Source organism: Notamacropus eugenii, chromosome 4 (genome assembly GCF_028372415.1).
Source record: "Notamacropus eugenii isolate mMacEug1 chromosome 4, mMacEug1.pri_v2, whole genome shotgun sequence".
NCBI lineage: Eukaryota > Metazoa > Chordata > Mammalia > Diprotodontia > Macropodidae > Notamacropus > Notamacropus eugenii.
This window is the reverse complement of record NC_092875.1, coordinates 100,671,369-100,815,547: the sequence shown is the minus strand read 5'-3', so window position 1 is coordinate 100,815,547 and position 144,179 is coordinate 100,671,369. Positions and strand designations below refer to the sequence as shown.

The 144,179-nt window shown below is 35.2% G+C and overlaps 1 long non-coding RNA gene and 1 pseudogene across 2 annotated transcripts; one reads left to right on the top strand and one right to left on the bottom strand.

Annotated features, from left to right (window-relative positions):
- Positions 1–47,104: 47,104 nt before the first annotated feature.
- On the bottom strand, positions 47,105–47,901 carry LOC140502292 (EF-hand domain-containing protein D1 pseudogene; annotated as a pseudogene).
- Positions 47,902–63,301: 15,400 nt separating this feature from the next.
- Positions 63,302–141,203, top strand: LOC140500419 (uncharacterized). 2 transcript variants are annotated; one of them, XR_011965728.1, is made up of 4 exons: positions 63,302–63,711; positions 64,804–64,892; positions 68,068–68,183; positions 87,315–87,992. It is a non-coding gene; the product is annotated as an uncharacterized lncRNA (long non-coding RNA). The 2 variants fall into 2 exon arrangements; XR_011965729.1 differs by lacking the exons at positions 64,804–64,892; positions 68,068–68,183; positions 87,315–87,992 and adding exons at positions 138,064–138,137; positions 139,628–141,203.
- The last annotated feature ends 2,976 nt before the right edge of the window (positions 141,204–144,179 follow it).

Below are 144,179 nucleotides of genomic sequence, written 5' to 3'. Positions count from 1 at the left end.
ACCTTAAGCAGACAATATCTTGAATAAAGGGACTTTTTCTTATCTTAATATTTTATGGACATATACTATGTTAAGTCATTTCAATGGTAAAGAAAGAAACATAATCTGGGTTGTAATTTCAATTGACACTTTGTCCACTCTTTATCTTATTTTGTTTACTACCTATTCAATTAAGACAATTCCTTTCTCATAATATGGTTAACCATGTATGGAGATCACAAACTTGAGTGACATCAAGACTCTGACTTGGGGTCACTGTTTTATCAATCAGTCAGAATTCACATTCTGAATCCTATGCTTACATGGTCCCTAGCTTCAGCTAGCTTTAAGGGAATAAACAACATGAATGAGTATATCACCTAGTCTGTTTGCCTCTTTTAGCCAAACTTTCAGATCAACAACAGTAACCATGTAAATGTTTGTTGACTGACAGACTAACATTAGAACATGGTCAAGTCATTTAACACTCTAACACTCAGTTTCTTAATCTGTTGTATGGGAATAACTGTAACACAACAGGGATTTTGTGAGGAACAAATTAGGTAATATATATATAAATTACATTGTAAATATTTAAATACTATATAAATGATAAATATTCCATGTGTCTTTTCTCCATTAGAATGTAAATTTCTGAATAGCAAAGACAAGTTTGTTATTGTTCTTCTACACTCAGCCCCTAGCGCAAAGCTTGGTTCATAGGAACTCCCAAATGAAAGCACCTTCCTCAAGTCAGATAAACCCTTCACTTCCCTTTGTTTTAGTTCAGGTTATCAGGGAACTGTAGATGTAAACGAAATCTGCACTGGTTCCAAACTTCTTGATTTGGAAACTAGCCTCAGTGGTTTCTGTCAGTGGTTTCCTTCCCATCTAAATTCCCCTATGTACTATGAGTAATATATGCCCAAATCTCTCTCCATTTGGTTGAACTCTATCTTATCCTTTTAAAGGTATTGACCCTGTTGTCAATACTTAATTGACTCAGTGCATTTTGAAAGCTCAAGATCCATGGAAGAGTGACTCTCTTCTGCAGGCAACTCTTTCCCACTATTTCTCCCTTCATTAATTTCTTCTTAAAGACAATCCAAGGCAAAGCCCATTCACATTGGGAAGTTCCAATTTTTCCTTATTTCAAAACAAATTATTCTGCTTACATGAAATTTCTACCTAGTTTTTCTTCCTTTCTTCCTTCCCTCCTTCCTTTTTTCCTTTAGAAATTAAGTAGTATTTTATGACGGAAAGAGCACTAGGCTAGTATTCAGTACACCTGTGGTCAAACCTTGCTGTTTGACCTTGAGTTACTGCCCTCCTTGGTGTTCATTTTCCTTATCTTAGAATGAAAACTCCTTGATGGCAAAAACTGCTTCGTTTTGGTATTTGTATCCCTTACATCTACCATAGCATCTGGCAACAGCAGATGCTTAATAAACTCTTGTTGATTTAGTTGAACTACCTAATCTTATAACAAGCCTTCCATCTAAACAATCCATGAATCTAGGAGTGAAGATTAATGTCAGTCTTTATGGAATGTTCAGAATAGTTGACCTTTGATTCAGGAGTCATAAGTTTAGCCTCTATAAATCCCTTCTACATCTAATATAATCAATAATTTCATAGTTGATTTTTTCTTTCTTTTAAAGTCTAGCCCTCCACAATCCATGACCAATCTAGCACCCTCCAACTTCATGCATTCAATGTACCTTTAGTAAAGACCTACTATGATCCACTCTGGATGGCTTCAGGAGAGAAAAAAGTCCAAAAGTTTAGATATGATATAGCTCCTTTCCTTCTAGAAGTTACAGTCAAGGAAGGACATATGGCACAAACATATAGAATTAAACTGCAAAATACTGTTTAGTAAAGGCACTAGAGAGATGTAGAATCAACCAATAATTGAAGTTTGAGAAAGAAGGTTATTAGAACAATAGGTTCACAGATAAGAAGTTATAACTGGAAAGCATCTTAGGAATTTTCTACTCTTCATTCTGTATTAGGCCTTCGTATTTCCTTGAATTCTTAGCTATTTTTCTACATTGTTACCCATCTTATCTTCCCTTAAGGGTAACACCTAAGTTCATAACTCTTTTTACTTATTAATTCAATGGACATTCATTTACCTGATGGATATTGTGGCTATTCTATGTAAAGCCCCAAGCTCAGTGATGGAGCTACAAAGATGAAGTAAATCATGCTCTCTGTCTTTAAGGAGTTTCTATATTGCCAGAAGAGGTAAAACACAAATGATTTCACCACAAATTAAATGTAGGGAAGAAGAAAATTAAAAGTGTGCTATGAATTTGGGATGAAAGAGAGATCACATAACTCTTTGTATCATCTAACCTTGGGCTTTATGTATTATAGTTGCTCAATGCACATTGATTTATTTCCTATAATCTATCCCCACAAAATAAAATGAACTACTATATTTCTTATCTTGGTCCTCTTTCCTCCTTGTTCTCCCAGCCAAAGCTTTATAATGAACTGCGCTCATTGTAGGATTACTTTACTCTAACACCTAGTTCTTTTTCTTAGTACTCTGCCTGCCTCACCACATTAGAGATATAAGGAGACCAGGGAGGGTTGTGATTACAGAAGAGGTAATTAACAACACACGGATAGGCATATAACAGGACTGTTTTTTTGTGGTGTATGTGCTCTAATAAAAGTATCTGTTCTCACAGAGTGACTCTAAATTTCCTAAACCTATGCTGCTTCTAAGCTCAATTTAAGGCCAATATCTTATAATCTTATCTCAAACTTCAGTCTGACCCATTGCAAGTTCATGTGTTACACTAGACAGAGTACTGGATTTCAAGAAGCCTTGGTTTGTCATCTAGCAATGTTACTTTTTCAATGATAATTCTGAGCAGGACTCTTAATAATAATAGCTTGTATTTACGTAGTGCTTTAAAGTTTGAAAAGTATTTTACAAATATTATCTTGTTTTGTCCTCAGTACCGTGGGAGATAGGTGTGATTATCATTCCCATTTTATAGATGAGGAAACTGAGGTACACACCAGTCAAGATGGTACAGTGGATAGAGCATTAGAAATGAAATCAAAGAATCAAATATGGCCTCATGTGCTTACAGAATGAGTGACCTTGGATAAGTAACTTAACCTCTGTCTGCCTCATTTTTGTCCACTGTAAACTGAAGATTATGAAGGCACCTTTCTTCACTGTATTGTTATGACAATCAAGTGAAGTAATATTTGTAAAGTCCTTAGAACTCTACCTGGAACAAATAGGCACTTAACAAATCTTATTTCCTTTTTTCTTTCCTTACTCCATCTGGTTTTTATTCTTGGATAAAATATAGATAATGATAATGCATAGTATCTTACAAGAAGATAATATTTTTAAAATTTTAAAACAGGAATTTACTTATTAACACTTTATTATTAAATCATGATATTTAATCTGTGGCTGGAGTTATCATCCATGTGATCGTCTTTTCAGTTTTGACCACTCAAAATTGGCTAATCTCTTTTCCAAATTGGCTCTACATAGATTCTGATCCTTAAGAGATTAGATGACTAATAGTTTTTCCTAACCATTTTCTGTCATCACATAGTATATTGAAAATAGTGAAGTAAAACTGCAAAGAAATAGTTATCTTGTACAGTTGTTTCCAAAAGTTTCCTCTTTTAGTCCATTGCTTCTTTGCAGCATCTTGGAAAAAGTCATACACCATCTGCTCTTGCATTTAGAAAAATTTTAAAAAAAGGAAAGAGGAACATATATATTCTCAGAGATGATACAGGAAGATAAGAGGAATATAGGGAAAGAGGTCGGACTTCCTTGGTCAGATTTACCCCTTGGCTATGCTTCAAGCCAACTAATAATCCCATAGTGTGGACACCTTTCATGCTTCTCATAGTAAAATCCTTTCCATAATGCTGTTCCTGATTCTCTTCTGTAGATGTTTGGACAGAAACCATTGCTTCTACCACCAAAATCTGGTCTCAAATCTTACATTGCTCATCCTGGTCACAGCTGATGTGTGTGGTCATCCTTCGTTGCCAAAGAAGACCATGCCATCAAAGAAATAATGACATGACTTGCACTTGACTTTGTTTTGAGTGAGGAAGGCCTGTGCAGGACACCAGCTTCACTTTTCCTCCAGAGCCATCTGAATCCAGTGACCAGATATTCATCAGGATGACTGGAGATGACCCAGAATGAGGCAATTGGGGTTAAGCAACTTGCCCAAGGTCACATAGCTACTGAGTATCAAGTGTCTGAGATGAGATCTGAACTCAGGTCCTCTTGACTCCTGCACTGGTACTTCATCCTCTGTCCCACCTAGAAGATGGATTGCAGACATCATCAATACAGCCTGATATCCAGAACCCTCAGTTTTCAGCTTATGTGACTAGAAAAAGGTCCATTTCCCTTTTCACTGGTAGTTTTATCTATCCAGGAAATATCTCCATCTCATCAGAATTAATGACTACTGCCTGGTTGAGTCCTCGCATTCCACCTACTCACTGTAACTTAGATACTTAGCCCCTAAATTTATTATAATTGACAATTAAAGCCCTTAAAATCTTGTTTCACCTATCATTCTACACAGAATTATTATTATTATCTCTTTGACACTCTATAGTTTACCCAGTTCCACTGTTTGTTGTTCCTTGGGCTCAACATTCACTGTATCACCTCTGTGCCTTTGCTCATTGCTGCAATGGCATGTATCTTCATTTACATCATTTGTAACCTATTATTTCCTTTAAGATTCAGTGCCATTTCCTTTCAGAGCCTTAATCGAATCTTTTCTCCTCCTCCCCCATATCCATCCAATTATTAGTGCTGCCCGTGAATCATTGTATTTTGGCTTTGCTTTTCTGTGTGTATGTTGTTTCTCTCCTTAAAATATAAACACTTTAGTAACAGATATAATGTTTTTTTTTATTTTTTTTAATTCCAGTGTCTTGTACAGTCACTACTGCTTAGTATGTACTTAATAAATATTTCCTAAGGTAGAGTAATAGATTGTGGAGTTTTACAACTAGAAGATAACTTAGAGCTGTGGTGTGGTGTCAAGCTCAATAAAAAAAAAAACAACAACCCTAGATCGTTTGAGCTTTCTATTGACTTAGAAAACCACAAATTAACATCATTCATAGTTCATTGTATTTTTATTTATTTTGCTAAGTATTTCCCAATTATATTTTAATCTGGTTCCAGCCCCATTTGATAGTTTTGTGTACAGTCTGCTGCTCTGAGTTTGATACCTCTGGTTTAGTGATATTTAATCCAAATCTATTTTACAGATGAAGAAACTGAGATGCACTTATGAAGCAAACTGGAGTGTCAGGATATGGACACAGCTCTTTGGACTACAAATCCTTCTCCCTTTCAACTTATTTAGGGGGCAAACTCACAAATTCTAGTCTGATGATCATATTTGGTTTTCTTCCACCCACTCCTTTGACCACAGTATTTTTTTTTAAATAGTGAAGAAAAACTACAAAGAAGTTACTTTAGTCAATTGGCTCCCAGAATACATGGTCAATTTCATCCCTCAGATGCAAAGATTTACCATTCCTTTACTCTCTCCAAAACTGTCTTGGAGCAAGAGTGATGAACAGATTTCTAAAAAGGAAAAAAAAATCAAACCTAGAGAAAAAGTGTGGTATACACACAAATCCCTAGCAGACATTGGCTTAACACCTGGTGAGCTGATAACTGTATTCAGGTGAAACTTGCTTGAGTTGACAGGTAGCAGCTCAGCTAATCAAAAATGGATGATATGATCAGAATTAATGAGGCACACCAGGCTCTAATGAATGATGAGAATTTATTCAAATTTGTGCCTATATTTTATTAATTCCAAAGGCATCTTCACCTTTAGAACTTAAACATTTATGAATCAAACTCAAGATTCATTGATGAGTATGAAGAGATGCTCACCACAAATAATTTTCATGACACTAGACCACTAATCAAAAGTACAGCTGGACAGCTTTTAAGCACCACTCAATTCCACATCTTTCATAAGGTGAACTTTCAGTATCTTAAATAATTCCATCCATCCTTGCTTCTCCCTGGCTCTAGAAAGTAGAATTCAAAAACTTTAGATTGTGGGATTCAAAGACTATTTTAGTTTCACTATCATGCCTTCTGCTTTGCATAGTCAATTCCCCAAGGTTAGTAACATGCCTGATCTATGTAATAAAGACTTACTATTGTATAAATCAGAGAGGAAGTAGAATAATCTGGTTTGGAGCTTTGCCTCTTCTGCTAAATAATAGAATAATAAATATTCTCTCTGGCACCTGGGGCAAAAACTACAGAATACACTAAAAGCAAATGGAATATCAACATCCCCAAATGATATTATTTTTTAATCATTCAAATGTGGTGATGAGAGGAGTTGAGATTCAAGATGCATTGATAACCTTAGACTATTATAAATCTGACTTAGGGGAAGCGTATTCTGGATCAGTAAGTAGGATAAGATTGGGTAAAGGAGATGTTCATATGCATTGGGGAAACTAGGTGGTGCAGAGTATAAAACTGGTCCAGGAAGGCAGGATGAAAAAGACTGCTCTTCTTCAGTTCTAAGCTGACTTCAGACACTGTTGACCTGAAAATCTGGTTAAAGACACAGACTAGGTGATATGTAAACCTATATTGTTTGTTCCTTTAAAGCTAGTTGAAGATAATGAGGTTGTGCATACAAGGAGTCAAAACATAAGTTCTGACTGATAAAAGAATGATCAGGTTTGTATGATGATTTAGGACAATCCCAGGATGTCTGTGTTCTTCAGATTAATAGTGCCCATATGTCTTTAACTATATACCATGGGAAAGAAATTTTCTTAGTTGAATAAGTTGTAAATATAAGATGAGAGCTGAAAAAATGTCAATCGAAATTATGACCCAGGATATCTGTTTTCTTTACCATTAACATGTTATAACATAGTATATGTCCATAAAATATTAAGATATGGAAAAGTCCCATTATTCAAGATAGTGTTTTGGGTTAAGGGTCACATCCTTAAACACAGGAAAAATGCATTTAAGGCAGCCCCATTTGGTTTTGTTGACATAGGAAGAGGTATTCTCTGAGTTTACTCAGAGAACAAAGAGGCTGTTGTGTCCAGGCACTTCTTCTGGTTGATTAATTCAGGCTTTGGCCCTTCTTAAGGTCCATTAATGATATTAAATGATTATTAACACTTAACTAGCTGTGTGACCCTGAGTAAGTCATTTAACCCTATTTGCCTTAGTTTCTCATCTTTAAAATGGGCTGCAGAAGAAAATGGAAAACCTGAGTGTCTTTGCCAAGAAAACGCCAAACAGGGTCACAGAGAATCAGAAGCAATTGAAATAATTGAACAACTTCTGGGGTGTAGCAACCAAGAGGAAGAAAAAGGTTGTTTTCTAATTTTAGGTAATTCTAAGTAGATGCTGAGTTCAGTTCCTTTTAGTTGATGAAGGAATGTAGAACAAATATTATCAGTATTTTTGAGCGAAATTTCAGACCCTCCTCTCTAGTCACATTTCTGATTTGATTCAACTGAATTTTAAGTATTAGAAAGGACGTCAGAAGTCACATGGTCAAAAATGCATCTGATCAGAGATCACCTCTAGAAAACTGCAACTAAGTAGTCATCTGCTAACATATGGTGTTTGACTGTATGTCATTATAAATCTCTTATGCATAGGTCCCTTGTATTAAAAATGGAGGTAATTGTGTTTAAATTATTTACTTCACAGAGTTGTTATGAGGGGAAAAGCTTTTTAAACCTTAAATGAATTTATATCCTTGGGTTGTTGAGAGGATTATACATACATACATATACACATACATCTACATATACACACATATATAAATATATATGGCTTTGCAAATCTTAAAAAGCAATTTAAATGCTAGCTAATACTGTATTTGTTGTTTTTAATAATGCTTTATACCTGTGAAGCATTTTCAGAGAAGAAGGAGCCCCTACATATTGTTCAATCTCTCATTAAAAAATGACAGTAATTCAATCACTCTTTTTCCACAGCACGTACCATCAGAATGGTCTGCAACTTGAGTTAAAATTCAGCCAGTTGGGATGGACTAGAACTGATCCATCCATATTTTCCTCCTCCATTATTATTTGGAAACAATAGCAGCCATTTCTGAGTCTGTGGTTAGGGAATAGAGATGGAACTAAGTAAACCACATGGAATTTAACTTACGATATTGTCTTTACAAAGATCATATTCTACCCTGCTGAGCTAACTGGAACAGAAAAGAAAGCAAGCCACTAATAATGGTTTATCACAGTGATATGAAAGTTTGCTGCTGAAATATCTTCCATGAATCTAGTACAAAGGCAGAGTAGAAGAAACGTTATCATATAATAAATATAAATGTTCATTATATAAATATAACAATGCAAATATTTATCATATATCATGATTTTTATTCATTGTATTTATTTTTAATGTTCTACAATCATTACCACAAAACGTAAAATTTTTCCCCCTACCTACCTCCCACCACCCCACTCCCTCCTTAGGACAGTATACAATTCTGTAGAAGATCTACATATACATTCCTATTGAATACATTTTCACTATAGTCATGCTGCATAGAAGAACTAAAATAAATGGAAGAACTCATATAACAAACTAAAACATAACACACACACAGACACACACATACACACACACAAAATGATCTGCTACCTTCTGCAATTGAATTCCATAGTTCTTTCTCTGGATGTGGAAGGCACCTTGCCTTAGAAGACCATTGGGATTTTTTTTTTAATGTCCTTGCTTTACTATGAAGATCCAAGTCTACCTGAAAAAACTCTCACACACTGTAGTCGTTGCTGTGCACAAAGTTCTCCTGGTTCTGTTCCTTTTGTTCAGCATCAGATCATATAAGTCTTTCCAGGCCTCTCTGAAGTCTTCTTGTTCATCATTTCTTATAGCACAATAGTATTTAATTACATTCATATGTCATAATTTATTCAGCCATTCCCCAATTGATGGACATCTACTTGATTTTCAGTTTTGGGCCACTACAGAAAGTGTTGCTATAAATATTTTTGCACATGTGGGACCCTTTCTCATTTTTATGATCTCTTGGGTATAAAGTTCTAGAAGTGATATTACTGGGTCAAAGGGTATGCACATTTTTGTAGCCCTTTAGGCATAATTCCAAACCACTCTCCAGAAAATGGTTGGATGAGCTCACAGCTCCACCCACAATGAATTAGTGTTCCAACTCTCCCACATCCTCTCCAATATTTATCATTTTCCTATTCTGTCATGTTTGCCAATCTAGTGGGTGTGATGTGGTACCTCAGAGTTGTTTTGATTTGCATCTCTCTAATCAAAAGTGATTTAGAGCATTTTTTCACAGGATTATAGATATCTCTAATTTCTTCCTCTGAAAATTGCCTATTCATATCTTTTGACCATTTATCAATTGAGGAATGACTTGTATTGTTGTACATTTGACTCAGTTCTCTGTATATTCTAGAAATGAAGCCTTTATTCCCAAGATTAGCTGTAAAAATTCTTTCCCAATATACTACATCCCTCCAAATTTTGGTTGCTTTGGGTTTGGTTGTGCAAAAACTTTTCAGTTTAATGTAATCAAAATTATCCACCTTGCACTTCATAATGCTTTCTATCTCTTTAGTCAAAAATTCTTTCCTTCTCCATAAATCTGATAAATACACTATTCCTTGCTCCTCCAGTTTGTCCATGGTATCAATCTTTATACCTAGATGGTGTACCCATTTGGACTTTATTCTTGTGTATGGTATCAAGCATGGGTCTATGCCTCATTTCTGCCACACTGTTATCCAGTTTTCCTAGCAATTTTTGTCAAACAATGAGTTCTTATTCCAGAAGCTGGGGTCTTTGAGTTCATCAAACTGTAGATTGCTATATTCATTGACAAATGTGTCTTGAATACCTAAACCCTTCCACTGGTCTAACCTTCTGTTTCTTAGCCGGTACCAAGTGGTTTTGATAATTGCTGCTTTATAATACAATTTGAGATATGGTAGTGCTAGGCTACCTTCCCTAGCATTTCTTTTCATTAGTCCTTTTGACATTCTGGACCTTTTGTTCTTCCAGATGAATTTTGATATTATTTTATCCAGCTCTAGAAAATAATTATCTGATAGTTTAATTGGTATGGCACTAAATAAGTAAATTAATTTAGGTAGAATTGTCATTTTTGTTATATTGGCTCGGCCTACCCATGTTTTTCCACTTACTTAGATATGACTATATTTGTGCAAAAAGTATCTTATAATTGTGTTCATATAGTTCCTGGGTTTGCTTTGGCAGGTAAATTCCCAAATATTGTATAGTGTCTACCCTAGCCTTAAATGGGATTTATCTTTCTATCTCTTGCTGCTGGACTTTGTTACTAATATATAGGAATGCAGAAGATTTGTGCGGGTTTATTTTTTAACCTGCAACTTTGCCAAAGTTATTTATTATTTCAAGTAATGTTTTACTTGAATCTCGGGGATTCTCTGAGTATATCATCATATCATCTGCAAAGAATGATAGCTTAGTTTCTTCTTTGCCTATTCTAATTCCTTGAATATCTTTATCTTGTCTAATTGCTACAGCTACCATTTCTAGTACAATACTGAATAATAGTGGAGATAGTGGACATCCTTGTTTCACTCCTGATCTTATTGGAAATGCATCTAGCTTATCTCCATTACATATAATACTTGCTGAAGGTTTTAGGTAGACACTGCTTATTATTTTATGGATATCATGTTTTATTTAAATTTATTTAGATATTTATAATACAGTATATAAAATGATATGTAAATATTATAATATGCTAACTACAAATATTATTTTCATACAAATATAATAAACATTACATGTATAATATAATAATATAATTTTGTAGACAGGGCTAAGATCAGAGGTAGGTTGTTCATTAATATTGTTATTGTGAAGTTGAAGATGATGTAAATGATAATGATGTTCTCCTTGAAGGGATTCTTTCTATCTCAGTAATCACAGCATCTGGTACAATGTCTAGAACATAGTAGGTATTTATGCATTTGTGGATAAAATGTTTGTATAAATATATCAAACTATTGTTGAGTCATTTTAGTTGTGCCTGATTATTGATCATCGTGTTTGGAATTTGCTTGGTGAAAGTATGTCATTTCCTTTTTTATCTTATTTATAGATGAAGAAATTGAGAGAAAAACTGAGTTAAATGGCTTTCCCAGGGTCACAAAGCTACTAGATATTTAAGACTAGATTTGAACTCAAGATGAGTCTTCCTGCCTCCAGGCCCAGCACTCTATCTTCTGTGTCATCTAGCTACTCTAATACAGAATTGTAAATACAAGTGATGTAGTCAATTGTTTTCTGCTAAGTTCCATATCCCAAATTCCACAGGGGCTCAATGCAGGGGGAAGGGGAATCCAATGGGGGAAAGAGTCTAATTTGAAAACCTTGCTTACAATACACAAATCTTTTAGATACAAAAGTAGTAAGTGTCAGAATTAAGACCTTGATCCAGACCCTGAGTCCAAACTTGATAGCCTTTCTACTGCACCACGGTGCTTCCCTCAAATAATTATGTCCCCTGTCTCCTATTCTCTGCCTTTCCACCTATTCCCCCAAGTCTTAACTGGAGAGGATCTTAGGGAAGAGGAAACTAAGACTAACAGATCAGATCTGAGGTGCCCAAGGCCATACTGTTGAGTTGAGATAAGCCCACTTGAGCTTGCTAAAAAAGTGAGTTGACCAGGGATTTTTCCAACAATGTTGTTTCTGAACTCCTAGTTTCCTAATAAGGTAGAGAGATTTCTGGGTTACATTAGATTCTCTGGTGTGGAACATTCAATTCCCTTCTGAGGACAGAAATTTACGCAAGACATGACACTGACAATAGAGGACTCTTATAAGCCTAGAAAAAAATTTAAAAAGGATATTGATCGCTAATTATTGTGAGCTTTGGGGTTTTATGTGAGAATCTCCTGATCAATTCATTAGCAATCTCATTTCTGCCTATTTCATCTCAGCTGTGTGACTTTAGGTAACTCTTCTAATCTATGGGCCTTAGGGAGAAATAAGGATTGTCTTTTAGCTAATATTTATCTTATTTCTTTAATACTCTACCTAATAGGTTACATGAGCTATGTTAATTGATTTTTCCCAGAATAATTTGTAGGGATGGGGTTGGACAATAAGATACAAAAACTTCCTTCACGATTGGACTCCGCTGGTATGACTCTAAAGATTGGGTTACACTAAGTAGACCAAATCCTACCTGATGCAGTAATTCCCCTTTCAACATATTTGAACATTAGAATAGAGGGGGAATTCACTCCCTTGAGAGCCTATGCGATTTTAGGCCAACTGTTGGAAAGTGCATCTCTATTATTAGTTGAAATGTGCTTTTCTCTAACTGCTAAATATTTGGTCCAGATTCTTTCCTTTGTTTATATTCACATTCACAAGGGAAGAAAGACACTGAGAATATTGTTTGAAAAAAGAATTCATTCCACTTGACTTGTATGGCAATTTAAATATGAGAGAAGAGAGAGAGAGACAGAGACAGAGAGAGAGAGAGAGAGAGAGAGAGAGAGAGAGAGAGAGAGAGAGAGAGAGAGAGAGAAGGGGAGTAGGGAAGAGACAAGACAGCATCTCATTTTTCCTTCTCCCTTTAGCTATCATGCTGTAGCCTATGGAACAATGTGGGTAACAGTGATCGGTGACTCCTTTAAGACCATTCCCATTTATAATGTCAAAGCCTTCAGGAGCACCTCAAAACCTCTATTTGTTTGGGTGCTGTTAAAGCAAGTAGGGTTTTCTCGTACACCATAATTTAACATGAAAGATATGGGAGCCATTATCTGTAAAGCCTGGAAAGATTATAATTAAGGGCGACAGCACTGAAAGAGGAATTCACATTGCTCACTGTAGCCCGGGTTGTAGATTGAAGACAGCATCAGACTTCTGGACAATTGAATATACACACAGGCATTCTCACGTAATAGCCATTGATTTAAAAGTTCCCAGCTCACCCCCAGGAAATAATAAGAGACTAAGATTAACACCTTTCAGGGACAACTGTCTACTTAAATAAAAAATAAAATAAAGTAGAACTGGAGTTTTCAGTCCTATTGTGGTTCATCTCTCCTGCCTGGGGAAGAGGATGTCAGTGGAAGGTTCTCTACAGGACTTGGAAAAACCTAGGCAATAGAGGTTCCAAGGCTAATAAGTCTCCCAGGTAGAATGTCTGGAGCATAGTCCTGGGAGTTTACAGTGGTCATTGATCTGTTGTAAGAAATACCAAATGGTTTTTGAAAGGTTGGACAAGTGCTTAGATCCCAAAGTGAAGGCCAAGTAACCCAGACAAAGAGGAAAATGAAGACAATTATATAAAAAAATGTAAATAAGAAAATCTTCCCTGAGTTGCACAGCTTAGTTTATAGGTGGCTTTCTGGGGTGAGGAGCCATATCGCTCTCTCAGTCATCTAACCAAAAGGAAAGCTTTTTAGCTCTTTCTATATGAACACAAATATTTTGGTTAAAGGTTCACTTTTTATATAAAGAGATTTTTGCCACAGCAAAAAGAAAGCAGCAATAAGTATAACTTAACTTTTGTAAAATTAGTCTGAATTTTTTTTTCTTAACAATCCTATTTAAAAAATAGTGTAATTATCATTCCCCCAATAAAGAAATTTAAGCTCAGGGAGGATGAATCACTTGCTCAGGGTCATATTATAAGTCATATTATTACTGTCCTATTTGTCATAGTTGTATATATAGATATACATCTATTTACATACAAACATATATATATATGTACATGTGTGTATGCATATATTTATATTGTGTCATATTAGAAGAATTGGGGACTTTTAAATCAATGGCTGTTATGTGAAAATGCTTGTGTGTACATTCAGTTCTCCAGAAGTCTGGTGCTATCCTCAGTTTACAGCCTAATTTCACTTGACTTGTATTGAAATGACTTCTCAAAACTCTTCTTGAAAGCAGTTGTTCACCCATTCATTTCACAACTTTCATTAAATCTCTTTCTTTTCATCTTAAAAGTCATTGACCACAAAAAAAAAATTAGAATTGTAGCTGAAAAGGAAAAAAGAAATACAAATGGTATTTATCATAATTAAGCAGGAGACTTCTCAGACTGTGCTTGCCTGGGTGTGTGGGTATGGTAAGGCTTTGGAACCATTTCCTAATATACAAGAATGTTTTTGCAAATAGATCTTTCTAAACCAATTTCACATACTCTTTTCTGTCTATCATTATCTTCTTCCCAGCTCCATCCATCATACTCCTAGCCCTCCTTCAAAGGCCAGTTCAAATGTCAAGTCATCCGGCAAAACTTCCCTATATTCTTTTGTTTCCTGCCATAAGTGTTCACTGCCTCCTCCACTGGCCTTTCCACTATGCTTTCTACACTATTATTTCACTGTCACATTCTGTTCTATAATGCAATAATTTCTCTATGTTTATTTCCCATCATATCAGAATCTGCATGAAGGTTAACAGCTATACTTATTTCATCTTTATGCAACCAAGCCCATATCACTTGAACCTAATGCATGCTATGCCTAGTCAAAGTCAGATAGATGGAGGAGTAAATGAATGATTGAATGAACATTTCCCTGGCTCCTAAAATGTAGAGGCTGGGAACACTTAGCACTTAACAACTTGGCAAAAGCCCTCTTCTTCTTCAGACTGAGAAACAGGATACGTGTTCTAGTCTCTGCTCTGATGCTTGATGTGGCAAAAATAGCAAGGTTTATAATCAGATGACCTAGATTTGATTCATGATTCTACCTATGTGAGCTTGGCAAGTTGTCTAAGTTGTGTAAGTTCTTTGACTGTGGTTCAGAATCTGTAAATGAAAGCATGGGAGTACATGATACCCAATTACATTCCCAGCTCTAAATCTTATAATGATATAAATCCAATGCATATTATGGGGAAAATGCTTGAGTTTCCTCATTAATAAAACAGATAGAGTAAAATCTTCTCTTCCCTGTATACTCTCCAGGCATGTTGTGAGGATCAAATTGTATGAAGTATGGGCAAGCTCTTTGTAGTTCATTTTTAAGAGAATGTTATAGTTACTAAGTTTGTTTTAGATGTGTTTGTACCTAAGAGACATGCTTGCCTCTAAGAGACATGCAAAGCATTTTCATGATTTTAGGTTATATTCTGTTAAATGAACACCCACAGTGTCTAAGGCAGGAATGGGGGGTAGAAAGTAGGAGAGGCAAGGTGCCAACCTCTTTACAGGTCTTAACAGTGTTGGGGGGGGGGGATGACAATAATAAAAAGTTGAAAAGTGAATGATTTAGGGAATGTAATTATCTGATTTAATAATCTGAATTATCATGAAATTCACTGAGTCCAACATAACATTTGCTCATAAAGAAGAGATTAAGGTTAATATCATGTTTCCACTGAAAAAGTGATAGGGAGATTAAGAAGTGGGTTGGAGGGCAACTGAAAAATGTTCTAACTATTAGAGCTGCTTTAAAGGGCAGTGGATTCATTTGGGGGTTAGGAGGAAGACCTAATACATGTCCAATTATTTAGAAAAAAATATTTAAAAAAAATTTAAAGTTACTAAAATCTTAATCACTAGAGACCTATAAGGAGAAATTAGATTAATTGATTGAATAAACAAGTATTTAATTCCTACTCTGGCCAAAGCCAGACTTGGCTGAAAAGATAAAAAGATGAAAATGATACAGGTCCTAGTCTCAAGGACTTTACATTGGGAAAATGAGGAAATTGGGAAGGGAAAGACATGTAAAGGAATAAGTATGATACTTTTAGAGTAGAATGTGATAACAAACGCATAGTCTAACCGGAATATAATAAGAAATATTCTGCCAAACTAATGAGCATGTGCCTTGAGTGCTAGGAACAAATCTCATCACTCAACCACAACTTCAGAGACTGACCACCCTTTTCAGGAGTTCCATTTTAACATAAACAGAAGGAAAAGGGTAGATTACAAAATAATAACTAGTTATTAATTTACAATATTAATTTCTCTTAGTACAAGGGATAGAGAGCGCAGCCTGGAGTTATAAAGATGAATTCAAATGTGACTTCAGACACAAGGTGTTTGAAACTGGGCAAAAATCACTTGACTTTTGTTTGTCTCAGTTTCCACATATATAAAGTGAGGATAATAAGAACACTTATCTCCCAGGGTTGTTGTGAGGATCCAATCAGATACTTGCGAAGTGGTTAGGACAGTGCCTGGCACATAGTAAATGCTGTATAAATGTTAGCTCATTATATATTAAAATAAAGTCTCTGATTACGTGACCTCTACAGTCTCTTTCAGCTTTGAATTACTATGCTTTTATTTTTAAGGATACCTTCCAGTCTCTAACATTATAGCTTGCAAAGTCCATTCTGGCTCTACTATGCTTAAAATTCTAAGAATTTTCAATAATTTGAAGGCTCTTCAGAGTCCTTCCCCTCACTGCAGAAGCATTCTTATATAAGTGGAAGTACTGACTTCCTTTTAGGTATACATATTTTATACCACTTTATTCATGTTTTCTCAGAGGCCCAATTGCTCCATCATTTCAAGAAAGAAACTGATGGCCTAAAGCATACCTTTCCATCCCTTTCAAGAAAGCTGGTGCCAAAATACACAACTGATTCATGCAGAAACATACTTTTGTATATTTCTTGAAAAATTGTGTATGTGATTATTAAGTTTCTGGTTTTTACAACCTTTAGACAAGATTGATTTTTTTTGTAGCCATTTCTGTCTCAGTTGGTTTTAGTCAGATCCATGATGTAAACAGACTGTGACCTGACAGAATATTAATCATGTAGCCCACTATTCTCTGGGGCTGCATAACTCTTTCAGGCCAAATCCCAACATGAGTACCTTGTAGTTTGTTTGCTAAATCATTTAACAGGAGGTCAGGAGGAAAGTGAACCTGGGTTAAGTGATATTTATGATGGAGTAATTATACACAAATTCTTCCACGGGTGTTTTTTGCTTGCCACAAGGAGCTGAAGATTTGACAGAAAGCTAAAGTTCCTAGGGAATAATTGGTGCAGAGTATTAGAGTGAATTGTCCTGGAAACAGGGATTAGGAACATTCCTCACACTTTATTCAGAGGGACTGATGGAAGTGACTGAGAGAAACAAGTAGTCAGAAGGAATGTCTTTTTCTCTAATTCTAAGCAAGACTTAGAACTCATGAGTATATTACTCCATTCATTAAATGAAATAGCATTCCTTCCTGTACCAAGTCAATGTACTAGTACATTAATTAGTCAAAATAAAAATTCCCTTAGCCCTTCAAGTTTCCCTTACTACTTTCTCCTTTTTCTTTTGTTGTTGTCATGAACGTAGTTGTGATTTTCAATAGTGTCTCACTCTTTGTGACCTCATTGGGGGGTTTTCTTGGCAAAGATATTGGAATGTTTTGCCATTTCCTTTTCCAGTTCATTTTTACAGATAAGGAAACTGAGGCAATCTGGGTTAAGTGACTTGCCCAAGGTCATACAACTAGAAGATGTCTGAAGCTGGCTTTGAACTCAGGAAAATGTCTTTCTGAGTCCAAGCCCAGTATTCTATCCACTGCACCATCTAGTTGCTCCTCTCTTATTTTTAATTCCCTTTTATTATTTCATCATCCCTCCCTTACTTCATGATTGCACTGGATATTCATTAAAACCTGTTTCACCCACAAAGAAATGCTGGGGATAGAGGACTTAACAATGGTATATAAATCATGAGAACAACCACGACCAGTACAAAAAAACTTAAAACATCTCTGAGAAGCAGTTGTCCAATTTCCACTTGAAACCTTATTTCATCCTAGGACAACTCTAATTATTAGCAAGTTTGTGTTCGGTGTTTTTTTTTTCCTTCTTATTAAAGAAAATTCTAACTTCTATTCTGTATTTCTAATTCTACCCTCCAGGGCTATGCAGAATAAAAAATCCTACTCCTTTCCCACAATTGTCATTCAACTATTTAATGCCACCTATCAGGCCCTGTCTTTTCCTCCCACCAGTTTCTCTTTTTCAAAATAAATATCTCCAGTTCTTTCAATCAACTCTTCTATGACAGGATTTAAAGTCTTACTATGGAGGTAACCATCCTCTGTATGGACTCTGCTTGTCATTGACAGCAAAATACGATGTCCCAATGTAATGCAACCTCATCAATGATAGAGCATAGTGTTTGGACTTGGCAGGCCGATTAAATCTAGTCCAATCCCCTCTTTTTACAGAATAGGATATCAAGGTCACAGAGTAGTTAAGGAAGTTGCCTATGGTCACCCAAATTGTAAGAAGCATCCAGGTATCAAACTCATATGGTGTGAACGAGCCTCTTTTGCCACCTTTACTTTAGATGCTATGTTTCTATCAAATTAGCCTAAGTTTATGTTCATTTTCTTTTGGTAGGCATCATATTACACTGGCGTCTTATACTGAGCCTGAATTTCAATTAAACCCCCAGGTTTTTTTCTGACAAACTGCTTTCTAGCCAAGATCTCTATATCCATACTCAGGGATACCCACTTTTTAAAAAGAGTAATGGATTCTTTGGCAGGGGAGGAGAGAAGGGAGGGCTCATTACAGAAAATTTTAAAACACCAGGTCTTTGAAAATCTGGAAAATATTCTAAAATTTCATGACTTTCAACCACTTTATCAAGAAGCATTTATTAAGACCCTACTGTGTACTACACATTATGCTTGCAAGAGTACAATGATTACTTATAGAAAATTAAACATAACAGGTACTTAATCAATGTTTTTAAAAATAGATGAATGACATCGCTGAAAATTGATTTGTTCTTACATTTATTTTATCTTGGCATAATAATAACTCACATGACTTTAGCATTTTTCATTTAAAAAGTATTATTTACAATTGATATTTCATTTGGTCATGATCACGTTCCTGCAAAGAAAGTAAAACATTGTACAGATGAAGAAACAGAGGACTAGGAACGTGAAGTGATTTTATAAAATTTATATAGATAATACGTGCTAAAACTCAGACATGAACCCAGGAGGGGTAAGACTGATACTTTTTTTTTTTAAAAAGACTATAAAACAGAATAGAATAGAGCCCATAAGAGATGTATAAAGAAAGATCAATGTGGCTTCTAAAGAAAGGCATCTCTCTTCCAGATAAGACAATAAATGAACGTCTGATGATCTGATGAGAGAGGAGATATTTGATCTGTGTCTTTAAGGAAAGATAGGATTAAAGGTAATAACAAATGGGCAGGCTTCTTAAGATTATGAGGACTTGACTTATCACACCGAAACTTACTATATTAAACAATCAACAAGATTTTTTTTGTTGGCATTTATGATGTATGTTGCCCTGTGGGAGATAAAAGAGGAAAATACATTGCTTCAGGGGGACAATGTTCATTCATCAAACATTTATTAATATTCTACAGGATGCAAAATAGCATGCCAGGCACAAGAAGAGATTTTCATTCAAGTTTTTAATGAATGTGTGCTCTCTTTTATGTGGGTACTTCTTCCACTGGCACAGACCAGAACCATATAAACCTTTTTAACAGAAATGGAAACATGCCTACAGATTGAGAGAATCACATAATTTCAGATTTAGAAGTGGAGTAAGAGGCTATTGAGTCCAATATGTACTTCAAGAAGAACAAGACCCAGGAGAAGTTCCTCCTCACTGGAGATCTTCAGGCATAGGCTAATCAGGGATCAGAAAGCTGTGACCCTCTAGGTACCCCTTTGGCTGAATCTAAACTTCACAGAAGAAATTTGTTGTTGGATTCATTCAAAGGCCCACTCTAGAGAACCTAGAGGGTCACGTGTGGCCTCAAGGCTGCAGATTCCCCAACCTTGGGCTTTAGCCCAACTTACCAGGAATAACTTACCAGGAATCTTAAAGAACTTCATGGAAAAAGGTTGCCTGTAAGCTGAACCTTTAAGAATGGCCTGTGGGCGAAGATGGAATAAGAGGACATTCTAGGCACAAGGAAAAGCATAAAGTCAGGAAATACGGTCAGTAAGAAATATGTCCATAATAAAATATTATCTAATTTGCCTGAGGAGAAAAATGAGATTATTTAAATACCGGAAAAATTAGTCAGATTATCAAGGACTTCAAATGTAGAAACAGTTTCCTGTTGCTGTGAATGAATTAGCGCACTAAATATGCGCTTACAGACAGGAACTCTGACACTGGGCCTGCATAACGGATAGAATTCAACTCGTTTATTCATTTATTTAAGATACATATATTGGCCTTCTGGGAGATTAAAAATAAAGCATTAAAAGTCAATGCCAAAGTTAAATAAGATAACACAGAGATATTCCCTCCAGGTAACTCACTAACAAAATAGATTTTTATGCTTTTTCCTGGAGGCTGACATACTGAGGCTCTGGGGACTAGCAAAGCAGAAAATTTCAGAGACAAATACAAATGGCTCAAACCTTGACATTTGCTGAGCTCAAGCTACTAGCAGTTCAGTTTGAGACACTGTTGGTAAACCTAGAATAGCTATCCTTAATCATGACTCTCTAAAGAAGATGTTAAATTGCCTGATGCATTTTTTCCAGTACAGGGTGCTGATAATAAGCATTTGCATCCCTTTGTTGCCCTGAAATCATTCTCAATTCACTATGTTTCTTTTTGAATCATTTTTTTTTTAAATGGTAGGAAGGATAGTTGTATATAATCATTTCAGTGCTTTACTGTCTTATTATAGGGACTCTGTAGGGACAGAGAATCTGTTCAATTTATCATCATTGATAATCATGGGAGGTTAAAAACTGTGCATAAGCTCAGAGCATTGACAGAACACTAGAGATGAAAGGGCCCTTAGAGCTTATATCTGAGAATGTTAGAGCTGGAAAGGGCCTTATTTTATGATGCCTTATGCTCTGGGTCACACTGTAATATTCCCTTAGTTCCTGCCTATAAGCCCCATTTTCCAGAGCAGACATCTAAAAAAGTTCAGAAGTACATGATTCAGGAACAGGACTCTGTATGAGACAGAATCTGATTCCACAGTCTTTTCATCATTGTCTGTGCCCTGCTGGTATTGACTGCATGGGAGGACACTAGCAACTAGGTCACAGCCCTAACCTCCCATGGAGTCTTTCTCAAACCAAGTCCCAAAGCACAGCTGTAACTGCCATGTTTCTCATTTTCCCTGGCATGCATCTACTCACTCAACGTCTTGCCAATCATACATATAACTACTGAAACCACCCTCATGCCAAGCTCACTCCCAAAACACACTAGTTTCATTCTTCATCACACAACCCTTCTGTCTCTCCAATATCACTGCAACATTACAACAAACAACTAGACCACATTCTCTATATAGTCACCAGCATTTCCATGCTCCTTGTCACTATTTTTTGTCCAGTCTCACTCTAACCAGAGGTTATTTTCTGAATATCTCCTAAATACCATCATGGAGTTGAAAGCAAAGGAATCCAATTGTATTCATGGAATAGCTCTGTTTCTTTTCTTTCCCCTTCCAGACTCATAACTTCCCCAGGTCTTAACCGCTGGGGACCATGGCTGTTAGAACACAGAAAAAAAAAAAGGTAGGCAGAGTGCTATAATGATAATAATAATAATTTAAATAATGATATCAATTTAATTATTATATATGATAAATAATTAATGTAAGAATACTCAACTTAGAGTCAAGAAACCCTCAGTTCAAATCTGGCCTTGGATAGTTACTTTGTGATATTGAATGTCATTTAGCTTCTCTGTGATTCAGTTTCTTCATCTAACTTAAAGGACCTTATGTCATCTGTGATCTCTTCTAGTCCCATCTATGATCAGAATCTCAGAGTTGGAAGTGACTTTTTAGAGATCATTTAGTCTCACTCTGACATTTTAAAAGAAACGTAGAAAGAAGGGGGCCAAGACACCATCTATTCCAATATACTATTTTGATAGATGAGGAAACTAAGGATGAGAGAGGATTAAATATTTTTTTTAATAACATAGGAAGTAAATGTTTGAGGCTGGATTTCAACCCAATATCCCTAATTGCAAAGTCCATTCTCATTGCACCATACCCACTCATTCTCTAAAGAAATTGAAGCCTGGAAAAATGCTATGAACTATTCTAGATGGCACAAGCAGTTAGTAGCAGAGATAAAACTCCAATTCCCAGTCCATTACGCCTTAATATTACAACCAGTTTTCTTCCCTTAAGTAGGTTTATGAAAAAAAAAAAAAGAGATAAAGGATGATTCCAGGGTCAGTTAGAGAATTACCTCTAAAAAGGTTCAAAGGAAACTAGAGGAATACAAATCCAATCTCTCTCTTTCAAATAAAAATCAAGAATGGGGGCCTTTGTTTAAAAGCTTGTCTTCTTTGTGGCTACCTAAGTTTTGGACACTCCTGATGGTATTCTGGTTTTCTGAATGTTTCCTTCTGTCCCCTTTCTTTATTGCTTATTCCTTCTATGCCTTGGCCTAATAAAAGGTAGGTTTTCTTCCCTATGTCTTTACCTTAGTCATGTCTTGACTTTCTTCTTCATTGAGTCTCTAATCCAACAATCTCCCCATATTAAACTGCCATAGCTTTCTTCCTGTTGACCTGAATCTTACCTATCCTTTAGCACTTAGCTCAAGTTTATGGTACAGTTACAAGAGTACAGGATTTGGAGCTAGAAGATCTGAATTTTAATATGGGTTTAGCTGTTTACTTGACAGTTGATGTTCATCAATTTGCTTAGTCTCCATGGGGCTCAGTTGTCTCATCTATAAAGGCTGTGGACAGTAATTAACATTTATCATGTGACTACAATGTGGAAAGCACTGTGGCAAGCACTGGGGATACAAAGAAAGGCCAAAAACAAGCAAAAAAAAATGCCCCTTTCTCTTAATGAACCTGCATTCTAACAGTTCAGGCAACATGGAAATACAAATAGGATAAAATGGAAATAATACCAAAAGAAAGACACTAGAATTAATTTACTCATATCTCTAATAATAGAAGAACTGTGTTAAGGATAAAAATCCAGAGTGAAAACTTCCTTTAACTTCAGCTGATTGTAATATTTCATCATAAGTCATAGTCTAAAAGACACAAAACCATCAAATCCCATTAACATATCCTTTGTCATTGGATACTGTCTACACTTTTGCGTCTCATTGATGTTGGGGGTTCACCCTGCCATTTATATCATAATTCTCAACTTCATATACTTTTTAAATAAATTCTAACAGTGCTGGAGTCAGCATGTAAAATCTAGAATTTTGAGAGCCTCTTACTTCAAGGTAACCCTTCATTCACACAAACAAATTAACCACAAGAGTCCTGTAATGGCAATGCAAAAAAGTAAAAGAATCATAGTAGATAGAAAGAGTGATTGATAAAGAATTTATTAAGCACTCATTATGTGCCAGGAATTGTGAAAAGTTCCAGGAATACGAATACAATCCAAAATACTCTCATCTTTCATGGGGTTTGCATTCCAATGGAAAAAGACAAGACATAAAAATTGAAAAGTTCTGTGGGTATATTTATAAGTGATGAGAAGTACTCTAAACTTTTCCAAGAAGGAGGCCAGAGCCATGAGCAGAAGTAAATTTAGTGTATGATGACCACGGGGTCTAAGGTCCAATCTACTCATTTGATAGGTAAAGAAACTGAGATTGAGAGAGGTTAAATAACTCTTCTTGTGCCTTACTCTTAGACTAGTTGTTTCCAAGGTCCATTCCAGCTCTAAATCCTATGATCCTATAAGACTGCTTTCCTCCATGAAGTTTTCTTTTGCTATCCCTCTCTCCTTTTTTAAACTGCTGAAACTGCTGTTATAATTGGTCATCTATGATTTAGCGCTTAATCAATTAATACATTATTACCATGGGAATGCTGAGAACAACATACTTGGGAAATTTCAGCTCCAAGTCAGAATGAAAGATTTCCTTGTCCCTAGGGAATAATGAAAAACTAGTGGTTAATACCTCTTCTCTATATTCACTGAAACAAAAGTTTGTGTTGTTACAACACAAAACAACATCAACTTTTATATTAAACCACTCCACTCTGCTTCTACAGGTTTTCTTGATTTAAAATCCAGGAAGCAAAAATGCCCTTTTCAGGATAAACTGATCACTTCTAAACCTAACCCTAAATCAGCTTTCGACACTCAAACAAATACCTTCCCTAGCGTTCAGCATCTTCTCTGGGTGTGTGTGTGTGTGTGTGTGTGTGTGTCTGTGTGTGTCTGTGTGTGTGCATTTTTTTGTGATAAAGAAAGACAGAGAGACAGAGAGGGAGAGAGAGAGAGAGAGAACAGGGGATATCTTAATTTGAAATCAAGAAGAATTGCAGAAGGAAAATGGAGTGAACTGGAAATCCAAGTTCTGTTATAAATGAAAGCTTTGGAAGAGCTTAAGTGTTACACACTTGCATGTGCGCACACGCGCGCACACACACACACACACACACACACACACACACACACACACACACACACACCTCTTTCCAGGTTCTTCCTGTATTGTCTTCCTTCATTAGACTGCAAACTCAGATCAGAGACTGCCTTTCTTATTTCCATGCCTAGAGCTTAGCACAGTGCTTAGTACCAAATGGGACTTGATAAATGTTTACTAAATTGAATTGGACAGTCAATGACTTTGATTGTTTGAATTTTCTCTTCCAAGTCTTCAATTGTCAAGACTTCTGAGGAGATAAGTGCTCCACCTCTTGCCCATTAGTAGCAACTGGTCTGTAGTTGAAGCAATTTGTCCAGGCAGTGGTGTTATTTTGACTAACCTGACACGTTGCTTTCTGTCATGTTCTTGGGAAGCCTTGATGCTTCAAGTAGGCTGCCTTGCTTGCCTCACATGTGGTGGCTAATGAGTAGCTGGGAAGAAATGACTTCCCCAGCTTCTCTGGATCTTGGCTGGAGGGGCTAGGCTAGAAGCAAGCGAAACAGTTTAAGGGTGCTACTATTTCTGAGGTCCCTGGACTTGTCTGGTCATTGGTGGCAGCTTATTCAAGAGTTTTTGTTAATGATCATAAGGATACTTTTTCACTATACCAAGGTTGGCACTTTTGAGGATCATGCCTGGGTCAAGATTGGAAGGAAAGGTAGTGGTTTAGAAGACCCTGCTATTTCCAGGGCTCTTGGGCTCAAGATAATGAACTCTCTCCATGCAGGTCTGAGAAGAGAGTGTGGTTAAGAAGCAAACAGAGTTTGATTTGCCTGGCTTTTGCTTGCCTTGTCTCTCCCACAGAGTTCTATGCTAATTCAAGGAGATATAATAAGGTCCACAAAAGTCAATTTATCCTTAGGCAATTGATAGCAATTGGCACTCAACCATGATAACCACCCAAACAACTGAAATGATTATATTGTAACAAACACTGAGAAGAGGAAGAGCAACAACTCTTCATGAGCAAAGAGTGACCTCAGGTGCCATCTAGTCCAAACCTATCTAAATCTTGAACCTCCAACAAGCTGTCATCAAAACTCCTTAAAGACCTCTGAAGATAGAGAAATTGCTATTCAGGAGAGGATTAGAATTTTCAGGGAAAATTCATCCAAAGTATGCTTCCTTATAATTAGTGGTACTAATTATGGTTTCTGGGGTTAAGAATGAGTCTAGTCCCTGCTTCTCAAGATAGCCCTTCTTATGTTTGACAGTAGTGCTTTCAACCTCACTCCTTATTCCACTTTAGTCTTGTATAAATAAATAAGGGCATTTTATTATTATCATTTATTCACAATTTTTGTTGTTTTTGAATCATTCCCATTTGTTGTTCCAGTAACATCTTATTAATCACCTCTGCATCAGTTTTACAGTCCTCAAATTCATAGAGAAGGTAGAGAGACATTTCATTCTTCAATCGTATGAAAACCCATGATCAAGTTATGGTAATTGTAGCTTTTCATTCCCCAGAAAACAGGCTTTAAAGAAAGAAGAGACAATTTGATGTCAGATTCAAACAGCTTTTCTCTTTGCCCTTAAACATTTGTTAGTCTTTAATTTACAAAGAGTCTCACTGCCACGAATGGTGGGAGATTCAGTCACAGCTTGAGTTAAGAACCAGAAAAAGAAACGAAACAAAGGGCACATAGAAGGAGTCTGAAAGAAAACAATAAATAGTGTGAGGCTGGTCATAACTGATAAGGCAATGTGTAACCTTATGGGCACAGACATCCCTACAGTTCCACAGGACATTCTTCACTCCCATGTCATTTAATGGCACAACATACCCCGTCAAATTCTACTGAGACAAGAAACGTACCTCCTTGCCCTGGCCCTTTTACTGATAGGAATATACATGTAGGCACTGTCAGTGAAAGAAAGAATATTGATCAAGACTTCAGATAACTCGGATTCAAATTCTGACTTTGCTTGCACCTCAAGTGGTAAGTCGCAAAGTTAGAATTTGAATCCAAGTTATCTGAAGTCGTGTCATTATTTCTCCGATGACATGAACTTCTTCAGCAATGAAGGATGAATACACACACACAATATTTGTGTAAATTCTGGTTCTCACTGTCTTCCACCACATGTGACTTAGGCTTCCATGTGATTTAAGCAGGTCACATGGGCCTATTAATGAATGGGAAAGGTCTTCAAATTAAGCAAAAATATGTTAACAATATATTTTGTTAGAATATAAGCTCCCAGAGGTCAGAGATTTTCTTTCTTTTTGTTTGTATTTGCATCCCCACCTCTGAGAACAATGTCTGACATGTCATAAGTAATTAATAAATGCTTATTGATTAACTAGTAAATTAAAATATTATCTAGAACTGAAATTGTGAGGTACAATTGAATGTTTTGAAGAACCAGTGATATCTCTGAATGTTAAAATATATGTATTTATCTATAAATAATTGTATGTTCATAGCTACACACATGCATATATACATATAATGTATCATCTGGCTATATATGTAAATTTATATATCTATTTTAATACCTTAATAAATCAATAGATCTATATTTCCATTGATGTCAGCCCTGTGTCCAAGAATCATAATCTATAATCCTTTAATACAAGTGTTGCAAATGGTTGTCTCCCCCCAAAATAATCCATCACTTTTTGTCCAACTTATTAGTAATGAGCATCTTTTCCAGTTCAACTAGTCTCCAGAAGAAAAATACACAATACCACATAGGGACTATAGGTGAAACCTTCAGAACGGTTAGGAACCAATAATACATAGATTCCTCTATTATAGTTCTAGAAAACCCCAGGTTTCCTTAATGCTATGATCAGGTGTTTGAGATTTTATAATATCCTTTAGATTGAGTTGATGCCAATCCTTAGTATGTGTAAAAATTCTAGGTTAATGGCTTACAGTGTAGTCAACAGATTATTTGTTGTTGTTGTTGTTTAGTTGTTCAGTGGTGTCTGATTCTTTATAACCCAATAGAACATGCTTTCCATGGAGTTTTCTTGACATAGATATTGGTATAATTTGCCATTTCCTTCTCCTGTGGACTAAGACAAGCAGAGATTAACTGACTTGTCCAAGATCACATAGCTTCTAAGTGGTTGATGCCACATTTGAGCTCAAGTCTCCCTGACTTTAGGTTAAACATTCTATCCACTGAGCTATCTAGTTGCCATCTAACTGATTAGAGGGTCTTGGATTAAAAAAATGAGTATATCTGGCATACAGACAAAGAAGTACTTAGGAGAAAACATATCTCTATATTTTTACTTCAGTAAAAGAGAAAAAGAACAGATCAATGAATTGGATATGAAACAAAGAAAAAGAACTTTAAAAAGAACAAATCAAATAATCCCCAATTGAACACCAAATCAGCAATCCTGAAAATCAAGGAAGAGATTAATAAAATTAAAAGTAAAAAAAATGGAAATAAAACTAGGGATTGGTTTTATGGGCAAAATAGGTAAACCATTTATTAATTTGATTTTTTTAAAAAGAAGAAAACCAAATTGTTTGTATCAAAAATGAAAAGTGTGAATGCTTCACCAATGAAGATGAAATAAAAACAATTATTAACAGTTGTTTTGGAGGAGAATCAGAGTCACAGTCATGTCAGCTGCCATCATTGTCCTGGTAGCTTCCTATAGCTTGGGCTCAGGGTCTGAGTTCAACTCTGAAAATGAGATCAGATACTGTTCCCTGTCATTCAGTGACTCCCTTATCCATTTGACAAAGATGCCTTTTGCCAATCTATCTCTGGGTGGGGATTGTGGATGTGGTGCTAGAGGTAATTGTCAAATTCATGGACTCCCTGAAGTCTGTCCATGGATCCCAGGTTATGAATCCCTGTCATATTCTGTGATGGAGTTGACAAGTAACAGCGTTAGTCCAAAACCCATTTTTATAAAGTATGTTGAGGAACCAATCACAATTGTTGTGGTTGTGTGTTGTACCAATCATAGATGATAGAAGAGTAGATGACACACTTGCCTTGATTGAACTTTGTAGTTATTCAGCCATTAAAGATGGTTATGTGGGAGATTCCTACTGAGCAAAGGGAGATGAGACTTCTTACTCAACCAACTCTCAGACTAGCCAAAAGGATTTAGGTGAAAGTAGAGAAAACAGGGAGTTTTCCCATAACAGGAAAATGAGCTCAGATGCACTGCTTCCTGGACCTGAGCCCCAGAGATTGGAGGATGCACTGATGGACAAGGCAGAAGACTATGTGCTAGTACTTGTGTGGAATTCTGCATGAAACAGGATGGAGAAATGTTTAATCAATGAGCTTACTGCCGTTCTAGGATGTGTCATTCAAGAGCCATTAACAGAAACTCAAATGTGTCTCTCCATTGTTGAAGTCAACACTGGTACTTTAACCAATTCAGTCCTTAAAATAGAGCACATTCTTGCAAAACCAGTGGAAGCTACAGTAAAGTACAATAAAGAGGAAACAGTCTACAACACATTCAAAACATCTTGCAAAATAACTTACAAAAGCTTGACACAAGACTTTCATCAATTAAACAAGGTACCAGTTGATGCAATCCATGCTAAATTATATACTGTGGTCACACCAGAAGGAGTAGTTAACATAGTTCCTTCCCTTAGTTCTCTCTGGATGCCAGCTTGACACAATTTCTACCCAACTGTTGTTGTCCATGATAATAGCATGATAATCTACAAATTAAAAAAAAAGTATGGACAATCTTAAGTATATATAAAATGAGTTATGACTCTTAACGATGACAACTAGTATGGTAGAAAGGATTTAATATAAAAATAATAGTAACTGACATCTATATAGCACTCATCATGTGTTGGGTGCTAAGTGTTTTACAATTATTATTTCATTTGATCCTCACAACAACCCTTGGCAGTAGGTTCTACTATTATCTGAATTTTACAGGTGAGGAAACTGAAGAAAGAATGTTTAAGAGACTTGCCCAGGGTCACCCAGTTAGTAAGTTTCTGAGGATTATTTAAATTATGGAATTACAATTTGCTGTTTCTCTAGATATATCTGGTCAAAGGAAAAAAAAATTGTGATCCTTTTTGAAATTAGTTTTGTTCTAGCCAAACCATTATTGTATGTACTGTAGTTAAAAATAGGAAGTTATATACTTAAAGAGGCTACCAACTAATTAGGAAACAGTACTATGAGGCATGAAATAGTCAAAGCAGGGTTCCTTAAAGTGAGGACTGAGACCCCTGAGAGTCGCTGAAATCCTTTCACCAGCTCTGCAAGGTTAAAAACTTTTCATAATAATACTAAGATGTTTTCATTATGTACCATATCTAACAATAGATATAGTTCACACAAAAGCTCTTTGGGTGCCTCAGTAATTTTAAGAGTAGAAAGAAGTCCTGAGATCAAAAAGTTTGAGAACCACTGAATTAAAGAATAATAAATTCAATACATGATTAAATTCTAAAGTGTATGGCAGATTATGATACCCCAGAGAAGAGATTACCGTAGGCTAGAGTAGTCTGAGGAATAGGGTAACATTTGAAGAAGTGGAGGATTCCATATGAGGAGATCATAAATGAAGATAATAGAAGTGGAAATGTATATGATGTATTCAATGGGCAAAATACCTAACTAAAATGTTTCAAAAGAGTAGTAGTGACAGAATCCAGATGGCAGGGAGTTAAGGAGACAACAGAAAGTCAGTACACTGAAACGGTAAGTGTAAACTACCTTTTTAGAAAGCTTAAAGGTAAGAAAAAAAGAAAAAAGGAAAAATAGGAAAATCAAAATCATAGGCAAGCAACAAACTTGTTCTATATATCTGAAGAGTGGGGGAAAGCCAGTGGGGAGAGGCTGAAGGAAGAACACCCAGGTGGGAACAAAGTTTATCGGAAGTCTGGAGGGACAGTGGATTGATTAGCTTTAGAGAAGAGAATCCAGAAATATACTTCTCCTCTCCCCAATATTGGAGGAAATGAAGAGATTAGGGTGGCATTTCTTTTTATTGTTGTTGGTAGTGTCAAGATACTAGGAAATACCCTGTTTTCCAGAGCTAAGACCCAGAAAGCAAGCTATGCCCTATACTTGGCATAACAGCAATCCTTTGTGCTCATCCTCTAGATGATCTCACCCTCTGGTCAAATCACATAATTATTGTATTGCTCTGAAGAGCACTAGATGTTCTCTGAGTCTGGACAAGCACCAGATAAAAACTGGTCATGAAGTCCTGCTATGAATCAAATTTGTCTCATCATTGCTGTTACCCCTCACTGTCAGGGCTGTAGTTCATGAGTAGTCACTAGTATAAGGATTGAGATTTAGCAACAAAACATCAAGGTTCCTCCACTAGGGCCAGGGCCTTGGAACATGTTCTAGATTCCTTCCTTGCTTGCAAGGTGTTTCTTTCAAGGGCAGCTAGGCGGTGCAGTGGATAGAGCAGCAGTGCAGGAGTCAGGAGGACCTGAGTTCAAATCTTACCTCAGACACTTGACACTCACTTAGATATGTGACTTTGGAAAAGTCACAACCCTAGTTGCCTCATCCTGGATCATCTCCAGTCATCTTGATGAATATCTGGTCACTGGATTCAGATGACTCTGGAGGAGAAGTGAGACTGGTGACCTGTACAGGTCCTCACTCAAAAACAAAGTCAAGTGCAAGTCATGTCATTATTTCTCTGATGACATGCTTTTCTTCAGCTAAAAAAAAAAGGTTTTTTGCTCAGTTATATGCCAACAAAATTGACAAACTAAGTGAAATAGCTGAATATTTACAAAAATATAAACTACCCAGATTAACAGAAGAGGAAATAAAATATTCAAATAACTCAGTACCCAGGGGGAGATTTCAGAGAGCAGGAATAATACATCCTACATGGATGGTTCAAGTCCTTTCATCTACAAGCCATTCCATATAAGTGAATGGAACTGGTGTAATGTTAATTTATGTTAAGGAGAGTTAAAGATCTTCCCCATCCATTAATAGGCCTCAGGTACCTTTTGCTAATTGCTAATGAGGCATCTGATCAGGAGGGTAGTCCCCTCCAGCTCTGAAAAGTGTATATATACTCTGAGGTGAGGTTTTTTTCTTTGGGAGAAGAAGATTAGTGCACTAGATGAGATTCTGGGTAGCTATTAAGAAGCCCCTTCCCACCCCCCACTGTTTTGAAAACCCAGATGTTGGTGCTTCTCTCTCTCTCTTTTGATCTGTATTGCTTATGTTCAGACAGTTGGAAGTCCTGTCTGTTGGTTTTTATTTCTCTCTTTGTATTTTCTCTGTTGGTGAATGTAATTAAAGTAGACTGTTGAGCCCTCAAAAGTTGCTTTGCCAGGGTGCTTACTGTTACAACTGATTATAAAATGAAGAATGTAGGCGTGATCTAGAAATAAACATATACTTATGGATAAGGAAAAATCATGAGAATCAAGTTAGGGGCTGTTACCATATACAAAATAAGTTACAAGGAAAATAAAGAAATGCCCATCAATATTGGAATGACTGAACAAATTGTGGTATATGAATATAATGGAATATTACTGTTTTATAAGAAATGAAGAACAGGTGAACTTCAGAAAAAACCTGGAAAAATTTACATGAATTGATGCTAAGTGAACAAAACAGCAACATTGTGCAAGGATCAATTTTGATATACTTTACAAAAATATTTATAGCAGCTCTCTTTGTGGTGGCCAAAAACTGGAAATCAAGGGGATGCCCATCAATTGGGGAATAGCTGAATAAATTGTGGTATATGAATGTAATGGAATACTATTGTGATGTAACAAATGATGAACAGGAAGTCTTCAGAGAGCCCTGGAAAGATGTATATGAACTGATGCTGAGTGAAAGGAGCAGAATCAGGAGAACTTTGTATACAGCAACAACCACAGTGTGTGAGGAATGTTTCTGGTAGACTTAGAACTTCATTGCAATGCAAGGACTTAAAATATTCCCAGTGGTCTCTTAAGGCAAAATGCCTTCCACATCCAGAGAAAGAACTATGGAATTCAATCATAGAATGAAGCAGATCATTTTCTTTTGTAGTACATTTGGGTTTGTTTTATGATTTCTCCCACTCATTTAAATTATTCTATGCAACATGACTAAAGTGAAAATGCATTTGATAGGAATGTATGCATAGAACCTATATAAAACTGTATGCCATGTCAGTGAGGGAGTGGGGAGGTAGGAGGGAAAGGGGAGAAGGAAGGGAAAAATCTAAGATATATGGAAGTGATTGTAGAACACTGAAAACAAATAAAATAAAAGAAGATAGACTCAGTTTTTCTCAACAATAAAATGATCTAAAACAATTCCAGAACATATCTGATGGAAAATACTATCCACATCCAGAGAAAGAGCTATGAATTTGGAATAAGGATTGAAGAAGACTATTTTCTTTTATTCATTTTTCTTGTGCTTTTTCCCTTTTGTGCTGATTCTTCTTTCACAACATGACTAATGCAGAAATATGTTTAATATGATTGTATAACCTATATCAGATTACATGCTGTCTTGGGGATGGGGGAAGAGAGGGAGGGGGATGGAACTCAAAATCTTATAAAAGTGAATGCTGAACATTGAAAATAAATTTTAAAAAAAAGTTAAAAAAGAAGTTCCAAGAAAGGGAATACTAGTCAACAGTACAGTCGCTAGCCTCTAATGAGATCTCACATCAGGGGAAATCAGAGAGAAGGGACACATTTAAAATCCCTGTCCCCTTTTACCAATTCTTCATTGAGCCCAGGATGCCCCACATTATCCTTAAAGCCACTGGATAGGGCAAGGCTCTGACACAAAAACATTACAATTATTGGAAACTCTGGACCTAGCATCAGGAAGACTCAAGTTTGAATTTTACTTCTATTAGTTACTAGTTGTCTGTCCCCAGGCAGGTCACTTAATCTACCAATCTCATTGTCTGCATCTGAAAATTAGGAATAATAATGTTATTTACTTCACAGTGTTGTTGTATCTAATCAAATGATAAATTAAAGTGCTTTGCAATCTCTTAAGCATTTTATAAATACTACTTGTTATTATTATGTCTGAGAATGCAATTTTTTAATCATGTTGATCCTCCCTCATTAGAACAGATGATTATGTTTATTCATCCTTCTATAATATGTGCAGTTTTCATTCATGTCCTATGAATTCTTCAGGCAATCTACTCAACACTCTGGGTGCCCTTTTCTGGGACTGTTAATACAGGTCACAATAAATTACCAGTCAGAAGCTATACAGAAGTAGAAGCACAATGGACATTAGAAAAATTTACTACTGCAAAATAAGATGGGTCAGTTATATAGTCAGAGTGCAAACAAAACCATGGTCAGATGGAATGTTCTGCTGACATGCAAGCAACGTGGAGAACTCTAGAGGAAAGTTCTCAAGATGTTTGGTGAATCCCCAGGAGAGAATTTATACGTCATAGGTAAGTGTTACTCATATTGAGAAAGCATGGATAATTTGCAGTCTATATGACTGGAGAGAGTATACGAATTTAAGTCATCATAGATATATTCAAATATCAAGTACTAGAACAACATTGAATTTATTACCCCTTGCTCTCATTATGTAATCAGGCTACCTCCTTTGGTCATAAATGGCAGTGCTTGTTATTTATTATTATTGAAAAAAACATCTCCATATTCATCTATCCATTTATCTAGCTTCACCTAGCATTTATGTAAATAGACAGATCTCACCTATCAACACTGATAGAGAATCTGTGTAGATAGAAAAATAGAAAGAAAGAAAGATGGGTAGAAAGATAGAGAGATATAGACAGATAATTTGTGGATTTTTTTTCATTAATGTGGATATTTGTTTTCCTTAATGGAAAGATGTAACCTTAGTTTGATTGAGTGTAGTTAAATGAAAAACAGGTGGAGCAAATACTCATTTGCCTTGTATTCCCGTCTCCCTGGTAAAGTACTTTATGAAGAAGCACTTGAAAGCTGATGCCTTATCTTCTAAAAAGAAAAAAAAAATTATAACTAAAATAAAATTGGTGGTTGTCAAACATATATGGAGTGGTAGGAGGAAGTTTATATCCACTTCCTATTGAGTGCTTGTAGGAGACATAATTGGAATCCCCATTGTGAACTATTTTCATTTATGTTGACTCAAAGGTGTGAGGTCCGGTGCACATGTGGCTTTATTTTGTGATTGTTTAGGAGCATTTTTTAACTTGTCAGCCCTGTGATCTACTTGGAGTGGTCTCATCGCTTTAAACTTTATTGAAAATCTTGGTTTAAAAAAGTGAAAGATTTTAAGAAAGGAGGAAGAGAGATAAGAAATAAGGAGGAAATAGGGAAGAGTGGTTAGTCAGAGAAGAGAGAGGGGGAAGAAGGGAAGAGAGGAAGGAAGGAAAGAAGGAAGGAAAGGAAAGGAAACAAAAGGAAAGAAGAAAGAATGAAAGAAGAAGGAAGAAAAGAAAGAGAAGAGAAAGAAAGGAAATCAAGAAGGGAAAATGAAAGGGAGAAATAAGATAGCATATTAGAAAAAATGTTTAGCAATTATAAGGTAGAAATCAGAAAGGAATATAAATGGCAACTTCAATCAGGAAACATTCAAATTGGGAAGCAATTGGAGGTGACTTTCAAAAATATAAATTATTTCATTTCAAATAATCATAGAGTCAGAATGGGAAAATAACTTGAAGATATCAATTCTCTTATTTTCAGATATCAAAAACTTTGGCTCAGAGGTTTGAAACTACCTTCTCTAGGTCAAACCACTTGCAAATAGGAAAGCAGGGATTCAAACCCATGTTCCCTAAATTCAGATTCAATACTTTTTTCCACTATTCTGCATTTTCACTTGCTGCATAATAACTCACTGCAACAGCTCAATCATGTTGGCTGCTGTTGAAACCTGCTCCTTCTCAGATATATGCCTATATTATACGGCCATAGAGGAACCTCATTCTCACATTAGATGTGGTGGTACTTCCAAAGACTAAGCAACAGAGATTCCAGAGATCACATCACTGTGTAGACACAGACCCATGACAAAAGTAGTTGTGACCTAGTCTTCAGCTGCATGCCCCTCTGCTGTGAAGGTAGTGAATCTGCCTATTGCATTAAACTCAAAAGGGTTATCATCTAATGCTAATGACTTCATCTCAGCCTAACCCTTTACTCAAGACTCATTCCTAGCACATTCTTGCATCAAAGAAGTGATGCAATTTTGTCAAAGGAATGCCAGACAAAGATGAATACTAAGAGCTTCATTCAAATATTACTTGATTGGAGAAGCCATTGCTTCTCCTCTCACCTGATTTTGTGTGCTTTTTCTGTTGGAGATCCCATCCAAGTTTTATATAGGAACAAAAACTGTGTTCTCTGAGTATTCCCAGGAAAGCAAAAACCCTAGTCGTATAAATCAGTAGTCTGTCTTGGAATATGGAAACCAGGAATGCAGTCCAAGCTGATTATCATTCATTAGAAGATAAATTGGAGGATGAGACAAGGTCAATTAAAATCATGACTCAAACTATTTTTTGATGGTTGCCTGATTTCAGTTTGTAAAGAATGAAAGAAAGAGGTACCTTCTCAAATGTGATGAGGGCAAATGTTTTAGGAAGGGTTTAGGCAAGATGACCTATTCCAAAAAATGCATTCCAATGGAAAAATCACTGGCTTTGGAGGCAAGAGTTCCAACCCAAACTAGCTTCTGGTAACTGCCTGTGTGATGATAAGCAAGTCACAATCTATTTGAGTGGAGCTTGATGGCCTTAAGCATGCCTTCAAGACTGAAATTTATGATTCAATGACTATAAAAATTTTTCTTACATTGAGAGAAATAGCTACTTTTTTTTCTTACTTAAAATTCTGAATTCTTCCTCAGTGGGAATAGGACATTCAAGAGCAGAAACAAGTATAGTTACATGCAGACTGTTTCATTTTCTCCCTAAGAGGATCCTAAAATTTGAGAATGAAGATATAAAAAAGAAGGGCCATGAAGGAGGCAGAGGCAGCAGACCTGTATTATTGGCAGCAGAATCATTTTATCTCAGAAAACCGAGTCAAGAGGGAGAGAAACAATAGAACCAAACTATTTACTTTGTAGGACCTGAGAGAGGACAACAATAATGGAATTGTCTGGGAACTTTCAATGGCTCCATGTGTACCCAGTCTGGTACAGTTAAAGGAGTTCTCAAAGGCAGACTCAGAATCCAATTCAAGGTCTGCTATGTGATGGTAATTTGATGTTATCTTGCCTCCCCATTATTTCCAGACCCAAATAAAAAATTCTATGTTTATCTTTTAAAACTCATTCCAAGCTAGCCACCTTCTACCTTTCCAGTGTTTTTATACTCCCCTGTAGATACTGTGTGATTTGATGACACTGGACTCTTTGCTACTCTTCAATCAATACACTCTAACTCCTAAGTCTATGTATTTTTACTTTCTCCTGTGTCTGATTTGCTCTCCATTCTGATTTCTGTTTCCAGGGTTCCTTCAAAAATCAGTACAAATTCAGTTTTCTGAAGGAGACCTTTAGTGGTTCACCACCCTCCCCATTGCTAATCCTTTTCTTCTGAGATTCTCTCTCTCTTACATGTATGTACACACATCATATATATATATATATATACATGCATATATATATATATAAAACACATGCATGTGTAGTCTGAACATGGTTATTTGCATATTGTCTCCTCTATTGGGATACAGTCTCCTTGAGTGCAGGGACATTGTTTTCCCCTTTCTTTTATCCCCAGACCTTCACATGGTATATGGTACATACTAGATTTAATGTTTTTCAACTGTTTGTAGATAGATCAGACTTTATTTTTCCAGTGGGATTTGTTGTTAAAGAAACTGAAGATTTCTTAGGAATCTCCATAGTGTTCAAGGATTTGATGTGATCCATACAATGTCAAACTCAAAATCTTAATATATAGAGAACTTAATGATTTTGAGCCCTCTTCTATTTGAATTTGAAAAGGAAATCCTCCATGACAGTGAAAAGCATCTTGTCATGCAAGCATCTCTCTATTTAATGCACTATCTGAGCTCCATAATCAGACAATTACATAAAACAATTTCATTCTCACTTCCAGGTATCAAGGTACCAAGGAATTTTTCATCAACATTTTAGAAGTGAAGAAAAGTTCCCTTAGAAATCATCAATTAAATCCTTCTGTTTTTACAAACGAGTTAACTGAGGCCCCACTAGGTTGAGTGACCTGGGTGAAGTCACACAGTAAGTCAATCAGGATCGACATCCTGATACCAGACACGGTGTTCTTTCTTATGTCTGAACTCACTGTCTGACCTTTTCCCTTACTAACCTGAGTCATATCATGTCAGGAATATCTGCTCCAGAGGCCTCACTCTCCTGATGGTTATTTTCCCCACTACTGTTTCAAGAAAGGCCCCAGAAATAACTCATTTATCCCACTCCTCAATTCACCCTTCTCCATCCTCTTCTCTTTTCAGATACCTTATATATGCTTCCTCCTTTAGAAAAGATTCTCCTTGAGGGTAAGGATGGCTATGTCTGTTTGTTCTTGACACACTCCTTCTTTCCCTCTCCTTCTCCTTCTCTTTCTTACAGAATGATAGAAACTTCCTTATTTTCCTTTTCAAGGAGAACTTATGAGCCATCTTCTATTTTTTTTTTGTCTTTTTAATTCCTACATATTTTTAACAACTGAAACTAAATGTCTCCTACTTCTGGAAGCCTACCCCACATTTTATTTTTCATTTGTGTGCTGATTTTATACTCGCACATATATACATAAATAGATGTATTTATACATATATAATATACCATATTATACAAAGCATGATAGAAAATTAAAAATGTTTCTCATGTCCCTATTAGACTGTGACTCATATGGAAATAATTACCATATTCTATCTTAACTCTGTATCTACTTCAAGACCTACCAGAGTGCTTAAGAGTTATTTGGTGAATGAATGGATGAATGAATCCTAATCAAGACAGAGATGTTGAATGGGATGAGAGGGGGGAGGAAAGAAGGGCCAGAAGAGTGAAAGAAAAGGTTTAGCAAAGACACAAAGATGGAATAACATGTTGGAGGAATAGTAAGCTGTTCAGTTTGTCTGAAATATAAAGTACATCATTTCATCCAGGGTTAGAGGTTTTACTTGCTCCTCTCTCTTCCCTTGGGGGCAGCTGGAGGATCAACGCTAATATCCATTATCCTTCCCAGAACCTATTTGTTTCTGAGAAGTAGATGTCATCACCCCTATGAGGGTGAGATTTAAAAAAAAATCAAATTACAAATGTATTTGGAAGCTAGGCAACCTAAAATAAATAACAGAGAAGTTTCCAATCCAACTCTCAAAGACACAATATTTAAACACAGAGCAGCCTGATTTTGAGCTTAAAAATAAAGTATATGAATAGACTTTGGGTAATATATAATTCTCAGCCTGGAATTGATTGATTTTTCTCTCTCAAAGCAGACAGCTGGAGGATAGAAAATGGAAGTATTTTAACAAGAGATTTATCAGCTCATGGAACAGCAGTAACTATTTTAAAGCTTTCACATTCCAGGCACTACAGAATGGCCCATGTACCTCTCATTAATAGGCAAAGGATATTCTTGGCAATTTACTAATATTTAAATGAAATATTATGTGGCAAATTATGACAAAGTCAGCTTTAAAAATCAAACTGTGTTTGTGAAAAGGAGCCCGGGGGAGGGGCCAGGGGAGGGATAAATCAAGAGATGGAATGAGAAATAAGAGATTTTGAATACTATCATAATAACAGAATCAAATAGATTATCTTAATTAGATTAGTATTCAGTGCTGGATGGAGCAAGCATAAAGAGATCTGTGTTCTAATATTAGATTTGTTATATGAATAACATATGTTATATGAATAAGTTATATGAATAAGATATGAATGACATTGAGAATATCACTTTATTTCTTAGCCTCAGTTTATTCATTTGTAAAATGAGAGTTGAATATTTTCTAAAGCAAGTGTTATTAAATTAGAATTAAATTAAAAAAAGAAATACTAACTATTTTGATGTAATTGATTTCCTTTATAATCTTTTATTTTATATATTGACGCTATTCTGATGAGTGCACAGGCTTCACTAGAATATCAAAGGGGTCCGTGATGAGAAACATGGTTAGTAACTGTTAGTCTAAGATCTTCAGCTTGCTTTTTTACATGTTCTGCAAATTATTTTATATGAACAGTGAAGGACAGATAGACATGAGCTGAGAGTTGGATGGGCACAAGATTCCTGACGTAAGAAAGAGTCCAAAAGAACAAAGTCAAGAAAGTGCAGACTTATTTGCAGTGGAAGTAGGTAACATTCTTTGGTTAGAATATGGGACATATAAATGGGATTACTGGGCTATAAGTGTGGTAATGTAGGTAGTAGTAATCATTTTGGGGAGCTACTTTAGATGCCAGGATATAGGGTTGAAATATTCATTGATGGACAATGAGGGGCTACTGAAAATTCTTGTGTAGGATAATGACATGATGCAAGCTGTTCATTGAAGGGATTGATTTGAGTGCTTTAGAAAAATATATATTCTGGAGAAATTCTAGAAGGCACACAAGCCCCAGTGAAAGACACTTCACTTTCCCTTGTAATTTCAGCCCCATTAATCCAAAGCCAAAGGTAGTCTGTATCAATTTACTGCTATTGTTCAAAAGGGCAACAACGGAGTAGGTAAATCTGTAAACATAAGAGAAAAGACTCATCAAAAACATCTGGAGAACATGGACTTATTCATAATCTTAGTGTTCATTTCCCAAAAGGACACATGAACACGTGCGCGCACACACACACACACACACACACACACACACACACACACAAACCTTAACGTTGACTTCTGTACCTTTACATTTTGTTTCCTTCCTAGATACCCTCTTTTATTTTACATTTTAATTTTGGTAAAATTTCTTATCCTAAATATTAAAGTAATTAGTATGCATTTGAAGTCTTAGAGGATTGTGAGTCATCTAATTCTTGGCCCACATAATGCTTCTCTGATATTTAAAAACTTTAATTAACGTAATAGCAAGGAGCTGGAAAAGATTTCTACTCTTTTCTCTCCACTATCCAAACTATTAAACTATTCTTTGAACCTCTCCCAAAAGAATCTTGACCCATGTCTTCTCTGTCATTTTCTTGTTTAAGAACTCTCCCTGGCTCCCTATTGCCTCAAGGATAGAATTCAAATTTTCCTTCATGTTTATAACGTTTTGCAATATGGCTCCAGAGTTCTTTCTCAGCCTCATTTCACCTTGCTCTCCTTCATTCAAATGTATTTTATTAGAGTTAAAGAAATCTATTTTCTGTTTCCACATCTATATGACGATGGTGGCAAAGAAAAGGTATAGTAGTTCAATTATAACTGCCACTTGGCAAGCGAGAAAGCATCTGTACAAATGTTTTCTTTTGTTGTGTTTCTTGTTGAAAGATCCAGTCAGAGCCAAGGTGCTTATTTTACAAATGAGGAGTCTCAAACTCAAACAGGTTAAGTGACTTTCTCAAGGAAGCTCTCCAATAAGGTGTCTGAAGGGAGACTCAGAGTGAAATCTTTCAATGCTTAGCCCAGGATTTTTTTCCATTATATCATATTTATTCTCTGATGTAGTTGTAGAATTTAATTCAATTTGGCAAGTATGACTGACCCTACCATATGCATCTGGTATCAAAATCTAACTCTGTACCATGGACTTTCCAGGAACCTCTTAAGCCATCAGTAACAACAATAACACTGGAGGTTACTAGGACTTAGAATTCCGAGATTTTAGAGATTATTTATTTTCAACCCACTCATTTCACAAATAGAGGTTACATGGCACAGTGAAGAAAGGGTTGATCTTACAGCCAAGAAGACTGTGGTTCTAGTAATGCCTATAAGATAAATTATCTCTTTGATCCTGGATAAATCAATTAAACTCACACTATACTAGTATGTATCTCTAAAATTATAGGTCGCAGGAAAGTTATTGAGTTGTTTTGGTAGAGGGACTTTTCTCATTCCAGAGTTTCCTATATTGATGGAAAAACAGGTTGTCCTAAAAGAGGTTTTAAAAGGGGGTATAAAAGAAGGTGTTTGGAAAGAGAAGAATAAAAAGTTATTGTAAGTGTGTGTGTGTGTCCTTTTGGAAAGTCTGCATTAAGATTATGATTAAATCTATGGTTCCCTGGATGTTTTTGACGAATCTTTTCTCTTATATTTACAGATTTACCTACTGCTTAGTTGCCCTTGAAAATAATAGCAGTAAATTAATCTAGATTGCCTTTGACCTTGGACTAATGGGGCTGGATTGTAAAGGAGAGTAAAGACTCTTTCTTGGATGCCTTCTAGAATTCCTCCAGAAGATGCGGCTTTCCAAGGCATCAAATCAATTCCCTCAAAGGACCAATTGGATCATATCATTCTCCTGTCCATTTCATGAACTTAGGTTCAGAGTTATATATCATAAGATTGTAGAATATAAGGCTAAAAAGATCATTACATTATCTAGTCTAACTCCATTTCTACATCCTTTCTCTGCAAATGACAAAATCAAGAAGGAAAGTAAGGACCTACAAAGTTAAGTGATTTGCACCAGGTCAGAGAACAATTGCAGGCCCAGAAAGTTCTCACTTGTCTGACAGCCAAAGCAACACATGTTATGAGGGTAAGTATGTCACAAGAAGAACAATTTATCATAATTTATCTTGTATTATATTCTCTTTTGAATAAAAATGCTACTACTATTTAAGTAGAGTGATAGAACTAGGTGTAAGAAGCCTTAAATTCAGATCCAATCTCAGACTCTTACTAGCTATGTGGTCCTCAGGAAATTATTTAACTTCTTCCTGATTTAATTTCCAAATCTGTAAAATTGTGAAAATTGTGGCACCTACCTACCAGCATGGTTGCATAGATAGACTGATGATATTTGTAATGTACTTTGCGTGTCTTAAAGCACTATATATGTGTTCATTATTATTTTATTATTTTTATTATTTTCTTCTACCAACACAAGTAAGCACTAGCTTCATGTCAGCTTCTTGAAACTCTAAGCATAATATTTGGCATCTTCTCTTTTGAATAATTTTTGTTTTGATTTTGTTTTGTTTTATATTTTTATTAAAGTTAAAGAAGGTTTTTTTCACCTCCTTTATTCCTCCTTTTTTCACAGAGGGAAAGAGGCACGGGAAAAAAACAACAAATTTTTAACAATATATAGGTAAGAAAAATAAATTCCTGCATTGACTATGTTCAAAAATGTATTCATTATTCTGTATCTGTTCCATCAGGAGGTTCGTAACATTCTTTATCATAAATCTTCTGAAATCATGATTTGCCTTTGTATTGGTCAGAGTTCTTATGTCTTCAAAATTCTTTGTTTTATGATACTGCTGAGAGTGTATAAATCATCCTTCTATTTCTGTTCACTTATTCACATCAATGGTACTTTAAGGTTTTACCTATGTGGGCTAAACTAAGTGATATAAACACACTGTCAAAATTTGAAAAAAAAGAAATGGAATGCAATACTTAAACTGATATTTTAAATCCAAATAATGTTATTTTGTATTACTTCAATTTTTTCATTTGGTTTTAGAGTAGCTATCAACTATCTAAGCAGAATTACTGGTATCAATAATTTGTTGAGCACATTAGATCATGGATTATAACCTAATCTGGAGGCATCAAACACATAGGGTTGCATGCATGCTAGCCAGAATAAAAGGAAATTGGAAGACACTTAACAAAATAAATAAAAGTGCAATAGAACATAGACAATGGTAAAGTTATTTTCCAGGAGAATATATAGCCAGCAAGTGTTCTTATGTACAGTTTACTGATCCCCATATTCATTGAAGTTTTATACCACTGGTCTAATCTACTCATTTTAAATGACTTTTCTTAGTTCATTCAGAATATAAAAATCAGATTTGCCTCTTGGGATTCTAGTGCCTATTGTGCTGTAACATACAATAGAAGAAATAACTGAAATTAAATAACTTATTCAAGGTGATAAAAGGAGTAAGGGTCAAGGTAATATTTGAATTCATTCTCTAAATCCCAATTAGATCATGCTTTATCTGTTTCTTCATCTATGAAATGGGCATGATAAATTATGTTCATATTTCCTTTTTCTGCTAGCAAACACTCTTATAAGTTCACTATCCTTTAAAATAAAAACAAAATAAAACAACTCTATTTTAAGTCTCCCACTAGCTTTCATTTTATATTTCTCCTCTTCTCAACTAAAATTTTTTATAAAAAGCTATCAATATTTTCTCCTCTCATTCTTTTCTAACATCACTGACATCTGGAGTCTGGACCAGTATTAAACTGAAACTGTTCTCTCCAAACTTGTTGAATGTTGCTTAATTGCCCAATCTAATGGCATTTTCTCACAATTTTCATTTTCTTTTATCTTTCTGTAGAATTTGGCACTGCTGAACACCTTCTCCACATGGATATTTCCTCCTCTCTGGGTCTTCATGACCCTGTTTTCTTCTGTTGCTTTTCTTTCTTGTCAAATACCTTTTCAGCATCCTATATTGGATCTTTATTCATGTCACACCCATTTACTGTATGTGTATGCCAAAGCCTTTAAACATCTTCTTTCTTTTCTTTATATACTTTCTAATATATTACTAACATATTAATTAACAATATGAGCTCCCATGGTTTCAAATGACATGGTCTATGTATATGATTCCCAGATTTCTATATCCAACCTTTGTCCCTCTCTTTCTTGATGTCTCATAGACATCTCAAACTCAAGATTTCCAAGACAGAACTCAATATCTTTATCCCCATACCTATTCCACTTCTAAAATCCACTGTTACTATTGAGGGGAACCCCATTTTTCTAGCATACAGATTTACAAATTTGGCATTACTCCTCAATCTCACTTTTCTCATAAATATGATTAGTTCTTAAATGTTGTTGCTTCTGATTTTGCACCATCTCTCTGATATGCCTTTTTCTTTCTATTAAGACATCAACAATGCCCCATCCCCTGCTCCTCCCACCCCCAGATTGTCCCTCTTCAGTTCAGGCCCACATCACCACAAGGATAGACTACTGAAGTAGTCTTCTAATTAACCTTTCCTGTAACAGCAAGCACCCTAGCACACCCAGGATGCCTGCTAGCACAGATTCTTTGATTTGCTTTTCTAAAGGAAAGATAGCTGTTTAAAGGGTCAACAAATCTTTTTAAATTACATTCACTAGTTCAGGGGAAAAGTCAGCACCCTGAACTTCAAAGAAAATACAAACAGAAAAAATATAGACAAAATCTAAACAGAGAAATAAAGACCAAGAGACAGGTCTCTACTGCCTGTATCAAAGCAATATCACTATATATTTTACATACATCCCTAGATCTAAAGAACCTTTACACCTGCGCAGTCAGGGGTCTGAACACATGACTACTCAGAGTCTTGACCAGGGAATCATAAGGTCCTTCTCATAAGTGAACCCCCTAGAGTAAAATATCAACCTCCCAACATATATAACAAAGATATGCTCCTGATTGGCTCAGAGTCAGAAGGCATGAAACCTACATAACTTAGCACAGCTGTGGATTATTAGGGTTTAAAGAAGATCAGTCCTTCAGATGTTTTCAAAGAACCTGATTCTGGGAAACTGAACTCCAAAAAGAAAATAAAAATCTCACTTGCTTGCTGTCAAATCTCCCTACCTCAAGTGTGTCTTCTCACTTTAATCCATCTGCCATACTTTTGTTAAAGTGATTTTTCCTAAAGTGTAGATCTAATGTCATCAACCCTCTATGCAATCAGTATCATTATATATAGGGTAAAATGTTAACCACAGAGTTAAATAAAACTCCTTTTTGGTTTTTAGAGATTTTCATGACCTGGTTCTTTCCTATCTTTCAACCTTCTTAGTTACTCCCTCCCATGCATTTTAGTCCAGCTATAGCTACAGTCTTTTGCTGCTCCTCTCATTTAGCACACCATTTCCAATATTTTTTTTTCTTTTATATAAGCTATTTTCCGTGCCTGGAATACTCTCTCTCTCTCTTCACTAATATCTCTTGGAATCCTTGATTTCTTTTTAGATTTCAATACAATCCATTCTACAAGAGACTGTTCCTAGTCTCTACCCTCTTTCCACCCACACTGGTAAATCTACCTTCCATAAACTTATCTTTCCATTTTCTCTGTATATATACTGTATGTACTTAGATTTTTTTCTCTCACTAAAACAAACACCATGAGGACAAACACTCTTTTTGATATCCATGTGTACATATGTGTGTATATATTTTTTTCTTTGTAACCACAGTAGTTTTTTCCTAGTGCTTGGTAAATATTAATTGCTTAGTATTTCTAAGTGATAGATTAACTCACTCATTTTTTTTCTTTTTATAGATTAATACTACAATGCATGCAAAATACCTTCAATAAACATAAAGTACTTTTAAAATAATTTTATTCAATATTATCTTTAAAAATTACCTCCTTTTTCTTTTGTATGATTACTATTATATCTAGAATTGCTCCTGATGAGCGTTCTGTTCGTTTTGGGAACTGACTGTTTACTATTTGTTTTAAAATCATTCAAAAGCTTTACTTCAAAAGCTTGGCACAGCATGTCAATCTACTACCAAAAATTCATTTCATTGCATGTACTAATTGATGTTTTAAAACAAAAATATTCACGCAAAGACTTCTGCCAGTCAGTTCTCCATTTCTGTCTCAGTCTCTGAACATAACATCTATCCAATCTTATGCATGTGAGGTATATAGTGGAAGGGAATGTTGCCAATTTATTTTATTTTTTGAGATAATGCATTTCATTAGCATAGTTCATATGGCAAGAAAAATTAAGAAAAACACTGATTTTTTTAAGAAAATGGTTAATATAAAAATAGAATTTAAAAATCCTCTGATCTTAATAAATATTGAACTAATAAGTGATTTTATTATATTTTATTAATAAGGAAAGCTTTAAGTACTCTCTCATCATTCTACAATTTATTGAAATTCCTTTCTTTCACTCTTCCATGCCCAATTTTAACAGCATGATTACTTTTTTTTCAAATAAAATGGTCAAAAGGGAAAAAACTCTTGAGGGTAAAAAAGGAGGATCACTCCACACCTTCCCCCCTCCCTCAAACACTGGGCATGAAGGAAGGAAGTTTGAACAGCCTTACCTTTGGGAGTTGATGAAAGGAGGGAAGACTCTACAATAAAGTCAACAGAGCATACTTTGGGTCAGTGTACTCTGAGAAGGCAATCAGCCTGAACATGGAAGAATGGAAATTTTAAATTTCTTTGGTCAAATGACCACATATCATTTCCTCCTTGAAAGGCTTGAAGAAAAGGAATATGACAAAGGGAACATAAAAGGCACCAAGAAAATGGCTAAGTTCTGGAAACTTTAGATGGGTGGAGGAACAGTGATTAGGTAAGAAAAGGGCTATTTCCCCTCTCTCTTTAAAATAACTCTCTTCCCATCCCTGGCTTTGACCTTCCCTACTCTGACTTCCCTGGTCTTAGGGTGACCAGTTACCCCTTGGTAACACAAAGCACAGGAAACTTAAGAAGAAAGGTTATCTTGTCTGGAGATAACCAAGACTCTTCACATTGGAACAGATGGGTTCTTCTTGGGGGAGAAGATGCTGGACATTCCTCCTAGGCCAACTTGTAAGACACATCTAGTGGACATCCAGGCAAGTCTCTGAGCATACTCAGGTTTTCTGGTGTTTCCTCTCCTCTTCTTTCTCTGGTTTTCAGGACATTTCCTCTGCTTTGATCTCAGGTTCAAATCTACTGGTCAGAGACAGGGCATGGACCTTGGCTTCAAAGAAGTTCTTGGCCCCTTTCACTCCTTTGATGGCCACATTGACCTCTGAAAGCTTGGCCAGAGACATTAGCTGCTGTCCTCCTCCAGTTCCCTCAGGAATCAGCAAAAACTCAAAAGCTCTACTATCTGTCTAAATTTTCATCCACCTCCTTGCTCATGTTCTTAAGCCCCAGATGGGTCTAGGGAGATCCCAGCTTCTCCATCACCAGCTTCAGTTCCATCAGGTTGATGTAGCCACCTTTGCCATGGTCATACTGTTGGAAGAGGCTCTCCCTGTCCTTGATGTGCCAGAACTCTGGGATCTTGATGTAGGGTTTGAATACCTTAGCAGGCCAGGGCCACACCCTTATGGATGCTGCTGCTGAAGCTCAGCTGAGTCTTCAGCTCCAGGTTGCCATTGGCAGTGAGTTTCTAGGACTGTGGCTCCTCCGCAGAAGTCAAGAGCCAGGACTCAGGCCCCCAGCCCCACTCCTCTCACAGTCTCTGGCGGGCTGCAGGTCACAGCCCTCCCTGTGTATGATGGTCTACAGTGGCCTCAGACTCCTACTCCTTCGGCTGCTTCTGCTGTACCTTCAGGGCAAGCTCCTGGTGGCCATACTCTTGGTGAAAAGCTGTCTGGGCTTGGAAGAGCACATGCAGGGACACACAGACAAACAGAGCCTTGCTCACTTGCTCACTCATCATTTTACAGAGAAAGGAATGAAAGAACTCAGTCATCATGTGATTTGCCCAAGGTAAGAAACCAGCAGAACTTGATTAGAATCCAGCTATACTACCTAATTTCATTGCATTCCCAATTCAACTAAGCAAAGCAACCTTGAATGGTATGGAGATATGTAACTAGTGATGCCACACCTCGGGCTCCATAAGTGAGGTAAAATCGTTGGAGTTGGCCACAAGATAATTTTCTCTAGCTTGCTATTGCTGCCCAGAGTTTATTTTAGGGAAAAGTCTAAATAGGACTTTTTTCTCTCAGTTTCCATGGGTAAAATGACATCATCCACACAAACATTTAGGTCAACTGTATATATCAATTATAGAACAGCCATTAATTGAATAATAATTGAATGTTATAATACATGATAATATCATAAAACATAATTTAAACATGTTACATTTAATATAATATATTGAATATATTGTATTATTATATATTTATGTAATAATATAACAATGTAACAATGTAACATAATATAATATATAAAATATATTACAAAATTAATATAATAAATTATAATAGTATATTATATATTACAATATATTACCATAATATATCATCTATATTACAATATGCTATAATCTATATTTATTTATGTACATACATATGTACATATACATATATGTGTATCTATATATGTATAATATATATAATTAAACAGAAAATTTAGCAAATTCACGCTAGTACCACAGAAACCAATAACCAGTCAACCTAGTTTTCTTCATTGTCTGCTGAATCCTAAGTTTCTCCAGGTCCTATTTAGTCATTCCTAATTATAGTGAAATACTGGGAATTGGACTTTCTAATGAAAAACAAACTTGCTGTTGCTACAGAAACAACTCCTCAATAAGTTCAGTGAGTGCTCTGGCCTTCTCAGGAATCTGTGTAATCCTCCAGCTTGGTGGTATTACTCAAGGACTTACACTGCTCCTTAAGGAAATGTTATTTGGGATTGCAAGATAGGGAAGCCCCCAACTTTCTTGCAAATCCCATTTTAACTTAACTGATCCACAGTAATAACCTAATGGCCTTTAATTCTTTACTGAAAGTCCATAGGAGTGCAACTAAACTAGACTTGAGAGTGTAAGAGAAGTATTTTCCTTCCCATTTTACTTACAATTTTTGAATAACTTGTAATTACACTTGAGGGCAAATCCAAGTGTCTTGAACCTGTTATCTTCACTTTAATTCTTTATTATTTGTCTCAGTTGAGGGGGGAGGGCATTGCATAGGATTCTCATCTGAGTTCAAGAGCCTGATGTAGTCTAGAACTCTGCATTCAGGCGTCTACTTTTCTCTGTAAAAGACTAGTGTTTTCTGAAAAGCCTTTTCTTTGTAGAAATCTGGGTACCCAAACTCTTGACTTTGGGCTTGGTAGACAGACTACCCTGAAATTAGACCATCCATAAAATCACCTTCCTTCCTAGAAAGGTAATAATAATACCTAACATATTACTCTTTGTTGCAGTTATTCAGTCATGTCAGTAGTGTTGGACTTTTCATGACACCATTTGGGATTTTCTTGGCAAAATTATTGGAGTGGTTGGCCATTTTCTTTTTCCAGCTCATTTTTAAAGATGAGGAAACTGAGGCAAACAGGGTTAATTGATTTGCCCAGGGTCACACAGTTAGTGACTCAGCCCAGACTGACTGTAAACACTGAATTCTATCCACTGTGCCACTTAGCTGTCCGAGTGTATAGCATTTACACTGTGCTAAGTGCTTTGTAATTATTATTTCATTTGATACTCAGAACAACCATCCTGGGAGGTAGGTGGTATTATTATTCCCATTTTACAGAAGAGAAAACAGAGGCTAAGTGATTTGCCGATGATCGAGCATCTAGTAGTGTCTGGAGCCAGATTTAAATTCACTTCTTTCTAACTTCAGACCCCCAGTGTGGTTGATGATCTCTGCCACCAGATGTACAAGCTAAATCTTGGGATCATGTGGTGCAGAAGGTCTCCTGCCCCTCTTTCCAGCAAGCCAGATTTTAAGAACTCTCACTGGTTGAGGTAACTTATTCTCTTTTAAACAATTGTCTTTCTAAGGCTAGAGCCAAAAAAATGTTTTCCAGGAGAACTGATCTCAGGTTATGTGGGCAAAAGCACATCGAACTTCTATAACACCTAAAAATAAATAACCTTGAACCTAGTGTAGTGATTCCTCAGGGAAACATCATCAATAGGGGCTTGAGCCATTTTCAGAGATCTTATTTAGGGATGCCAGAGAAGCATAGCAAGTTAAAATTTATACAGCAAGAAGCATGTGAAGAAGTGTGTATGTATGTATGTATGTTTGCATGCATGAATAGATACAACATGTAAACCTATAGATGCAAATGTAGATGATAAGGATATAGGTATAGATATGGATAGGAAGGTATATATCAATATAGATATGCTTTTTACCTAGAGATTCTTGATCACTGGAACGTTTTCTATATATTTATCAATTTTTTTCTAAAAGTTTAAATGACATTTCATTTCTAAAACAGGAAACTAAATATGCAACCTGAGAGCCTCTGCGTGTTATTCTGCCCTTGTCTGTCTCTTGTTTTCTTTCCCTCTCAGCGTGTCTCTTTCTCTGTCTTTGTGTACCTATGTGTTTGTGTTGTTGGGCTTTATTTTTTCTGTGAATCTTTCAGCTCAAAGTTGCAGGAATTTCCCTGCTCAGAACAGGATGATCCTGAACTCTGGAGAGGTTTCTTTCTGACATTTCAAAGTACACAAAGAGTTCAAAGGCGCACCATTGGCATGCACTCCTTGTGGAATTCATTAAAACAGGATTTTGTTTCCCAGATACCCTTTATGCTCTTGGAAAAAAATAATAACATCAGTGTATTTGCCTAAGCATCAGCTTGGTGCCATAGAAGAAACACTGGACTTGGTCAGACTGGAGTCCCATTTTTTATCAGAATGGTTTTCTCTAGAGCAAACTAGGTCAAGATAAACTTATATCTTTTTATGACTAACTTAGTAGATGGATAGTAGATTAGGAGAATGCCATAAGCATATCATCTCTGGATCTGAATTGGATATATTTCAAAGTTACATGATATTCTTAGGTAGATATGAGCAAGAAAGTATCACTTTGTGTTTAAAATTACTAAGTGGTTTTAGAGCCTATTGAATTATATTGGAAGATAGAATTAATAGATACATATCATCATGAAGGGTAGTATTTAGTGGACTTTCTGGTAACTTGTCTATGGCACAGGCTCATTTTTGTTGATGACTTAGATGATGGCAAAGATGACATTCTTATCTAATTTTTCAGATGTTCCTAGGATATGCAAATAGCATACTGGAACCAAAGTTCCTGGATTCTAACTGATCTTGCCAGACTAAATCAATGGTCTACATTTAATAAGCTGAAATTTAAAAGTGATAAATATAAAAATAAAAAAAATAATTTGGTTTCCATTAGTCAGCTAAGCAAGTACAACATATGTTGATAAGGATAAAAAAAAAAGTTAATATGAAAAAATTCTGAGCTCTTAGCAAATATGTTCAAAGTGTGACAGCAGTGTGACTTGATAATCCAAAAGGCTAATGTGATCATAATCCATATTTAAAAAAACAAACACATGAATAATTTTTTTAAGTATTTGGATAATTGTATATGTGTGTGTAGGGGGCAAAGATCTCTTCAGTTCTGTGTTGAGAGGACCACAAATTAGAAAGATTAGAAAGTATGACCAGGCAAGGACAAATAAAGTAATGTGGGAGAAAATATAAACTAGGATTGATTGGTGTCCCAGTTAATATGGTCACAAAAAAAGAGTAGTTGTCTCTCATAATTCCTTAGAAAATACATGGAAAGGACACCAGAAAAATCAATGACAAAGGAAATGATATAAAACAGAAGCAAATGTCTTCATACAGTAAGTAGGTTAGTAAATATATATTTATTAACCTCTAGCTGTGTTCCTGATGTCATATTAGCACTGGAGATGCAAATATGAGATGAGGTTTCAGCTGAGAGGATGGAGGGAAGAGAAGCCAAAGGTCATTTGTGGAAACATGAAAAAGTTTAGAAGTACCATTTTGAAGTATGGTATAGTGAGTTTATAAGGGATAGTATAGGAATATGTACTGGCAGCAAGGGCCCAGCAACAGCTGAGTAACATAAATTTGTCAATAACCCAGTCAGAATGGTTGTATGACCTTTTCCACCTACATCCATTAGCTTGCATATAGAAGTTAAAACAGCAGAAGGGGGAGGGTGTCATCTAAGGCTAAGAGTTTTCCCCTACAAGTAAAGTTTGAATCTCTTTTAGAGAGAAACTTGGAGAAGAAAGACCTAACACTCTCCACCCTTATCCACCATATACATGGAGAAGAAAGGGTGGGTCACAAAATGTTTAGCCTCCTGATCTAATGGAATAGATATAAAGCCTCTAAATTATTAGTAATTCTGTCTTTAGAATTTTTCTTATGAAGAGTAAATAATGATGCCAAGAGTCAGATACCAAACATTTTCTTAAAATTACATGAGTATTACTGGAAATCCAGCTCTGTAGTAGGAAAGATCTCTTTCTCTTGCATGGTTCACAGAGCCATCCTTCACCCTCATGCCTCTTGCAGAGGTACACAAAGAAATTGAAAGGATAGGGTCAAACACAATCATTTGTGATAAATGTAAGAGTAAAACAATAATTAACGAAATTAGAAATATGGACCAGTTGCACCCATCTGAAGTAAGCAGAAGGCAAGGAATAAGGACAACTAGTACATTCATGTCTTCTTTCTCCCTCCCTACCCCCCAGAACACTCCAACTACATGAGTACCAGTGATTAAAAAATAAACAAAAACAACAAAAATACTGAAAACTAAAAATAGATATGCACCTTTCTGTTTATTCCTTTAACTTTCACTTCTCACAGTCACCTTGGGAGCTTTGAAGTTGAAAGAGAAAACTATTGTTTATGATTAGCAGGGGTGGGGGGGTGTGGGCAATTGTCAGCTTTCTTTTTCCCCATGTCCACTATCCCCTATTCCAAGAAATACTTCAAAACTCCACTGTACATGAAAAAAATTCAGCCTCTTTTCTTACACTAGCTAAAAGCACAATTCCCACAGTCTTTATCCATTTAAGTCACCTTTCAAGTCAGTGGCCCAAGTCATAAAAATGAAATATTACAGATAGATCTTTTGCAATTATGAAACAGAAATAAAGGAGTGTGGATATTTTTTTCTTGATGTTACATGTGTAAATTTTATTAAGTAAATGCAGAAAAACAGAAATAAACTTTTTGTTACCACATTGAATGAAAAGGTTATTAATAATGGACCTTTGAAGAATAGAATCAAGTTTAAATTGAGAATAAGTAACTCAGTTCTAAAAATTGATGGATGAAAGACCAATTCAAAAAACCTAATGATTTTATTTAAGATAATGGCAATAATGAAACAACATACAAAAACTTTTGGCATGAAACCCAAGCAATACTTATGAAAAAATGTATATTTCTAAACAAGTTTATGAACAAAAGAGAAAAAGAATAAATCAATAACTTGGATGTACGTGGAACTTAAAGTAAAATACAAAAGCAATAAATACAGCAGAATGCAGTATTAGAAATGCTCAAAAAGCAAAGAAAAACAGACAAAACAACAAATGCAATTTAAATTTTGAAATTCGAATCTGATTTTCAAGGTTTACTGTTAGCTAAAATGATTTTTATATGAAAAGTTCACAATTGCTAATATAAAATAAGTTTAAAAGGAAAATTGACAGCAAATAATATGATGAAGATCATTAAAAATATTTTGCCTAACTAAAAGTGATAATTTAAATGCCATGGATGGATTTTATTAAAAAAATTTTAAAACTGATCAATAAAACAAGAAATGAGAATATAAATACTTATTTGACCAAGTCGTAAGCAAACTCTCACAAATTTACCCCACCAAAAAAAGAACCAGATAGTTTTACAACTGGATTATACTGAGTATTGAATTATAAGTGATTGTAGAATTACATAAAGTATTTGAAAAATAAGGAAATAAGGCATCTTACATAACATAAATATGGTCTTATAATCTAAACCAGGAAGATATATATTAGAGAAAGAAAAGTTAATGCCAATATCACTATGAAATTGGCAAGTTTCTTTAAAAAAAATACCTGCTACATGTCAGATATTGCATTAATACAAAAATATTGAATGGAAATCATTGTAAATATCTATAGTAACATGTTTTTTAAATATATGACCAGGTTGTTTGTATTAGGAATTGAAGTTTACTTAATTATCTCAAAAATTTCAAATAAAATTAACCATAATAAGAATGTGCATAATAATCAGTGGGTAACTAGGTCATGTACAGGATAGAGTGATGGGATTAACGTCTGGAAAAACTGAGGTCAAATCCAGTCTCAGATACTTAGAGGTATGCAACCTCTGACAAGTATAGTTAACCTCTGCTCACCACAGTTTTCTAATCATCTGTAAAATGAGGAAAATAGCATCAAAATCCCAGGATTATTGTGCAAATCAGAGAGATAATATTTGTAAAGTACTTAGCAGAGTTCTTGGCAGTTGGTAGATGTTATTTAAATGTTAGATATGATTATAAAGCCCGTGATTATGTCAACAGATTATAAACAAGTCTTTTAACAAAATAAAGTGAAAAAAATATGCTCAGATTTGCACTCAGATTTCATCAATTGTCTCTCGAGTTGGATAGCATTTTTCCTCATAGATCATTTGGAATCAATTATCTTGGATCATTGTTTTCATAAGAGTAGCTAAATGGACAGCTAGGTGGAACAGTGGTTAGAGCATGGGTCCTGGAGTCAGGAGGACCTGAGTTCAAATTTGGCCTCAGATACTCGACACATACTAGCTGTAGGACTGGAGAAAGTCACTTGACCATCCTGATTGCCTTGTAAAAACAAAGCAAAAAGAGTAGCTAAGCCATAGCTAATCATGTTTACAGTATTGGTAGGACTGTGATTCTGCTTATTTCACTTTGCATGAGTTCACATAAGTGTTCCCAGGTTTTTCTGAGACCATCCTGTTCATTATTCCTTATAGCACAATAATATTCAATCACAATCATATGCCACATTTTCAGACATTCCCCAATTGATGGGTACATTCTCAATTCCCAGTTCCTTGCCACCACAAAAGAGACATTATAAATGTGTTTGAATAAATAGGTGCTTTCTCCTTTTCTTTAGTGGGTTTGGGATACAGAGCTAGCAATTGTATTGCAGGGCCAAAGGGTATATACAGTTTTATAGCTTGTTTTTAAAACACAATTCCAAGTTGTTCTCCAAAATGGTTGGACCAGTAAGGTAATTTACTTTAAAAATGTTAATGAATAAATCAAAATTTTTTGAAAAAAAAAACAAATCAAAGTAGCCTGATATAAAATAAATCTCTAAAAATCATTCCCATAAATTAGCACAAACAAAAGAGAAAACAAAACATATAGAAGTGACAGAAGGAGAATTTTCATTCAAAGTAATTGCAGAAGGTATTAAAATTTGGGAGTGTGTCAATCAAGAGAGACAAAGAACTAAATAAATACTATTATAAAACACTTATAGGAATAAACAGATATAAATAATTAGGAAAATATAAATGGATAGGTTAAGCTCATATAAAAATAAGTAACAATACTATCTAAAACTATTTGCTTTTATAATATTAGCACAATGAAACTGTCAGAGTCACTTTGTAGAGCTTCAGAAATAATAAATTGATTTAGAGAAATAAAAAGTCAATAGCCTCAAGTGAATCAATGGAGATAAAATAGATAAGTGTCTACCAGTACCAGACCTCAACTTATATTACGAAGAAGTAATCAATAAAATTTTATAACAATAGCTAAAAACGAGATAGGCTGATCATTGGAACAGACCACACACGCAAGATAGAGGAACAAATATAGCACCATAGTGATTAATCACCTAAAAAACCCCATTTTAAAAAATATATACAATTAATGTACTTTTACATTCTCAACATTCACTTCCACAAGAATTTGAATTCAAAATTTTCTCCCCATCTCTCCTCACTCCCCACCCCAGGACAACATGCACTGCATCCACTCTTTCTTCCAGTTTGCCCTCCCTTCTATCACTCAACCTTCTTCCATTCCCCTTCTCCTCTATTTTCCTGTAGGGCAAAATAGATTTCTATAATCCATCACTGTAACTCTTAACTTTCAAGTGCATGCTAACGCAATATTTAATATTAATTCTTAAAGTTTTGAGATCTATATTCTTTCAATATTCTATGTGTCGAGCTCAGGCTACACCCCAGGAAATTAGCAGTAGTCTTTGAGGGAGACTAAATCAATGGTGACAGTGATTATTTCTGTACCTCTTAGCACACAGATGGTAAGGAGTCAGACAAATGGTCAGAAGAAGATTACAAGGGTTCCTTTGTTGGCGCTGGGATGGCAGAACTCTGTTCCACTGACCATCATTTCTTCTGAATCACAGTCCTAGGTCTCAATCCCAGGGGCAGGAGGAATACTAACACATTAGAGCTTGTGGCCACAGTGGAGCTGAGATCCTAGTCAGAGTTCTAGGGCTGAAAAGAGTGCTTGTGGTCATTCCTAGACCAAAGCATAGGCCAGGAGAGCAGTAAACACACCTCTCTCTCCCTAGATCACACCCCCTTAAAAGAACCAAAACTTCCATGTCCTTAGAATTAACTGAAAAGAGCTGCACAAAAAAACCTGAAAGTTGGAATGATGTTTCCTCCACTCATGAAATAGAGTCATACTTTAGCATAAAGTTAAAAGTCAAGAAATAGCCTGGCAAATGAACAAGTAGCAGAATAAGAACAAAGAAGATTATAATACAAACTCTGAAGAAGATAGCAAAGCCAAAATTGCTACATTCAAAATCTGAATTGTCATCAGGCTGTGGGAGAGATCAAAAAGGATTTTAAAAATCAAGTAAGAGAAGTAGAAGAAAAATTGGGGGAAAAATGAGAATGATTCAAGAAAAAAAATAAAAACATATAAAAAGAGTCATCAACTTGGTAAAAGAAGGACAAAAGTAGTGAAGTAAATAATACCTTAAACATATCTTAAAAATCTTAAAAAATAAAATTGGCCAAATATTTTAAAAAAGGCACAAAAATTCAGTGAAAAGAAGAATTCCTTGTAGGTAAAAGCCAGAAGCAAAAGTGCTTTTGAATGGCCAGGGTCAAAGGAAAGAGAATAGGATAAACAGAAAACAGATAGGGCAGAAATACATAATAATTACAACTGAGAAATTTGCAGTCAGCTTCTCTGAAAAAGACCTTGTTTCTCAAATATATAGAGAATTGAGTCAAATTTATAGAAATATGAATCATTCTTCACTTGACAAATGGCCAAAGGATATGAACAGACAATTTTCAGATGAAATAATCAAATCTATCTATAATCATATGAAAATATACTCTAAATCAGTATTGATTAGAGAAATGGAAATTAAAACAACTTTGAGCTCCTACCAGACAGCTATCAAATAAATTAATGCAACAGAAAAGGAAAATGGCAAATGTTTGAGGGGTTGTGGGAAAATTGAGACACTAATGCACTGTTGGTGAAGTTGTATATCCATTTAACGATTCTGGAGAGCAATTTGGAACTCTTCCCAAAGAGCTACAAAAACATGCATACCCTTTCACCAAACAATACAACTACTAAGTGTATATTTCAAAGAAACAAAAACAAAAAGGAAAAGGAGTTATATGCACAAAAATATTTATAGAAGTTCTTTTAGTGTTGGCAAAGAATTGGAAATGGAGAGGATTTCCATCCATTAGGGAATGACTGATCAAGTTCTTGTATATGATCATGATGCATACTATTGTGCTAAAAGAAATGCAGCAGGATGCTCTCAGAAAAACCTGAAAAGACTTCCATGAACTGATAAAAAGTGAATTGAACAGAAGCAGGAGAATGCTGGATATGGTAGCAGTAATAATGTATGATGACCAATTGTGAATGCTATTCTCAGCAGTACAATGATCTGAGAAATTCTGAAGGACCTATGATGAAAAATGCTATCCATCTCCAGAGAAAGAACTGCTGGAATCTGAATGCCAGTTGAAGCATACTTTTTCTTTATTTTCTTTAATTTTTTTTTGGTCTGTGTTTTCTCTCACAATATTGAAATACGTTTTGCATACCTGCATGTATATAACCTATTTCAAATCACTTTTCTTCTAAATGGTGGGGGAGGGAAGAGAGAGAAAAGAGAGAATTTGAAACTCAAAAATTTTTAAATGAATATTAAAAAATTTGATTTTACATGTAATTAGGGAAAATAATATATTAAATGTTATGAACATTTTCTTTTCTTTTTTATTTGTTATGTCATTACTAACTTAATGAACACTAAAATTAAATGGAAATATGCATATAAAGATTAGGATTAAAAAGATTATACATGAAACTGCAAATGTCTATTATGTATGGTTTCCATTCAATAAGCATACATAAAGAACCTACTATGTGTCAAGCACTGTAATAAGTATTGAAGATACAAATAAGAAAAACAAAGACAATATTTGCTTACAAAGCACTTACAATGCAGTAGGGGAAGACACTCAATAACTCTTAAATCTGCCTTGCTTGCCGATTCTTCTTCCATGCCTTCCTTCTGTTTTGGAGGATGATTTTCTACAGTAAGAATATTTTTCTGCTGCATAATTTCACTGAACATTTTAGAGAATAAAAATTCTATGATGTCTCTTTTTTACTGACACTCAAAGACTTAGTAGACCAAAATGGAAACTTAAAGACTTCCCCCCGAAAACAATTGTATTCTACCTATATATCAATACAATTTTTCCATGATACGTGTGACCATTAAGATAATTTTTCTTGAATATCATAGTACATATCATGATCAAATGAGACAACAAAGAGGGAAACATTTTAAAGGTGTATGTTTTGTCATGAAAGACGTCATCAATAAAGTCCAAATAAAAGAGGAATTTCCTCCTTTTTGTCCTATTGAATATAGATGATCCTCTTTATAGAAAGAATGCACACACATACATGTGTATTTACATATACATGTGTGCATACACATACGTATATACCATCATTCCTTGGAATATTAGAGAGCCTTCTGAATGTGAGCTAGAGGGAGGAGAAGAAGGAGAAGGAGCAGAAGAAGGAGGAGAGGAGGAGGAGGACAAAGAAGAGGAAGAAGAGGTGAAGAAAAAGAAATAATTTTAAAAAGTGCACCAAGGAGGTATATTATTTAAATTGACAGTGAATTGAAATGGAAAATTCATAGTCCCTTGGGGTAAATGTACTTAATAAGTAAATAATATAAGTATTACAATATGTAATTTAAATATACAATATAAAAAATAATATAAATATAAATAAATAATAACAAAAACTATTAACAATACAGATAGCTCGGAATTGAGATAGGATATAGAAATTGGGTTGGGCAGTTTCTGCCATGTGATAGGGTTTGAATCAATGTCTTTTGGTTCATAGTTTGAATGGATTATATTTTGGTTACTTTGTGATTCAATTCAGCACATATATTATTCACCTTTTATGTATATGTCTTATGTAAAGGTCTAAATTGGCATGGTAAGATTTCAATAAATGCTAAATGTCCTCTCAGACAATCTATCATCTTGTCACCAATATGGTCTTCCTGTCTACATGCAAGACCGACTCTGATTCTTCGTGGTTTCTTGGAGGTAGTTTTGGTTTTTCAGAGGCTATTGAAAGTCTCTGATATATCTTGCAAAAACTGAAAAGGCTCCAAGTTCAGGCGTTACAATAGGATGAATCGTTGCTTGTTCAAGGAAGAGCCTGGTAAAGTTTGAATATGTTCGTCACCAAGTTCACATAATTTTTATAAGAGAATCCATTTTAGGATATGATTTTTTTGATCATGACAGCTTTCAAAGACCATCTATTAAATCACAAAGGGATTGATATCTGAATACCTGTGGGGGATTGTTCCATACCAGCAAAATGGAATATCCTTGAAGTCTCTGACTTCATTTGAGAGCCATAATTCTGGTCACTTCTCTATTACAATGAATCATGAAACTCCCTGATCTCAGAAAAAAAAGAAACTCATGTTGCAGCTCATCAAAAAAAAAAAAAAAAAAAAAGCAGAGTTTCAAAGTGTGTGCAAACAGATTTCAGCATATTTCCAATGATGACTATTATTAGAAAAAAAATGACATAAAGAAATGTTTGGCTAGGAAGAAGTTAGTGTAGTGAGAGAGATATGAAAGGCTTGCATACATACCTCCCATAGATGTAGACAACCACATCTTCTTCCAATCTCTTTTGTCTTATTTATTTTTAAATGATAACTTTTTATTGCTTTGGAAACGTTTGTGTATCATTGTGAAGAGGCAGTTCTGTTCTGCCTACTGACTTTAACGTTCCTCTATTAAAACCTTTAAAAACCTTTAGCCTATCACATTTTCAAAACATTCTGCAAATATTATATAACCAACTCACACCTGGGCCCAAGGGCTGGGTCAGTGTGCTTCATTTTGCTTTACAGATGAGGGAACAAGGTGTGAAAGAGGGTCAAGGGAGCTACACACATTAGCAAACTGGAAAAAAAAAAGAGTAAAATCTGAAAGGTTTTGATCTTCTCCTTCATTCTTTCAGTTAAGACACCTATATTCTAGTGGCTCAATTTTTGACTTAGCTCTTAGATAAGTTCAGTTTAGGAACTTTTAAGTATAGGTAGAGTAGGTGGCTACTCATCAATATATTTCCCACTGTATTTGCTAGGAGATCCCACCAGAATTTAAGCAGATGGAAAAACAATAATGTAGAGAAAGAAGTCAGTGATCTTCTAGCTTTATCACTTACTAGTTATGTAATCTGTAGAAAATTAAATTTTCTGAGCCTAATTTTCCCCTTGTGAAAGAGATAATAACACATCATCATTTATTTGACAGAATAGTTGTCTGCTATAAATTTAGACACAGACATGGACACAAATACAGACACAGGCACACGTGTGAATATGATGTTAAAACTGTCAAATATTACATATGTGAACAAACTATTACAACTTGCATAATTGAAGTATAAGTATGATTTTATTACTAGGATTAAGGCATTTCCTACTGATAATTTCTGTTAAAATGCAAATTAGGTTGGTTACCTTAATTTGCCACCTGAAATTTAATAGAGATACTGATGTTGAGGGGTCATTCAAGTGTTCTTTGTTAAAATCAGGGACATTCTCTGAGTGAGCTTCTGTTTATTGATCATAGGATATGTATACTTCTAAGCCACAGTATCCCAATGGTGATCCATCATTAGTCAGGGATATAGCATAGCAATGGCCAGTGAACACCTTAGATGTTACAAGAGGATTGCCCAAAAGACAGATGTTAAGTATGTGGTATTGGGATAGGAAGGGGGAAGAGATAGTGGTGATTCCTAGATAAAATGTTTATATTTTTGTTCACTACTGATTAGAACTAACTAGGTAGGCAGGAAAGGAGAGAGAGAGAGAGAGAGAGAGAGAGAGAGAGAGAGAGAGAGAGAGAGAGAGAGAGAGAGAGAGAGTATGAATGAATGAAAGAGAATATGAATAATCAACAGATGCCATGAAGCTTCTCAGAGCCTGGATGGCCATCACTTAGGGAAACTATGGACTGGGAATTTGGAAGCAGAGTGTAGAACAGAGAGAAATGGAATAAGAATCAGAATTATGGTTGGTTCTTGGTTCAGTCATTCTTTCAATGTGTGAACCTCATCAAGACCCTAAACTGCCAGTTCCTATTTTCTCATCTATAGAATGAAAAACAACATGTTTCACTAATTACCTCACAGAGGAGTTATTAGAAAAATGCTTTCTGACCTTAAAGCACTATAAAAATACAAGATATTATTAATTGTTCTGGTTTTGAATAGGAAGTTAGACAAGAGGTTTCTTCGAAGTCTGAGGTCCTGTAAGACCATTTTATAATTCTTTAAGTGTATTTAAAACTAACTCTAGAAACATTTCAGATATACTTGGAACAAACTCTGACTTCTAATTGTTCTAACTTTGGTCATATCTAGAAATTAATGATTAATTCCTAAGGCCTCCTGTTTTCATACTTCTAACAATTTTAGAGATAGAAAAGACTTTGAAGACCACTTATTAGAACCCATATCTATGCCTAAAGTATGAAATATCTCTGTAATATTCCAAGGTCAATCTGTACCTCCTTGAATGAATATCTGTGGTAATGTGTATACAAGTTCAGGTAACCCAAATATTAATGAACACCTGAACAATATTAAATTGGCATGGTAAGATACTTGGTGTTAAAGTCTACATTTTCTACCTTGTCAAATACTACCTGGCACAGAATTGTATTCACAAAAGAATTTAATTATTATTGTAATTACAGTTGTAAAAATTGTATGATTCCATAAATCTTCAGATCATTGAATCTGGTGCAAAATTTTCTCAGTTCTACTTGTATAATGCCTCTCTCATATCTTTTTTCTCCATTTACACAAGCATCATGCTTGTTTAAGCCCTTATCACTTACCACCTATAAGAAAATTAGTGTTCTAATTAGTTATTTTACTTCTATTTTCCCCCCTCTCCAAGCCATACCCTATAGAGGTCCCAAAATAAACTTCCCTCAGGGTGGATCTGAACATTTATTTCTTGTCTTCCAAAGCCTTCAGTGGCTCCCAGCGATCTTTCAGATGAATTATAATCTCTTTAAATTGTCATTGAAGCTATCTACAAACTAGCTCCAGCCTAATCTAACTATACTATGTTAAAATTCTATTTTGTTCTAGTTCTCCTGATCATCCCTCTTATAGATAGTATTATAAGAAAGTTTATAAGCAGCCACTATAAAATGGCAGTAGCAGGAAGTAAGATTCTAAAGGGGAACCTAGAAGATCAAAGGAGCATAATTTAGAAATCATATCATATATGAACCTAAAATTACATCCTGGAAATATGTGCTGAATCAGAAGAATCTGTCTAGGTTTTGCGGGCCTCTTGATCCTATGATATCAAAATCTCAGACAAATTCCAGACATCAGCATTAAGATCATCAAAACACCAAATGGGGCTGATAACTGCAATGACATGGATTTATTAACTTTAAAGTTTTACCGATATCTTTGAGATGATTTTGACGTGTTAATGAAGTCTATCAGACTAATGAGTCTATCTCCCAGAAAAATCCTATTAAAGTGAAATCTCAAATTCCTACCTGTTGGGACTGGAAGCTCAATTCCGTGTGGACAGTCTCGGGCAGGTAAAAGTGGGACTTCTAAATCTTAGAGTCTTACGAGGCCCTCCATGAACAGCGGGGGTTCGAGAAGGTCAGACCGAGCTAGCTCGGCTAGCTCGGGTATTTCCGCCTCTCCCCCGGAGATACCTGATGGGTGGAGTCTCCCTGCCCTCGAGGTCGTCCCGGATTGGAGCACACCTAGTTACCTAACAGCATGGTATTGAGATGCAAACTGTGTGGCTGAAGATTAAGTAGGATTGAGGAAGCCAGAAAGCTCTTAGCACGTGTGGAGCCAAAGAGAAAAGTAGGGCTCCGCTTCTTTTCTTTCCTCTCTCCCCTCCCCCTCTCTCCCCCGCTTGTACTTCTACTTCCATTCCCTTAAGCTTAGCCTTCTTAGGAAATCTCCCCCTCTTCGTCCTAAGAAAGAAGAGCCCCTGCACTTGTAACCGAAACCCTGTAATAAAGCTCAACCCCTGTTTGACTCTGGAACGTCCTTTCTCTCATATGTGCATCCGGCGTGGCCAGCCGAAGACCTCGGGAGGTGAGGTAAGAAAGACTCGGGTAGCCCAATACAGGCCTCTAGGCTTGGCACCTACCCCCTTGCACTGTCCCAATTACACCTGGTTCATACTATGGCAGGCTTATAATACCTCTATTCCATGGTTTCATCAGTGAATTTCTCTGTGCTCCTCTTTTTCATTCTCTTTCTCACCACTGCCTACCTTGCTTCACCACCCCATAACCCGTTCTGATGCTAGCTGCCACTATACCCCTTTTTACTGCTTGTCTCTCTGTTGTCTGTGCCATTAGCTTCTATACCCTCTGTGACTTATTAAAGCAATTGACAGCTCAGTTCCCACTGCCATCATGGTCTTTACTGGCAAATATACAAGAATCTGGTGTGCCTACCCCATTTCATATTTTCATAAAGTAATTAGAATTCACTCCCCAAAATACAATTCTTGCTCTTCCCTGAATTCACTATTCTAGCTTTCACCTCTACATATCACATCTGAAGAAAACCTATTCCTTCCTTATGTCGGAATCTGAGAATCTTATGTATGTTCAAAGCTGAGCTCAGGTCTCTTCTCTTCTACTAGGGTTTTTCTGAGCCACTCACGTCACACCCCACTTGTTTATTTTCTTACCCATCTCAAAATAAATTCACTGATTCATTTGTTTAATTATTTATTACTATCCTTAGCAATATAGTAGAAAGCACGTTGAAAGAAGTCATAATTTCATGTGTTTCTGGAATCCATATTTCTATACATATATGTATTGTGTCAAAAACTGTTTCTGGCACTATACTAAATAACAAAATGCAATGACAAACATGAAACAATTCTGCCTTTAACATATCTATATCTATCTACATACATACATGCATATATATGTTATATATGTACATATGTATGTCTATCAATCAACAGATGTTGATAGATACATTATGTCAGGAGCTTCCTTCAAGATGTAGGTCCATGACATGTGATTTCATGGGTGTAGGAAATTCTGGGTGGAGACTTTCTCAACAAAAACAGATCAACAATTTTTTTATAGTTTCTATTCAGCTACTCAGCTAGAGTTGTCTGGGGACAACAAAACATTAAATGAATTGCCACACAACTGTGTATCTAGGTGTCAGAATCCGGATGTGAACCCAGGTCCTTTGTGAATCCACTTAGGACACTCTCCATTTCAATATGCTACAACACACCTTGCAAATGGTAAGTATTTAAAAAAAAGTTTGTTGGATTGAATTAATTTTGTTGAAAATAAAAATCAATACCTTTTTGTGGTGCTATTTAAAAAGAAAAAAATAAAATTATTATGATAAATATAATTAAGTTAGTATGAGGGTAACCATACTTTGGCATATACTCAGATTACCTACGTTGGAGGCACCCATGTATAAAGTGACAGGACTCTGCTTTTGGGAAAAGACATTTGTATTCTTCTACTATACAGGTTAAAGTAGCTTCTTTTCATTTCTGGAATAGGCTATATCCTTAAAACTACCAGTTTGGGAGTATCTCCTTGCCAGTTAGCTTCCAGAGTGGGTGAAGGTCTTGTTAATCCATATCATAGGCACCATAACTCAACTGTGGGATGGGAAGGGATAACTTTAGGCCATGTGACCCCTAGAATTAGGGGTTTTGGTCTGCCTAGTCTTCCATTTCAGCTCCATACACAAGTGATGGAGTCCCTAGACTCAGGGAGTCAAAGAATCTTCACTTGGAGGCTAGATTCTAGTCTGAGATGTTCTTGGCAGCCCAACAGAGAAGGTCTGAGAAGTTAAAGTCCCAATACACAAGCCTTGGGCAGCTTTGGACTGGGAAATTGGTGGCACCATAAAATATTGAGCTGATCAATGAACTTAATCTTCCTGCTCTACAGAGGCTGAGGGAATACACAGGGGGATGACACCTCCAGGTATTTTTGGAGGGAATTTGTATATTTTTTGATGCTATACTTTTGAAGTAAATGTTCATTTGTAAAAAACATAAAAATAAAAAAAAAACATAACTGTAATGCCAGGGACCCTCCTAACTTCATGAAATACAATTACTGAGAATTTGAACCAGTGGCAGAGACCAGATATCCCTCTGTTTTATTTCCTTAAAGAAATCCTAGCTAATGGAGTGAAATGAAACTTATCTGTCATTCTGGGGCCAGAGTAGGCACTGTTATAAGCATAGCTCATAATATGTAGTATTGTTTAGCAATCTTCTCTTTTTCCTATTTTGATATAGCTTTTTTTTTTTACCCCTATCACAATTCTTCAGTAGGATTGTTTCAGTGAGTGTGCTAAAACTATCAGGTTTTAGAGAAAATCATTCCCCAAGTGTAAAACTGAGGGACTTATCTGGAAACTTGTCAGCTCCATTCAACCACCAATGTGTTCCTAGAGGAACTAAAATTTACCATCTAACTTCACTTGTTAGCACTGAGGTGCAAGTTAGCAAATCTAGCCAACAAATCCTGGAGAGTTTCCATGAGGTGGTTTTGCCAAAAGCATGAGGAAGGACTCTGTAAAATGAGGAAGTTGTCCCTAAATTTTGTATACCCTCTTAGAAACTAATGAGTTTCTTGACATCATGGGTGGGCTGGTAAGAAGTCAATTAGTGACAAATACAATGGAAGAGATGAGTGCTCAGGGAGGGATGGGCTTGATAAGAAAATGTCATATATCTCGTCCCCCTGGGATTCTATGAAATCCACACAGAACTTTGTAAGGGACCATGGGAAGATAGGAGAACAGTGACAGACATTGCCTTAATTTCTAATCGCATTGATGAGGAAATTGTAGATTTCAATGGGCTGCAATCATAAAAAGACTTTTGATTTGCTCTAGCTCTTTCCTCTGTTGACTGTTAGGGGGAAAATAGTGACAAAACAGTTTTCATCTGCAAAAAAAAATTCTTGTTTTAAAGGCCTTAATGGACATTATCTCAACTGATCATCAGAAAACTCAAATCCAGCAAGCATTCTTCAATTGTAGGGGATTCTATTGTGTTCTGGGGATACAAAAGGAAAAACAGTACTTGCCCTCAAGGACTTTATATTACACTGACTACAAAAATGTACACAGAAAAACAAACGAAAAATATATACACAATGTTGGGGATTCTTCCCATCCTGCCTCAATCATTGTAATTAGAGAAGGTCTAGACACCTGGATTAAGTCATTCAATCAGTAGTATAGATAAAGTATGAGTAAATCCTTAATCTGAGAGGAATAAATTACTTTAATCATTGAATAAATACAAATGTATATGACAAATATCTTGCTTTTGGCCAGATAAATCAGAAATATCACTGTGAATATGTGTAGCAAAGCAAGCATACCAGGTTAGCAATAGTCAAACACAGTCAATAAATCCTAGTAATCAATAGTCAGTAGTCAAATATAGCAGTAAATGACTTCTGAGAGGCAACAGCTCTTGTGGACAAGGGAGAGGGAATTACTCTTTCTCTCTGTCCTCTCACTCCCCTATTGACCAGAAGTATTTGGATTTCCCATCTGTTTAGGTAGCAATGTCCTCCAGAGCAGGTAGCAACACCCCTAAAACAGTGACTGAAGACAGTACTTGAATCAAAAATTGAGAGATGCTTAGATGAGAAAGTGGACACATCTAAGAAAGTCATTGTCTCAGAGTGATGCAGAAAGTCATAAATAAGAGAAAATTTACCAAGAAACTTCATCAATGTAGGGGAGAAAAAGAGATTTCTAGGAACCAGGAACTATGGATTTACCTGCTGGCCAATTTAAACTTCTCCAAAACTTCTCTAACAATTTTTCTTATTTCTGTCCTTTGGAATCAAAAAGAACACACTTAATCCCTCTTCTGTATCACAGTCACACAAATATTTGAAGATTACTATCATATCACCCTTAAGTCTATTCTTCTGAAGGATAAAATTTCTCATTTCATTCAACTAACCATCACACTTTGTGTATAGATGTGGAGAGATTGGATAGAGATATAAGTGCAGAGATATAGATGTGGATAGAGACATAAATAATCACATGAATAAAAGTGATATAGATATGGAAATGGAAGTATAGGTGTCTACCTATTTTCTGCCTATTTACCATTTTATCCTGTATTAACTAATTTGTGAATATCTTATCCTTCTTCCTTCCCTAGTAGAATGCCAGATTCTTGACAGTAGGGATTGTCTTTCCTTTGTATTCATGTCCCTTATATTGGGTATTATGGATTAGGAATAAAAAGATGTTTGCTATTTTATTTATATATCAAGATTCATATTTTCCTTACTATAATAATTTCCTTTCAATTTGCTTCTATTTATCAAACAACTGCCATGAGTGAATCATGAGAGAAATATTAAATAAGACTAAATAGACATTGACCTCCAAGATATGATATTTTTTAGGGCAATTATTATGTGATGATGCTTATGATGACGATGTTAACCACCAAGTATCAAACAATAGTCCATGGTGTAGAGGAGGAAGAGGAATGAAAGAGAATAAATAAAGGCCAACCAGGGTGAGTAAATTGATGCAACTACTCCTATGAAATTAAGAAATATATGGGAAAACCTGGATTTTCCAGGATGACTCTTCCTGAAGCCATAGTGATGAACAACTTGAAAAAGAAAACAGTAGAGAGCATGGCACTCATTAAGGTCCTGGTGCAAAGAGAATATTAGGTACTTTGAAAGGAGTAAGAACTACCAATATCCAACATATTTGAAATTGTTTAGTAAAGGATTTTCAGTTTATTTTGCTATTTATTTTATTTTGCAACTTAGTAAAATAGTAGTTATACCTCTAAAATTCAAAAAGAATTATTTCAGTCATAATATTTGTTATTTTATTATTTAAAACTTATTATTTTTGCTATTAATTATTATTTACATTCACCATATATGCAAAGGCTTCATACTTTTTTTGTCAGTAATAACCTCATCTCCAAGTTAGGTTACAACATATTTCTGACTAGTACAAATCAATCATTAAACATATCCTTAAGCCAAGATTGGACAAAATCAGAAAGAAATAGAGGGACAACCAAAATCTAAAGAGAGAAAAATTGAATATGCTGAAAAGAAAGACAGCCTTTACCTAATTCTGACTCTAGGAATTATGCCCTCAGATGAAATGGAAATGCACACACTAAAAATCCATTCAGGTTCTTCACTCAGCAGTATAAATAGCAGCCATTACCATGTCAAACATAATAAGGAACAAGGTCAAACTATCAAGGAAAAGACTCTTGAGGACTAGTGTCAAATACTAGCATGACTGAAACAACTCGAAAGAGATACTATCTTTTTTTAAAAAGCATATCAACAACTAGATTGGACATGCAGGAGAACATATGAGCACCATATTATCCAGCTGGATTCAGCAAAAATGAAGATTGTTGTCCTAGACAGGAACTCCAAAATCAAAACATAATAGAAATTCTAGATCCCCTTTATGTCCATGGAAAGTAAAAATTGAAAAGTTAAGGTCATACAAGGAGTCAAAGCAATGCAAGGACAAAACAAACAATTCAGCATCAATCAAAATCTTTATTGCAGAGGCTAGAGAATGAAAAGAAGAAAAAAAATTCCTCAAGAAAGAGGATATGATAAATTGCTTGCTATCTCTAAAGTCCCAGGGTGCCCAGCAGAGTGAGAACACAAGTTGAATAAAATGAGAGATGGAGCCAGTTGGGTACCATCAATATAATGAAAGACAGAATTGGTACATCAAGGGTGATAACTACAACTTTAGACTCTCTGAAAAATTAGAAAGTGGCAGGACCAGAGAAGTTACATAATAATTGACCTACATGCTTAACAATGATTCATGTCACTATTGACTAGGAAGTTACTTTTACAAGTTTCCTTTAAGACAAAAACTTGGACTTACATTTATTTATGTTGTTTTTAAGAAAATTGAATTTTATTTTAAAATAAATTTAACTCAACAATCAATAAGCACGAACTTTTCCCACTTGAAGAAAGACAGAGGTTAGATGTTTCCTTACCCTGGAATATCCAGTCATGTATCTTTGATAATGCTGGTTACCTTCTTGGTGAGTTCCCCCAAATGCTTCCACTGGGGACAGGCCTAGGCTGGGCAATCTTCTTTTCTCTCTTGACTTTTCTTCTAAATTTTCAGATTTTGCCTTAGCTTCAGTCTTATCCTAGATTTTTTCATCAGTTGCAGAGGCCTCCTTAAATTGAAACATGTCTCCTTCCCTGCATTCTTCTCACTCTGAAATATCCCTCTGTCATCTGCTTCCCTTCTCCCATCAATTCTTTCTGGGGTTTCCATTTTAGGAAGAGCCCCAAGTCAGTATTCCTTCAATTTCACCCAGTTCATCTATTTCTATTCTACATCTCAATGTCGTTTCCCTGGTTATCTTTCCTCCTCCCATTGCCTTGTTTTTAAGATCCCTTTTGTGTATTATCTTCTTCTGTTGGAATTTAAGCTTCTTGAGGGCAAGGACAGAGATTACTTTTGTTTATACTTTTTGAATCCATCTCTTAATACATCTTGTATGTAGGTACTTGATAAATGCTTGTTCCTTTGTCTTATTTTCATAGAAAATTTGGATATTTGATATGTAGTTTGTTTACATACATCTTCATATGTAGACATAAATTACAACATATGAATATAATTTAACAAGGGAGATTCAAAGATTATGCATTTATGTACTCTTCTATGCCTTTTCTTTGTTTTATTCTTTGCGTTCAATTTCTTATTTACTTTTTAAAATTTCTAACTAGTCACTAACCTGCCCCCTCTACCAAGATAAGCAATAGCTATAGGAGAGAAAAATAAATCAGTGCATTTTGATTTCACATACTGCAAGTAACACAAATCTCATTTATATTGAAAACAGTATTTAATGTCCACATAGGAAAGTGTTTACTGTGGAAAACATGCTACTCATACAAATATCAATAACAATTCATACAGAATATGGTTTTCTTTTTTTTCTCAGGGAGACCATTTAAGCCCAATTGTGATTCAGTTTACTCTTAAATATATTATAAATTCTCCTACATAGTACTAAATACAGCTTCCAGATTAAGGGATTTGAATGAAAACAAATTGCTTAATACAAATGAAAAATAATAATACCAAGGAAGATGATAATGATGGTGACAATGATGACCATGATGATGATAACTAGCTTTTATGTTGCATTCTAAGGTTTACAAAACACTTTATATGTGTTATCTCTTTTGATGCTCACAATAACCTTGTAATGTAGATTCTGTTAATGTTTCCATTTTACAAATATGGAAAAAGAGATTGAGAAAGCTTAAGCAACAATAGATGACAGGGTACTTTGTGATTCTACTGGAGGGAATTAAATAAACTTATCTTTCCACTATGATATCAAAATATAATTTAGACTTAATACATATAAAATCTTTAATGCACATTAGTGAATGATAAAGATTAAAGGTTTTTAATTTGAATCGAAAGGCTACATTGAAGTAATGGATGGAGATATTGCATACAGATACCTTACTCTCCTCTAGTAAGTCAAATAAACCTAATTATTTGAAAGAATACCTAGGGAATGATTATGTTGAGACAGTGATTTTCAAATATCATAGCTGAAAGGGAAAGACATGTATAAAGACATTCATATCTATGTAATACTCATCATAATAGACATGTTTCTATTTGGATAATATATACTTTAACTATAGGGCAGCTACGTGGAACAGTGGATAGGGTAGCAGGCCTGAAGTCATTCATCTTCCTGAGTTCAAACACACCCTCAGATACTTGCTAGTTATATGACCATGGACAAGTCACTTAACCCTGTTTGCTTCACTTTTCTTCTCTGTAAAATAAACTGGAGAAGGAAGTGGCAAACATCTCCAGTATCTTTGCCAAGAAAATCCTGTATGGGGTCCCAAAGTCTTGGATACTGCTGAAACAACTGCATAACATAAGTAGAATCATTATTATAAGGTAGTTGTAGAATATTTTTTCATTTCTCAGTCAAAAAGAAAGAAGGAGATTGATAAACATGTTAAGAAACATGATAAACAGGTATTTTTTAAAGTACAGAAATACTTATGGAATAAGTAAATATCATTGAACAATAGGAAAGACTGATATGAAGTATATATCATTGGATTTGTCACATATTTCTGAAAGTGGCTTACCTCCCAGAAACCATGAAGCAACTAAAATTCATCAGTGGAAACAAAAAGCTCATTATGATCAATGTACAATTGAGTTTAGGCAACAGTATTTTAAAAACATAAATGTTGGACAAATGGTTCAATAATTTAGGTGTGTTTTTGGAAACAGTAAAGTTCGTGACAGCAATTCTATATCAAGTCTTTGTAACTGGAATCTACAGAAGGGCTATATTTAAGGAGCCTGGGTTTACTGATAAATGTAGATGATACAATAAAATGGTATAGACCAAAAAGCCCATCATTACAAGCTATTTAAAGCATAGCCACCAATACAAAAATGTCAAGAACAATTCACACAACATAAAATTTTTGAATGAAATTTAGTATTTGTAAAATACCTAGCAGGACATAATCTGTCTGATGGGTAAAATTATTTATCAAAAGCTCACTACTTTTTATGGACTGACAAATGAATGAATCCATGTATTACAAGGACAGGTCTCAAAATGTTCTGCAATTTAATTTGAGTCAATTCTTTATATTTCAGGAAAAAATGAGACTTTTATCACAGAAAGGATGCAAAAGTAGTGCTTTTTTCTTTTCCTATTTTCCTTTTAATTTTGGCTACCTTGCTTTTGTTTGTGCAGAAGTTTTTAAATTTAATGTAATGAAATTATCCATTTTACCTCTCCCTAACTTCTATGTAACTTTTATGGTCATATCTTTCCATGGACCTGACAGGCAATTTCTTCTGTGCTCTAATAGTTTGTTTATGATATCACTCCTTATGTCTGAATTATGTACCCATTTTGAAACTATCTTGGCATATATTGTGAAATATAGAACTTTGTCTAGCTTTCTATTACTACTTTCTAATTTATCCATAAGCTTTTATCAAATAAGTGACTTCATACCACAATAGCTGGAATCTCTGGGCTATCAAAAAATAGATTAGTGTGTTCATTTCCTTCTGTATATTGCGTACATTATCTGTTCCATTGATCACCAGTATTTCTCATTCATTAATTTTGATGGCTATAGCATTGTAGTATAATTTGAAATCTGGTATTACTGGGCTGTACTACTTTATGCTTTTCTTTTTATTGATTTTCTTCATGTTCATAACCTTTTGTTCCTCCACATTAATCTTGCTATTTTTTTTTAGTCATACAATATAATCTTTTGATAGTTTGATTGCTGTGCCAGTCAATAAATAAATTAATTTAGGTAATATTGTCATTTTATTGTATTGGCTCAACCTACCCATGAGCAACTAAAATTTATCCCAGTATTTAGCTTTGTCTTATTTGGGTGGGTGTTTTGTTACATGAACTCCCAAGTCTTTTACACAGTCTGAAGTTATTTTAAATGGAATTTCTCTTTTTACTATCTCCTGCTGAATTTTGTTGGTAAAATATAGAAATTCTGATAATTTGTAAGGATTTATTTTCTACCCTACAACTTTGCTGAAGTTGTTAAATATTAATGTTCAAGGTGAATCTTAAGAGTTTTCTAAGTAAATCATCATACTATTTGATAGTTTCTTTTCATTGTCTTCTCCTCTAAAGTATACTTATTTCTTACATTCCTTTTCTTTTCTTGGATTTTTTCTCATTATTTCAATTAATTATCCATATTTATTTTACTGTTTACTAGATCTTAATTTTTAATGTTTGTTTATTTTTATTTTTATGAAACTCTCCTTTGATTTTAAATATTTCTATTCTTTTTTATGGATTATAAATCCCAGAATTCCAATCAGAAACTTACTTTAGTGTCATATATGAGGATTATGGGGAAGTTAATTTGTTTAGATCACAGAGTATGTTTAAAAAGGAAGTAGGCTTGGAGGTTAGTGAATTCTTTCTCATTAGAGGTCTTCAAGTAAAGACTTGATTACTACTTTTCTGCTGGTATTCCTTTTTGAAGAGAATCAGTGTCATTATGGGGTGATGATGACTTGTGTATTAATTGGAATTAAGAGAGACAGACTTAGACAATATAGTTAGCTTCCGTCTTTCTTCCTGAGGCATTGAAGTCCCTTGGCAAGGCAAAAGTCAGGACTACAGGTGATGACTCAGGTTGCAATGGATGACCTTAGTATCTTCAATGTCTTATTAAGCTCTAAGCACTCCACACTCCACTTCAGCTGCCCTCATGATTATTGGGGGAAATAATTGTACTCATGTAACCATTTCACCAGAGGAAATCTTCACATAATTGTTATCTATATTCCTCTGAATCACCATCAGGTCTGAAGCCTCTTTGTAATTCTCAACCTGATTTAGCCCTGGTTTTACCAGGATGTGCCTCCTGCACATGCTATAGTTTTTTGGAGCCATAGGTGAGAGTTAAGTGAAAGGTGGACAGCAAAGGTGGATGAGCACTCCAGAAAAATGTCAGCAAACCCTCACGCCAGAGGTGTCAGTTCTTCCTGGACACTCTATACACCTCAACCACTTTTCTGTATGGTATGAAAGAAAGAAGGGGTCACTTTTGGTAAGAATTGATCTAATTGGCTTCTCTAAGATTCTAAGCATACAATAATGATTCTTTTATTCAGAACACTATTTTTGGCACTGCATCTAAAATATTTTGACAATAGTCTCCTGAAGGGATCACATGAGATTTAGGGAGAATAAAAAAGCATAACTTAGCAAAGATTTATTGAGCATCAGTATTTGTTGTACATAGTACTAAAAATTAAAGCAAACACATGGAGAGGAGAGAGAATTGATGCATAGTCACACTATTTTCAAATGGGAATTCATGTGGTAGAATAAAGATGCAAATAGTGATAATTAAGGCTGAAAGTTCTTTTAGATTTATCTAGGAATGATGCTAGAACTGATGAGTTTAGAACTCAGTTTTCAAAGATGTATAAATACTCACTACCAGGATCTTCTAAGATTTTAGAAGTAAAGAAAGGCAAGGCAACAATTATATATTAAGAATTTAATATGTGCCAGACACATGGATAAGTACTGGAGATACTAATAAAAGCAAAAACAAAGTCAATCTCTGCCATTAAGATACATGCAGTACCATGAAGGAAGTTAAAACACAAAGGGAGCTAAAAAGCAATAGAATTTTTCAGGTGTGGTAAGAAAACATCTACACAGCAGTGTGGTAGTAAAGCTGAGAGGGTCAGAGCACATTCTTTGCCAGTCCACAGGATTGAAGGTCCTAAACAGAACTCATCAATCTGAGAGAAGAATTGTACTTGGTAAAGGGATAGTCCAGTGTGAGAAGGCCTCTAATGCCAGTTCCAGGATGACAAGAGCATGAATCATGCTTGTCAAAAAATGAAATTTAATAAGCAAAATTGACAGGTAAATAAAGTATAACTGGCCTGGTCCTAAAACAAAATGGCAGCCATAGAAAGAAATCGTCATTAGAGAGAGGTGTTGGCAGGGTATGAATTTGTTTCAAGATGAGAAGAACTGGGATACAGAGGTATATAAAATCCAAAGAAATACTCACCAGAGATTCACAAGACAGATGCAAACTCCTGAAGTACTCAGGGAAATGGTGCGTTACATGATAAAAGCAAATAGAAGGAAAAAGAAACCACTTAGAGAAACCCTACCCTTTAAAAAGAGGCAGATGATATTTTCTCCTCTGGTTTCAAATAACAAGGAATGAAAGGATATATCAGCTACAATCTGAAAAAGTCATGCCTTCACTACAAATATGATAAAAGAAACATCTTCTGCTCAGAGCAAATGTTCTCCTCCTCCTGACAAAAAGGAAGTTACTATCTCCCTAGAGGCAAAAGAGGACTGGTTATAAATAAATAGGACCAAATATGAGAATTTCTTTTAATGTGAGCAAAAAAATCTCAACAAGATAAGAGAATTGTACCTCTGTGTACTTGTTGCATGTGACTCTTAGTTAATTTATTTTCATTTAATTTATAGAATCTCAAGGTTGGAAGAGACCAGAGAGGGATAAAATTCAACCTGTAAACTACCATCAGTAAGTCTCATGATGTACCCAAACTATAATGTGAGGTATTTCAGTTTTAGTGCTTACTACCAAACAGTTTCATTGGCTTGTTATGTTGCATCCATGTTCTCCTAATTTCACTTTCTTCTTTTATTGACCCTTTTTTTCTTCACCAGTTTCTCATTTGCTTTCCATTCACTTATTGTTAATGATGCCCCTAAATTAGTCAATCTCTCTATCTCTGTCTCTCTCTCTGTTCCCTCCCATCCTCATCTCTCTATCTCTCTCTTTTTCAGGAATATGACAATCCTATCATTCTATATTTTTTCAAGATACCAGCAAAGAGGCTGTGTGGTAGTGGCCACTGAAGCTGGATCCAGAGGACCTGGGTTTACTTTCCATTTCTAATATCACTCAATACCTGGATGACCATAGGAAACTCATTTAATCTCCCTGGTCCTCAGTTTCCTTTACTATAAATCAAGGAAATTTCATTAAATGGCCTCTGGGATACCTTCCAGCTCTAATCTATGATCTATCAATCAGTTTAATGCTCAGGGAGCACTGAGAGGATCAGAGTAACATTATTGCCTGTAAGTTAAATATCCAATTATGACTGGTTTTCCAAAACACCCAAATTCTTCTGATTCAGTCTGTATCAGGGACTATTTACAGTTTCAGCTCAAGCTGCACGTAGCTCTCTAAATAGCTGAATTACTCATTGCTTAAATATAACCCTCTGTGGATTAAGCCTGGCATTAAACAATCACATCACTCAGCTCCAACCCCAACCTAAAATCCATTCCCTTGCCATCTCCCTCCACCAAGGTCATTTCTTTTAGACAGTGTTTAGAAAAAGTGATTATGAAAGGTATCATACTATGAAAGTAACAACTACATGCATCTCAGATTGCTTCAACCCTTTCCAAGCACATTAAGAGCATAGACACTCAGTTCTCCAGTGTTTCAAGAAAGGAAGAAATAGTTTTTTTTATGAATTCAAAGGATATTCATACTCCAATGATAAATTTAGGAATCTTAGGGCACCTTTTAATACTTGAACATTGCATAACATTTTGAGAGTTTGCCGCCTTGGATTTTGCACCAGCAGTTCCAAGGATATGTCATAGACTTATATGAAAACCTACTCCCAAACCCTGGTCTCTCCCTTCCTCTTTCCAGTTATGTGAACACCCTGGCTTCAGGGAACAGATGCTTCAGCAGTCAAGTTATACTTAGCTCTTCAGGAACAGAAGTCAGCTGAGGGCTGCAACCTGAAAGTACTAGTGCTGCAAAATTCTGAATTGCCAGTGCCAAGTCACAGAACTGAGGAACAGAAAGAATGGGACATGGCCCTGGGACACACAAGACTATTTGTGTAGGGGGGTTATACAACCAGACCTTAGGAAAGAGCATTGAGTTAGGGCCCATTATGACCACCCAAAATTCATTTGGGCAGATATCTAGGCTTGTGAACCATGAACTGCCCAGTGTTAGAGGAAGGTGAGATATTTTGAGATCCAGACCCCAGGAAACCACAGTTTAAAGAGTGGTTTTCAGGAAGTGAAAAGAAAAACAAAAGTGGGAAGGGGACTGAAAGTACCTTAGAATTCAGGAAGAAAGAAAACTCAAAGATCTTGATAAACAGATAAAATTAATAGGAGAAAGGCTGTAACACCAGAAAGAAATATGAGTAACAGATCTAGTAAATGAGCATAGGTATCTCTGAATAGTACAAAATAAAAGAAAACAATAGAATAGTTGATGAGACAATGCACTGTGGAATTTTAAGAGAATATGGAGTAAAATACTTTATTACTGAATTGTTTGGAAGAGAAATAAGAATTTTGAAATAAGAATTTGTCTTGAACTAAAAAAAAAACTGAACAAATCTACAATGGCAAGCCTCACAAAGAAACAAAAGAGAGAGCAATAGGTTGGGAATCCACATACAGAGGAATGAAGGACAACTTAGAAGGAAAGAAACAAAAACCAAAAACTTCAAAACAAAAATACACATTACGCAAGTAAAACTTAATGAACTTGAAAAAACAGTACACAGAAACAGCCTAAGGATCATAGTAAATCTCCCAGAAGAACACAACAGGATAAAAAACACCATAATGGAAGAAATATTAGAATTACTGCAAACTTCTAAAAATAGAAAATTAAAATCACTGAAAGAATTCACACATCACTGTCCGAAAATCATCATCAGACTGCAAATCCCAAGTCACATAGTGGTTAAATTTAATAATTCATTTAAGAAAAAAAAAGTTCTATAAATCATCATGAGAAAGATTTTAAAATACACAGGAAGGGACAACAGTACAAAAAAGAGGAGGGATTAGAATAATTTGTTTACAGGATACAGCCCAAGGTGACCTATCTTACAAATATGAGATGAAACATAGGGAATAAAAAATGAATATTAAAAATAAAGAGATATTTGAAAAACTTTTGAAATAAAATCTGAACTAAAGAGATTATTTACAACTCAAACACACCAAACAAGAGAAATAAATAAATAAATAGAACAAGCAAGAACAGTAACAGCAAAAGAGGGACAACAGAGAGACCAGTAAGAGACATTTTTTTTCTAATATATGCAAGCATACAAGGGTGAAGGCAGAAATCTGGTAGAGGTAATAAAGAAAAAGTAACACCTTGCCTAGAGGTGAATGCTTCTTTTATGTTAATATTTTAAAACACGGGAAAGCATATAGAAGAAAGAGGGGGAAGAATGGGGATAGAGAAAAGTCAATGATGCACTGGATTCAAATCAAGGGGAAATGATGAAGCGAACTCTATGGTCTTTGAAAGAGAAGAGTATATAAAAAAGTGGGTAAAAAGGAAGGTAGAAAGATTGAAAAGGGGGAGAATGAAAAAAGTATTAATTTGGAGGCAGAAAGAGGATTCTACTGATGAATGTTTTCATGGGTGAAGGGAGATGAGGACATTACATTGGATAAGACTGAGACATTCGGTGCTTGAAAAGTATACTTGTCCTGGGAGGTCACTCCCCTCCCCTTCAATTCCTGACTGTCCCTCAGGCCATACAAAGTATCATACCCTTACCTGCGGGTGCTCTGCCCAATCTAAATTTTGATCCCTGAAACCTCACAAGATATCTTATAGTTTACAGACAAGATTTCTTTCTTAAGGACAATGACTTAAACTCAAATCACTCAACCTTTCAATGATTGGCCAACAGTAGAACCCAGCCCAAGCCCACAGATCATTGTTTGGGTCCTGATTGCTCAACTGGTTGTTGTTCTTTATTCTTGGTCAAGAAACTCTATTACTGGGCTAATACCCTATGGTAGCCATTAATTAAACGAATAAAAAAATAAGCAAGCTTTCTCCATATACTCCAAAATATTTATATCAGCATTATTTGTCAAAGCAAAACATAGGAAACAAAATAGATGCCCATAAATTGGAGAATGGCTGAACAAATTATGATATATCAATGCAATGATATATTACTGTGCTGTAAGAATGATATACGTGTTGAATACAGAGAAATATGGAAAGAGCTATATGAAGTGATACAAAGCAAAGTAAGCAGAGCCAAAGAAACAATATTCACAGTAACTACAACAACGTAAATAGAAAAAAAAACGCAACACACTGAAAAATCAAAAGTAAATTGAACAAAATTTCACAAATCAAGTTGCATTTAAATGAAGAAATTTGCAAAGATAACTTCAACCTTCCGTGGAAGTGGAAAGTTCAAAAGCATGTTATACATTTACAAGTTTTTGGACTATTTCATGCATTGATAAGTTGTATGTTTTTCCCTCTTCAAAATATACTATTTTTCATATGGGATAATTCTCTTAATTGAGGGAGGGCTACGTGACATACTTTGGTGATAGAAGAAACAGAAATTATTAACATAAATGCATTTTGAACACACAAAAAGAAAGATCTAGAGCAGAAAGGCCATTTTATTTCTTTTTAAAATGATGAGATTGGAGCCCATAAGAGTCAAGGTCACACAGAAAATAAATTTGACAGGGGGGTTTAAGTACAAGTCTTCTTGCTCTATCTCAGGGTTCTGATTTCTCTTTTTTAATGTGATGGAACCTTTTGCCAGTCAAGTGAAGCTTATGAATCTCTTCACAGAATAGTGTTTTTAAATGCATAAAATCAAATTCTACAAACATGAAGTTTATCTATGTATCTAAAATATGTACATATACATATACATATGAACTTAATTTCCCTATAATTGTTCCCTCTGTAGGAACATGCCTTTAGTTTTATACATTTAAAAGCATTGTTGTTCTGAGAAATGCATTCAAAAATATTATTCTGAGAATCAAATGTGGTGACCTACTCTGCCAAGGATTTAGGGGCATGACAGGCTTCAACTTTTACGCTTATTCCAGGTTCAGAAATTCCTTGATTTTCTTCAGCTGCTGCAAATACTGTGATTACTATAGATTCTGGTTTTTCCTACCAGAAAATGAATAAATCAAAAACAAAAACAAAAAAACAAACAAACCAAAAAAACTTTGTATCAGATATAGATAAATATATCCATGCATGTGTAAATGTATACATACATACATACAAGGCTAGGGTAATTGAAGTTGTCAATGTATCTCTGTTTACCATATTAAAATTATTCCTTCCCCAAGCTCAATAATCTTTCTTTCAATTCTATTGTCCCTCTATTCACTCTTCTCACTCTCCACAATGGCTGCCCTTGTCACCCATTTATATCATAGGGTGGTTTTCAATATTCTCCCTACACTTAGTTCCTGGTGTATTCAGAGCACTAACAATCTGTTAAGTTGTATAAAACATAAGTTATTACAAAAGTCAGAGTGAAATATATTTTACAGACTATATTCTACACATTTTCATAACTATATCTAAAAGACCAAATCTTGCACAGAGTTCTGTGGTTATACAAAGAGATAGTGAGACAGTTAAAATGACAAAGGGCGATGTATTGATCTGATGATGATTCCTTTCATAAGATAAGATAAGATCTAAAAGGTTATCTATTCTTCCACTCAGAAAATCACTTTAACTTTGCTCCACTTTGATATTTATAATTTTTTTTAAAGATAACATCATATCTGCTCTTAGCTCTGTAAGTCTTGCGAAGGCCTTTGGCCACAGTAATACAATTCTGAACTGACCTGACCTGAGTAATAATAGCCTCCTGATGATTTACTTTGAAGAAAAAGAGTAAATACTATCAGGAAGAGGAATAGGGAAGTTACTACTATGTAGCAGAGTGAGCCCTGGAATTCTACACAGAAGACATGAGTTTGAGTCCTGACCTGACCACTTACCAACTGTGTGGGGTTGCGTAAGTGACTTATTTATGGAAGTTGAATTTACAAAGCACTTTCCTCTAACTCCATAAAGCAGATCACACAGAATAATAGACTCTGAGAGTTTGAAGGGGCATAATAACCTTCAAGTCCAACCAGTACTTTAAAGGAATCTTCAACATAACACACTTCGGAAGTATTCACCTTTTCTGTACTTGAAGATTTTCAAGAAAGAGGAACCTGTCACCTGCTGTCAGCTGTGTTACAAAGAGCAGATAATTGAAATACAGAGACATTGAACAAGATAGTTATCAAGTGCTAGAGTCTGAACTGAAAAAACATGTTTTATGGCTCCAAATTCAATGCACAATTTACTAACTATATGCTACATGTTTTTCCATTTCTTTTCAAAATCCTTAGTCAAAAGTCTTTATTTTTTCCTTTGCCAAGTTCTTTCAAATCTACCTCCTTAGTATGTCTCTTTAAAAAATTAAACAATCTTTTCTTTTTTTTAAATTTTGAGTTCCAAATTTTTCCCTTCTTCCCACTCCTTTCACATCCACTGCAAGGACAAGCAAATTACATCAATTATACATGTGAAATCATACAAAATATATTTTGATATTAGCCATATCATAAAAAGCAAAAATAAGTAAGTAAAGTGAGATAAATTTGCTTCACAGTTCCCATTAAGAGTTCATCTGTTTTCTCTCTGGAGGGAATTAGCATTTTTTCATTATGAATCATTTAGAATTGTCTTGGATCATGGTATCGATAAGAGTAATCAAGTATTTCACATTAATTGCCACTGCAACACTGCTGTTGCTGGGACTGATTTTTCAATTCTTCTCATTTCACTGTGAACCAGTTCGTAGAGTTCTTGCCATGTTTTTGTTTGATTTTCTGAAACCACCCCTTCATCATTTCTTATAGCACAATAGTACTCCATCATAATCCTATTCCACAAGTTATTTAGCCATTCTCCAATTAATGAGCAACCCTTCAAATTTTAATTCTTTGCTATGACAAAAGGAACTGTTAGACATTTGTTTTTTTCAAAATAGGTTCTTTCCCTTTTTCTTTAATTTCTTTGGTGTACAGATCTAGCAGTGATGCTGGTGGGTCAAAGTGCAGGCACGGGTTTATAGCTTTTAATGCATAGTTTTGAATTGTTCTACAGAATGGTTGGACAAGTCCACATTTCTACCAACAGTTTGTTAATACAACTATTCTCTCTTATCCCTCCAACATTTATTATTTCAGATAGGTGTGAGGTGGTATCTCAGAGATGTTTGTCTTTGCCTTTCTCTAATTAATAGTGGTTTAGAGCATTTTTATATAATTATAGATATTATTATTATATTAATTATTTATTTAATTAATTATATATAATTATATATATATATATTATTATATAATTATATAATATATAATTTGATAACTGTGCTCTTATCATTGATGATTTATGAACTGGGGAATGGCTCTTATTTTCATGATTTGACTGTGTTCTCTATATATTTGAGAAATGAAAACTTCAGGAGAGAAGCTGTAATTTTAAAAATATTACTTTATTGTCTATAATATATTTGAGCAAAACTGAAGTTTCCTGAATTATTTCTTTTAATTAAATCTGATTTTGCTTTTGCTTTGTCTAAGATCATGATTGCTTCCTGGTTTTTTTTTTTACTTCAGCTGAAGCATAATATACTCCAGCCCTTTATTTTAACTCTGTGTATGTGTGTTTCTGTTTCAAGTGGGTCTCTTGAACACATATTGTTGGACTTTCATTTCTATACCATTCTACTATCTATTTCTATTTGTGTGTCTGAGTTCAATTCGTTTCCATGCACTGTTATAATTAATAATTATGTATTTTCTTCTATTCAATTTTCTTGTCTTTATCCTCAACTTTCCTTTTATAAAAAGATTAAATATTTGAAGTTTAATGATGATTTCAAAAGAGACTTACGATTTAAGGTAATGAAGTGAACATGTTTTTATTTTTTCTCTCTATTTAAATATTTTTGAATATTTATTTTCATATTCATAAAATATGAATAATATTTTACTTTGAATAACAAACATTGATAAGTGATGTTTTAAATGACTGTTGTCTACAAATCTGAAAAAAAATGCCAAATGTACATTTTTCTCTTCTGTTAAATCTTCTTTTTTTTGTTAATTTTTCTTTTTCAACATTGACTTCCACAATATTTTGAGTTTTAAATTTTCTTCCAATCTCTCTCCTCTGTCCACCCCAAGACATCAAGCAATCTGATTATCCCTTACCCCAGTCTGCCCTGTCTTCTATAATACCTCTCACTTCTCTCATCCCTTTCCCCTCTTGCCTATAAGGCAAGAGAGATTTCAATAACCCACTGCCTACATGTCTTATTTCCCAGTTGTATGTAAAACAATTTTTAACATTCATTTTTAAAACATTGAATTCCATCTTTTCTTCCTCCCTCCCCCAGGCTGAGAAGGCAAGCAATTCAATATAGGTTATATATGTATAGTCATGCAAAACACTTCTATAACAGTCATGTTGTGAAAGACTAAATATATTTCTCTCCATCATATCCTGCCCCCCCATTTATTCTATTCTCTTTTTTAACCCTGTCTCTTCTCTTAAGTGTTTGCTTCTGATTACTCCCTCTCAATTACACCCTCTCCATTCTATCCTTCCCCCTCTCATATCTTTCCCCTTAATTTCCTGTAGGGAAAGGTACCCAATAGAATATGTATGCTGTTCCTTCCTTAAGCCAAATTTGATGAAAATAGTGTTCACTCATTCCTTCTCCCTTCCCCCTTCTTCATCTCCATTGTAAAATCTTTTTTTGTCTCTTTTACGTGAGATAATTTACCCCATTCCATCTCATCCCTTTCTCCTTCTCCTAATTAATTAAATAATTTAATTACTCCTTAATTTTAATTTTTAGAAGTCATACCTTCATGTTCAACTCATGCTGTACCCTCTATCTATACACCCATCCTTCCATGAATCTATCTGTCTATCTATCTATCTATTCATCTATCTATCTATCTATCTATCTATCTATCTATCTATCTATCTATCTACCTACCTACCTACCTATCTGTCTTTACTCCAATTACTCTAATACTGAGAAAAGTCTCATGAGTTACAAATATTATCTTTCTATATAGGATTGTAAAGAGTTCAACTTTAATAAGTCTCTTATGATTTGTCTTTCTTGTTTACTTTTTCATGCTTCTTTTAAGACTTGTATCTGAAAGTCAAATTTTCTATTTAACTTTGGTCTTTTCATCAAGAATGCTTTAAAGTCCTCCATTTCATTGAATGTCCATTTTTCCACCTGAAGGATTATACTCAGTTTTTGTGGGTAGGTAATTCTTCATTTTAATCCTAGCTCTTCTGACATCCAGAATATCATACCCCAAGTCTTTGATTGCTTAATATAGAAGCTGTTAGATCTTGTTTGACCATGATTGTATTTCCACAATGCTCAAATTATTTCTTTCTGACTGCATGCAACATTTTCTACTTGATCTGGGAGCTGTAATTTGGCTACAATATTCCTAGTAGTTTTCATTTTAGGATCTCTTTCTAGAGGTGATCAGTGGATTCTTTCCATTTCTATTTCCCCTTTGGTTCTGAAATATCCTAGCAGTTTTCCTTGATAATTTCTTGAAAGATGATGTCTAGGCTCTTCTTCATTCAATTGTCCAATAACTTTTAAACTATCTCTCCTGGATCTATTTTCCAGGTCAGTTGTTTTTCCAATCAGATATTTCACATTATCTTCTATTTTTTCTTTGTTTTCATTCTGTTATCTAATTACCTGATTTCTCCCAAAGTCAATAGCTTCAATTTGCTCCATTCTAATTCTGAAGGAATTATTTTCTTCAGTGAGCTTTTGGACTCCCTTTTCCATTTGGCCAATTCTCCTTTTTTAGGCATTCTTCTCCTCATTGTCATTTTGGACTTCTTTTGTCAATTGAGTTAGTCTATTTTTAAAGTGTTATTTTCTTCAGTATTTTTGGGTCTCCTTTAAGCAAGCTGTTAATGTGATTTTCGAGATTTTCTTACATTACTCTCATTTCTTTTCCCAATTTTTCCTGTGCTTCTCTTATTTGATTTTCAAGCTCCTTTTTGAATTCCACCATGGTCTGTAACCAATTCATATTCCTCTTGGAGGCTTTTGATATAGGATCTTTGACTCTGCTGTCCTTCTCTGGTTGTATGCCTTGATCTTCCTTGTCACTAAAGTAAGATTGTATAGTCGGAGTTCTTTTATGATGTTTACTCATCTTCCCAGTCAAACACTTAACCTTCTGATTCTTTGTCAAGGTAGGACTCTGCTTCCAGTGAGGGTGGGGATGAGGGTGAATGTACTGTCTCAGGTTTCAGGGAATTTGTATCAGCCCTTGAATGGGCCCAGAACTCTGAAAGCATTCTGTGCTGCTGCTGCCACTGTCACGAGTCTCCATTACCACCACCCCCACACCCCTGCTGCTGCAGCCAGAACCAGCCAGACAGTGTGTTCCTCTTTCATCCAGGTCCCACAGAGTTTTCCCTCTGACCTTTTTGGCATTTGTGGGTTGAGAAACTGCCACAACTGTAAATGATTCATTCTCTCATAGCTTCCTCTGGCCTGTCTGTGACAGTGCAGCCCACATTGGACTTTACTCTGCTCACTACCCAGTACAAAAAAACCCTTCCAGTCGAATTTTCAGGTGGTCTAGGGCTGGACATTTGCTTCCCTCTGTCATTTTGTGGGTTCTGTAGCTCTATGATTTGTTTAGAGTCATTTTTACAGGTATTTGGAGGGTTTTGGGGAGAAAGCTCAAAGAAGTCCCTCCTTTAACTTTGACATCTTGGCTCTGCCCCAACAAATTCCATTTAAAGTAACCATGGACAATATAAAACATTTGTTAGTCTGCCTGTCAAGATATACCCAGGAACTATATGTACACAGTTGCAAAGCACTTTTCACTCAAATAAACTCAGAGCTAAACAACTGAAAAAATATCAATTGATAATGGATAGGTTCAACTGAAAATGGCAATTCTACTTAAATTAATTTACTTATTCAGTAAATCAAACTACCAGAAATTATTGTATAGAGCAAAAGATAATAATGACAAAATCTTCTGGAAGAACAAAAAGCCAAGAATATAAAAGGAATTAGTGAAAAAAATGCAAAGGAAGATTATCTAGCTGTACCAACTCTAAAAATCTATTATAACATGGCAGTCATCAGAACTACTTGATGATGGCTAAGAAATACAGTGGTAAATAAATGGAATATGTGAGGCACACAAGACATTGTAGCAAATGACTATGGGTAATGTACTGTTTGATAAACCCAAAGATTTCAACTTCTGAGATAAGAACACACTATTTGACAAAAACTGCTGGTTACACTTAAAAATAATATCTCAGAAAGTAGGCATAGACAACATCTCATAGCCTATCTGAAGACAAGGTCAAAATGGATACATGTTTTAGAAATAAAACATAAGCAAATTAGGAGACCAAGGAATAGTTTACCTGTCAGATCTATGAAGAAGGGAAGAATTTATGACTAAACAATAGAAAACATTATGAAATGCAAAATGGACAATTTTGATTATGTTAAATTAAAAAGTTTTCCACAAACATAACCAATAAAACCATGTTTAAAAAGAAAGCCAGTGTTTCATATAAAGGCCTTATTTCTTAAATATTTAAGAATTGATTCAAATTTATGAAAATGCAAGTCATTCCACAATTGATAAATGATCAAATGATATGAACAAGAAGTTTTCAAAAGAGATTATTAAAGCTATCTATAGTCACATAAAAAAATACTGCAAATTACTATTGATTAGAGAAATGCAAATTAAAGCAACTCTGAGGTACCACCTTACACCGAGCGTATTGACTAAGATGACAGAAAAGAAAAATTGTTGGAGATATGGGAAAATTGGAACATTAATACATTGGTGGTGGAATTGTGAACTGATCCAACCATTCTGCAGAGCAATTTGGAACTATTCCCTAAGGGCAACCAAACTCTATATACCCTTTAATACAGCACAACTTAGTCTATATCCCAAAGAGATCATTAAAAATAGTAAAAGAACATATATGTACAAAATATTTACTACAGTTCTTTTTGTGATGGCAAAGGGTTGAAAACTGAAAGGTCCATGAATTGGGGACTGACTGAACAAATTGTTGTATATGAATATAATATGATACTATTGTGATATAAGATATTATGCTTTGGTGAATTTCAGAAAAACCTGGAAAGACATATGAACTGATGCAGAGTGAAGTGAGCAGAACCAGGAGAACATCATACACAATAACAGCAATATTTTGCAATGATCAACTATGCCAGACTTAGTTTTTCTCAGCAACACAATGATTTTAAGTCTTAGATTCTAAGACAGTATCAAAAGACTCATGATAGAAAATGCTGTCCATATTCAGAGAAAGAACTATGGAGTCTGAATGCAAATTGAAGCATACAATTTTCCCTTTTCCATTTGTTTTATTTTCTTTCTCTTGGTTTTTCCCTTTTGTTTTGATTCATTTTTCACAACTTGACTAATTTGAAAATTTGTTTAACATCATTATACATGTATAACCTATATCAGATTGCATTCTACCTTGGGGAAGGAGAAGGGAAGAAAGGGAAGGAAAAAAATTTGGAGTTCACAGTCTTACAAAAATGAATGTTGAAAACTATTTTTACACGTAACTGGAAAAGACAAAATGCTATTAAGTGCAAAAAACAAAGAATTCCCTGGTTCGGGCTAAGAAATGGAGGGCAAGGGATACTTATTACAGGAATATTAGGATCAGAATGGTGAAAAATAAATCACCTGTACCTAGAACTGTACTAAAAGTGGGGAAAGAACTCATATTATGGAATTTGATGAAAATAAAAGGAAATCAATTATAACATTGAATAATAATGGACTAGAGTTACTAGAAAACAACATAGTTGAAAAAAATGGCTTTGAAAATAAAACAAGTTTGCAAGATCCACACCTAAATTATAAATACATATAAAGTGTTGAAAAGAGGAACTGAACTAGGATTTTAAAATATACTCACACACAAATACTTCAAAAGAATCTAGAAGTGAAGGGATTGCTATCATATTTATTTAAATTGGGAGAGGTAATATACACCAAAGGCAAAACAGCTACATTAGCTAAAATATTTCCTTCTCTCCAGATTCATCATCATATAAAGTGCCCTTGTTTCTTCTACTAGACTTTCCATAGAGAGGTGTTCTTTCAGCATATATCATAGCACATTAGCATGTCTCACCTTAGGGTCCTTTCTGCTACCATCCTCTGTAGCCAGCAAGCAAAATAAATATACATTGTGGGTTGTCCTTCAGCACTGTGGTGATATATTATTCCCTCAACCCCACTCAAACATATTGGACAAATACTGTCAGTTTTAACATAACTTTAAAGCAATAATGCTTTTCTTTCCTTTAGAAGAACAGTCACTTAGGGGAAAGAGCACTAGTTTTGGAGTTAGGATATATGTGCTCATATTCTAGATATGATGCTTATTATCTTTATAACAAGCCTGTAGAGGTAAATTTATTAGCTCACAGTCATATGTGTATTGGATTACATGTTCAGGATTCAAATTCTTACTGATTTCAGATGCATCTATCTCCTGGTTGTTGTGAGAAAACTGTTTTATAAACATGAAACAGCTAACTATTCATTAAAACTTTGAGAGAGAGGCTCTGATAACTCAGTTCTGGGGCTTCTTCAGGCAAACCCCATTAAAATGGCTGAGGCAGTCTGTCAATATGTCAGTTAATTCCAGGAAGTAGAACTGTCTCTGAGTCAGGCAATTACTAAGGATTTCTTAAATGCCTAGTGTATACCAAGAAAAGTTTTCTCCATGCCTCTCTTATTTCTTCTAATATATACCATTAAGGTAATACTGCTATACACTGTGGCCCCTTTTTGAAAATATGGGAGTACGAAGGTAAGAGAACATATGGAACACACTGTGATGAATACAGAAGAGAGAAAATGAAACATGTACTCAGAGCATGAATGCATATGCATGTGCTTGTGTGTGTCTGTATGCAATTGTGTTTATATACTGTATTTTTTTAGTGATGGGAGGGGTATAGATTTTCAGACAGATGGAGTGGGTTGGGTTGGAGTCGCTGAAGGATCCCTGGCATGTTCTAGACTGAGAAAGGTTTAGGACACTGGAGTTTCAATGATCTGCTTAGTAAACAAATCAACATAAAACAAATAATCACCTACAGCATCAACAAACCCACTCAATTTAGACAGATTAATGGGAAAAATACAGCTTTGATCAAGTATAATACAAATACAGATGGAAGGTGCTATTATTTGAAAGAGGGAATGGTGCCAAAAAACACAGACTCATTTCCAAATATTTACATTTATCTAGAGCTTCCAAAATAACATTCTAAAAATCACTGATTTTTAAGGATTAGGAAATGAATGGGCCTCGCTAATAACACAACACTGACAAAAAGACGAACAAATCGCAGTTCAGCTACTTCTGTTTCCAAGTCATGAAGGATGCACTCATTCATATAAAAAATAAGAGCTTCTCTTTGAGAAAAAAAGGAAATGATTAGATTAAATACTAAAGGAGACAATGAATAATGTAACTCCTATTCTTTATAGTATTTTAAGATTCTCAAAATATTGTTCTTGCAACAGCTTTAAGACAAAAAACAATGAAATTATTATTCCTACTTTACAGAGAAGAAAACTGTGGCTCAGATAGCTTAATCAGTTTACCAATGCTCACACAGGGAGTAGGTATTGGAGCTGGGAGCCAAATTCAGGTCACTCCTCATTTCAAATCCAATCTTCTTTCCATTGTATACACTATATACTCTCAAACTTGCTGTTCGTAAGTTACTTACCTGCCCCATACCTTAGTTTCCTCATCTATAAAATTAGCATGTTGGATTAGATGACCTCTGATGTTCTGACCAACTCTAGATCCCTGAATCTATGAACCCTTCTTTTGTTTTAACAGTGCCTTCACTGGACCTTGAATTTGTTTGTTCTATTTCCTGGGCTGGTAACTTAGATGTCTATCATCATTTAAAACTCTCACAACACCCTCCATTTAGAAATAATATGATGTCTATTGTATACAAATGTATATAAAATATTTATTCACTTCCTAAGAATAATATATAGCCCAAATGTTGTGTGCATTTTTATGGCAAAATGATGAGCCTGATAAGCAGTCCTCATAGGTTTAGAGTTGATGATACCTCCCTTGGGTCTAATATATTTTTCCAGCCCTTTTAAATGTATTTTCCTGTTTCTGTGCCTTCCTCTTTATCTCTTTCTGTGTTTCTGACTGATTATTCCCTCTTTCCTCCCCACTGACTTTTGATTACATCTATCTATTCAGTTGTGTCTCTTCTTTGACCCTTCTCTGGGTAGAGGAAGTTTTGCCTAGTGGAGTGAGAGCTGGCCTCAGAGCCAGAAAGAAGTGGCGTTAAGCTTCATCTCTAATATTTACTGGCTGTATGACTGTGGGTAAGTCACTTAATGTCTCATTCCTACTTGTCCAGGGGAGAAAACTACTCCGTCAGCAGCAGTAACACTCTCTAGATCAAAATCAGATTAGAATATAAGCGATAGTCCAAAAGACTCACGACGGAAAATGCTATCCACATCCAGAGAAAGAACTTTGGAGTCTATATGCAGATGGAAGCACGCTATTTTTTTCTCCTTTTCTTTTGCTGTTTTATTTTGTTTTTTCTTTCTTGTGGTTCCTCCCATTGGTTCTAATTGTTCTTCACATCATGACTATTGCAGAACTATGTTTAATAGGAATGCATAAGTAGAGTCTGTGTCAGATTGCGTGCTGTCTTGGGGAGGGTAGAGGAAAGGATGGAGGGGAAATTTGAAGCTCAAAATGTTGTGGAAGTGAATGTTGAAAACTGAAAATAAATTAATTTAAATAATAAATAATTAAGAAAAAGAAAATAATTGAGATATATTTTATAAAATCAAAGTAAAATGAAACATAGATAATGTGAATATGTGGTTTTCTAAGTCAAAATGTGGCCTACAGAGAGGCTTATATACTTTTCAATGACTTCTATTTCATTTGAGCTTGACACCATTGTTCTCCAGGGCTTCTTAAACTTTTTCCACTTGTGACCCCCTTCAGCACTTCTTAAACTGTGTTTCACGACCCCTTCTATAGTGTTACACTGATAATTTAAGAAGTACTGTGTCTAGACAACTCTTTAAGACTGCAGAGGAAGCACCAACCTATGGGAGTAGAGGGATGTCCTTCACTTCAAAGTGCCAAAGCAATTTTAAATCTATCCCCTATAGTTATCATGTGAGTAGTAATCTCAGAGGAAAGACTTGAGTCTATGGCTTTTGTCCTCAGAAGAGCTGGGCCTCTTTCCATCAAACCATATTGACTTCACAAGAGGGAGGTAGTAACAACCCAAATTTTTATTAGGATCAACATATTTCACTGCAGTCTTGGGAAGACCATCCACACTGATGAAAGCTTGGATTTTTGAAGCAAGGTAAGTATATGATAATCAAAGTTGAGAAGAAGTAACAGAGAGCCTTGAGGACTTTGGATTTAGTTTAATATGCTGAAGATAGATAATTGTCATATACAGGAGATACAGCATGATTAAATTCATGCTTTATGATGATTGAACACAGTATTTAGAGGGTGTATTAGCAAATGGAAGAGCAAAGAATTAGGGAGAACAGTTAAGAATCTCTTACAATAATCCATATAGGTTGAAGAATACTTGAATAAAAATGATAATAGAAAGTGAGGGAAACATCAACCACAGAAGCAATGTAAGGGCAGAAAAGACATAGGTTCCAGTCAAGGTTATATCACTTACTAGATATATAACCATGGACTATTCAGTAAACTTTTCTGAGACTTCATTTTCTCATCCACAAAATAGGCTTGATATTACATGTGCTAGCTACCACACAGAATTGTTTATGTGGATCATGGAAGCTAAAGTAAAAAAAAAAAAAAAGGTAAAGTCAAGATTACTATTATGCTGTTCACATTAAAGTAAATCATTGTGATGTGGAGGTGACCCCATTGTCTCAAAGACCTCAGAATTGGGAGAAAAATTAAATATCTAGCCCAGTACTCTCATAACCAGAAAGCTAGAGAGATAAAATTGTGTTTTCCAAGGTTACAAGGTTAAGTAAGGTGCAGAGCTGAGATTTCAAAATCAGCATTAATTCCACATCTAGTGCTAAGATTCAGTGGCATGAATTGACAGAGCAGAGAGAAATTAGGGCACAGTGTCAAAACAGTTGATAAAGTCTGATAGTATTCCACGTCACTGATAAGATTATCTTTGTTCACCCAAGCAATATTAAAGGACATGTATCCCTGGCAAGAAGGGAATGTGGTGGGAGCTGCAGGGTTCTAATCAACCACTCTTGGGAACAGAAGAGGGTGTCCAAGAGTTAGAGGGAAGCAGAAACTGAATGTTTTTGTCTGTTTCAACTCAGAAAATCTGCTATTAAGTCAAGCATATTATCTGGGTCAGTAGAGTGATTATCTACATCAAAAAAAACAAAGATGTTTAGTTATCACGTATGCAGAAAAGAGGTATGTTCAAAGATTTCTCTAGTTTTATGATTTGGTCAATCCTATTTCCCCTGGTAATCGTCAAGAAATACTAATTATCTACTATGTGCCAGTCACTGTGCTAAGTGCTGGGGATACATATACAAATAAAAAGAAAAAGTCTTTGCCTTCAAGGAGCTTATAGAAAAGCCAGCACACACACGTGCGCACACACACACACACATACACATACACACACATACACACACATATGTGCACACACACACACATACACACATATATACACAAATTGCCTTTGGGGAAAGCGAGGTTTTCTGGTGTGGGGAAGTGATGGAAAATTCCAGAGAATTCCAAAAACAGTGAAACAGATGAGAAATGAGAAGACTTTCTGGCCACCCCCCCTCCCTATGGAGTTTTTCAAGCTTCCATTCAGAGGATTCAATAAGAGGGTTAGAGAATACTGATGAGTTAAAGCAATAAGGAAGAGACTGAAAATTGGATGATTTCAATGATTTCAAAATGACCTTGTAATATACCAGTGACTAGAACACAAGGTAACAATGTCACGGAAAGAGTACTGAACCAAAAGCCAGGACACCTGTGATTTAATCAAGGTTCTGCTGTTTACTAGGTGTGTAACTTTGGCCAAATAACATCACATCTCCAATTCTCAGCTTCCTTCTGTGTACAATGAATCTTCCAATATTTTAACTGCCGATTTGAAGGAGTTGTCATATAGCCCAAATGAGATATTAGATGAACAGTGCCTTGCAACATATAAAACACCATGCAAATATATGGCCTTGTTATGATTTTTATATTTGGTCTGAGAAAAACAAAACAAAACAGAAAAGCTGATGGGAGTGAATGTCAATTTCTTTCATGCAAGTAATGACTGACATCAGGTGAAACAGGAAAAAACAAAAAGCAGAGGAAAGATCTGACTAAATATAAAGTCATCTCATAACTTTAATGTGAACTGTAAGGAACAATTAAGCTGAACTCCCAAGAGAAATGGATAAACTCCATTATGCTATGAACTTATTTTCCCCTTTTTATTCTGAAGGAACTTTCAGTTGCGGCCTATGAAAACTGTTGTCCCTTCATTTCCCCTAGTCTTGCAACAGCTGGCAGATTGATAGCTTAGGTAGGGGACCTCTGTGAAGCATGAAGAGTTATGACTGGTGTCAGTCCAAATTACCATCTCCAACTCTAAGGCAGTGAACAGAGCTGGCAAGGAAGCTGACTGTTTTTGTTAAGCAAATTGAAATTTGTCAAGTTTCCCCAAGCATTTTCAAAAGGTCATTCCAAGCCTCTGATCTAAAAGTTATCATGCTGTATATCTTAGGTGCCAATCTCTTTGACATCTTTATTAAAACAATAATTGTGATAATTAAGGAAACTGACAGATTCAGAAAATCAGAGGAAGGTTGACTCATGGAAGATGGGAAGAACATTGGATTTGGAGACAAAAGCCATGGGTTGTTTATGTCACAGTTATTAGGCAGGCAGTTGTGGACAAGTTAATTAACCTATCTGAGCATCTTTTTCTTTACCAGGAAAGGAAAGGGTGGCAAGATGATCTCTAAAATTCTCTCACTGCTCTACATTTTGTGAACCTATGATTTTTGCCTGTTTCTGTGTTAAGAAGTAGCAGGCTCAGCTTGAGAATGTTTAATTGCTAGAAACTGAAGAACATCTAGAATAACTCTAAGCCATAAAGCATTTCATAGACTAAATGAAAGTTATAGCTGGAAGGGACCTTGGCACATAAATGTTAGACTATAGATCCATTGGAATTTGAAAATATAAGAAACCTTAAAACATATGATTATAGAACTAGAAGGGGCATTAGAGTATAAAATTCTAGAAGTGGAAAAAACAAAAGAACACAAAGTATTTTACAAGTGGGAAGTACAATGGGGCTGGAAGTGCCCTTAATGTGATGGAATCATAGATATAGAACAAGAACAGATCTCAGGAATGGTCACATTCAAAATAAACTTCAGGTCTCTCTTTGTCTTTATCCTTCTCTACTCAGACTTTTGCAAATCATTAATGTCATTCCTAACAAAATGTCATTCCTCTTAGTACTGGACACAACTCGTAAAGTGTTTAACAGAGTTCCTCATACATAGGATTCCCTTCCCTTTCTGTCAGTAGAGTACAAGGTACTGTTTACAGAGAGCCACACTCTCTCTATTCCTGGAAGGTATAATAACTTCGAGTACAGTCTATGTTTAATTAGAATTACATGGGACTTTGGAGGTCATCGAATTCAACATTCTCATTTCTCACATGACAAATCTGAAGCTGAGAGAAGGTAAGTCATTTTCCCAAGGTCATTTAGGTAAGAATTTGTAGAGCCAGGATTTGAGTTATTGTCTTCTGATCCTAGATCTAGTACTCATTCTCAGATTCAACTTGCCATAAACTAAAACTATAAAAACTTTTCAAACTCTTTACTCTCTATGATTTTCTGACCTTACACTTATGAAAATGATTTTAACTCCAGTGTAAGAATTTAAATGAATCACCATCACAATTATCTTCTTAATTCAGCAAAAGGTATTCTTTTCATAAGATTTTTGTAATCCTGACACTCCTCCAATGTGTTTAATATCCCTCCCAGACCTGTCACATGACATTTGGAAAAGAATGACATCTATTTCATTATCCAAATCATTGAGAAAGGCCAAACATGGCCCAAGATTCCTGTTGTATTCCTCTACAGATATTCCAAGCAATCATTGGCTCCTTTTGGGGTACAGGTATTTAGCCTGTTTTTTTTAAATCATTTACCTCTACTTTGTTTAGTCCCCCATATATATTTTTCCTACAAGAGGAAAAGATAAGACTTTTCCAAATACTTTTCTATCAACAATATGTGTTAGATTTCCCTGATATTACAACATAATAATTTGATTGGGTCAATCGGACTTATTGTTATCAGCACTTAATTTATTCCCCCAGCTTCTTTAATAATGTGTTACGCATTTGTTCAAAGAGCCAAAGTCAAATTTGCTGACCTATAATTTTCATATTTTCCTCCTCCTTCTGCTTCTTCTTCATCATCTTTATCATCATCATCTTCATCTCTTCTTTCTCCTCTTTTTCCTTCTTCGTCTTTCTCCTTGTCTTTTCCTCCCCTTCCTCTTCCTTACTTTCTTTCTCAAGAACCTCAGCTACTTAATCTAACCCCTTACATATCTTGGCCTCAGTTAATCTATCAGCAAATATTCTTCCCCACTAAATCTAAACTTCTACTTATTTATGAATTAAATGTAACCTTGGCTAAAATGACAATTTTCCATGTAAGTGGTCTTCATACAGAGTTTTCAACAGGAAATATTGATGGGAAAAGTTTTGGGAGGCAAGGTTCATTTTTTCTGTTTTGTTTTCCCTTCATGGCAGATATATGCTGATGTTTGAAAGGTCACTGAGTCTTTTTTGTTTTGTCTGTGTCCTCTCTATCACCTACCCTATCCATCATTCTTTATTTCCCTCCAAGGTTTATTTTATTGTTGCTGATAAACAGATTTCTCCTTATCATTCAATTAAGCTTGTCTTGTTAAATTCATCTTTTGCTCTCCAAAATCAAAAGTGCTTTCATTATCTAATCTTAGAAACAAACCACTGGAAATTTCATCCTAATAATCACAATAAAATTCTATGCATAGCCTCAAATGCTAGGGATGCAACCCAAGCCCACACACTGAAATAAAATGAATGCGACATTTTGTTATGAACTATTTACTTTCCTTCAATTTTCAGTCTTTTCATTGTGAGTGGGCATTAGACAAATTTGTAAGTAACATTCATAAAATTAGAAGGGTCCACAATGGCCAGTTAATCCAACCCTCTTTTAAATGTAATTATATTCAAACTAAGAGATATTTATTACACATATGTGTTATGAGTCCCACTGTGCTAGCCTTTGGGGATATGATGATCAAATACTAAGCTAATTCTACTCTCAAGGAGCTTATATGCTATTTGGAAGATCCAGCATAGTCTTCTTTTTGCCTCTAACAAAGTCTCTGTTGGTTTAAGGTCTTCACTTGTCTATTCACTTTGTCAAAAGAACAATAAAACTCTTCTATGAAGTGTGTCACTATACGCATGGACTCAATTATACTGTGGAACTAGTAATGACCTTTTGCTCTGGTCATTTATTTATATTGAATATAATTCTTCCATTTCAGCATGTAAAGCCTTTATTGTGGGGAGAGATGTCTGTATCTCCTTGTTCTTTTCCACCTTCTGATTTCCCTGGCTTTCCTCAAATTCGAGTTAAACTCTCTCCCTTCCCTCCACCGCAAGACTTTTCCCATGCCCCTTAATTCTAGTTCCTGCTTTTTTTCTGATTTTCTCCAATGTATTTTGAATGTATGTCATTGATACATAGATGCTTGTATGTTACGTCCCCCTTTAGAATATGAGCCTTGAAAGCAGGGACTATCTTTTGCTTTTCTTTATATCCCCAGTCTTTAGTATGGTTTCTGGTACAGATAAGGTATTAAATAAATGTTTATTGACAGCAAATGTTGGAAATGTCACATATTCAAGAAAATTTTGGTTCAATTGGATCAGAAAGACCAGTATCTTTAAAGTATAAGAAGAAGAATGACCAGCCTCTTTTGACCTTCAGATAAAAGGTCCAAACAGAGCATGCATTGTTAAGAGACATTTCTATTTATTTTCTTGTAATATTTCTTTTCACTTCAAATTATTATTAACTTCCATTTTATTGAGTATAATTTTCCAGGAACTTCTCTCCCCAAATTAAAGTTTTGTACTTTTGTCCTTCCATATTGTTTATTCTTCCAAATCTTTCTTCTCCTAGTCTTTCTATTTTTTTCAGTTAGCACTATCATTTGATTTTCATATCCCTTTAGCACTTTTTAAAGTCTTCTTTCATCTCTTCCAGGAATTATGGTGGGATTTGTGTCCAAGCTGTGCTTTTCTTTAAAGCTTTGCTTGTCTATATTTTCATATTATTTTCTCCTTTTGAGTTTGTGCCAACTTTGAGCGTTTCTTTTATCAAAATACTTCTTCATAGTGGAATTCTTTGTTTGCTCATTTTGCCTGCCCAAGCTCTCAGCACCTTTTGGGAAAAATATTTGGACTGGACTTTTGTCCTCTTAGATTCTTCTGCTAGTTTCTTGGGATATCAAAGTTTCAGAATATCAAATTTCAGGTTTTCAATGACAATTCAGACTGTGGAACTGTAAGTTTTCAATGTTCCCAGAGAGGTAAGATCCAGTGCAAAATCTGATCACTGCTTTCCTTGTCTGAGATCTTCCCCTTCCTGATCTGGGTTCTGGTCTTAGCATCATGATAATGAGCTTGCTGAATTTGAAGTTTCAGTAAGTCTCTTGCTGGGCTCAGTCATGGTCATCTAACTCAAAAGTTCTATTTAGCCAGATGACAGTGTTGTAGGATCTATCTGGTTGAAGATTCATGCTTTAATACTGTTCCATTGGAGGCTTCAGATTGAGGTAGAGGCTGGAGCTGAAACTCCTTTGCCCTCTTGGGGTCTAAACCACACAGACATTGCTTACATCTGATCTTTTACCTCACTTAAGTGAACAATCTTGGGTTTTGTCAGTGTTCCCTCAAGCTAAAGTATTTTCCTCAGTCGTATATCTTTGAAATGGAACTGGTCATACAGTTAGGGATCATACAGTATCACTTTCATGACCTCAAATAAGGCAGAAGTCATCACTTCCTGAGGTAAACCAGGCCATATTTATATAAAACTAATACACAAGAAATGTTTCTTGACAGAGTAAATGAATGAATTGCCAGTTGATATCTGTGCCCCCACACTGAACAAAATAGCAATATACCTCAGTGGGATCTGGGACCTCTTCTTGCCCTGGTGTAGAGACTTGATCCTTTTTTTTCCATTTCATTTGTATGGTTCACCCCTGATCAAACCCCCAATATCCATGTTCATAGACTTCTTTTTCTCTCTTTCTATTCTGACTGAGGCTGCAAATATGACTTCAATGTATTATTTTTCTTGGCTTAACTGATTAGGCCTCAGTATGGTATGTTTTCTAGATCTTTGTGGAAGAATTTTTGGGGGAGCTAAGCTATGCTTCTCACTACTATGCTTTATGTTGATTCTCTTTTTGGAGTTATGATTCATTCAAAGCTGTATAGGTACCATGTGTCAGAGATAGATATCCAACCCATATCTTTTAGCTGAAAGTCTCATTCTCTTACTAATATCATAGTCACAACTCTCCAGTTAGAGTAAAATGCCTTATGAGACATAGCTTATAAAAATCTGTGTAAGTCTTGTACCATCACATCAGTCTTATAAAAAGGTGATTTGAAAAAATACTGTTGTAAAAATGAAACCAACAAAAACAAATCCTTTTTTTGTATATCCTATGCAGGCAATGTTAGAGAATTTAGATCCAAACCCTGAAAACATTGTACATTCTTTCTAGATTCATGCATCAAATGAAAAGTGCCCTCATTTTCCCCTATTCAAATCCTGGGAATCCTTTATAGCCCAGACTTAGTTTCATGACTATGTGGAAGGGCCTTATCTTATCTAGTCAAACACGTTGGAAATCTGCTTCAGGCAGGAACTATATTAAACTGATAGATCTACCATAGTGTCTTGAATAGTCCATGACAAATTTGAGTTGTCCCTTTCTTCTCCTTGCTTTTGTTTCATACTCAGTCCCTAGTCTTGCCCACTCTATTGTGTACTTGATGATTCATTTTGTATCTTCCTACTTAAGAAATGAATGGTTTTTGATTATTCAGAGATAAGTAAAAATAATATCTCTGTCAGGTTCTGTATCTTTCTGCTAAAAAGGATCACTTGATCACATAAATTTAAAATCAGATTGAATCATAATGGCCATCTAGTACAAACCATGCCTGAAATGTATCACCCCCTTTGAAATAACAGGCAAGTGGTGATATGGCATTAGTTTCACCATTTCCAGTATGGTAGAAGCCACCACTTTCTGAAGTGGCCCATTCTTTATTGTCATGGCATTCATTGAAATGAAACTTCTGCTGACATTAAGCCTAACTGTACCTCTTTGAAAATTCTAAAAATTATTTCATTTCTGTTTCATTTAGGGCCAACTGCTAACACCTCTTCTACATAATGGCTCTTCAAATACTTGAAGACAGCTCTTATGTCACCTCTGACTTTCCTCTAAACTCAGTCAAATATTTCCATTCTCTTCAACTAACATTTCCTCATAAGGTAATTCAATGACCTTTACCAGGATGGTAAATTGACCTCTTCTGAATATGATCCAGATTATTTATATCCACAAATACTGGAAAGTAGTATATACTTAAATACTAGCAAGTAGATCTAATCACAATAAGACAGATATGGTCTGACAAAAAGTACAGTGACATTGTTACTGACATTCCTGGAAATTGTCTCTATTAATGCATCTAATGTATTGGATGTCACATTGAATTTTTTGGCTGTCACATAACATTGCCAAACAACATTGATATTGCATTTCACCTTGCTCACCCCAAATTTTTCTTCAAGTTATTATCTAATTATACCTCAATAATCATTCACTTATTAAGTTGATTTTGAATTCATCATTATCGGACTTCATCTTATTAGATTGCTGAGACCCTTTTAGATCCTAAAACTCCAACTTAATGTGTTAATTATCTTTCCAAGTTTGGGGTTATCTGAAAATTGTCTAAGTATGCTATTTATCCCTTTATCCAAATCACTGGTAAAACAAAATATTTAACAAGATAGAGTCAAGAATAGACATCTGATATACTCCATTACACTGTCAAGACGATACTGAACAAATCATGATTTCTTTTTTGAATTTGATCATTTAGCCAGGTGTGAATTCATCTAATTGTATTGTTCTCTAGAAAAACATCTCAATTTTTTCCCACAAGAACAGTGAGATTCCTGATCAAAAACTTTGTTAAAATCTAGGTAAAGCTAACTATGTCATGACATTCCCTTTATCTATTAATTGAATAGTCCTTTCAAAAGTCAAATTAGGGTTACATGACCTCTCCTTAATGAAATCCATGTTTGCTTTTCTGTAATAACCACTATCTTTTCTAAACGTTAACTAACCATTTTTTAATATTTCATTCTTAAATCTTGCCATTAATCCAGTTCAAGTTCTCTTAGTTTGCTCTGTTAGCATTTTAAACAGTAGGACATTTTCTTTTCTGCACTTTTACATTATCTCTTCTCTCTTCTATGATATTGCAAATGTCATATACAGCCCCTTAGTTATCACATCTACGATTTTTTTTCAGTACTCAATAAGAGAGTCCATCTGGTCCAGGAGATGCAAATTCATTGTATTCTCTTATTAATCCCTAACATTTCATGGATATTGAGTCTCTGACATCAGTATGTGCTCTCCCATCTCATCACATCTCAGTGATACACATGTTAGATAAAAATAATTCCTTAAATTTAAAGACTCTAGTTTCTGTTGTTTGTTTCCTAAATTTTGAACATTTGTATATGGACAGTTGAGGTCATGAGTTTTAGCTCTTTCCTTTTATTTTGTCACCTGTGAATTTATAATCTCTATTACTAATCATCTGTTAAATTAGCTACTGTAAATGTTGGATATACATGGACAGTTCTCTCTTATCTCCATCCTTTCTTATTGTTTTTTTGATGTTATTTAATTTAAAGCCCTCTGCATTAGATTTGCAAAATTCAACACCAAACATCCTTGCTATTCTTGCTTAAGTGAGCTCCATCCATGATAAGGAATCTCTAATCCCTATTAGAAGCCATGCTCCAGGATTCCAAATCCGATTATTAAACCTAACATTCTTAACCCCCTTAATCAGTTTTTTCCCTTCCTCTTCTGCATCCATATCATTCAATGGGAAATGCTAATTAATGTATAATTACTATCCCTTTGTTCTTGTTTCTTGCCAATATTCTCACAATATTCAACAATTTTAATTTACTTCTGGCAGAAAACTTATGCTCATGTGAATCACTCAAAGTCATGAGCATTCAAAAATTTTACTAACTTTTGACAGTATCAAACTATCATCAATGTTGAGATGGAAATTATCCTACTAGCTATTGTATCCTAAGCCCTTATTTTACAAATACAAAAACTGAGAAAGATGTAAAACTAGTCACTTGAGGTCATATATTTAATAAGTGTCCTTGGCAAAACCTGAACATCAGTCTCCTTGATTCTAAGTCCAAAACCCTAACCATTAGCCCTTGCTTCTTCTCTTGTCTTTATGTATGGGATACATTCTCCAATGAAACAGTACTGTGGGGGGAATAAGTATATTGACTTAACATATAAGATTTTATTTTGCCTTAAGACTTCATCTTGTAATTGAGTTGTGTTTTAATAATAAGATCAGGATCTCTGTGTTATATATTGGTTAGCAACATGTCTGTTTTCCTAAGCAACTGATAGACATGTGTGGACCTTCAGAAAGGAGAGCTCACCAATGAAAATATATTACAACCATCTTAACCAATTTATGTAGTCAACTAGTAATCAATCATGTAGTCAAAAAATCAGATAATAAACTATAAATCAAACTTGGGTGGAGTCAGTAAAATCCCTTATTTTAAACTATAAGAAATCCACTGGAGGCCTTAGCCATCAACCTGCTCCTGGGTCCTAATTAGAATAGGCATGAACATTACCTACACTCAGAGACTAAACCAGCAAAGGTTCACCTGAGAGTAAGATGTTAAGAGACTGGCCACAACAGCACCTGGGACAGAGAATATTTGACCTGCCATTTGGCAGAGAGGAGACATTGTGAACACTGCTATGAGACACACTTGGCAAGGCTTTCCTGAGGGACATTTGGGGTTTGTGCCCAGAAGGTTGACATTTGTAGTATTGAGTCAGTATTAAGGAATAACTGCATATGAATTAATAAGTCTGATGTAGTATTTCCATTGCATTAGTCAAGCTACATAGTGATGAATCAGCTTTGAATGAATCATATGTTACAAAAGACTTCTATATTGTTGTGTAAGCTACTTTGATATTACTGAGAAGAATATAACTAGTTGTCACTACTCTTCTCTTCTTACACTTGCTGGATGATTCTTGACCTTAAATATTTAGTAGCTTTTCTGTATTATTCCTTGGAGAAGGTGCAACGGTGTCCTCCTCACAATACCCAGTTTCATCCTCTTTAGTATGAAGCTAATTTTTCTTTTAATCTCCCAAGTATATAGTACAAATTTTCTGTCCCATCTTCCTTGGTATGACTACATTCCCATCTGTAATCTCTTTAAAAAGGTCAAATTATTTCTTCTACCCATTGAATCTCTGATTCTGTTTTGTTTGTTTGATTTGTTTTATTTTCTGATATATATTTTAGGATTGCTTCATTGTCCTGAAACCTCCACAGAGTAGAGAAGCACTCCCCAAGTCTCTTTAGTTTTTTTGTGAGGAAAATCAGTCTACACTTAAAAAGTAAGTAAGAGTCACTTAGCTGGGACAGAAATATAAATATCATATGCTCTATTTCATGGTAAAATTTTATCTGTTTCTACATGGTTTGAGATTTTCAGCCTTGATTCTTAAACTTCTGGTATGACATCACTAATCACCTTGCTAAGATTTTCAAAATCTATGTAACTCAATAACCACATCCAATTGCTTTTCTAGGGTCGCAGCAACAACTCCACAGTAGCTTGTTTTTCTCCAACTGTCTAGTATTAGCTTCTTATTGTTTGAATAATTTCTTTTGCCCACTAGCCCACTCATATAATTTACCTTATCCACCAATTTGCTACATTTGCTTTTCTTACTTATCTTGTTTATCAATTAGCTTTTTAAGTCTTTTTCCCATCACTCTACTCTTCAGACTCCCTGTACCTTAGTTACTTTATGCTTCATACTTCTTTAATCTCTCTCTTAACCGTCCCTCAGAGAAACTAGAAGAATGTATCATTGGAGATTGTTGCCCTTCAAACATCTCCAATTTAAACCAAGTTTATCCTTTCTGAATTCAATCTCTGGTCTTTTTTATTAATCTAATCAGCTTTAACAGACCACTAAATCTGACTAATCTTGTTCTGGTGTTCTTTGCCATGAAGGGGTGTATGAGAGTAGTGAGAGCCACTAAGAGGGAGACTGGAAAGGAGTTCTTTAAAACAGGTCTGGAAGCTAAAATCCAAGCTCACATTAAAGAAATTCTGCTCTCTGCCAAGAAGCATTTGCACAAGTTATTACATAAATTCAGAATTGATATAAATTTGCAACGTATTGCATAAATTTGTCTTATAGATGTATGACATGATTATGATAGGATGATACTGCATTACTTTTAGGAAATTTGTAGTACATTTGACAACTCAAATATTCTCAATAAACAAAAAAATTTCATCATATTTAACATAAGTAGAGCTAAGTTCTGATTTGTGTAAATGATGAATCTACATGAAATTCACACTATTTGAAGTTAGAATTATATAAAATATATTAATTTGTTAAAGCCTATGGAAATATGTAGTGTAAGTTCAAAAACTGCGACTACCTCAATTCTTAATTCAATCTTGATACAGTTGTATTATTTCCAGTTATATAATACTACAATCTTTTTTTATAATAAAATTACAAGTCCCAAAAATGAATAAAGAATCACATTTTAAGTATGAATAAATAGCAACATATTACCAAGGAAGAATTGTGAAGTGGCAAGAATGAATGAGAAAGTGAATGAATGAAAAACATGGAACTACAAATGCAAAGAAAATTCATGCACTTAAGGATCTTTTTTATTCATTTTATTTTTAATGTTCTATGATGACTACCAAAAATCTCAGATTTTTCTTTTCCCCCTACCTACCCCCCAAAACTCCCCTCCCTCCCCAAGACAGCATACAATTCTATATAGGATCTACATATACATTTCTATTGAATATATTTTCACTATAGTCATACTGTGTAGAAGAACGAAAATAAATGGGAGAAATCATATAACAAACCAAAATATAACACACACACACACACACACACACACACACACACACACACACACACACACAATGATCTGCTACATTCTGAATTGAATTCCATAGTTCTTTCTCTGGACGTGGAAGGCACCTTGCCTTAGAAGACCATTGGAATTTTTTTTTTTTTTTATGTTCTTGCATTGCTATGAAGATCTCTTGCACACTGTGGTCATTGCTGTTCTGCTGGTTCTGCTCCTTTCACTCAGCATCAGATCATATAAGTCTTTCCAGGCCTTTCTGAAATCTTCTTGTTCATCATTTCTTATGGCACAATAGTACTCCATTATATTCATATACCATAATTTATTCAGCCATTCCCCAATTGATGGGCATCCACTTGATTTCCAGTTTTTGGCCACTACAAAGAATGCTGCTATAAATATTTAAATATTTTTGTACATATGGGAGTCTTTCCCATTTTTATGATCTCTTGGGGATATAGTTCTAGAAGGGATATTACTGGGTCAAAGGGTATGCACATTTTTGTATGCACATTTATGCCCTTTGGGCATAGTTGCAAACCACTCTCCAGAATGGTTGGATGAGCTCACAGCTCCACCATCAATGAATTAGTGTTCCAACTCTCACACATCCTCTCCAACATTTATCATTTTCCTGTTCTATCATGTTTGCCAATCAAATTGGTGTGAAGTGGTACCTCAGAGCTGTTTTGATTTGCATCTCTCTAATCAAAAGTGATTTAGAGCATTTTTTCATAGGATTATAGATATCTTTAATTTCTTCCTCTGAAAATTTCCTGTTCATATCCTTTGACCATTTATCAGTTGGGGAATGACTTGTACGCACTTAAGGATCTTAAAACAGGTGTAGATAACACCTATAGGGCAGTTGTGTCATGGGTGTTTTGATGTGGGAATGTGTAATTTTAGTGAATGGAGACATATGAGAACTTAGGGACATAGCCTTTGCAAGAAATGGTGGTGTTAATTTAGTGAAGTATAAAAGAGGTGAAGGGAAGGAAAGGAAGAGGACATAATGGGAAGATAGATGGTATATATAATAGTGGGAACTGTGCCAGGTTGATAAGGTAAACTCTCTTTATTAGGAGACAACGATTCCAGTAAGAAAGTTAGAAAAACAGATATGTGAGGTAGGTGGTAGAGCATATAAAGAATATCGTCATGAAGAATTTCAACTAGAAAGTGAAATAGATTCATCCCATGGGAAGAGTTAGGGATGGTCAATTGGAAACCATTGTAATTTTATGTATCTATGTAATGCTGTGTTCTAAAGGAAAGTGCATTGGGTGAACCACCTGTTAAAGATTTATGGAGAACAAAGAGAAGAGTCTCACAGATAGATGATAAGACCTTCATATTTTATAATTCATTCTGTTAATGAGCTGTCTTGGCTAGAACACATAAGTTAGGAAGTCATTTCTCTCTGTCTCTCTCTCTCTGCCTCTCTCTGTCTCTCTCTCTCTGTCTCTCTCTGTCTCTGTCTCTCTCTCTGTCTCTCTCTCTCTCTCTGTCTCTCTCTCTCTCTCTGTCTCTCCCTATCTATCTGTCTCTGTGTGCATAGAGCAATAAGCACCCCAACATAAACAGGGGCCCCTGCTATCACAGGTTCTTAGATCTGCATTCATTAAAAGAAAACAATCAATCACTTTAATCAAGCACATGTATCATTCCTTTAACCAAGTACATATATCTTTCAGTTAGTTCAGGGAGTCAGTACCCTTAATTTCAAAGAAAATACAGATAAATCAAAAGATCAATACACATGGCTTCCTCTGCCTGAATTCTACAGATAATTGGGCCTCAACTGTCTGACCATAGTTGCCAGAGAGGGAAACACCACATCTGGCTTCTCAAAGCCAGGGAGCTTCTTTGTGGCTTCCCAGAGTCCCCATCTGGCCAAATAAACACTTCCAGTCAGTAAGCTTAAAAGTATTCAAAAGACATGGCTTCCTCTGCCTGACGATGATTCATCAGACAGGTACTGCTATGTGACCATCGTTATCAGAGAGGGAAACATGACATCTGGGTTGTCAAAGTCATGAGCCTTCTTAGTGGCTTCCCAGAGTCCTCATCTGGCACTCAAACCTTCTTATCAAAAACTAAGCCCCAAAGTAAAACCTCAACTCAGAGTATTTATATCTGTTTCAGAGCCAGTTGGCATCACAATTCTTTGACCCAGTGCCTGAATAGAAAAAACAAAAGGTACTTGGGACCCTCCTACAAAGCAACTCCCGTAACCAAGCTTCCCACAATGGCAAGCCCATCAATGGGTAGGAAAGATCATTAATCACATTAAAATAATAACAATACAAATACATACACTGTTTCTAGTTAAAGAAACTCTTTCTGTACTTTGCTCCTTGCAAAGATTCTTGATTGAGAAAGTCAAGATTCAGTCAGAGGCACTTGATTGTATTAAAATGAAAACAGTAAAAGATGTATTTTGATTGCCATCACTGTGTGTGCGTGTGTCTGTGTGTGTGTTTGTATTCATTGGGAATAATGGACAGCAAGTGAAAATTATTAGAAGCAATTTGCTCCTCTATGGTAAGTGTAGAAATAAAATTAGTTATGACATATAATGATTGGGGAGTAGTACCACTTAGCAATAGATAATTAGGGCAAGCAAGTCAACAAAGTAACAAGTATTTGTTAAGCATTTACCATGTACCAGATACAATGTTAAACTCTGAAGTTACAAAAGAAATCTGAAAAAATATTATCTCTGTCCTCAAGAAGAATATATTCTAATTGGGAAGAAAGACTACAAGTAAAGAATTAGAGAAAGAATTAGTATGTGGGGGATTTAGGAAAGGATTCAGTTTCGTAGGTTGGATTAGACCTGAGTTTTGAGGAAATAGAGTATTCCAGGAGTACAAAGGCAGGAAGACAAGAGATGGAAGGCCATGGTCAAGGAAATGCAAGTAGCCCAGTGTGACTGGATCATAATCTGTGGAAGAATCAAGAATGAAGAGAGGGAAAGGTAAGAAGCCAGGTGATGAAGAAACTTGTATGACAAAGGAGTTTGCATTTGATCTTGGAGAGCACAAAGAACCACTAGAATTCACTGCACAGTAGACATAACATAGCTAGACTTAGGCTTTAGAAAAATCACCTTTTTGACCCAGCAATACAACTTCTAGGGCTGTATACCAAAGAAATCATACAAATGAGGAAAGGACCCACATATGCAAAAATGTTTATAGCAACTCTTTTTGTGGTGGCAAAGGATTGGAAATTGAGGGGATGCCTATTAGCTGGAGAATGGCTGAACAAGTTGTGGTATATAAAGTAATGGAATACTATGGTGCTACAAGAAATGACAAGCAAGCAGACTTCAAAAAATCCTGTAAAGACTTATATGAACTGATGCTAAGAGAGGGGAGCAGAACCAGAAGAATATTGTACACAGCTATAGCCATATTGTGCAATAAATGACTGATAAAATTGGCTCTTCTCAGTAATCCAAGGTTCTAAGATAACTTCAAAAGGTTCATGATGGAAAATGCTATCCACATTCAGAGAAAGAATGACGAAGTCTGAATGCAGATCAAAGCATTATTTGCTGTCTCTTTTTTATTTTCCTTTGCTTTGTTTCTTCTTTCTTGTGGTTCATTCCATTGGTTATAATTCTTCTTCACAACATGCCTAATGTGAAAATATGTTTAATATGAATGTATATGGAGAGCCATCTTGGGGAAGGGTGAGCAAAGGGAGGGGGACAAAATTTAAAACTCAAAAGCTTGTAGAACAGAATGTTGTAAACTGAAAATAAATATTTTTTTTTTAAAATCTTGACCATTGAGTGGAGGGTGGATTGAAATGGAAAATGAATGGAGAATAGTTGCACCCCTGCACTAAGCCAGGGGAAAGCCCTGCCTACAATCTTTCTTGCCTGTAGGCAGGTTTAAGTTACTGTGCTGTTGTTTGAGTAAAAGTTAAATTTAGGCTAAGTTCTAGGGACTTGGGAAGTATATGGTTGCATTGTTTGGATTTCTTAGAGAGTTTCCTGAATATGAACATGTCTATCTCTCTATCTATTGAGAGTATAATGACCAGCAGAGACGGACTCAATAAAACATTGTTTTAAATTATCTTTCCCTTCTCCAAGTATCTTGCTGGTTTCATGTCGGTTTTCCTCATTGAGAGATGTCAATTTTTTATTTGGAATTGAGTCTATGATTATTGGGCCCTCTCTACATATATCTCCAAAACTTCATTTGAGGCAATACAATTCTGTCCTATTGGTTAAGGGCATGTTTATGAGCACTAGATATAACAAATGGACACTAATTAGCTGCCAGTTTCTGCCAGATGTAAATTACTGCCCCCTAAGTATCATGGTAGCAGATTAAAATCAAATAGAGTTCAACTTGAGCACAATTCATCCTATGATTCTATTTAGGCAGCTCATACAAATATGGATTTCCAAACACATGGCTAACTTTTGAACAATATGTAAGTTGTCCTTGCTGTAGTATCCTTCACATCACATGACTGGTTCACAAAACTTGAATTTGCCTCCAGAGGGGAAGAGCCCAGAGAAAAGCTGAACTGGTCATATAAATAACATAAGATTCCCCAGTTATAGCAAGGACGAGTAGAGTGAAAGTAGAAAATGGCACATTCCTCTCAATGAAGTTCTTGTCCCTCATTAGTTTTCCCATATGATGAGTTGCAAATAGCTTATCTCTCCTTCTCAATAGCTTGTTTTGGGAGTAAAAGTTGATGTAAAGCATCCCTAACCTCTTGAGCATCTTGCTCCTAATCCTCTGCTTAAAGATTTTCTGTTTTGCGTATATATTTGTATTGTAAATTACATCATAAATATCGATCTGTGCTACTGACTACCTTTTAAAGCTAATATGATTCACTGTTAAATAAAGCCATCAGGGAGAGCATCATGGGTACCATACCATATCCAGGCTCAGAGAAATATGTCCAGCGATTAAGTGCTCAATTGCTTTCATTTTCACACAGGGACTTTAGCTTCTAAGTGCTTGGGCACAATTTCTGTATCTCAGCCAGGAAGGGAGAAGAGAGAATAACTTAACATTAACCAATATTGACTTCTATGAAAGTATTGCTTCTTCAGTGCTGAGGAGTTCAAAGCCCTCTGTCATATTGCCTAAAAATGAGGGTTGACAGGCACAGAAGTTTACAAATAAAAGACATTTTTTCTCTCTCCCTGCAACTGCAGTTCCCAAGTAAATTTCCTATGGCATTTAATAGGGCAGTTTGATATATACAACAATTTTAAATAGGCATAGTTAATGATATTTCATTATTTAGAACCTTATTGTTACAAAAATGCTATATACATGATTATAAAGGCAGCATTATAGAAGGAGAAGGGTGCTGTATTTGTAGTCCTTGCCCTTGTGTTCACATGTTTGCACTGTCATCTAATTCCTGTTTGAAATTAGTAAATCATTTGACTTCTCTGTTGCTGAGTCTCCTCATCTGGAACATGAGGGCATTGGACTAGATGTCCTCTATTGCTCTGTCCAACTGTAAATTTGTGATTGCAGTCTTATAATAACAAATCCGAGGTGTAAATACAGATTTCCATTGTGCAGATCAGGAAACTGAAGCACATTAATATTAAGTGACTTTCTCAGAATCCATAAGCTAACAAGGAGTAGGTTCAGGAGTCATATCAGTGAAAGCCTGAGGCGCAAAAAAACAGTGTACTTATCCTGTGGAGAGTTGGAGAAGAAATTGATCAGGGAACCTTGATAAAAATTCAAGCACAAGAGAAGTTCCATCTAAGAGTAACTGATAAGAGGATCAGAAACCAAACTGTTGATTCTGAGATGCTGGCTAAGAATGATCAAGAAATAATGGTAATGATGATAATTATAGTAACAATAATGATGATAATGGATAGAAAGATAAAATATATGTAGTTCTGCTTCCACAACCTCATGAGCTAGGTGCTTTTATTATCTTCATTTTAGAGTTGAGAAAACTGAGGCAAACAGAGTAACCAACTTGCCTAAGGTCACACAACTAGTAAGTGTCTGAAGGAAGGTCTAAACTCAAGCCATCCTGCGGTCCAGCACCCTATCCATTGTAGCACTTAGCCACTTCATTGCTTTTGTTATTCAACTGTTTCTATCATGTCTCACTCTTTGTGCTACCATTTGGAGTTTTCTTGGCAAAGGTACTAGAGTGATTTGTGATTTTCTTCTCTAGCGCATTTTAGAAATGAGGAAACTGAGGCAGACATGGTTAAACGACTTTATTTAAGCTCAGGATGGGCTGACACAAATAAGGGAAGTAAAACAGGTTTTTTGTTATTTGTTACCATATAAGGCAAAGGATGCAGTTCAAAGGCAGTGTAGAACTAGTAATCCTTATTTTAACTCTGCATCATATCTTCATATTCATCACACTTGTTGACAGAACTGATAAAAAGATTTGTGATCATCAATGAATAAGATGATCTGTTAGGATATTGATTCAATGAGATTCCAAAAGACCACTAAAGTTGGATATTTTCTGCACCTTTACCAGTCTCATTTTTCTGGTTTCCAACCTCCTCTATGCAAATGACTTTCTTCTGACCAAAGGGAGCAGTCACAGAAGGGTTTGAGTGTCCAATAATAATGCTGAAAGCAAATACATAGAGTACTTTGTAAAATGTATACAACTATGACGAATTGATAAATGGTCAAAGGATGGGAAGAGGAAGTTTTTAGATGAAGAAATCAAAGTTGTATACAATCATATAATAATGCTCTAAATCATTATTGATTAGAAAAATACAAATTAAAATATCTATGAGATATCATCTCACTGGATTGACTAAAATGACTGAAAGGGAAAATTACAAAAGGGAAAATTACAAAAAAAGAAAATTACAAAATGTGGTGGGGAATGTGGAAAAATTAGGACATTGATACAAACAATTTTGCATAGAAGTAGAAATTGAGGGAATATCTATTAATTGGAGAATAACTAAATAAGTTATACTATATGGTTATGATGGAATACTACTGTGCTCTAAGAAACAAAGAGTAGGGGGAAAAAAGTAAAGACTTGTACAAAATATTGAAGAGTGAAATGAGCAGAAACAAAAGAACATTCCCTCTAGTAACTGTGCATGACTAAGTTATTCTAAGTGTTATAAAATTCAAATCAACTACAAAGGACCTATAAAGGAAGATACTGTCCATCTCTAGAGAATGAATTAATAACTAAAAGTATGCTTCGTATGATTTATATGCATGATATATATGTATATGTATGCATACACACCCCATCTCTCCCTATAGATAGATAGATAGGTGTGTGTGTATATATATGTATATGTGTGTATATTTATATGTCATATATATGTATGTATATATATAGTGTGTATATTTGTCTGTGTGTATGTGTGCATGTGTGTGAGAAATGGTGGCCTTTTCTAGTTCTGCGTGAAGAGAGAAGAAGGGAGGCGGCTTAGAACTTAAAATGTAGCAAAAATTAATTTGATTTAAAAAATAATGCACAAGTCAGATGCTGAGAAGCCTCTGAAATTGTGGATGTTCTCTACCTTTTTCATGCTTTCTGTCAATGTCCTATTTTTTCCTATATGGCATTAAACAGTTATAAGTAATCCATTCCTTCCTTCTGTTTCCTTCCTCCACAATATTCTTTCATGATTCTATTCAAAGTCAATGTTTTGTAACAATTCGTTCCCTCTCTTCCCCTTTCCCAGTGCATTCCATTTGAGAATTCCTCCCATTTACATGTTTCATACTTGAGTATACATAGCTGTTCACATGCCCCATTGGGATGTGAGCTTTTAAAGGCCAGGTACCATGTTTTTGCCTTTCTTTGTATCCCCAGAACTTAGCACAATGCCTGGCGCAAAAGTAAGTACTTGATAAATGTATTTGAACTGACTGACAATCTTTTCCCAATATTCTGGCCTTCTTTAGAGATTTCTTCCCACACTTTACTGCTAGTCAGATTCACAGGTCTCAGCCATCTTCTGGACTAATGATCCCTTCAGATTGTTTCAATGGGTTTAAATTCATAAATCAATGAAATGTAGGAGGGTTATCGAACTTTGCTAAGTCATAGTCATGCATAGTCATGGCCTGTAGAAAAGAATGAGTAACCAAAAGCAAGAGCCCAAGAAAGAATAGTCAGCTCAGCAAGACTTCACATTTTTGCCTGAAATCATTTCCTTGTGACATCTTTCAATTATTTTTTTACTCTTGTCATTTCTAAATTTGCTGCTTTTGTGGTCCTTATCTTATTTATTTAGTTCTGCTGAAGGGGTTATAAGGAGAGGGGAACATGTGTCTGAGGTTACTGCTCACTGTATCATTTTCTAAGGATTTCTATTCCTTCATTTCTTTAGAAATTTAAATGCAACCTGGCAAAATAATAGAAGTTTTAGACATATGATTACATAATGAGAATTCTGAAGTTCACATAACCTTGAGGTGATAGTTGCAGCATGCAGAGGGATTCAGCAAATGCTCAGGAGACTTGGGGTACCTAGTTTATTTCACAGTCTACTTTGATCTTCATAGGTCACCATGTAGCCAGCTGCAGCAACAGCAGTGTGTGCTTAGCCAAGAATCCTTGTCATTTGTATGTTTTCTAAAAGAGAAGACAAGTTTTGCTTTTTCTGATTTCCCTATGGAGTACAGGAAGAAGCCAAAACACAAACAAATCTGCTACTAGAGAAATACCATAAATCCAGAATTCTCTTGGTCTATAATTCCATGTGGAGAAGTCAGGTTCACAGATGTTGCCAACACTTTAGCTGAGGGAAGAAGATGTCCCCAGTGTCATGTCTACAGATGGAAATAATAAGTGTATAGAACATCAGCAGAGTAGGAGAGCCACCGTCCCCTTTGAATCTGGTGGGATTTTATCTGAGTGTAAAATGTCCCAACATGTTTGATTGAAGAAACTGGAATTATTTATCCTGGAAAAAAAAAGAATGAGGTAGGGAAGTGAGAGAGAGTGGAAAAGAAAGGTATCATCACTGTGTTCATATATCTGAATACTAGTCATGGGTGAGACATTGACTCTATAGTACTCTGAAATAATGGATAGATGTTAAAGGGAAGAAGATTTTGTGTCTATAAAGAAAGCTCTTCAAAAATTTGGGCTGTCACAAAATGAAAATGATAATCTGGAAACAACTGAGTACCCTGACATTGGAGGTCTTCAAAAACGATGGATGTACACAGTCAGGGATTTTGTAGAACAGTTAAGCTAGGCCAAATCACTTCACATGTGACCTATGAATATGTTTGTTATGTGAAGGAAAAAATACCGCCATATTCCCTGTCAGGTTCAGTTCATTTAAAAAAGTAATTTTAAAGGTTGGATCTAGAATATTCCAACTGATGTCTTCTGTCCTTCACCCTCATGTAAATATTAAAATATGCATAGCTCTCTTTCATAATCAGGAACAATAAATATTTAACAAACACATACAAAAACACATTAGATAAATATAAAAATCTACTTTAAAATCATCCATTATAGTTGGGAAATATCATTTTAAAATACCAAATATTAAAATCCAGCTATGCCACTCTCCCACCAATAAGTGATTATGATAAATTCTGTCTTACTGTTATCCAAATACCTAGAAATATCAGACCTAGAAATGTGGAGCAGGCATATTTATCAGTTATTTACAATCTCTTGGACCAGTCAACTGCTTTAAGACAATGGCCTAATTACCCCTCATGAAAGAGACAATAAAGAGCTGGTGCTTAGTGTTTTGCCCTTCAGTCTACAACATCCTATGCACATAAGAAGTGGGCCCAGTACATTACATGAAGCATTTCAAAAGCTGGGAACACTTGGAGGAGAGACTATTTGGCCAACAGAAAGAAAGTTAAAGTAAAATTTGCCTCATGCCACTGAATAATGAAAAAGAAAGATTGATTCCATATATACCAAAGCATTTATTCCAGTACTTCATCCAAGAGCTACAAACTGGGAAGAGAGAAGATATTGATCAGACAGGGAGTGCTAAATGTATGTGGTACATGAATACAGTGGAATATCACTGTTCCTTAAGAAGTAATGAACTTCAACCACTGAGATGCATGAGAGGAATTTTATGCACTGATGCAAGTAGGTAAGCAGAACAAGGAAAGCAATGATTATATTGTACATGGAATGAATAAAAATCAATACGGATAAATAAAAATTAGAAACTGTGTAGTTATAATAATCAATCTCGACACTAAACAGGAAAGGCAAAAATTTCCCTCCCTTCTTTTCAGAGGTGAGGGATTATGAGTGTAAGACATTACATCTGCTGTCAGACTCAGTTGATGTGTACAAAACTGCCTCTCTCTCAGACTTTGAAAACGAAGGTAGTCCAGATGCTAACACCTACATCACAAGAGTACTTTAAGAATTAAAGGAAATAATTTATATAAAATTCATTGCAAACCTTAAAGCACCTCATAACTTATCTTTCAATCCCTGTCCAGCCCAAGAATTTGAGTCTTTCCTGTAACATAGGCAACTAGAAAAGTCACAAAATAAACACATAGCTGTCACTAAGGAAAAAAAGCAACAACTTCTAGATCTAATATATATGTATTTATATAAAGACAAGAATTTAAAATTTGTCCATCATCTCACTGATCTCCTACATGTTATGTCCTTAGTGGCCACCGACTTATTTACCCCTACCCACTATATTTATAAATATTTACCATATTTATCCTACCTATCATTCTAGTACAAGTATTAGAGATTAGGGTAAAAGTCTTCTTCCATTTTTAATGGAGTGCTGTCTCTCCAGTCGAGTCACACTGTAATTAGGAGCCGCTTTTCAGAGATGTTTTGTTCTGCCTTACTCTTGACATTTATAGGCAGCTCATTAATCAGCCTGTATACAACAGGGTGTCAAACATTACCATCATAAATAGCTGGAATCCAAGAGGCATCAATCATTTCTACATCCCATAGTAGCATCTAAGCTGGAATTACTAAATTACTTTCTAAAGCTAAAATTCTTTGTATCTATGACAGTATCTATTGCTTCACTTTGCTAATCCTCTGTCTTCTCAGATTTATAGTAATGTTTTCCAAAAGCAAGGGATATTTATTAAGAAGCTGTTGAGTGAAGAACAAATTAGATATCATATGTCAGACCTTCACAGGATGGTGATATGAAGTAGAAAGGAAAAGGCAATGATGATGATGAAACATGATGATGGCATGGCCTCTATCCTGCAGAACACATTTCATATGGAAAATAAAAGAAACGTTAACTGTTTTAGATAGGCTCAGTTGATGAAGTGCTGGTCCTGGAGTCAGGAAGACCTGAGTTCAAATGTAGACTCAGACACTCACTAGCTACGTGACCCTGGGCAAATTATTTAACTTCTGTTTGCTTTAATCTACTGGAGAAGGAAAATGACAAACCATGTAGCATATTTGATTTAAAAAACCCTAAAAAATATGGACTATATTATCCATCGGGTCACAAAGAGACAGAACAGAAGAACAAAGTATTTTATGCAGTAGGTGCTTAATTTATGGATTTTTTAAAAGAATAAATGAATGTTTTAAGATAATATATTTAACAGAATATGTTTTAAACAATGAATGTTTATAATAAAATATATCATCATTTATATTATACTTTGGAGCATTTGTTATGAATCAAATAATGAAGTAAGAAGAAAAGACAGGAGAGTGCAGTGTTCTTTATATATACGATGTTCACATACCTCTTTTCCAGTTTTATCTCTGTCACTTTTAATGTGTATTATTAAGGAATTCACTTACCTTCTTGAAGTCTTTTTTTTTTTAAAAAAGCTTATATATTAAGATTTTAATTGGGTAGTTTCTAAGGTCCATTTCATTTCTAACATCCTAGCCTTTCCCATTCTAGCCTAGTCCACTGTAGCCTATCCTATTGGTTCTTTCTCCAAAGAATCTTTCCAACACTCATTCCTTTGATTTTAAAAGTTGTGAATTTACATCTGTTGGGAATTTGTGAAGTTGTGATGATGATAATTAATAATAATAGAAATGAAAAAAGAGAAAGAAGAGAAGGAGGAAGAGGAGGAAAAGAAAAAAGAGGAGGAAAAAGATGAGAAGAAGGAAGAAACAGGGAAGAAGAAGGGAGAGGGGAAGGAGAAAGAGGAAGAAGAGGAGAAGAAGAAGGAAAAGAAGGAGAAAGTGATTTGTGCTTATTCAACAAGATTTATCATAATGATGTAAACATACCTTACTGGTCATATATGGACAAAGTTTTATTTCCACTTTTCTGAAGAGTACCTTTGGCTTCAAGTCACACAACAGGATACTGCCATCTATTGCATAGCACAATTATCTAGCCATTGATAAAGGAAAATGGAATACAGCAAAAACATATATTTAGAAAGGAAGGCAGAAAGCAAAGATATCAGAAATTAGAGATTCTCTAATCAGCAAATAAAGATTAAAAGGAAAGATTCTGGCGATTCAGGAAGTGGAAACATTGCAAAGAATATGTTTGTATATATATATGCATGCACACATACATATACACATACTTATATATGGATATATGTCAATGTTTATACATACTTATATGTGTGTGTCATATGAGATCAATTACACCTCATCCTCCTTCATGCAGTCTGCATAACAGCTAAATTAGCTTCTCTGCTCTTCTTCATATCCATCAGTCTGTTTCTGTTCTGCATGTTTGGGATGTTCTCCCTTCTCATCTAAATGTTTTACAATCCCTGGCTTCTTCTGAACTCAACTCAAATGCCACCTTCTAAGAACTGGCTTTAGAAGAACCTCCCTCTCAATGTAAGTATGTTTCCTATAGTTCCTTTTTGGTTACTCTATATCTAAATAATACTTACTGACCATATGTGCATGTTGTCTCTCCCTCAAAAAATGAACATGAATTTCTCTGAGGGGAGAGATTGACTGTTTTGTTGTACTGTCTTTCTTATCACCTACTGCAATATCTTATAGTTAGTGGAAAATTGTCAAATACTTGCTGAATTGATTCCAAGATGGATAAATAGGAGAGGAGAGAAAAAAATTAATACTTATTATTGTAACATTTAATATTATACATGTATGTATTCTGTATTAATATATGTGTATATAGACACACATGCAAACATGTATATGCGTATTTATATATGTGTGTATGCATGTATGTATATATATGCGCATATTACTATTATAGTTCAAATAAAATTGAAATGACAAAAATGACAGATATGGTGACTATCTGAATAGAAAAAGAGAATGGATGAAGGAAATATTAGAGAGACAGAGTCAACAAGATTTGCTAGCTATGTAGCAACCTGACATCTGAGAACTTAAACATTAACAAGAGTCAATGAAAAAGCATAACATGGAATAGTGAAAAAGTCACCACACTTAGGAGATATAGCTTCCAGTTTCAGCTTAAAAAATTTGCTAGGGATTTAACAACAGGTCAGTCATAGTTTTTCAGAACCTCAATGTCCTTATTTCCAAAATGGGTACAGCAGTATTTGTGCCACTATTGCATTTTCCTGAAACTTAGTTCAAGGACCAGCACAAATAAAAAGCAAAAGAGAACTTGTCAGAAATAGGGACAAAACACATTAAAGAGGCAGGTAGGTCTATTTTTAAATTACATTCAAGTATAAGTTTTTTAAAGATCTGAATTTCCTAAAAGCAGAATAGGCTGCCCCTAGAGTCTGCACTGGACATTTTCATAGAGATGCTGGAGGCCATAAAAGGGAACCATTTCTTTGGGGAGAAGTTGGACTGGAACATCTGTAGATTTTTCCAAATCTGAAATTATAGGACTCTATGCTTTTCCTGACTATTCCAGTCACCCATGAACTACCATTAGCCTCAAATCATAAAGTCATGGAATTTCAGAGTGGAACATGATCTCAGAAGCCCTCTTAACCCCACAGTTTAAGAAATACCGATAGCCTACCCATTCCCATCAAACATCAGCAATTGTTCATTCAAACTTCTTTGCTTTTTATCTTTATCTCTGAATAGTCAATAATCTTGTACTTCCTTAACTTGGAAATTGATGGCAATAAAATCAACACAGCTGATAGGCCAATAGTAGGTACAGTTACAATGAAAAAGGAAACATTCAAGGCTTTATCTTCACAAAGGTGGGAGGGGGGAAGGAAGGTGGCTTAGGCGTGACTTACAGGATGATGGCAGAATGTGTAATGAGGAAGGGAAACTTTGTTCACTGAAGGGAAGAGGAATTCTCCATCCCAGTAAGAAAAGATGGGTTCCAGATGTTGGAAACCTCTTTCTAAGCCCTATTTGCACAATATTAGTAGTATTCACTATTAAGTTATTAATTACTGTTGTTTGGTCAATAGAAAGGAGTTTCAGAATTGGAGTTAATCGCCCAGTCTATTGATTGGAATTATATAACTCTCCTACCATTTTAGGAGATATTGTAGACTATTAGATAGTCTATTTATCTTCTAATTTGAAGGTTCTTATTTCCTGCCTTGGATTTATTCAAGAAATCTAGGAGATTTCCTAGGATTTCCCAAAGGAAAGTTTTATACAGTTCTGACCTTCGGCTACATAAAAAAAGAAAATTGCTATGGAAGTGATAAATTAAGCACACTGCCTTCCACAATGAATCACTGAATAATTTCACTCAGGAACATTGCTGGATAGCTCAATAAAAAAAGTGGGTTATAATTATATTTATAGACTACTTAGTTTCTGATCACTGAAGCTTACTTCTCCACTTTCCTACTAATTTTTGCCATCATATACATTTTGAACTTTTTTTTGGCCACACGCAGACTGGAAAGTTGCCACTGAGATTCCTGGGCAGTGTTGCTTCAAAAACCCAATGATTCTGTGGGTAAGCTGATGTCATTTGGAGAGAAAAGAATTGGTAGAAAAAAATATGATTTTTTATTAGATTGAAAAGTCAATATGAGTCCAAAATATGATGTGGCCTCCAAAAATCCAGAATAATTTAAGATCATACTAAGAAAACATAAAGTTCAGAAGAAGGGATATGGTGATCTTACTGTTATTTGCCCTGGCTAAACTACCTTTAAAATATAGTATTCAGTGTCACATTTTGAAAAATATCTATGGAGAGTGGCTAGATGGGCTAATGCACTGGAGATTATGAATTGTCCCAAAAAAAGCTCAGTTGAATGAAGTGGATGTATACCATGTGAAGAAAAGAAAATTAAAGGGCTGACTGAACAAATGTCTTCACCTATCTAAAGGCTGTTATGTGCAGAAGGAACTAGTTAGACTTAGATTCTTGGGTCCAGAAGGCAGAAAGAAAAGCAATTGGACAAAACTTCAAAGAAGATTTAGACTCAATGTAAGGACAATCTTCAAAATAATAAGAGAAGTCCCTAAGTGTAATTAGCTGCCTAAGGACGCATAAGTTACTTCTCAGTGAAGAGGTTCAAGAGGCTAAGAAATGAACATTTGTCAGTAATGTGGTAGAAGGCATCTTGTTGTAGATATGGAACTAAGGGATCCAAAAAGAACATACAATAAACATCTTTTTTGTCTAACAAAACAACAAAGTTATAAACTATTTTCATTTGTGTCAAATCTCTCCAAGTTTTCATGTTCTTAAAAGTCTATCCTCTGAAATATGCATCAGAATCAACCTACTTGGCTCCAGAGAAAAACAGGAATAATGTGGTGCAATGGGGATTACAGGGAGAGGAAAGTTGTAAAGTGGCATATTTAGGCTTGAGGTACAACAAAATTTCCTGAAAAAATTAGAGTTCCCTAAAAAGAAAATAGGTTGCTTTGGAACATAGTGGTTTCCCCCTCATTGGAAGTGTTTAGAAAAAGGTTGGATGGCCATTTTCCACATATGCTCAAAAGGGATTTTTTTTAAATTGTTGAGTTATGTTTTTGAAGTAGATATTATTTGATAGCATGACCTGGTAGAAAGAGTATCAAAGGACCTAGGTTCAGATACTTGCTTTGCTATTTATTAAATTTGGCAACCTTAGAAAGTCGTCCTACTGGGATCTCTGTTTTTCCATCTGTAAAATAAGAGTTCTAGTTATAATATCACATTCTTCAAAAAATCTTTTTTCTGGTTTCCTTTAATGTTAGTGCCTTCCCTTTCCTCAGTATTTCCAATTAAATCTGTATGTATATAACTTGTTTTATACGACTATTTGAATCTTGTCTCATCGAGGGATTTTTAACTTCTTGAGTTCAGGGGAATTTTTGTTTCTTTGTTTGTTTGCCTTTCTTTATATTCTCAGCACAATACCTTGTACAGAATGGAAACTTAGCAATGGTTCTTTGAATGGCTGATCTCATATGAAAAACAAATATAACAATGATAACTGTAGAACCAACCTTTCCTATCTCAAATGAGATGATATATGCAAAGTTCACAAGTTGGATATTTCTAGCTCTGTGATTCTGTGACTAGAAGCTGCTTTAAGGTGAAGATCAAGTTTTCATCATCAACTGTTCTAGTACTTAGTCTAGAACTATGAAGTAAAATTAATCAAAATAATTGTTCTGAATACAGTATTAAGAGTAGTGTGTGAAGTATATATATCATGACTACTGTCATGGTCTATCTCCAATATTTCTCTTCCAAGTACTGGATATTTTCAGATTGTGTTTTTTTCATTTGGGTTGTTAATTGAGAATGTGTTCATTTTCTTAGATAAGATATTTGAAGAAGAGACCAGTCACGTAGAAATGAATGCTGAGTGCTGCTTAATAATCAACAAATAGGAGAGCTATCATTCTCTCTTCTTTTCATTCTTCTTTGTCTACACTGGAAACACACATATATACATGTGATTATATTTATCATAGACAATGATTCTTATATGAGAATATTTTAGGAATGAAAACGTATAGGTTTCAGAGAAAGCATATCATTCTGGATAGTCCTGCCTCTTATTAGACCTGTCATGAATGGAATGGGTACATAGTAAATTCTCTACCAGTCATAGTCTTCAAAGAGATAATGGATGATTACTTTTATGGGATGTTATAAAAGATATTCAAATGTTGGTTTGGCCTTGAGAAAGACAGGTACAACTATGACTACATCAGTGTCAGATACATCAATGGTTATTAGTGAAAACTACATTCACCTGAATTCATCCTTATTCTGTAAGCTATGTAGATGGTTCATAAGATCATATGATTAGCTATGCAGTCATAGCCCAACTTCATTATTTTACATAGGCAAAGAGAGATCAGGGGTGATTAAGTGACTTTTCCAAAGATCACAATAGTTAGTAACAAATGTAGAATTTTAACCCAGGTAACATCAATATAAATCCTTTGTACAAGAATCACAAAACTACAGAAGTGGACTTCAAATAAACCTCAATGTTTAATCTAATCCATATTCAAAAATGGATCTCTACTACTGTATACTAAATAAGTATTTCATTTGGCTTTTTCCTGGAGACCTTAAAGGAAAGGGACCCCACTAACTGCCTTGTGAAGTATATCATTCCTTTTTTGTGGAGTTCTGCTTACTAGGAGGTTTTTTCTTAACATCAAACCAAAAATTACTTCCTATAACTTCCACACAGTGTTCCTCATTCTGTTCTTTTGAGCCAAACATAACTACTTTAATCTCATTTATATATTATTGTCTTTAAGTACTTGCATACAGTTATCATGTCACAGGAGACATCCAAAGTAATTAAACAGTTTAAATTTTTAAAGAAATTAAATTAAAGAATTTTTAAAATTTAGCAAATTAAGGAATCCAAATTAAACAATCCAATTTAAAAAAAAAACAAATCCTGTTAAAGCATTTTACGAAGGTCTTCTAAAATCCTCTCTACATTTTTTTTCTAGATACATTAAAATTTATCAATGTCTTTCTGAAAATTTAATGCCTAAAGCTGAACTGAACACAAGAGTGTAGCAACAAGATGGCAGAAAAAAGGCAAAGGATTTACCAGAGTTCTCCCAAACTCTCCTGCATAAAACTTTAAATAATGCCTCAAACAAATTCTAGAATGACAAAACCCACAAAAAAGATGAGTGAAGGAATTTTTGAGCCCAAGACAACTTAGAAGGCTGGTGGGAAAGGCATGTCACACCACAGTGAAAGTAGAGTGTAGGCCATTCCTCAGGAAAGCAACAGCAGGTCTTATAGACATCTGAGTCAGCAGCACAGGGTCATTTTGATCTCTCAGCAGACAGACAATAAAGGAATCACAAGACTGATCAGAAAGAGATTACAGATAACTCTTTGCTGGTATTGGGTTCAGAATTCTTACACTATGCATACATGGATTTGGGTTGCATTTCTGGGTCTCACTCCCAGGGTGAGGACAATTACTTGTACATGAAACTTTGTGGCCGCAAGGGAGTTAGGATCCTGTTCACAATTCCTGTGTGGAAAAGAGTGCCTATGGTAATTCACAGACTAAAGAAAGTAAGGAAAATAGCACATGAACCTCTCCTTAGATTATGCCATATTAGAAGAAGTGAAAATTAACAGGTCTCTGAAACTAGCTCTGAAAAATAACTGCACAAAGAAACAGAAGCTTTGGACAGGGCTTCCAAGACCCTAGGATCAGTGCTCAACTTTAACATAAAATAAAATGCCAAGAAATATGCTGAAAAAATGATCATAAAACAAAGAACCAGATCATAGAAAGTTATCATGGTAACAAGAGAGATCAAAACATCAACTCAGTACCAGACATTGAAACAAAAATCACTACATTCCCCAGCTTCAATGAGCAATGTAAATTAGTATCAGGCCCAAAAAGAAGTTTTTAAAAATTAAGTAGGAAAGGTAAAGGAAAAACTGGAATAAAGAAATCAGAATGCTACAAGTAAATCATGAAGAAAGAGTTAACAGCTTAATAAAGAGGAACAGGAAAAAATGACAACTTAAACAACAGAATAAGAAAGATGGTAAAAGAATCAGAAAAATCCAGTGGAGAAAAGGATTGTTTAAAAAGCAGGATTGGCTAAATGGAAAAAAGATGTACAAAAATTCACTGCATGAAAGAACTTCTTTAAAAGTAGAATTGACCAAATGATGGGGGTACAAAAACTCGCCAAAGAAAATAATTCTTTAAAAATTAGAATTGGGCAAGTGGAAGCTAATGACTCCATGAGACATCAAGAAACAATAAAACAAAATCAAAAGAATTAAAAAAATAGAAGACAAAGTGAAATATTTCATTTGAAAAACAAGTGGAAAATAAATCCCCAAGAGATAAATTAAGAATTATTAAACTACAAGAAAGCCATGATAAAAAAATATTGTGCACTATATTTCAATAAATTATCAAAGAAAGCTGCCCTGATATCCTAGAACCAGAAGGTAAAATAGAAATTGAAAGAATCCACTGATCACCTCCTGAAAGAGATCTCAAAATGAAAGTTCACAGGAATATTATAGCTAAATTCCATACCTCCTACAACAAGGAGAAAGTACTTCAAACAACCTGAAAGAAACAACTCAAATATTATGGACCCAAAGTCAGGATAACACAATTTAGCATCTTCTGTGATATCCTGTAGGGCAAATGACCTAGGGTCACAATCAAGAATCACCTACCCAGCAAAATTGAATATAATCCTCCAGGGGAAAAATTACACTCATTGAAATAGGAGACTTTCGAGCATTTCTGATGAAAAGATCTGAGATGAATAGAAAATAGGACTTTTAAATTCAAGATTCAGGAGAATGATGAACAGGAAAATAGGAAAGATAAATATTAAGCAATTCAATAAAGTTAAACAGTTTACATGCCCACATGGGAAGATGATACCTGAACTTCTAAAAAGTTTTTCATTATTAGAGTAGTTAAAATACATACATATATACATATACATATACACACAAACACACACACATATATATACATACATGTATGTATATACATACATATATGTATATATGTATGTGTATATATATACACACACATACACAGAGGGTACTGGTATGAGCTGAATATTATAGGATATCTAAAAAAATAAAATATTAAGGTATGAGAAAGAGGAAAGAATTGAAAGGAAGGGATAGAAGAGAGTAAATTATTTCATGTTAAAAAGGCATGTGACAATGATCAACTGGGAATGACAGCTATTCTCAGCAATGATCGAAGACAATTCCAGAGGACTTATGATGAAAAATTATATCCATTTCTGGAGAAAGAACTGATGGAAACTGAATGCAGACAAATATATCTTTTTTTAAAATGTCTTTATTTTGATTAGTTTTTTGGGGGAGGGATCAACATTTTCTTTCACAGTATGACTGATGGAAATGTGTTTTTATGACTATACATACATAACCCATATCAAATTTCTTGCTTCTCAATTATGGGGAAGGGAAAAGAATGAGGGAGGGCATTCAGAACTCAAAATGAAAAGATGAACATTAAAATTGTTTTACATGCTATGAAAGGAAATAAAATAAATAAATGTGTTATTTTTTTTAAAAGCTGAACACAACCTTCCAGATGTAGGGATCTTTAGTAAAAGATAGATATTCATATAGATGAAAACGGCAATAATGTGACCCCAAACCTCTATTCTCCAATCCTCAGTTTGTTCAATATTTTCTCCATTCCTTTTGCCTCAGTGTCTGTCTCACCTTATTCTGACCCAGCTTAGCATTCCCTCTTAAATCGTGGCACCACAAACAATGTAATATTCAGGTGTCTTCTGATAAGGACCATGAAAAATGGGATTCATATCTCTTCAAAATGAAGTTTGCCTCCAGAAATTTCAGTGGACAAGATATAAAGTAAAAGTTTCTTCAATAGTTAATTTATTTTAAACTATTTGATATGAGAATTCCTTCCCTAAATTAATTTATATGTTACATGAAAGGGGGATCAAATATATCTTGGTGGGACCAAGAAGAGAAAAAAGAGTATTTAGAGTTTCTAGAGGACATTATCATTTTGATAAGAGAAAATATCTAATATTTTGAGATTCTTTAGGAATGGAATGAGTTGACTTGGAAGCAGAGTGACTATATGAGAATCTAATTCATCATGCTTTATAAAGACATATAGGACGCAGAGCCAAGATGGCAGTGTGAGAGCAACAACTCACCTAAGCTCTTAGACAAACTCCTTCAGGTATCTCTAAAAAGAGAAGCTGACCAAATTTTGTAGGTGCAGATTCCAATAGGAGACAGACTGTGGCAGATTCAAACCCCAGCACAGACTAGAAGGTCCATGGGAAGGATCTGTTCCATGGGGATGAGCCCACAGTGCACAATGCACAGTGCGGTACATCCAGCGCAGCAGAACAGGAAGGCCCTGGAAACATGAGACAGCAGCAGGCAGAACCAGCGGAGCCTCAGCCCAGGGTGAGAGACCAGCAGAGCTGATCCAGTGACAGCCACTGAGTGTCAGATATCAGTACAGCAGCTCCTGAGACTTTCAGCCCGAGGATTAAACATCTGTAAGTCACCTACTTGAACTTCCAGAAGCCAGGATGGCAGAGTGATCAGTAAATGCTCTCTCCTCCCCAATTTATGACCTTGAAATAACCATAAAATATTTCCCCAGAAAAATCCTGGATCAGCAGGAACAGCAGAGGGGCAAATAGTCTCATAATACCTGAGGCTAGGAAAATAGCTAAGGGGGATTCCTCCTACTGTGGCAGGGGCAAACTAGAAGGAAAGGGGACTCAGGGCAAAGGAAACTCACACTAGGACTCAGGCAAGCCTCAGTGCCAGGAGAGGAACCCCAGGAGCAGTGGAAACTCACACTAGGATATTGGCATGCCTCAGCACTCCAGGGGAGAGGGGAAGACAATAGGGCAGCTGGGATCACTGTCCCCTGAACTTGCCTTTGCCTCAGTTCAGCTAAGGAGATCTCTGAAACCAGACCACCCCTCCCCCACATGTAACAAGCTTACCCCAGGGTTGATAGGGGAAACACAATACAAAACCTGCTCTTAACTTTTTCACACATCAGCTCAACAACAAGTTCTGCAGCTTCTAACTGAAAGAACCAGAAGCCACAACACACAATTGCCATCATGAACAAGAAAAAGCAAAAGAATGTCGAAAAAACCATAGAATCTTTCTATGGGGACAAAGACCAAAACACAAATACAAAAAGAAGTGAGACTGTACTTCCATCTGAAACTTTGGAAGAGACTATCAACTGCTCACATGCAAACACAGCTCTACTGGAACAGCTGAAGAAGGAAATAGAAGAAAAACTGGCCAATGATTTTAAAAGTATAAAAAAAGAATTCACTGATAAACAAAATTTTGAAAAGGAAAATTAAACAAATGGAAAAGGAAGTACAAAAACTAGCTTGAGAAAATACTCCTTAAAAGGAACAATTGTACAGATGGAAAAGAAGATGCAAAAGTTAACTGAAGAAAACAATTTGATAAAGATTAGAATTGGACAAAAAGAAACTAATGACTCTAAGAGACAGCAAGAATCAGTCAAACAAAATCTAAAGAATGAAAAGACAGAAGAAAATGTCAAATATCTAATTGGAAAAACAATGGACCTGGAAAATAGATCCATGAGAGAAAATTTAAGAATTATTGGCCTGCCAGAAAGCCATGATGAGAAAAAGAGTCTGGACAACATCTTCCAGGAAATCATCAAGGAAAACTGCCCAGAAGTGCTAGATCCAGAGGGCAAAATCGTCATTGAAAGAATCCACCATTCACCTCCTGAAAGGGATCCCAAACTCAAAACCCCCAAAAATATCGTTGCCAAACTCCAGAACTATCAAGTGAAGGAGAAAATACTACAGGCAGACAGAAAGAAACCATTTAAATATCAAGGAGCTATAGTCAAGATCATGCAGGACCTTGCAGCTTCTACATTAAAAGAGCGAAGGAATTGGAATCCAATATTCCATAAGGCAAAAGAGTTGGGACTACAACCAAGGATCAACTACCCAGCAAAGTTCAGCATAACATTTCAGGCAAGGAGATGGTCATTCCATGAAGTAAGGGATTTCCAGACCTTCCTGACAAAAATGCCAGAACTTAGTAGAAAATTCGATCTTCAAACTCAGGTCTCAAGAGAGGCATAAAAAGGTAAACAAGGGGGAAAAAACAAAACAAAACAAACAAAAAAACCTTGTTACTCAATTTAGGCAAACTGTTTACCTCCCTATAAGGGTATATGATACCTGTTAATCTTAAGAATTGTGCATCTATTATGAAATACAAAAGGGATATAAATAGAGGGAATGGGTATAAAGTAAATGATTCCATGTTAAATATATGACTTAAGGATGTGAAGGGATTGTAACAGGATGTGTGAAAAGGAGGAAGCAGAAAATGGTAAATTACATCACAGGAAGAAGTACAAAATTATAGTAGAGGGAAAAAGGGCAGGGAAATGAGCATTGTTTGAGAGGTACTCTCATCTGATTTGGTTCAAAGAGGGAACAATAAACTTAAGTATATAATTCCAACTAGCTCTATAGGCAGTAGGAGGGGAAGGGGGAAGAAAGGGAAGGGAAGCTAAAAGGGAGGGAAGAAGCAGTAAGGGTAAAGGGCAGTAAAAGGGAGGGGGGCTAAAAGAATTAAGGGAAGACTGCAGGAGGTGGGGGTGAAAAGTGAAAACTATTGAGGAGGGGAAGGGAGATGGGAGAGCTAAAATCACAAATGGTAGGAAAGAGGATGGAGGGAAATACACAGATTATAATCATAACTGTGAATATGAATAGAATGAACTCTCCCATAAAACAGAGGCGGATAGCAGAATGGATTAAAAACCATAATCCAACAATATGTTGTTTACAAGAATCACATTTGAAATGGGGGGATACACACAGGATAAAGGTCAAAGGTTGGAGCAGAATATATTGTGCTTCAGCTGATGTAAGAAAAGCAAGAGTAGCAATCCTAATCTCAGACAATGCAAAAACAGAAATTGATCTAATCAGAAGAGATAAGGATGGAAACTATGTCCTGCTGAAAGCCACCATAGACAATGAAGCAATATCATTACTAAACATATATTCTCCAAGCGATATAGCATCCAGATTCTTAGAGGAGAGGTTGGGGGAGTTGAAGGATGAAACTGACAGCAAAACTATACTAGTGGGGGACCTCAACCCCCCCCATCTGAACTTGATAAATCTAACCTCAAAATAAACAAGAAAGAGGTTAAGGTGGTAAATAAAACTCTGGATAAGGTGGATATGATAGATCTCTGGAGATAATGGAATGGAAATAGAGAGGAATATACCTTTTTCTCAGGGGTACATGGCACATCTACAAAAATTGACTATGTGCTAGGACATAAAAACCTTACAATCTAGTGCAGAAAGGCAGAGATAATCAATGCATCCTTCTCAGATCATAATGCAATAAAAATTACATGTAATAAAAAGCCATGGAAAGATAAACTAAAAATCAGTTGGAAACTAAATAATCTAATCCTAAAGAAGGATTGGGTTGAAGAAGAAATCATAGAAACAATCAACAATTTCATTCAAGAGAACGACAATAATGAGACAACATACCAAATCTTACGGGATACTGCAAAAGCAGTTCTTAGGAGAAGTTTTATATCTTTGAATGCCTACATAAATAAAATAGAGAAAGAGGAGATCAATGATTTGGGCATGCAGCTGAAAAAGCTAGAAAAACAACAAATTTAAAATCCCCAAGTAAATACCAAATAAAAAAATCTGAAAACCATAGGAGAGATTAATAAAATTGAAATTAAGAAAACTGTTGTATTAATAAATAAAACCAATAGTTGGTTTTATGAAAAAATTAACAAAATTGATAAGCCTTTGGTCAATTTGATTACAAAAAAGAGAGAAGACAATCAAATTACTAATATCAGAAATGAATGGGGTGAACTCACCTCCAATGAGGAGGAAATTAAAACAATAATTAGAAAATACTTTGCCCAAATTTATGCCCAAAAATTCGACGATCTAATTGAGATGGATGAGTATTTTAAAAAATACAAATTGCCCAGATTAACAGAAGGGGAAGTTGAATACTGAAACAACCTCATCTCAGAAAGAGAAATTGAACAAGCCATCAATGAAATCCCTAGGAAAAATCTCCAGAGCCAGGTGTATTTACAAGTGAATTCTATCAAACATTTAAAGAACAGTTAATTCCAATACTATATAGACTATTTTTGAAAACTGGGGAAGAAGGAGTTCTCCCAAATTCTTTCTATGATACAAATATGGTTTTGATACCTAAACCAGGAAGAAACAAAATGGAGAAAGAAAATTATAGACCAATTTCCCTAATGAATATAGATGCAAAAAATTTAAATAAGATTTTAGCAAAACTAATACAGTGTCTTATCATGAGAATAATACATTATCATCAAGTAGGATTCATGCCAGGAATTCAGGGCTGGTTCAATATTAGGAAAACTATTAGCATTATCGATCACATCAACAACAAAGCTAGCAAAAACCACATGATTATCTCATTAGATGCAGAAAAAACTTTTGACAAAATACAACACCCATTCCTATTGAAAACACTGGAGAACATAGGAATAAAGGGAACTTTCCATAAAATAATAAGCAGTATCTACCTAAAACCTTCAGCAAGCATTATATGCAATGTAGATAAGCAAGATGCATTTCCAATAAGATCAAGGGTGAAACAAGTATGTCCATTATTACTACTATTATTCAACATAGAAATGTTAGCTGTAGCAAGTAGACAAGATGAAGAAATTGAAGGAATAAGAATAGCCAAAGAAGAAACTAAGTTATCACTCTTTGCAGATGAATGATGACATACTTGGAGAATCCCAGAGATTCAAGTGAAAAACTTCTTGAAATAATAAACAACTTTGGCAAAGTTGCAGGTTGCAAAATAAACCCACACAAATCTTCTGCATTCCTATATATTGGCAACAAAGTGCAACAACAAGAGATAGAAAGAAAAATCTCATTTAAAGCTAGGGTAGACACTTTAAAATACTTGGGAGTTTACCTGCCAAAACAAACCCAGGGACTATATGAACACAATTACAAGACACTTTTTGGACAAATAAAGTCACATCTAAGTAAGTGCAAAAAAACATAAGTTTCTCATGGGTAGGCCGAGGTAATATACTAAAAATGACAATTCTACCTAAATTAATTTACTTATTTAGTGCCATACCAATTAAACTATCAGATAATAATTTTCTAGAGCTGGATAAAATAACATCAAAATTCATCTGGAAGAACAAAAGGTCCAGAATGTGAAAGGGACTAATGAAAAGAAATGCTACGGAAGGTGGCCTAGTGCTAGTACATCTCAAATTGTATTATAAAGCAGCAATTATCAAAATCACTTGGTACTGGCTAAGAAATAGAAGGGTAGACAAGTGGAATATACTAGGCACTCAAGACACAAGAGGCAAGGAATGTAGCAACCTCCTGTTTGATCAACCGAAGGACTCCAGCTTTTGGGGTAAGAACTCACTGTTTGACAAAAATTGCTGGGAAAGCTGGATAACAGTGTGGCAGAAACTAGGCATAAACCCATACTGGACACAGTACACAAGAATAAAGTCCAAATGGGTATACAATCTAGGTATAAAGATTGATACCATGAGTAAATTGAAGGAGCAAGGAATAGTGCATTTATCAGATTTATGGAGAAGGCAAGAATTTTTGACTAAAGAAGAGGTAGAAAGCATTATGAAATGCAAGATAGATAATTTTGATTGCGTTAAACTGAAAATTTTTTGCACAACCAAACCCAGTGCAACTAAAGTTTGGAGGGATTTAGTAAATTGGGAAAGAATTTTTACAGCTAATCTTGGGGATAAAGGCTTCATTTCTAGAATATATAGAGAACTGAGTCAAACATACAACAATACAAGTCATTCCCCAATTGATAAATGGTCAAAGGACAGACAATTTTCAGAGGAAGAAATTAAATATATCTATAATCCTATGAAAAAATGCTCTAAATCGCTTTTGATTAGAGAGATGAAAATCAAAACAACTCTGAGGTACCACATCACACCTATAAGATTGGCAAACATGAAAGAACAAGAAAATGATAAATGTTGGAGAGAATGTGGGAGAGTTGGAACACTAATTCATTGCTGGTGGAGCTGTGAGCTCATCCAACCATTCTGGAGAGTGGTTTGGAACTATGCCCAAAGGGCTACAAAAATATGCATACCCTTTGACCCAGTAATATCTATTCTAGGACTGTATCCCCAAGAGATCATAAAATGGGAAAGGATCCCACATGTACAAAAATATTTATAGCAGCACTCTTTGTAGTTGCCAAAAACTGGAAGTCAGGGGGATGCCCATCAACTGGGGAATGGCTGAATAAATTATGGTATATGAATGTAATGGAGTACTATTGTGCCATAAGAAATGATGAACAAGAAGACTTCAGACAGGCCTGGAAGGACAATATGATCTGATGCTGAGTGAAAGGAGCAGAACCAGGAGAACTCTGTGCACAACAATGACCTCAGTGTGTGAGAGTTTTTTCTGGTAGACTCGGAACTTTGTAACATTGCAAGAACTTAAAAAAAAAGAAAAATTCCCAATGGTCTTCTAAGGCAAAACGCCTTCCACATTTAGACAAAGAAATATGGAATTCATCTGCAGAATGTAGCAGATCATTTGTGTGTGTCTGTGTGTATATTATGTTTTGATTTGTTATATGATTTCTTCCACTTATTTTAGTTTGTCTACACAGCATGACTATAGTGAAAACGTACTCAGTAGGACAGTATGTGTAGATCCTATATAGAACTGTATGCTGTCTTGGGGAGGGAAGAGGGGGTTGGGAGGGGGGAAAATCTACGTTTTATGATAGTGATTATGGAACATTAAAAATTTTTAAAAATTTAAAAAAGACATATAAACATAGATTTTGGAATAAATGAAAAACTTAATAAAGAATAAAGGAAGATTTTCAGTTAACCATCAATCAGTACCTAAATTAAAATGTCCCAAGTAAGCCAACACGTAGATATTAAGCACCTACTATGTGCTAGGCACTGTGCTAAGTTTTGACATCACAAAGAAAAGTTAAAATAAAAAGAGGAAGTCTCAAGGATAGCACTGTACAATTATGATAATAACCTGCAAACAATTACATACAAATGTAATATATATGAAATAACTTGTAAAAATTTTCCAAGGGAAGGCACTAATATTAAGTAGAATTGTTGCAGAAGATTGGACTTTAACTGAAACTTGAAGGAAATGAAGTAAACAGTTATAGGCATTGGGGCCAGCTAGTGAATATGTCCGGATTTGGAAAATGGAGTATCACAAACAACAGGAAGAAGGCAGTGCCACTTGACAGCATAATATGTGCAGGAGAGTAAAGTATAAAAACATTAGAAATATAGAAAGAGTTCAGGGATACAAAAGTCAAACAGTATATTTTATATTGATACTGAAAGTAGTAAAGAAAAAAATTGAAGCTAGTTGAATAGCATGAATGGAGTGGATTATTATATAGCCAGACCTGTGCTTTAAGAAGATAAATTTTAAAAGTGAGTGGCAATTGAAATGAAGTGAGGAGAAATTTGAAGAAGTGAGATGAACTAACAATCTATTGCAATTGTTCATGCATGAAGTCCTGAAGACCACGACAAGGACGTTGGAAATGTTGAAACAGAAGGAATAATCCGCAAGATTTGTTCTCTGATAAGATATGGAAGATGAACAAGAATGAGGAATTGAGGGCTGTATTTAGGTGGTAACTTCACAATATTGGATTAATGATGATATACTCAATTGTAATAGGATATTTAAGAAAATGAGAAGGTTTTGAAGAAAGTTGTTTAGCTTGGGTCATATTGAGTTTAAGATTTCTATAAGCCATCTATTTCAAGATGTATGAAAGTTTGAGTTGCAAGATCAGAGTTCATGAGAAAGTTTAAGGCTAGACAAATAGATGTGGGAATCATCTGAATAGAGGTGATAGTTGAAAGGAGAGAGAGAGAGAGAGAGAGAGAGAGAGAGAGAGAGAGAGAGAGAGAGAGAGAGAGAGAGAGAGAGAGAATATGAGAAGGGGAAGGAGGAAGACCAGAGAAAAATGAGATAAGATACTTAACTGAGATTTTAGGGGAAAGGTGAGCCATGGGAGGTTTGTGGAATGATAAAAAGGTGCTATGGTCCAAGAGACAGTGAATTGATAATGGAACTATAAAATTATTGCCTTGCAACAGTGAGAGCCCAGTTGAAGATATGTTACATAAATTTTTAGTGAACTTAGCGGATAGTGGGTGTAATGGAAGACTGGGGATTGGCAAGGAAAAATCTTTTGGTACGATAAAGGGTCGTGGGACTTGGTAGAAGAAAATAGTTTGGAGTTAAACTGGTTCACAGATGATAGATAGGGAAAGGAAGAGAGGATGGCCAGTGAAACAACAAAGGGGTAGAGAGACTGGAGTTTGCATTAAGGATAAAGAACAAGGTCAGGAGTTTCCAGGCAGAGGTACAGGTAGAATAGCAATAGATAGTGATTAGATAAAGAAATTTAAGTATTCATGAACACTTATGTGGAAAATTTAGGGTAATTGTCATAACAGTAGCAATAATAATAATAATAATAATAATAATAATATTCTTATAACACTATGTACCAGGCCCTATGCTAAGCACTTTTACAAAAATATTACATCATTTGGTTCTTACAATCCTGGGAGATAAGTATTATTATTATTCCCATTTTACAGATCAGTAAAATAAAGCAGAGGTGAGTTTAAGTGACTTGCTCAGAGTGACAGACCTAGTAACGGTTTGAGACTGAATTTGAACTCAGATCTTCCTGACCTTAGGCCCAGCACTCAACAGAGTACATTGCCTAGGTGCCAAGATCAAACTTAAGGTATGATTATATTTTTGTGTAGTTGGGGGTCTTGGGTAATGAGTAAGTTAAGGAACAAGGAAGTTAAAGCATTTGAAAAAGTATCCACATAATATTAAGGGTGGTGGAACAGGAGCTGAGGAGGAGAGAAAGACTATTAGCCAGGCATTTAACTCAATGAGGAAGAAAGGAGAGTATCCTGGAGGGTAGTAGGAAACAGAATTCAGAGTATTGATTGGGTAAAAAACATGAATTTAATGAATGTAAAAGGAGGAAAGTTTGTAATGCTGTCACAGGTAAAACCTCAAAGTTTCAGTGGTGGGCAGGGAGTATTATAACTCCTCTACAAGAATATGATAGTGTGAGGAGTAGTAGTGAAAGTGCAGCAAGTGCTAGAAAAAATGGATGTGAATCTGATGAGAACAATTCTACATAGCAATTGAGCTAATTATCAATATAACCTCCCTGCTCCTCAAAACAGGTGGTATGTGGGAGGAGTATGCTTCTGAATCTTGATTTAATGGGAGAGAATAGAAATACCCTGAGCCCCTCAAGGTACCTGAGATTCAATGAGAGTCATGGAATGTAACAGGCCTAGCCCTGAGAGAATGGGGCTAGGGCAGCTATATTACACATATATTGAATTAAATTACATTAAAAAAAAATTAAGACTTTTTCAAGTGGGAATGCCAGCATCATTTTTGTGGCAATGTTCTGGTGGTGCTTCCTGCATTACCCAGAAGGGATTGTTTGGGGTGGACAGAAGGGGAATTTGGGACAAAGACACAGATATCTCCAATCTGGGAAACGATCCTTATTCCTCTGTCTCAGTGTGAGTATAACCCTTCCAGAATCTAACAGAAGAGAATTTCCCTATGTGATTGCCACATGAAGAGAAAAAAAAAATTAACAAAAGTTATACCTTGGTGCCTTGATGCATTTTACCACAGAATCTGGATCAGAGAAAGAATAAGACCCTCATCTAGCCTTGTTAACCCACTGTAAAATCATCGAATTTATACAAATTTCATCAGCTACTTCTGTAGTCTAAATTCTATTTTGAGATCAGGTTGAAAATATCCCACAGGCATTGTCTTACTTGCAAAATGTTATTTCAATTAGTTGAATATCGTTCTTTACAAGATTCGGGTCAAACGAGGGGCAAATTTAAATCCAAAGCAAACAATATGTGTCTGCAATAAATTTCTGATCCTGAATTATTCATGCATAATGGCATAGGTGACTCTTCAAGCATTCTGAATTAAGTAGAATTGATTTCCCACTTTTTATGCTCAGTTGTACAAGCCTTTTTGTACTTTTACTTCTCCTTAACAAATAAAGTATTGATTCATTTCCACCAAACATGTTTTATTTAAACTTTGGCCTTTGTCAGCAACTTAGTCCTTGGTACCCAGAATTCCCTTTTGGAACTTTAGCATTGTCTTTTAATCTTGAAGGTGAACTCCATCAGGTCCCATTGCCTGGTAGAAAGTCACAATAAAGTGGATTTAGAACTAGATAGGCACAAACAGTATCAGAGGGGGATGGGACTGAATAGGCTATTTGGTCCAGCCCAATCCTAAACAGGAAGATAAGTGGCCATCCAGTCTCCACTCAAATACTTCTAAGAGAGAGAAAATTCAATACAGCCTGAGTCAGCCCATTTCATATTTGGACAGCTCTATTATCAAGATTTTCCTGGTAATGAAAGTGAATCTTGATGCCTTTTGGTGAACATTGGAACTTGATCTAAGATCATAGGATCATTGATTTAGAGTTATAAGGGACATCAAAGATCATCTAGCCTGACTGCTTCATTTTATAATTGAGGAAACTGAAGCTGAGAGACATGAAATTACTTCTCCAAGGTTGTACAGGAAGCAACTTATAGAGCCTTCTATTTGAGGACACATAATAACAACATTTGCTTGTATTTATATAATTCTTGAAGTGTACAAAGGGCTTTGCATGTGTTCATTTATTGGATCCTTATAATAATCCTCTGAACTAGGTACCATTGTGATGTCATTTCACACTTGAGACAATTGAGGGTAAGGAATAAAGTAACTTGTCCAGAGTTACATAATTAATAATTGTCTAAAGCAGGATTTGAACTCATCTTGCTGATTTTGTTTTCCCAAATAACTACTTTAGAACTCTGACTCAAGAGCTAATGATCTTTTCACTTCACCATGTTTTTCAATAAGTCTCAAATACTAACATCCTAAAAGCAAATGGTGCTTTGTGGAGTTTGAGAGGGAACAGCACCATGTATTTATTCTTCTTAAAAGAGGAAAGAATGCTAAAATGTAATGATCAAAATGGAAGAGCCCTAAACCTAAAGTCAGAGTAATAGAGTTCAAGTCTAGTCATTATTATCAGTTAATGGAATGACTATTTCTTAATAAGAGATTTTACCTTCTTGAGTTTCATATTTCTCATCTATAGGTTTGGGCTAATAACTTTCATATGTTTATCCTGGAATCTTGTTAAATATTAAGTGCTATAGACATGTGAGTTATTATAAACAAAAGAATTTTTTTTAATTTTAAATTTGAGTGTCTTGTTTTTTGTTAAAAAAATTAAACAAAATCATGATTATAAATACAGCTTCTGCAAACTACTTTCTCAAAAAGGCCATATTGTCACATTGTAGCTTATACATATTTTTAATTCTGTATTCCCTGATTCTGAATCACATGAAATAGTGGAGGAAGAACAAAAAGGAGGACTGTAAAACAATTGACCTGGGTTTGTCTGGGTCTTCCAATCAGTCAACCAGTGTTAATTTAGTGTCTACTACGTTTAGTGCTTTGAACAGGAAACAACTACAAATACGAGAAAGTTCCTACTCTCAAGGAGCAGTTTCACCTGAGCAATTCTCTTTCCTCAGCTCCAATTTACTTATTTGTAAAATGAGGGTGGACTTCATGACTTTTAATGATCTTTCCAAATTAATCATTCTGTAGCTACCAGCTGGTAAAATGGATAAAGTCTGGGGACTTAGAGTCTGACAGAATTAAGTTTGAAACTTGAATCATTTTTGCTACCTCTAGGACAATGGGGAAATCACATAACCTCTCAGTCTACGTTTTCTCATCTGTAAAACGAGGCTAATAATAGAATGTACCTCATAGGGATGTTGTGAGGATCAAAGGAGATAATATATATAAGCTTTTGTAAGCCTTGGAGAATTATATAAATACCAACTATTATTGTATATTTTAAGCATTTCTGTTCTAAGGTTTTGTACTAATGTTGTATGTCCTAACATTTTATGGTCTAAAGTCCACTGTAGCCCTAACATTATATATGTTATTATCATGCATTCTTGGCTCCATCATTTTATTTTCTTGGAGCTCTAATTTTCTGTCATATGCTAATCTATTCTGTAAGATTATTTCTAATTGTAAAATCCTACTAAATTCAAAAATGGAATGCAAGAAACATTTATGAAGTGTGTGCTATAGATGCAAAGCTTTAAAATTTCTCAGGTCTAATACACTCTAAGTCTGTGATTCTGTGAATGATTATTACTCCACCATGTTTTGACTTAAATCTTTCAAGAGAGGTCAGATTGGAAAAATGCTCTAAACAGAGTTTATAGCCTTTCTCTGTGTTTGTGTTATGATCCTATGTAGAGACGTGGAACTAGACATGGGATTAAAGAAGAATAGGTGCTGCTCCACAGGCAAATCAATTGCTCTGTCAAAAGGTGAGAAATGTGGATGGGAAACCCAATGAAATAAAACTAAAGCCAAATAAAATAAAATAAAAATTGGCAGCCCTTGGTGATTTACAGTCACTGTCTTTGCCATGCTGAACCTAATCACATTGGTTACTATTTCAATACATTCAGGACTGGAGTCCATTAGAACAGTCTAATTTACACTGCAGTGAAATTCATCTGTTTTATTAAGGTCGTTCTTATATTTATGTTAGAAGTAAAAGCGGCTTCTGGCTCAATTGTATACAGTAATTCTAAGAAAATGCCACAGGGCACAGCAGTTAATAAACTTGGGAACTAGATTACAGCTCCTGTATTGTTGACATCTGACAAGTTTATTGTGGAGAAAGTGATACTAGTACAAGATCTTATAAAAATAGACATTATCATCATCATTACGAGCCTATTTGAAATAATTGTGGATTACATTAATTGAGGTAGTTAAAGGGTCTGTATATGTAATTTATTGAAAAATTACCTTTAGTCTCCTTAGCCTTTCCCCCTTTCTCCCCCAATTTTGTCTCTGGATAAACCTACTTAGGACAAGTTTGTTTCAAGGATAAGGAAAATACCAAATCATAAAACAATCATAAATTGAAGATGAGAAGAATGCAAGGTTGAAGGTATTCCTATTCCAATAGCCCAGTGTGTACTATTAACACTGGATTCTACCTCTTAAAATGTTCTCTTTTTCTACAGGGGGACAGAAGGTAGTTTTCAATCCATAAATAACCATCTATAAAACCTGACACAGCAATGCCAACATAACTCCCTCAGTGATAGTCAATGATAAGACACTGTTGTACAGCCTGCTAGTAGTCACTCCCTTGGCTGGGGCATTGCCTTCCAGGAAATATCCTTAGTCTGTGCTTGGATAGAATGAGGAAATCTTGTCCTCTGAAAGGGAAAGCTTTAGGGTGTGTATTACTGAATAGATACTGATGGATTATAATTCAAAGGACTTGGCAAGAGCAGAAAAAAAATCAGGACAGAGGTTGGGAAGGGGAAAGACATGAAAATAATATAGAGAGAGAGATAGAGAAAAAGATAAATAAATTAATATACACATACATACATACATAATGTAGACATCTTTCATGAAATTTTCTCTTTCCTTCTAGAGGAAAGGGATGTTGTCAGTGTTGATGTGACCAGGGGTCCTACCAAATATTTAGATGATAACAATGAGGAAAATTCTAGGGTCCCCAGTCCCAACATTTTGAAATATTTGAATTATCCTACAGAAGGAATCTTTCACCTAAAGTCTTCAAGTTATTAAAATCTATTTTGATACCTGTGTGTCAAATCTAATTAGTTTTCTTTGTTATCACATACAGTTTATCTAACACAATTAAAATATTTTTCTAAGAAGTGGTCCATAGGCTTCATCTACCTAGCAAAGATGTCCATGACAAACAAAAGAAGGTTAAAACTTCTGCCCCAAATGATTTTATAACCTGTTTGATTTCTGTCCTTAGGCTGGCACATGCTGCTGATTTGAGTTCATTGAAAGTTTAAGACAGACAAAAGAAGACCAGGGAAAAAGAGGCATGGGCTGATCTGAAAGAGTGAACAAATATCTGTGCCAGAGTTTACCCAGTGTTCACAAATCCAGAGGATATAGCAGGTGTGAAGAAATTTATCGTGGAAGAGAAATCTAAAGAAGGTAGAAAGTCATCACAGAGAAGAATAGATGAAAACAAGAGGGGGATGTTCCAGCTCAGTCTTTTGAGTTAATAGTTTGTCTCATCAAAAGTCTTTATTTTAGATTTATTCTTTTACCATACAACCATACCAGGAACACCTTCTCTTCACTAACTGCATCTATACCACTTTGGGCCTAGACATGCCTATTTGAATAAAGTGACACAAATATACTGACAAAGAGAACGTTACCACTAGACCACCAGTTAAAGTTGAGCTGTTCCCTGCATGTTTTCATATAGAGGTCACCTCTTTGGACATAACAAGGCAAACTTTAAGTATGATAATTTGAATTATTCTATTAACCTTGGTCTTAGGCAGGTCTTGTAATATTGTTAGATGAAAGTTTCTTCACCTGAATTCTATGATCTTTCCAAAAAAATAATTGAAAATGACATTTCAAAATAATTGGTTTCCTTTGTAATCCTATGTATTTGATTATATTTTATTTCATCATTAACCTCTGACTGAAATTTAGCATTTACTTTAATTATTTACAACATTCTAAGAAGCAGTATATAGGGTTCATCAGACTGACAAAAAAGTCCATGACACTTTAAAATAGGTTAATAACCTCTGAATTAGATATCCAATTAATTTCAAGGAGGGTTAATTAAGCATCTACTATGTGTCTGGCACTGTTCTAAACTCAAGGAATTCAGACAGAAGCAAAAAACAGCCCTTTCCCTCCATAAGCTTAGCTGTTAATGGAGAGTTTAAAGCCAGTTATGTCTTACATCAATAATGTAATTTTCTGGACTTTCTGAGAAACATTTCATTTCAAGGATGCTAGAGATTTTAAAATAAGGACTAACTTTGCCATCACTAAGCTCTTCTTCTTTAATACTTAAAGGGCATTTCTCTCAAAATAGGAATGCTCCAAATGATGTCTTGATGGATCAAGATGCATTGTTCCCCTTCTTCTCAGCACTTTTGAAACAAAAAGTCAAGTTTTTCGAATGCAAACAGGCCAAAAAGTTATATTTCTTAAGTAGTGACAGCAGGACATTCATTGTCATCTATTGTCCAGTCCTATGATTTATTTTATCTAACAAGTAAAAAGAATGTCACACAGTGCTTAACCTTGCCTCTACTGTATTCTTCTAGTATTCCTGAGTCATATTTATCTCAGTAAGGAAGTAAGACATTTTCAAATGAGGCCTGACCTAGAAATTGTGATCCTCATCCTTTGGCATATCTGCAACACTTTTCTCTCAGGATTCAATCAGGATGATAATGAACATTGACTAAGCCCTGGAGAGAGAGAGAGAGAGAGAGAGAGAGAGAGAGAGAGAGAGAGAGAGAGAGAGAGAGAGAGAGAGAGAGAGAGAGAGAAGGAGAGAGAGAGAGAGAGGGAGGGAGGGAGGGAGGGAGGGAGAGACAGAGACAGAGACAGAGAGGGAGAGAGAGAACAAGAGAGAAAGTGAGAGAGAAAGCAAGAGAGAGAGAGACCTTGTTTTCAAGAAGCTCACACTCAGAAAGAGGAAACAAGACTAAAATAATAGATACCAAAACATTAGCATACAAGATAGACACTTGTATCTCACATTTAATTATTTCAAATAGAATATATGTGTGTGTGTGTATATATAGATATAGATATAGATATATAGATATAGATATATGTATAAGGCCCCCAGGTGAAGGTATTATTTCAGTTTCCTCTTGAAGTATTTCTTCAAAAAAAAATTTCTCACGTTACATGTAAAAACAATTTTTAACATTCACTTTTAAACCATTGACCTCCAAATTCTCTCCTTTCCTTCCTCATTACCCACCCTCATTGAGAAGGTAAGCAATTTGATATAGGTTATACATGTGTAGTCGTGCAAAACATATCCATAAAAATCATGTTATAAATAATATAGACAAAAAATGTCAATAAAAAATAATGGTTGAATCAGTTCACAACACAAACAGTGCATTCATGTCTCATTTTCCCCATAACACTTTGATACATTTATCACTTACCTTTTCTGTCTTATTACCCAATCTCATAGGTGTGAGATAGTACCTCAGGATTGTTTTAATTTGTATTTCTCCAAACAATAGTGAATTTCAGTATTTTTTCCAAATTTATTAATTTATTTGTTTTCAGTTTTCAATATTCACTTTCATAAGTTTTAATTTTCTCACCTTCCTTCCTCCTTCTGTCCCCAAGGTGGCATGCAATCTTCTATAGTCTCTACCCATACATTCCTTACTGAGTACATCTCGACATCAGTGATATTGCACAGAAGAATTATAACGAATGGGAGAAACAATGTGAAAAACAAAAACACAACATGACAAAACATAACAAAATAGACAATAGTCTGCTTCAAACAGCATTCCTACACTATAGTTCTTTCTCTGTATGTGGATGGCATTTGGCTTCATGAGGCCTTTGAAAATGTTTTAGGTCCTTGCTTTGCTGAGAAGGGCTATATCTATCAAAATCAGTCCTTGCATGCTATGGCTATTGCTATATACATTGTTCTCCTGGTGCTGCTCACTTCACGCAGCTTTAGTTCATATAAGTTTTTCCAGGTTTTCCTGAAGTCTGTCTGCTCATCATGAGACCTTTTCTCATTTCTATGATCTCTAGGCATACAGCCCTAGAAGCAGTACTGCTGGGTCAAAGTGTATATATACATTTTTATAGCCCTTTGTGCATAGTTCCAAATTGGTCTCCAGAATGTTTGTATCAGCTCACAGATGCACCAACAATGAATTAATTTTCCAACTTTACCATATCTTCTGCAAAATTTGTCATTTTCCTGTTTTGTCATCTTAGTCAATCTGACTGGTATGATGGTATACCTCAGAGTTGTTTTCATTTGCATCACTCTAATCAATAGAGATTTAGAGCATTTTTTCATATGACTGTAGATAGCTGTAATATCTTCCTCTGAAAACTGCCTCTTCGTATCTTTGACCATTTATCAATTGGGGAATAATTTGTATTCTCGTAAATTTGACTCAGTTTTCTATATATTTTTAGAAATGAGGCCTTTATCACAGACACTAGTTCTAAGCATTCTTTCCCAGTTTTCTGCTTCCCTCCTAATCTTGGTTGCACTGGTTTTGTTTGTGCAAAACTTTTCAATTTCATGTAATCAAAATTATGCATTTTGCATTTCAGTGTTCTCTATGTCTTGTTTGGTCACAAATTCCTCCATTCTCCATAAATCTGACAGATAAACTATTCCCTGTTCCTCTAATTTGTTTATAGTATCAGCCTCCATACCTAGGTCATATACCCATTTGGACTTTGTTCTGCTATTCAGTGTCAGATGTTGGTCTATATTCAGTTTCTTCCACACTGTTTTCCATTTTTCTCAGCAGTTTTTGTGAAACAGTGAGCTCTTAGCCCAGAAGGTGGGGTCCTTGTGTTTGTCAAACATTAGACTACTATAGTCATTGATTACTGTGTTTTGTGTACCTAATCTATTCCATTGATCAACCCCTCTATTTCTTAGCCAATACCAAGCGGCTTTGATGATAGCTGCTTTATAACACAATTTAGCATCTGGTATACGTAGGCTACCTTCCCTACCATTTTTTTCATTAATTCCCTGATATTCTGGACCTTTTGTATTTCCAGATGAATTTTGATACATTTTTTTTTCTGTCTTTAGAAAAGAATTTTTGGTAGTTTGATTGGTATGGCACTGAATAAGTAAATTAATTTAGGTAGAATGACAATTTTTATAACATGAGCTTGGCCTACTCCATCAGTAAACACCCAGCATACACAGGGAGGCCTGCTATCACAAGTTCTTTGATCTGCTTTTCTAAAAGGAAAGGCAACTTTTGTGGGGTTAACAATCTCCTTTAATCAAACACACACACACACACACACACACACACACACATACACACATCATTCACTTAGTTCAAGAAATCAACAGATAGCATTTCCAAACTGTCTGACATAAGCAATATAAATATAAATCAATAGATAGGTCCAACTGTCTGACCATAATTGCCAGAGAGGGAATCATCAACATCTGGATTTTCAAAGCCAGAGGCCATTTAATGGCTTCCCAGAGTCTCATCTGGCCCGAAAACTTCTTCCAAAACCCAAACCCCAAAATAAAACCTCACTCTCAGAGTATTTGTACCTGTTTTAGAGTCAAAATGTATCCCACCCTTGAGAACTACTGCCTCATTAACAAATGGTGGGGACTTTCCTACAAATTTTCCCTAATCAAACTCCCCTTAATAGGCAGGCCCATTAAAGGGTGCAGAAGATCTTTAATCACCTTAACAATACAAATATACATACTGTTTCTGGATAAAAGAAATTCTGGTTTCTTTACAGAAGTGTTTTACTTCAAGTGA